This window comes from Antechinus flavipes, chromosome 5, assembly GCF_016432865.1.
Source record: "Antechinus flavipes isolate AdamAnt ecotype Samford, QLD, Australia chromosome 5, AdamAnt_v2, whole genome shotgun sequence".
NCBI lineage: Eukaryota > Metazoa > Chordata > Mammalia > Dasyuromorphia > Dasyuridae > Antechinus > Antechinus flavipes.
This window is the reverse complement of record NC_067402.1, coordinates 9028383-9172561: the sequence shown is the minus strand read 5'-3', so window position 1 is coordinate 9172561 and position 144179 is coordinate 9028383. Positions and strand designations below refer to the sequence as shown.

The 144179-nt window shown below is 43.2% G+C and overlaps 1 protein-coding gene across 2 annotated transcripts; it reads left to right on the top strand.

The window, feature by feature from the left end:
• Positions 1-34244: 34244 nt before the first annotated feature.
• Positions 34245-129662, top strand: SNX13 (sorting nexin 13). 2 transcript variants are annotated; one of them, XM_051962689.1, is made up of 26 exons: positions 34245-34360; positions 63226-63338; positions 76647-76749; positions 78996-79085; positions 81024-81145; positions 86014-86135; positions 86284-86385; positions 89272-89360; positions 90436-90519; positions 92088-92226; positions 97697-97785; positions 100551-100650; positions 101504-101697; positions 103742-103846; positions 104908-105040; positions 107667-107704; positions 108905-108974; positions 114179-114318; positions 117187-117294; positions 118603-118713; positions 119356-119517; positions 120923-120994; positions 123152-123297; positions 123441-123509; positions 125400-125512; positions 126173-129662. In XM_051962689.1, the coding sequence occupies exons 1-26, from the start codon at positions 34349-34351 to the stop codon at positions 126418-126420; spliced, it is 2874 nt and encodes a 957-aa protein (XP_051818649.1). In that variant the 5' UTR covers positions 34245-34348; the 3' UTR covers positions 126421-129662. The 2 variants fall into 2 exon arrangements, with proteins under 2 accessions (XP_051818649.1, XP_051818648.1); XM_051962688.1 differs by having other exon boundaries at positions 114146-114318.
• Positions 129663-144179: the final 14517 nt, after the last annotated feature.

Sequence of the window (144179 nt, the reverse complement as noted above, 5' to 3'; positions counted from 1 at the left end):
CTCTGTCTCTCTCTCTGTGTGTCTCTCTCTGTCTCTCTCTCTCTCTCTCTGTTTCTCTCTCTCTCTTTCTGTCTCTCTCTGTGTGTGTCTCTCTCTGTCTCTCTCTCTCTCTCTCTGTCTCTCTGTCTCTCTCTCTCTCTCTCTCTCTCTCTCTCTCACACACACACACACATCCTATTATTCCAAAAAAGTATAGCAATTAAGCAACTACTAAGTAAAGCTAGCTCTTAGTGCAGGGGGTGAGAGAGTTAAAGATCCTAGAATTTAGGGGTGTTTGGTTGGTTGTTAAAAAGACAAGAATCTCTACCCTAACTTTCCATTGTCTCCATCAGAAAACTGAGGTTCCAAGCAAGGAAGTGAGTCCCAGAGTTGAGCTCTGCTCTGTGGTTGCCGTCCCCTCCACTCTAGGGCTTATTTGCTGCTATTAGTCCACCAGGAGCCCCCACCCACTCAGCAAACGCATGCCTAAGTGGCAAAGAAAGTGTTTTAAGAATCCAAGGAAAACAGGCTGGGCACTCATAGAAACAAACTCAGCAGCTGCCCTGATACAGAGGAGAAGAAACAGGAAGCAAGATTAATGTTGCTCTCCTTTTGCCTCCTTGCAATTTGAAGTGTTTTTAAGAGCCTGGAGCTTTGGGTTCCATGGCTGGAAGGGATGTTAGAGATCAGTTATCCCAGCACCTTCATTTGGAAGGAGGGAACTGAGACCCAGAGAAGAGAAATGTCGCTTAAGTCATTGAGGATACTGAATGCTGAGTTGGATTTTCAATCCAGATTTTCTGGCTCCCAATCCAGGTTTCTTTCTGTTTGTAAAGTGAAATAAGTGTGGCCCTTCTCCACTCTAAAGCTATCAGGAGAAGAAGACAGCAGATCTATTCACCTCTATTTTGTTCTCAGTGTCAGTGGAAAGACAAGTTGTCATGCTGCCAGAAAAATATTAGCACTAGCTCTTTGTTAAAATGGGCAATGCCATTGCTTTTGATATCATTAAGAAGAAGGATTTAGCCATTTCAAAAGAGATCTATGACCAATCTGTCAGTCACTCGAGTGTCTCTAGAACAGAATGACAAATGGTACAGAGCAGGGATGCTTGTCATGACAAAAAGGAACATAAAGAACTAGTTCTGACTCCTTTAGGAGCACTGAAAGCTTGCAAGTTCACAGCCCATCCCCAAGGTTTTGAAATAACCCAACACTCAATATTTCAAGAAAATAGCAAGATGACTACCCCAGATCTTCCTTCTAGAAGTGTAATGGAGTCCAGTTCTAATGACAAGTCTAAAGTCAAGAAATAGAATGGAGGAATGAATAAACAAAAAACAAACAACTCAGCTCACTTTTACGAGCTATTATCATAGCAGGGTGGCTCTAGACACAAATGCAATTAAAAAAAAAAAGAAAGAAAAAGAAAGAGGATGATTCCAAAACATCCACAAGCAAAACCTTATAGAAAAACACAGCTTAGACACAAACTCAACTAGAATTCCTGGAAGAGTTGAAGAGTTTTTAATTTATTTTTCATAAATGCAATGAGAACACAAGAAAAAAAATTGGAAAACAAATGAGAATTATGGAAACTAGAATTGGAAAGAAAAATAACAGCTTAGTATAAAAGGCACAAAACCTGGCCCAAGCAACTAACTCCTTGAAAATTTGATTGAACCCAGTTGAAACCAATGAATTCATGAGGCACAAAGAAATATTAAAACATAGTCCAAAGGCTGAAAGGAAGGAAAAAATGTAAATTATCACATAGTTAAAAATAACTGACCTGGAAAACAGATCAAGGAGGAAGAAATAAAAGTCAATGAACTAAAGACACACTGTGACCAAAAAAAAAAAAAAAAAAAAAAAACCAAAACCTCAGCTCCTACACATCATATTCTAAGAAATCTTAAAAGAAAATTGCCTGGATCTCTTAGCACTGGAGGATGAAGTAGAAGCAGAAAGAATCCAAAATGAAAACTCTGAGACACATCATAGCTAAAATCAAGAGCTTCCAGGTCAAGTTAAAAAAAAAAAAATACTGCAAGCAGCCAGACAGAAAGAACTCAGGTATGAGGAGCCACAATCAGGACTGTGCACAATTAAGCTGCCGCCACCGGGAACAAGCAGAGAACTTGAAATATGACATTCCAGGAGGCAAGTGACTTTCAGCCAAGAACAACTTCCCCAGCAAAGCTGAATATAATCTGAGAGGGGGAGGGGGAAGGGAAAGGACTTTTAATGAAATAAAGAACTTCCAAGCATTCCCAATTTTTTAAAAAAGAAAAAGAACAGAGCAATGGAGAAACTTTGAAATTGTGACACATCATTTGCATTTAAATATGTGGAGATGGTCCACATCACCCCACTGAAACTTATCATCATCAGGGTTCACAGAGGAAGTCCAATTAGATAAGATCTGGGAGTGTCTTAGTTTAGCTTGATTATGGCTTGATAATATTAAGAAAAGAATGGAAAGAAAGAGGAAGAGGAATATACAGGAGAAGAAAGAAAAGGAATTAAAGAGAAATGATCTCATATAATCATAATGCATGAGTGGGTAGTTACACAAACAAAGAGGGAACTTGGGGAGAGGAGGTAGCTGACCCTTGAACCTAACTCTCATTTACACTGTTTTAAAAAAAGGAATAATACACCTACACACCCAGGCACACCCATGCACACACATACTTACATATACATGCGAAAGCACAAAAATACATTTCGCTCAGCAGGAAAATAGGAGGGGAAGAGAGAAAGGGGAGGATACATTAAGGGGAGGTGTGTGATGGTTGATGAGTCCAAAGCAAAACAAACTCCAAGAAATTACCAAAATATTCATAGTTCTTTTTGAGATGGCAAGGATGAGAATCTGAGGGACCGTCCCTAAATTGGGGAATGGCTAAACAAGATATAAATGTGATGCAATGCTGTTGAAATGAACTCTTGTCAGGGTAATGACCAATCAGGAATACAGAAGAATAAGATGAAACATGGTACCCACCTCCTGGTAAAGAGGTAGGATACTCAGAATACAGAATGAAACTTTTTTATAAAACAGATAGAAAACATGGACATTTGTTTTGATTGACTATATATGTTTATATAGTTTTTCTTATATTCTTAATTGTGGGGATTGGGATGGAAATTTAAGAAGGTATTTAATTAAGTTTACATTTAATTTACATTTATTATTTTATAATTTACATTTAATTATGGATAATTGAAACTATAAATTATATCTAGATATACAAACACATATATGTGTGTATCTATATACTAAGATACATACATAGATACACAGATAGGTGTATACACATATATGCACACATAACATTCACACTCACACCCAGCTCAGTTTTTTATGCATATTTATGTCCAGATACTCAGACTTCCACCTTTTTATCTCCCATCTTAAAAAGTGCCACAGGGCTATATAACAGATAGAGAATCACAAGCAAACCTCCAGGCCACTAGATGGGGTCTTTGGAGGAATATCTGAAAGATAAGCATAGAAACAGCCCAAAAGGAGAAGCTGTGAAGGAATGTCACCTGCAGATGAGGGGAAGATGAGGAGAAGATCAGGAAACTTATGAAAGCTACCAGACTGGAGGGACCTGATTCCATGTCATTTTCCTAGCTTATTATTAGTAGTAATAATAACTTATCATCATCATCATCATCATCATAGCTTCTGTTTGTGGGTTATTATGCACCAGGTTCTATATTAAACACTTTCCAAATATTTAATCCTCAAATTAATTCTGTTTTTCAAAAACAATCACATACAACTGGAAGAGACTTTATTCTATATATACATGTTGTTTCCCCTCAATATAAACATAAGTTCCTCAAGAGTGTCCAGGGCTTGGTATATAGTTGATGCTTCTTGATTGATCATTGGGTTGATCTTAGAGAAAATCTCATCCTTTTACAGTGGAAGAAACCAAGATCTACTAGATCTGTATCTGTTCGCTCCTCACTATTCCCAGAACCACCACTTTAATTGTGACTCTTGAACTGGTCATATCTTCCTTCCCCACAAATGAATCAAAGCAATTTTCTTTAAGCTAAGGTTTGACCCTATTATTCTTCCAATCATAAACTCAAATGGTTCCCCATCACCTCTGAGATGAAAATACATTCTTCATTTTGGCTTTTTAAGCCCTTCGTAACCTGGCTCCCACCTACCTCTCTAGCTTTATTATACATTGATCCCCTTCCTATAATCCACAGCCAGTCAAACTGGCCTTTCTTGCTGATTCTCCTACAAGACACCCAACATCCCATCTCCATGTCTGTCTCACCAACACACATTAGTGTCCAAGCACCACACACATGTCCCAGGGCTCCACCACCACCCGCCCTCCCAAGCTGGGTGCTTGTCACCAGTCAGATGTAAGCTTTTTGAGGATAAGAATTATATTATCATCAAAAAATGCCCATTGAATAGATTAAAGAGATCGATGTGTCTCAGTTTCTGTAAATGTAGGATTTAGATGCTTGGGCTCCAAAGAGTTCTTCTGAGGAAATAAACCCCCCCTCAAGGCTCTCTTACTGTGAATGTGACTGCCTGAGCTCAGGATGAAGACATCCCTTGGAAAATGCAAACTTTTGCAGGGTTTGGAGGCAAATGGAGAATGTCGGCTCTGAGAAGTAGATTGTTTCATTCTTTCTGTCTGTGGTACCTAGGATGCCTGGCGTAGAGGGGGCGCTTGAAAGTCTATTGATTGATTGGCGAGTAGAGCGTAGCATGGAGACAATGGGGCTATTTCAGGCAAGCCATGGGAATGTTCTAGAAATCTGATTTTCGCAGAGTGAATGACTGCGTGCCATCATTAGGGTTGGCACCTTTGTTTTATATGTAAATACATTCAGAAGGATCCCGGCCAATAAAGCAGGGCCACAGATGGTGGCGACACGTTAGGAAGTGTAGCTCGCTCGCTCTCTCTCCACACACATTCATCTACTACCCGTATATGGTGCAAAGAAAGATGCGTGAGCCCTTCCAAGTTTCCCCAAGTATAATTTTGTATTCATTTTTATAAACAATTAGACACATTTAATTTGGAAAATTGTTCATTTTCACACTCCAATGACTAATATGCTCATCCTCTGCCCCCAGGCCATATGGCTGTTTCCTCTACACCTTTCCTACATAGGAGAGGACTAAGAGAGGAAAGGGAAAGGAAAGCCAGAAATGGAGGAGGGATGCACAAGAAAGCAAAACTTATGAAACCGATCCACTGGCCACTATCTGCCATCATGGGTGAGAACCTTTAACACTTTCCAGTATTCTAGAGTAAACTCTAGTTTTCCTTCTTTCATTTCTTCTTTCCTTCCTTCCTTCCTTCCTTCTTTCCTTCCTTCCTTCCTTCCTACTTTCCTTCCTTCCTACCTTTTTTCTTTCTTTCTTTTGTTCTTTCTTTCTTCCTTCCTTCCTTCCTTCTTTCTTGCTTGCTTGCTTGCTTACTTTCTTCCTTTCTTGCTTTCTTCCTTCCTTCCTTCCTTCCTTCCTTCATCTTCTTCTCCCTCTCTGTGTCTCCCCCGTGGCCCCTTCTTCCCTTTCTCTTTCTCTCTCCTCTTTTCTCTCCCCCTTTTTAATAGTCTATGAACCATAATAGTAAGGGATAGAATAGGACTGGGATGAGAATCTTGGGAATTATTCTGAATCATTTACTTGTATAAAGCACTTAGAAATTTTTAAAATCCCCTTGCAATAATATTTTATTATTTTTGATCATCAGGGGCCTATATGTCAAGAACAGAGCTAATTAAAATTCAGTGTGTTGATAAGCCCAACAATGAGCAAAGAAAATCAAAAGATACTCTTTTAAAATTCTCTTCTGTTAACTTGATAACCTGAAACATATATCCCAGCTCCCCCCACCCCTGAAGATTATAGATCTTTGAAAATCTTTGATATTATCTGAAAATGAATAGATTTTTGAAAAAATTCCCAAAGTAATTTCTACTGTTTAGAATAAAAACTGAGCCTTATTATGGAATTGTAAAGTTGGTTTTCATGTCAATCCCCCCACCAAATAGTTGGTTTTCTCATGGTTCCTTTCATATATTTGTCCTTTCCTCTTGACTGCTTTAAAAATGACAGAATTGAGAGGAATCAAGGATGGCACTTATGCAAATGCAAATACATCTCCTACATCCCTAGATAAGGCTCAATCAGGCTCTACTGAAAAATCTTCAATTTGGGGAAAATCACTAAGCCCCAAAGTAGCCCGTTCAATTTTGAGAATATGCTAACTAACGCCTGGAAAGACTTGCACAAACTGATGTTGACTGGGGTGAGCAGAACCAGGAGAACATTTTATACAGTAACAGCAAGATTATGCGATGGTCAACTGTGATTGACTTGGCTTTTCTCAGCAACGTGGTAATTCAAGACACTTTTTATAGTCCCAACATGGAAAATGTCATCTGCTTCCAGAGGCAGAATTATGGAGAATGTGGAATAAAGCAGAATATTTTCAACTTTTTTTTTTCGGGGGGGTACTTTCTTTCTCTGTTTTTCTCCTTTTTGTTTGATTTATCTTCACAACATGACAAATATGGAAATATATTCAAAAGGATTATACATGTTCAATCCATATCTGATTGTCTGCTGTCTTGGAGAGGGGAGGGAAGAGAGGGAGGAAAAAAAAATTTGGAACACAAAGTTTTACAAAAATGAATGCTGAAAATTATCTTGAGTGTGTATTTGGAAAAGTAAATTACTATAGGGGAAAAGGTGCTAATTGTGTGTATATATATATGTGAAAGAGAAAAAAAGAGAGAGAAAAGGGAGAGAGAGAGAGAGAGAGAGAGAGAGAGAGAGAGAGAGAGAGAGAAAGAGAGAAGATTTATAGTGACGTTTTTTGTTTCAATGAATAAAAAATTTTTTTTCTCCATCCTCCTACCCCCACTTCTCTCATCATGATCTTTTTGGACCTTGACTCTGTCAGCCAATATTTTAGTCATGTCTCCCAACTTTATGTCATCTGCAGATCTGATACGTATGCTATTAGGCTCTTTGACTAGTCATTGGCCAAATATTAAAGCACAGAACCAAGCATACATTCTAGACATTCTCCTAGACACTTAGAAAAAATCCTTAAGATTTTGTGGAAACATTTGTCATAAGAAATCTTTCCATATTTAATGGAAAAATTGCACATGTTTAACCTATATTGTATTGTTTTCTGTTTAGAAAGGGGAGGAGGGAGAAACAGAGAAAAATTTGGAGCACAAGGTTTTGTAAGTGTGAATGTTGAAAACTATCTTATTTTTGAATGTATTTGGAAAAAATAAAGGCTATTATTAAAAAAAATAATCTTTCCATTTCTAAAAGTCAAACCTTTCTTTGTGGCATTTATTTGTAATTTGCCACTGGTTCCCAATTACTTGACTTTCTTTTTAAAAAATACAAAATTACATTTTCATAGGAAATATTGAATGAAACTGCTGTTTTTCATGTGAACATAAAGAAGGAATGGAGTAAACTGCCATCTAGAGTTAGGCTTGGATTCAGTTTATTATAAAATACAGAAATGATTGGATGGCGATAGCATTCAGCAGAACTGTGATTTAAAAAAAGTCACAGAAGGGCATCATGGGAGAAAATCTTTTCCTTGGGGAAAAAGAGAGCAGGACCTGAGTTTGAATTTTAGCTCTACCATTTACAGCTTTGTGACTTTTTACAAATTCATCCTCTCTCTTGACCTTAGTTCCCTTACTTGTAAAATGAAATAGTTGAAGAAGATGACTGCTAAGTTCGTGATACTGGAATTGGAAATGCCAAGTATTCCCATTTTATTGCCAAATACTTGTTTTTGGGGGTAACATCTCTTGTTACTCATTCTTTTCAGTTTTCTGTTTTCACTTGGAACGTTTGGATTATCCCAGAAAGCTTCAGCTGCTCTTGAAACAGTTGGCCAAAGAAATGTGCTTTCGTTACATCAGCGAGTTTGCTTTCTCTGATGTAGGATTCTTCACTATTCCATGCATAACTTATCCAGCTTTCTCCTTGAATGATGGTGACAGGGCCTTGAAAGGACACTAAGAATTTTCCACTGCCCCTGGGATCCCTGTCTGTAATCATAATACGCTTTTCAGATCTAAATGTGACAATTGAATGTCTCATAGCCTGGGGAAAAATCATCTTGCACCTTTTGGGATTTTCATTTTTTATATCACACCTTGTCAAATATCCCTGCAGTTATTTGAGAGCTTCATGCTGGATGCATGAGCCTTGTAGGGGCAGGAATCATAGACTCTGAGGGAGTAGCCCCATCAAACAATTCTCTCAGGTCAGCCTTTAATGGCCTCTCTCTGTAATCTTGATCTCTTGCTTCTACATATACCATGTGTCTGTATGTCTGTATCTGACCTTAAAAGCTGTAGGAGCCTAGATAAACAAATTCACTTCTTTGAGACTCAATTTCTTCCTCTGAAAAATGGGAATAATACTTATCATAGACGTTATATCAAAGGGATGTTATGTTAGTTAAATGACACAATGTCTGCAAAATACTTTAGAGTATCATGTAAATATCAAGGTCGTTACTAAATTATAGTTGCAATTATATTTATTGAGGATACATTGGCTTAATGGGCAGATCTGAACTCAAGTCCCATCTTAGACACTCACTGAATGTATGACTCAAGATAAATATTTTAACTTCTCTGATTCTCACCATCAAAATGGGGGTAATAATAGCACAGGGTGGTCGTGAGAATACAGTGAGGTGATCTATGTAAAACACTTTGCAAATATTAAAACCCAATATAAATGTGAGCTATTTTTGCTATCATTATTGTTAACATCATTTTAATTCTGTGCTCCTATGCTTCTGTCATAAACTTCTCGAAGGGACTTATCTTAATCCCTATTCTGCCACAATGTAATCTTGCACAATTTCCTTAAGCCCAGGTCTCTTCATCTCTAAAATGAGAGATAAGGAGGCAATATCTCCTAGTGTGAAACCTTGGAAAATATACAAAATAGTTCAGTTACAGCACCCCTATAGGACAGGTAGTGTAAATACCTATTTATTATTTATTCCCTGTTTATTATTGTTTCCATTTTACACATGAAAGAACTGAGGCTCAAGCAGGTCACAAAATTTGCTCTTGGTCTCCTGGCTAAGTAAGAAGCAGAGCAAGGATTTCAGGCCAACCCTAACTCTCCATTCAGGATTCTCTCTTTTCCTCTGCTTCATTAAGGTGATCCCCATCTCTGAATATCTATGAGTCTGTGAAGCTTACCTTCTTACCTTCCCTCTCTAATTCTATCCATATACCTGATTCCAGCATTGGTTTCTTCTATTTCAAAAGAAATAGGTGACTTTCTTCTCACTTCTTGTAGCTACCTGACTCAGGTCCCTAAATTCAGTGGGATCTTCTCCCTATTCTCTTCACCCAGCAATCCAATCACAAATCAATTTTTTTTTTAATTAGAGTGAGGATTCATTTCGTGTTTGCTGGGGTTCATCCTCTACAGCCCCATTGACACTGAAAGATAAAGTACTAGAGTGTGACAGTGACATCTCTAAAGGGTTCTAGGGATATCCATGAGGAGTCAGGATATTCCTAGATATACCAATAGTCCCCTATTGGTATGTTTTTTCCTGTGATGATCAGCTGAAATAAATGAGACAAACTGAGAGTTAGTTTTTAGGTATGTTTACTAAGATGGTACAGTAAATACAGTTCAGATAAAACATCCTCCCCAAAGTCTGCAACCCCTTCTCAAATCAGTATATGTGGAGTCCAGGAGAAAGTTGGCTCAAAGTTAGAAAGGATGTGTGACAAAGTAATAACATATCTCCTGGTTACTGAAAGTCCTTTTCTCTCCTTCATGAAGTATCCAACAAGTTTCCCCTTGGAATGTTCTAGCTGGATGTTAGGCTCCTTGGAGAGTCTTGAGGCTGCTTTCCATCAGTGTCTCTACTTTGTTCTTCACTCCCTAGTCAGACACTGTACCAGCTCTTTCAAGGACCACACTAGGGGTAATACACGAATGGGAAATCCAGAATCCTTCAAACCTCTGAAGTTCACAAGATCCTCCTCTGATCAAGGGAATGGGACTAGGAAGAAGAAAACAGAGACTGGGTTATTTCCTCCCCAAAGGATTTCCTCTTAGGGACTCTGCCAGAATGGCTCCTGCCACTGAGCGGCCAAGCCTCAGATCTCACTTCTCAACTGGTCTGCTGTTTTATAGAAGACTCACAGGATATAATCAAGCCTCTTTGGTCAATATCGATGCACTTCCTGGGGAGTCTCACTCCATTTCATCCACTGACTTTCAAGAACTTCTCACATTTAGGTCAATGCCCTGGCTTGATTGATTGATTCAGTAGTGATTTTTAGTCCATTTAAATGAGGGAGGAAATTAATCAAGTGATTTGGTGGATATATCCTCTCCTCATTAAGGTACTAGAACTAAATGGGATGAGTGAATGATTGTCGATCAATTTCCACTTGCATATGGGTTGTACTAGAGGTGGAAGAGACCCCCCGCCCCCTCTCAAATTCTGTGATTCTCTCATTGTAATGTCTCTTCCTGAAACCTTAGATCTGAGACGCTTTATACTCCTCTCACTTTCTCCCATTACTACCTCTCCCACAAGGCTCTGTGGAGTCTGCATTCCACTCATTCCTCTGAGGGAAACTTATTTTTAGCCTAAACCTGTTTTCCACCTCTTCCCCCCATCTCCTCACCTCAGCTGAAATCTGACACCTCTTGGATAATACCACACTTTCTGAGATTTTACAGAATTGCAGAATCCCAGAGTCAGAAAAAATCTCAGAGGCTACCTAGTGCAAGCCAAGCTTGAACAGGAATCTTCTCTCGGAGGTATATGAAAGTGGTCATTCTGGTTTTCAATGATGTGACTCCCCCAACCAAGGCAGCCCATTCTACTCTGAGGTGGCCCCAGTGCTTAGAAATGTTCCCACTTACAGTCAATGCTCTTCTAGAGATAAGAAAAGAAGTCTATTTCTTCTTCCTTGTTCCTTCATTCCTCCCTCATATGGATAGATCTTTATTCTTCAAACTCAGTGATAAAGGTAAAGCTTGCCCCACAAAAATTCTTTAACTCCTTAATACCCTTTCTGGGTCATGGATTAAACATTCACTTGCGCTTGTCCATTTAAAATTTGCACCAAAAAGCAGACTTGAATCACAGACTTGTACTTGAGCTGTACACTTTGCTTTCTTCTCTCCCTCAGGGCAGATGCCAATAGTAATGGTCCCTCAAGGGTATAGGGGGAAAACCCAGACCCAGGTCTCTGAATGCATATGCACCAAACACTTTCTCCTTCCCATTATGTCTACATTCTATGCTTCCTCCCATGGAGGGCTTCAGCACCTCGGACAGCTCTCATTTCCTTTTCCCACCATAGACAAGTGGGTTTCCAAATTAGTGCTAGATGCATCCGGGAACCTTGTCCTTATGATAGATTACTTTTGTGCCAGCAAAGTCACATCCCAGACTGCATCAACACTGATACTGCCTGCTCCTGTTCAGAGATGGACAAGTCAGAGCTCCCCCTTTCAGACTAACCAATGCAAGGTCCAAAGTATCCCAGAGATGGTGGTCTCTCCTCTGTGATGTTCCTTTTTATAATTTTGCATATATCTTATATTGAATGGCCATTCACTTCAGTATTCCTGTGAGGAAAACTCCAAATGGAATTATGGAGACTTAGATATAACTGAAATGACTCAACAGCAGCAACATATTTTACATAGTCTTAGGATCATAGAACCTTTGGCCTACAACTGGAAGTATTCCCAGAGAAAATCTAGACCTTTGTCTTCATTTTATATAGCAGAACTTAGAGGCCAAGAAAGGGATGAGATACAGCTAGGAATCAGCAGCACCTGGCACCCAGCAGGCTTCTCCTAAATACTTCATGGATTGCAAGATGAATCATTGCTACATATTTGCTTCAACACCTAAATGTGAGTCCACAGAGATTCAATCAAGACCAACAAGAAGCAAAACATGAAAGAGGCATAATAAGTTCCAAGGTTGGAAACTACCTTTTTTTTTTTTTTATAGTGTCCTACTCCATTCAGCAGCACCCAGAGCCTTCATCTTGCTCCTTTTGGATTGCTCAGTATACCTACTACAGATCTTTCTTTTCCTTCTTCTCCATTGTAACTTATGGCTACTTCTCCTTTGAAAATGACTCCATTGTGCATACTGACTCCTCCCTTTCCTATTCAATAATTCTGGATCTCTTAGTCAATAAACAGTAGGGGTTTGGGGTAACTGAATCTTTAAAAAAAGACATTTTTATTTGAAAGAGAGGAAAAATTAATAACTTATAAGCACTTGAAATTTCAGGGAAACTACAATCTCTGTAAAAATATACACATTCATTCAAAATCACTTCTGTAAATTGAAATCAGAAATTTAATTGCCTAAGTCACTGAGAAATAAAGCGATTTTCCCAGCATGAGAGAGAGAGAAAAGACTTGAACTCAGATCTATTCTATCTCTGAAAATAGCTCTCTATTAATTACCCCACAGGATATCTATAAGAGTAGAAGTTGCAGAAAAGAAGCTGACCTTCTTTGGTAATGAAATTTCTCATAAGGAGATCCCTACCCTAAGAAATCACAGATTTGGCATTTTTTAATGAAGATATGATTCTTTTTTAGTGAAGCGTTTATTTTCAAAACATATGCAAGGATAATTTTTTCACCATTGACCCTTGCAAAACCTTGTGCTTCAATTTACCCCCTTCCCCTCACCCCTCTTCTAGATGACAAGTAATCTAATATATGTTAAACTTGGCAAAAAATATATAAATCCAATATAGTCATACACATTTATACAATTGTTTACTGCACAAGAAGAATCAGATCAAAAAGGAAAAAAAAATGAGAAAGAAAACAAAATGCAAACAAACAACAACAAAAGGTGTGAACATGCTACGTTGTGATCCACACTCAGTTCCCACAATCCTCTGTCTGGGTGCAGATGGCTCTCTCCATCACAAGATTATTGAAACTGGCCTCAATGATCTCATTGCTGAGAAGAGCCACATCCATCAGAATTGATCCTCATATAATTTTGCTATTGCTATATACAGTGATCTCCTGATTCTGCTCATTTCACTCAGCATCAATTCCTGTAAGTCTCTCCAGGCCTCTCTGAAATCCTCCTGCTAATCATTTCTTACAGAACTATAATATTCCATGACATTCTTTCTCCAGCTGATGGGCATCTACTCAGTTTCTAGTTTCTTGCCACTACAAAAAGGGCTGTCAGAAATATTTTTGCACATGTGGATCCTTTTCTCTCCTTTAAGATCTCTTTGGGATATAGGCCCAGTAGAAACACTGCTGGATCAAAGGGTATGTGCAGTTTGAGAGCCTTTTGAGCATAGTTCCAAATTGTTCTCCAGAATGGCTGGATCCATTCGCAACTCCACCAAGAATCTATTAGTGTCCCAGTTTTCCCACATCTCCTCCAATCTTCTTCATTATCTTTTCCTGTCATTTTAGCAATCTGACAGGTGTGTAGTGGTATCTCAGAGTTATCTTTATTTGTATTTCTTTGATCAGTAGAAATTTAGAGCACCTTCTCATATGACTAGAAATGGTTTAAATTTCTTCATCTGAAAATAGTCTGATCATATCCTTTGACCATTTATTGTTTGGAGAATGGCTTGAATTCTTATAAATTTGAGTCAATTTTCTATATATTGTAGAAAGGAGGTCTTTATGAGAACCCTTAAATGCCAAAATATTTTTTCCCAATTTATCACTTCCATTCTAATCTTGTCTGCATTAATTTTGTTTGTACAAAACCTTTTTAACTTAATGTAATAAAAATTATTTATTCGGTGTTCAATAATGAGTTCCAGTTCTTCTTTGATCACAAATTCCTTCTGAAGATATGATTCTTAATAGTAATCCTAAAAAAATGGCAGACAAGCTTCCCTACAAAGAGGATGGAAATAGATCACTCACTGATGTCATTCCTAGATTCAAAGGTGTCTGCCATGTTACCACAGGACAAGATACAAAAAGAGGAAGAACAGAGCTGTGAAGCTCCAGGAAAGAGATGAGAAGAGATTACTCAAAAGACCTGGGCCTCTTTTAAGTCCTGCCCACAACTTCTGGTCTAGTGAGATCACATGTAATGAAGCTCTCTCTTGCTAAGGCCCTTGTAGTAACTTCTTAGTGTTCCTCAGGGGCTAGAGAGAATCTCAGAGATCTTCATTCCAAACTCTGAGTCAGATCTGAGAGCCAAGGGAGATACTGCCCTTTGAGGTAGGAGAAGTCAGTTCTAAACTAAGAAACTCCACTGAAAAAGAAAACGAATCCAACTATTGCACAGCTAAAACTAAAGTGTGATTCACTTTCCAGAGCCCCAGGGTTCAAGCAGAAGCAGCAGGGAAGTAGGAGAAGGGTGAGTTATGATGCTTCTTCCTGGATCCAAACCGCTCAAAGAAAACTTGGCAACCATAGATAATGTCATAATTGTCATAGATGACTAAGAAGGCACATTTCTAATTACTTACCTATCCGGTTGCTCCCCATCCCTGTGGCTTTAATCCAATGAACTAATTAGAAAGGCTTTAATGTATAACAAGGAAAACATGTGCCTGTTAGTAGTGCTCTTTAATTTTTAATCTCAAAACATGAATAATATGGGAACCTCGGGCATCTTAGTAGAGTCAGTGGAGAGAGAGAGTTCAGGGGCAAAGAGTCATCCCAAGTAGCAAGTAGTGATATGATACAGTAAAGAAAGCCGTGACCTTGAAGGTAGAAGACCTAAGTAGGTTGGCCCAATCTGGACTCTACTACTTAAGACCATGTGACTCAGGGTCATTTGTCTCACTGGGTCTGACTCTTAATTTATAAAATTAATGGTTAAGACTAGTTGAAAACAATAGTTAAGATTAACGTTGAACTTACAAGTTTGCATAGTAATTTAAACTTTTGTCTTCATTTCCCAGATGAAGAAACCAAGTTTCATGGAAGTCAAATGATCTACCCAGCATCACCTAGTTAGAAAGGTGAGCTCCAAAGGCAGCCCCCTCAATTTACAGAGGAGGATTTTGAGGTTGAAAACATCAAGTTGCCTATGACAATTCATCCAAGAGGTAAATGATGGAAGAGGGTTTGAATCTGCTATTGCCCCTCTCTTCCTTCTCAGAGATGAACTCCAGAATCTGACTGATACATGAGCCACTGCTACCTTCCTTCTCTTAGGTAACCTGTGGCTCTTTCCACTCAGCTGCCCGGTCTGCCTTTTCTTAAACTGGGCCTGAATGGCTATGGGTCTATATGTTACAGCCCATACAGTTTATGGATTGCTGGTCTGGCTAAGACAAGAATGAAGACAAAAATCGCCCACTTGTCTCAGGGGCCACATAGCCCAACCCATCACAGAAGTCATCAAGGAAGGTTTGAAGCAGTCGCTATATAGCATTTCACCTTATCAAGTCACAACCTCAATTCCAACTGGATCCTGAATGTCCGGACACCCCTCTTTCTGCTCAGGGAATCAGTTCTGAGATGTGTAAAAAAATCAGGGCCTGGACTTAACTCCTGGATTCCTGCAGTCCCTCAAGGGACTTGCTTTCCTGGCATTTTGAAACTCAATCCTGTCTTCGGCTCCAGATTAATCGCCACTTCAGAGGAACAAAGAGAAGAGACAAGGAGATGAACAAAGAATCAAGACCAGGATTCACCAGCCAATGTCTGCTTCAGAGGAAGAGAGCCCAGGGTCCCCGTCTTACAGCATGGCCTCTCCGTGGACAAGAGGCCAAGGCATCCCTGGCCAGTCCAAAATGTCTCTTCTTGCCACTCGGCTAGTGCTAGCTTGGAACCAGAACCTCAAAGCCCACACGGGCTCCAAAGTTATTCCAGAACAGTTCCGTTCTTTTTCTCAATGGCTCCCTGTCCTCTTCCACATGAAGAATTGCCCTTGTGGCCTTTGCATACACTTCTATGGACTGGGTTCAGTGGCCAGTCTCCTATAATTAGATGTTCCCATAATCATTCCACCTAATGATCAAAAACTAGGGCTGCTACAGCAAAACTTCCAAGGAGTTTATAAGAACAAGCCTTCCCACTGGAAGAGTGCTTCCAAAGAACTTCCAGATGATTAATTAGCTCAACCCATCCCACATTCCTAAGACCCAAGCTGGGGCCTCTGTTTTTTGGAGGCAAAATTATAACTTATTGAAGGCTCTATTTCAAATTGCCTTCCTAACCATTGCTCCTTTAGTCAAGGAAGCCAAGCTAATTTCACCAAAGCATCCAATTAAAAGAATATATTGTTAGTTAGATGTAAGGTACCAGATAAACCTAATACAAGGCTGCAAATGATGTGTTGAAACGGATATATTTGAATACATTGGCCATCGTCTTAACAAAAAGTTTACTGCTTTTTAAAAGCTGAATATTTAAAAACTCCCACAAAAGATAAAGGGATAGTTTATCAACGTGGGACCGATACTACCCACACTGGCCTGGCAGGGCTCCATTACAAAACACTGAGTCTATTCTTCTCTACAAAAGTTCCTTTGAAAAAAACTCCAAATTGACCTTCATTCAAAGGTTACACACTGAAAATCTTCCTTTCCTACAGAAGCTTTTAGTTTCTTGCTTTCAACCTCGGTATCTTACAGATAAAGAGGCCTTGAATTGCAAATACATTCTTGCCATTATGCAGATATTGGCAGGCGATTGAGCTCAGCCTATAATCTTGGCTCGGGTTTTCCTCCCTTGATCATTCTTATACCGCTCATCACAGATCACAGAGATCAGATAAAGAGTAGAAGAAATGTTTCAAAATCTCAGAGAAGTTAGCTGAAGTATTAAAATATTTTTTCTCAAGGTCACAAAATGCTAAGAATGGATTCATTGACTCCTAAACTAGAAATGAAATTCAGAGGCCATATCTAGGCAAGAATATTCTGTGCTTGCCATCTGACCAGCTGTCCTCCTGTCTTTGCTCCAAGGTCTACGGAGAGGGGGAATCCATTCTCTTCTGAGCAGCCCTCTCCGTTTTTATATGTTCTCCTAGCTAGAAAGTTGGCTTTTGCAGCAGCAAACCTGCCTCTATACCATGAGCTGCTCCTAGGTCAGCCTCTGGGTCTTTCCTTTGTAAGGACCGTCCCCTACTTGAAGAAAAATGAATGTCTCCCTCCAAGGATTCCCTCCTTTAGACTAATTATCTCCCATTTCTTTAGCTCCCAGATCCTCAAATGGACTAGTTTTGAGGTCCCTCACCCATCTGGCTGGGCTCTGGCTGTCTAACTTTTGTCCCTGGATGATTAGGAGATGCAAGAGTTCTTCCATTGCTTTCTTTGGGGCAGACATTTGCACACAGGACCACTGAATGAGTTTGTTTTGTTGACTATACCTACTTGTTATATGAAAGGGCTTCCCTTGGAGTGAAGGGAATGAAGACAAAAAGTGAATAGGGATTTAGAGCACCAATTTAAATCTTTTTTTTTTTTTTTTTTTAAATGTGCAGAAGGAAACAAATTAGGCCAGAAGGAAATACAGGTCAGGCAGGGCAGTTGTGTTACCATTCTGCAGAAGTTTATGTATCTACTAATGTGTGTGTGTGTGTGTGTGTGTGTGTGTGTGTGTGTGAAGGCACAAATGTTTGTCTACGTGTGTGTGTGTGTGCTAACTCCAATGTGTGTTGGATATGTACCCCTTAAGCTGTCATTGCACTGGGCACTTCCCTAGGTTGTCAAGTGACACGGGGATTTGCCCTGGGGTCACTCACCAAGAGCCCTCTCTACCCCAGCCATGTCATAGCAAAGTTACCCACAAATGGGAAGACCTTGGTATTTTGCAGTTGAGCAAATGGAGTTTCCACTCCCATGCCCTCTCACCTCGTTCTTCCCTTTGATTCTTAGAGTCTCTAGCTTCTGCAAGGTTCAGATTCAAAAAGAGGCCTTTGCTGCTTTCCTTTTGCCAGTACCCTCACTCTAAAAAAATATTAAATATTAAATAAAATTATTTATTTATTTATCAAATAAAATTAAATAAAAATTTTAAAAGTGTATTTATTTGATTCAACTTTTGTAGATACTTCTCCAGCCTCCAGTTTTCAGTGTATAAAACTCCTTGGGGGTAAGGGATTGTTTGACTTTTGTCCTTGGTATCCCCAACCCCAGTTAGCCCAGTGGTTAGCACAGAGGAGTTACTTAATAACTGTAAATGCTTTCGGAATGAATGAGAGAGTATGAAGCAAAAGCCTGAGAACTTGCTCTCTGGGTGGCCTTGGGCAAGGACTTCAGTTCTCTAGCTACGGTTTCCTCCTCCGTAAAAAGAGGGCATGGGAACTAAAACTCCAGGTCCCTTCCAGCTCCAGATTTATGATTCAATGGGCGAGGGATGATCATCTCCACGTCCAGCAAAATAAAGCACAATTCATTACTCAATAAGCATTTGTCACTTAGCATCCAGAACAGGAAGGGAAGCTGGGGAAAACTACCCTGCCCTCAGAGAGCTTAGGAGAAACTGGGTCCTCTGAGCTCTGTTTCTGGCAGGAAATGGGCAGATAGCTCCCATGTGCCGTGACCTATATTCTCCTTTTGTGAGGTGGGAATGCCTGCTGACACACTCCCAAGAGCACCGTAAAAAAAACCAGTTCATCAAACACTCTTACAGCCCTGCAGACGAAAGGCCGCCCGAGTCCAAAGTCCGCTCTTGCAGCTTGGTCCTTGCCTGCAAGCTTTGCCAGATGCGTTACTTATAAAATCCCGTGTCAGCTCCTTCCAACATGGTGAGACTGGTGAATATGGATGGAGGCCAAAAGAAGGCCTGGGGATTCTTGGCTGATCAAAGCCTGCACATGGTGGATCTTTGCCACGGCGGCTCCGTCACTCGAAGCTGATCACCTGCTCTACGGTGTTTGACAGGAGTCCAGGGCAATGACAAAGCAAGTATTTGCTCAGGGGCACACGTGTCGGGGCGGCTCTGGGCCTCCAAAGCTGGCTCTCTAGACACTAGGCCAAATGACCTCTGATTTTCCTGCTGATATCTCCCTCTCCCTCTCCTCAATCAGGTTGTACCATGTTGCCGCAACAACCCTTTCTCTGGAGCCAGTTATTAAAAGTCCATTTAATATGGTGGCTCTCAGGAGTGGGTATTCCAGCCAATCAGATGGAAGAACTTAAAGAGGAGGACAGACTCTCGGCAGTATAATGGACGGCATCTGCCCAGCTTTGGTGACAAGCCCAGCCAAGCAAGAAATGGCTTTCTCTGGTGGAATTCACCTCCCCTCAAATTGCTGGAATCTCTTTTGAAATCAAGATATTGAATATCTACTATTGGAAAAAGCATTTCATCATTTTTTAAACCAAATACAATTCTTCCTCACTATTAATGTACATTGACAAAAATAAGTCATGAGTTTGTTACATGTTGCTGCTTTTTCTGTTATATATCTCAGTTTTTATTTATTTATAAAGGAGACCTTTTCCTGTGCCATTTAACTTGGCATCCAGCTTTACCCAGGGGCAGCTTTAGGAAGGAATTGACAGGTAGTCATGAATTTTCAGGAAAAAGCAAACTTGTTAGTTTACAATGTTTATGCTAGAAGAAAGAAGAGACATGATAAAATTACAGAAGTAAAAAAAGATTGATTTTTACTTCTTAATTAGGAAGCTTGAAGAATATTCTGCTTCTGACCAGACTTCTCATCTTGGAGATCTTACTTTTAGTTAAAGAAATAGCAGGTGCCTTACATTTGATTCTCTCTCCAGTGAAACTCGCTAACAATGTCACACCTATCCAAATAGTTGAGTGTGTGAGAGTGTGTGTGAGGGAAACAACCCTCAGGAAGAAAGGGAACCAAGTGAGTTCATACCCCTGGAATGTAAATTGTCAGACAACCTTGAGATCCTGGCGAAAACCCGAGGGCGAGTCAGAGCTGGAGCCGGAGCCGGAGCCAGACCCGGGTGCCACGAGACAATTCTGGTGGCAAGCACTCTCAGCAAAGTCCTTCACAACAACAATTATCGAATGGTCGGGTACCATCCGAATTTCTTCATCCAGCGTAACCGCATCTAGGATTTCCATCTTAGCAGTCCGGCAACTCTCAATTTCCTCTAGAATAAAACCCGAACTCCTGATTTAGTGTGTGGAGCCTTTTATAACCAAGGCATTAATCAGGAAGTATTGCTTAAGTTCCTACTGTGGGGCCCACACTGTGCAGGTCACCTCCCACATCATTCAGTGTGAGGCTGAGCAAAGAAATCAAACTGATCAGGGTTGTGCCGTGGTACAAAGTGAGGGCTCTCTAAGAGGAACGTGGAGGGTGGTGTGTAAAAAAAAAAAAAGGAAGAGGAAAGGGGGAAGACCCCCAACCACAGACATTGGAAGCAACAGCTCCTGAACTTTCTGTTGTGAGGGAGAATCAGACACAGCCGGAACTCCAGCCAAAACAGGTCCAAAGAATCATCCTGTTTAACCTTCTTTTGGGGTAACCAAAGCCTGGGGAGATTATATGACTGGCACAGAGTAACTTGATGACAGGGCTAGATCTAAAACCCAGGTATGCTGACCTGGAACTTGGGGTTCTTTCCACCAGATCATACTCAATTACTTTGGGAATTGGGTCAGAGAGAGGGACAGAGATGGAGGCACAGACAGATAGAGACAGACAAAAACACATGCAGAGAAGGGAGAGAGAGACAAAGATAGAGGCAGATTAACAGAAACAAGAGAGACAGATACACATACACAGAGAGAGAGAGAGAGAGAGAGAGAGAGAGAGAGAGAGAGAGAGAGAGAGACAGACAGACAGAGAGACAGACAGGCAGGGAGACAGACAAAAACACATACAGAGAAGGGAGAGAGAGACAAAGATAGAGGCAGATAAACAGAAACAAGAGAGACAGATACAGAGAGAGAGAGAGAGAACCAGAGAAAAACACAGACGACAGAAAAAAAACTATACAGAGAGGGGAGAGAGACACAGAGACAGAGAGAGACAGATACACATACAGAGAGACAGAAAATGAGAGAAAGAGAAAAAGAGAGACAGATAGACAGACAGACAGACAAGAGAGAGATACAGAGCCAGACAGAGAGAGTAAGAAAGAGACAGATAGACAGAGGCAAAGAGAGACAGAGAGACAGAGAGAGAGGAAGGGAGGGAGAGAATTGCCTGGATAAAGAATCACTGTGAGCTTTGTCTGATAATTTCCTGTTTGTTGAAAGTTTGGGAATTCAAACATGGCTGCCACATTTCTATAGTACAAACACTACTAGAAGCTATTTCACACTCCAGTGACTTCCTAAAGAAGAAAGAACAAAATAGGCATTTATTCAACAAAATCAGGTGGACCCTAGATATATACACGTGTGCCCATTTCTTTTCATGGGCATGAAGTCTTTCTGGAGGGCATGGGGAGAAGAGAAGAGGGCCTCCAAAGAATCAACAGGAAGAAATGCTTTCTCCAGATATTTATTTTGGTAGTTTCATTGTGACTTAAACCTTTAAGTGATAAAAGGAATGCGTAAGCGCGGATAATTGCTGAGTTAAATTAAGGTGGAAACTGGATAATAATTGGGTTATTCAGTAATTATTTTGTCTCTGACTGATGCTATGTTGAGCGCAGACTTTTTTGTTGCTTTAAAATACTGCGCAGTTGTACCACCTTTCACAGCATGGTTTTGTCTTTTGTGTATCTTTGGTTCTTACATAAGCAAAACAAAGAGCCTCTATACCATCAGAAGTGAATGTGCATAAAAGCTAGTGAAATATCACAGGACTTTTTGGTTAAAAATAAGAAGGATGAGGGAAATGATCAGAAAATTACCGATGCTCTTACACTCATGACAAAGACCACTCAAGTCCTCTTTGCATGTGAAGGCGTTGATTAAACATCTTCCTGAAGAATATGCTGATCCCCTCTGTTTCTGAAGTCTGTCCCCCAAAATTACCACGTGTTTATTTTATATATGTATGCATATGCTTTCTCCTCTTGATGTCCCACCTCACCAATGGCATCTTCAGTTAATGAAGGCAACCATGAGCTTCTTCCTTCTTCAGCCCACCATCTTGGGAAGTTCCCACCAGACGCAGAGTACCAAATCTCACCTGGATGCTAAGCACACATCTCTGGGGGGATGCCAAAGGCCTACTACAACAATCCCTGGACTCATTATTCTCTTGGTAAAGGACCATCGATGGTCTTGCCATTTACCCTGCTGCTTCCCTGCATAAGTACAAGTCACTCTTTTCATTCACCATGGATCGAACTTGAATAGGAGCCTTCTTTTATATGGTGTCTCCTCCGATTGGTGTATGAGTTCCTTGAGAGCCTGGACCATATTGCATCTCTATTTTTATCTCCAGCGTGTAATCCAGCTCTTGGCACAGAGTACGTGTGCTATCTCTTCCTATTAGGTTTGAAAGGTAGAACTGTTTCTGCTTTTTTCCCACTGTCTTCAGCACACAGCACCATGCTTAGCCTGGGCAAATGCTTGGTAATGCATTGATTGCTTAATTCCTTATGTATGGTCTGCTTTATGTCACCTGAAATGCCTCATGTTTTCCCACTCCATGTTTCCTCTCCACCTCTGCTTCCATGTTCTTCTTCCTTTTCACCTGGGACTTTTGCTTATCCTTTAAAGCCCAGTTTATAGAATCATGTATTGAGAATTACTCTGGAACCTTGGAGAACATCCCATTTAATCATTCTACATGTTATAGATGAGGAAACCAAATTATGGAAGAATTAAGTGATATTGCCCAGAATCATGTGGCTAGAAAGTATCTCAAGTTAAGATTTGGATTTAGATCAAATCTAGTACCCTATCCAGTTAGCTTCCTCCTAAATGTCATTGCCTACCTAAAGTCTTCCATGGGCACTCACCCTTTCTCAAGAATAACCCTCCCTTCTGCCCATCTCACAGATGTTGCTTCTTTCCAACATACTTGTGTTATACTGAACATCGTGGTCATCTCGTGTTTCTTAGTATGTGCCTTACAAGGAGAGGGACTTTAGACTTCTCCAAATTTCTTCAGGTAGTACTTTACACAGAGTGGGGATTTAATGTTGGCTGAACTATGTCCTTAAGTTGATATTAAAGTGGTATATCAGTCAACATGTGTTTTGAGCTGATAAGAGAATTATTGGTGATTCTAAGTCAACCAGACTCTCAGCTACAAAGGGCTAAGGATGGAATCAGTTACCACGGAACAGAATCCTGAGTGATTGGACTTGAAAACAAAAACACAACTTATTTTTAAGAATAAGCCACTTGGAACAAGAATAATATCTAGAGGGAAAGATTAATCAAACTCTATTCTTTTTCTTTTTCTTTTTTTTAAAGAGTATCAAAATCTCCAGGCAGAGAAATACAAACATGACATACCAGAATTGACATTTATTTGAATTTCCCAAAGGATTAGACCCAGTTTCAACCAAATGAAGGAGACAACATTAGAAATTCAAAGTCAGTGCGGTCGTGCCCCGGTCTAGCCATTAGTTATAAAGATATTGATACACTACTCAGTTTCTTCTTGAAGTTTTCATTAATCCCATAATTCCTACCCTAAGACTAATGATCTCATAAGAGGTACGGTGTTTATTGTATCCACTATTTTATGGTGAGTTTTTAAAAGTCAGAGTTTTAGCTGAAAATAGCCTGTTAGCTTATAAGGTATGTGAAGCACAAAAAAAAGGGCCGTGTTAGCAAAAATAAAAAGTACATTCTTAAAGTATTCTACCATCTCTGCCACAGAACTATTTATAGCTCTTTTGTGGAAATCCTTCCAGAAAGACTCGCTGCCCTGAGTAGTATTCTTAATCTCCATTGCTAGATAATGAGAATGAGAATTACAAATACTATCTCATTAATCCTCTCAATTCTGGGAGGTAAGTACCATTGTTATCATCCTCATTTGACAGATGAGGAAACTGAGGCAATCTAAGTTAAGGGTCTTGCTCAAAACCACGTAACCAGTTAACATCTAGGGCTGGATTGGAACTCGGGTTTTTCTCCAAGGCCATCATTGCGTCTACGGGGCCACCCAAGATGGAACTGAAAAGAAACAAGACGCTTAATAAGTGTCAGGTGGGATTCTTTGCCTTGGGGCTACCAAGAGAAAAATTAGCTGGTCCTTGCTCCCAATGAGCTCATGTTCTGATGGGAGGAAACAGCACGGACTGGATTCAGAGAGCTCAGCGGCAGAAAATTGAGTCCTAGGGTGTTGGGCAAGGTCTGTGGCTTAGCCCAGGCTTTCTTGGATGGAAGAGTGACGAAAGCAAAAGACGGCAACTGTCGACATCATGAGATCATGAGATGAGAGTGATTAAAAGAATGGAGAACTAGGACCTCAAAGACCATCACGTTACAGGTGGGGAAACTGAGTCTCGGGTTCACAAAGGGACTTGAGGTCACACAGCCAGTAAGTTTCAGAGGCGGATTCAGGAAAGGCTAGTCATTCTTCTTTCTTCCAGGCAGGAATGGATCAAGAAATTTCAGGCAGGTGAGCAAGTGACCAGTAAGAGATTTTCTCCTATCATGGCCATTTGAACACATGTTCTTGCATACAAGATGATGTCTTGCATGCAAGTCTCAATTCAATTGTTTGTTGAGCACTTTTTAAGCCCCGGTTGGATCCACGGCACTGTGCTAGGCGCCCAAGGACTGAATCAGTAAACCATCTCCATGGAGAATTTGCCATGCAAGCCAAATGCCCAGCTGGGGTGCAGTGTGATGGGCCTTCTCCTTATCAATGGATGCTCTGTTCCGGAACAAAACTCTTCCAGGCTGAGGAAATCCTCTCCCCTCAGTTCTGCGCCCCACCCCTGCAGCTCCAAGCCCACCTTTGGGAGCAGCTGGGCCCCTTCATTCATGCCTTTGCCACGCCCACAAAAACAAAAAACGCTTCTCCCTCAAAGAGGAACATTTAGCTTTCGTTACTAACCGAAAGAACACTTCCCCAGCAACAGGAAAAGCTGAAAAGGACATCTATTTTTAAAAACACAACATGAAATGCTCAGCATTTTGCTGGTTCGGTGACTCTGAAGGTGCATAAATCACAGCTGTCAACACGGGCCCACCCCACCTTGAACCAGAGGTTTTGAGAAGCTGCAGTATGACTTCATTCTATTTTTTCTGGGGGCTTCTTCACTGTAACGGGAGTCTCTTCTTGGGAGGCTTTTTGGAGGCCCTGGGTGTGAGTGCACGCTGAACATAACCAACAGCGTGAGCGTGGAGGACAGAGAATTCCTTTCCACAATGGGACGAGTCATTCATTGCAAAACCAATCCCGGGTTGGAGGAAGAGCTTTTGATGACTGCAGTGAAATATGAGCATGATGGATGTGGGGAAGTAACTTCAGGACAAACACTATGTACATTTATTGGCTAGCAGAAAGTACTGTAGGGATTGCCTGGTGCGGACATTCTCAACCTTCTTTGGGTCATGGACCCCTTTGGCGGTCTGGGAAAGACAATGAAACTCATCTCAGAGGCCTGTTTCTGAGCCCAGTAAATATACTAAATATTTATAAAATAAAATATATTACATTACAAAGGAAATTTATGGCAAGTGAAAATAGAGATAGAATTTGTATTTGTCCATTTTTTCTATCTATTTGTTTGTTTTTTCATCAATGAATACAGGGATTCATTTATTAGCATCTGAGTCTGCAGAATCCCAGAAATCTCTTCAGATTAAGAATCCATTGTCTAATCCAACCTCCTCAATTAAAAGATTAAGAAACTGAGATTCAGAGACCTTAAGACATTTATTCATGATTATGACACAATTACAAGCCAATTAGTCAACAATCAGTAAAGGAATTAAAGCAATCTAGGATTAGAAGGCAGGCCTTTCAATGGCCCCTTTAATATGTTGTCCACTGGCCCGGCCCATCTTGCCCATGACTTTGGTTCCTAATAAATCTCAAGCCCTGCCTGCTTCTGGGATTCCTCCCCACCCCCAACTTTATCAGCTGATGCAGATGAGTAGCCAATTCTTTCTCAAGGCATTCTGCTTTATCTGAATAGATAAACTGGAGGACAGCCTGAGATCTGACTTCTTCTAGGAAAAGGGGAGGACAGGACTTGAGGCATCCCGCTCACTTCCCTTTCTCCTAAGGAAGATCAATAAGGAAAAAGAGCTTTTCAATTGTGCAGCGTCGTGTAAGCACAAGGCAACCTGATCACTGGTAGAGGGCCCCCCCGCACCAGGAGGGACCCAGCAGGCTCATTCACTGCTGGTGGGGCTTCCTGATGGCACTTCTTCCTGCAGGGCAGAAAAAACTCCCCTTTGAAAAAATAAATGCCCGGTTTCTAGCCTAGATTCCTCAGTAGTTCATGGCCCCGGTTAAAACATCAAAAACAATTATTCTCAAATATTCCCGTTGGAGATCTGAGAGCTCGCTGGATTCTTTCCAACAAGGCAGATTGCAGTCTCTCCCTGCCCGCCCATGTTGTAACTCTTGTCTGTGTCCTCCCATATGTTTGCTGCAAGGGGTCCACCCAACGTGCTGGGGCCCTCCTTTGATTTCTTCTGCAATCGGGAGGATGGCTATCGACATTCTGGCTGTTTCTGGTTAGGTGGTGCAGTGGATAGCCCCATGGCCTTGGAGGCAGGAAGTTCTGAGTTCAACTCTTCCCTCAGACACTAACTAGCTCTGTGACTCCAACCAAGTCACTTAATCTCTTTCCCATTTAGTTTCTTTATCTGCAAAATGGGAACAATAGGCTACAAAGATAAAGAAATCGTCCCTGACTCCAGGGAGCTCACATTCTAGTTGGGGAGAAGACATGTACATATGTATTTACAAGAATATATAGCATATAAAAAGGCAAATAGGTGATTGGGTGAATAGTATTGGATTTAAAGTCAGGAAGACCTGAGTTCAAAACTTGCCATAGAGTCTTATTTAACTCTCAGGCTCAGTTTTCTTCTCTGTAAACTGAGGATGTCTGGCTGTCTGCGTGCCAGGATTTTAATGAAGATCAATTGAGATGCTCTATATGAAATACCTTATCACCCTTAATGCTAGCCGCCATTAGGCTCTCCCCATAACCCTTTCTCTTTGCCAGTCCCTCTTTTGCTTTTGTCATACATTTCCCTGATGACATTTTAAAAAGCATTTCCATTATACACAATTTTAGAATAAAATCATTTCAGTGCAGGAAGTTGGCAAGATTAATCTAGCCATCATCAGTTATGAAGTTCTAAAAAGTAAAAAAAAAAAATACATTTTGTCTTTTATCATTTATTCTCAGCAATTTTGGCATTCTGTTCCAGGAAAAGGAAACTTTCAAATGTGACATTATTACACAGAAGTGCTATTATATATTAAAGCTGCTTGAGACACTGTATGAAATTGTGGAGGGTTTTTTTTTTTTTTAATCACTGCTCCTTAATTGTGAGGATCAAATGAGATAAATAAAGAAACAATGTTGCAAAACCCAAAACATGATAATAATTATGAAATATTTTCAAGTAAATTTTGTTATATTAAAGAGCACAAAAATATTTTAAAACATAAATGATGGTGACAAAAATGTCTTCTTCAAATAATGAACTTATAATTCTTATATATTTATATAGAAATATAAAGTTTATAAACTTATTATTGCTTTTGTATTTAAAATTCTGAAACAATTTGTGCAGACATAGTAAACCAAGGCAATGTGAAGATGATTCTTAGGGGCAGCTCATACTGCATCCTCCTTTTTTTGCCTCCGCCTCTTCCAAGCCAAAGGCTGCCTGAGATCTTGGCCCAGAGAATCGGCCTACCCGGGGTGCTATAAACCACTCGGTCCATCTGCTGCTGCTGGTCTTTAGCAGATCAGCTTTTCCTGCTCACAAGAGGTAGCTTGTTCTCCCTGACTGAAACTGCACCACAGTTGTCTGAGGGATGCTGGAGGATCCAGTCTGGGTACGAGTCTCAGTGATTATAATTGTCTCACTCCTCTGGTGGTCTCTGGGTCTTGTTGGCAAGCCCATCTCACGCTGTCAGGGTTGCTTTGTTAAGAAACTAAGGAATGGCCCGATTAAGGAGCCATGATCCAAGGCTGGCGCTGCTTTGAGAACAACGAGGCTGGTGCTACCAGTTGGACCCACCTGCTCAAGAACAGGGAGAAAGCCAAGAAAAAGTCTCCTTCCCCAGCTTCCCCTCTCGGCACTTCTCTAGCCACAGATACTAGCATATAATCTGTTGCTTTCTCCTCCAAATGTTTCCAGGAACCTGAATTTTTGCCTCAACCACAAAGAGGCCAGGAATCATGGAAAAGTGATGAGGGCATAATTAGTTAGATCAGCTTTTGCCTCAATGTTGGAAATTCTCCAACAACATGGGAGGCTGAGGCAATGCTGGTTGAATTCATAATTTTTTTTTTTTTCTCTAAAATAATCTCCCAGAAGTGGCAAAGGAAAGGTCCACAGGTATCTTATTATCTTACCTACAGACTTAAAACAAAGTAATGACAGTTAAGTGTTGTGAGGAAAACCTATCAAGCTTCAAGGGTAGCAGAGGATGTTAGAGTTCTTATTTTTTAATTTTTTTATTAATGCTTTTTAGTTTCAAAAAGAAGCTTGGATAATTTTTCACCATTGTCCCTTGCAAAACATTGTATTCCAAATTTTTCCCTCTCTCCCCCACCCCTTCCCCTAGATGGAATCCAATATATGTTAAACATGTTAAAAATATATATGTTAAACATGCTAAAAATATGTGTTAAATAAAATATATGCATATATATTTCCACAATTATCCTGCTGCACAAGAAAAACCAGATCAAAAAAAGAAAAAAAAATGAGAAAGAAAACAAAATGCAAGCAAACAACAACAAAAAGAGTGAGAATATTATGTGATGATCCACACTCAGTTCCCACAGGCCTCTCTCTAGGTGCAGCTGGCTCTTTTGATCACAGGACCATTGGAAGAGGCCTGGATCATCTCATTGTTGAAGAGAGCCACATTCATCAGAATCGATCATCCTATAATCTTGTTGCTGTGTATAATGTTCTCTTGGTTCTATTCACTTCATTCAGCATCAGTTCCTGTCAGTCTCTCCAGGCCTTTCTGAAATCCTCCTGCTGATCATTTCTTATAGAACAATATTATTCCATAACATTTATATACCACAACTTATTCAGCCGTTCCCCAGCTGATGGGCATTCCCTTAGATTCCAGTTTCTGGCCATTACACAAAGGGCCGCCACAGACATTTTTGACCACGTGGGCCCTTTTCCTCTTTTGAGATCTCTTTGGGATACAGGCTGGATCCAAGGGGATGCACAGAGTTTCTACTGGATATTAGATTTCTCATAGGCCCAAGGGAGACTCCAAGGTCTCATCCTCCATCAGTTCAGGACACAGTCTCCACTGAGAGCCAAGGACAGACTAGACAGAGGTTGATGGATCTCCTGAGAGAACCCCCATCTCGGGGAGGGGATCTTCTCAGGTAATTTACAAAGACAAGAAAAGGCTTGTGGCCACCATGAGATGGGACCTACTGCTTTGCCGTCTGTACCTCGAAGTTTGCACCCACAAAACAAAAAAAAGTGGGTTTTGCACCCACTTTCCCCTGGACTCCGTGTCGCCAACTTTTGGGTGGAAGTTTCATACCAACCATTTTGTATCACATTAGTAAACATCCTTCGCTAAAGGCTACTTAAGGCTCCAAATTGATTATAGCAGGGACTCCCCCCTTCCCTTTCCTCCTGGTCCAACTGGTCGGTGGCTTCCGATGTGGGTGTATTCTAAGGCCCTAGACTCACCTGTCAGACTGGGAGTTGGGAAAAGGATGCTCAGAGCTTTTACTGACGACATTTATTTTAGCTGTCTATTTGTACGACCAACCTCTCCTATAGAACACCAGCTTGAGAGCTTAAATTGTGTGCCAACCCCTGGTAATATAGATCTGAATAAATGCTTTGGATTGAATTGAATTGGTGAAGCTGTTTGAACTGCCGGCTTTTTCCTGAATCCTCTTCTATCTCTTTGCATTATTTACTTGGTTCTGGTAGGATGGGATTGATAGGCCTGGAGTTCCCAGGCCTTATTGATCACCTGATCTCCCAGAGTGCCTAGCGCAGGGCCTTGAGCGGACTAAGGGCCATTAGCTGCTTGGCATTTTCATCCCCCGACCGCCTGGTGCTCAGCTCAGTGTTGGAGCATGTCGTGTTCTTGCTGGGCTCTGCCCCTTTCTGATCACTCTCCCTTGGCGCTGCTTTGGGCAGAGATGAAATCTTGAAAAGGGAAGAATCTGGGAATGAAAGGCTCAGGCTGGACTCCCAGATGACAAAGCTCTAAGTCACTGGGCTGGCTGTTAAATATTCATGCACCTCCTTCTCCGTTTCCTTTATTTCTAGGTTGGAACCGTATCTTTTTCCAGGCTCCTGCCTGTCTCCGGTGTCTCTTGCTTTTTTTCCCTTACGGTTCCAATCCTGTTTCTGAAACTTCTCTCGTGTGCATGGCCTGGAAACGCATCCACCCAGACAGCCATTTTTCACAACTTCGCAGAGGACCCTGACAAAGCCTTAATAAACTCGCTGGAGAAGGACGGGGACAACACGACACAGGGAAAGGCCCGCTGAAGGGGAGCCAGAAGCAAGCTCTGGGCTTAAAGCCTGCCATTCTTTGGGAACGGGAATGGGAAAGTTGCCTAACCTGGCGGGGACTAAAGTTCCTTCTCTGTAAAAGGGGGCGGGGAAGGCATTAGATGGCCTCAAAGAGACTGATTCCCTCAGACTCAGGAAGCCAGTGGCCCTTAGCACAGTGCCTGGCACACAGTAGGTGCTTGATAAAGGCTAAATGACTAACTTGTGAGCTATAGGGAGCTAGACCCAGAGTCAGAATTTGAACCCAGGCCCTTTGATTCCACAGGGAGGGTACTTCCTCCTCTGCTACACTGCCTCCTAGATAAGGCGAGGCACCTGATGTTTTCCTCAGCTAAGGGAGAATCATCCAGCCCAGTCTTACTGTGGTGTTTGTCAGATTTACATGGGCTTGATCTAATATCCCCAAAAGCAAGAGCAGCCACGAAAAATGACACCTTTACACAGTGCTTAAGGCTCACTGGGCGTGATATTCCATGATAGGTAAGTAATGACCAAGGAGACTGAGGCCCAGAAACAGGCCCAGAGGGGCCAAACGGCTGCTCAGATAAGGAGCAGAGATGGGAGCTGACCTCAGGCCTCCTGGCTCCAATCCCCAGCCCCTATGCTGAGGGGATGTCCTGTTTAATTTGGATATCTGGTCAATTCTGTCCCTTTGGGCACAGAATGTACCCATGAGCATGTTTAGTGCAGTCCTGAGGAGGCTGTTTGTAGAATGCTGCACCAAGAAATATGGCTGAGAGAGAGAAGGGAGGAAGAAAGAGAAGAGAAAAGAGAGAAGAAAAGAGAAGAGGAGAGGAAAGGAGAGATAGAAAGGAGGATGAAGGGGAAGAGAGATAAAGAATGAAAGAGAGAAAAAGAAGAAGAAGAAAGAGGAGGAGGAAGAGGAGGAGGAGGAGGAAAGGAGAGAGAAAGAAGAGAGGAATCAAGAAAGGAGGAGGGAGAAAGAAACAAGACTGGAGGTCCTCTGAAAGGGCCTTGGTCTCAGCAGGATAGACGCCACCAGAATGGACAAGAATAGAGTCCAAAGTCTTCATCGTCTCTTACACAGTCTGTGTCTATGACCCAGTCTCAGTCTGACCCAGTTTCCTCCAGCAGTCAGACAGTCTGCCAGTCTCAGCCAGTCTCCCTGTCTTGATCTTAGTGCAGGAAGCAGGAGAGCCACCATGAGGATGGTCAAAGATAGAATGTCTCTCTTCCAGTCCTTCTTAGCCCTTATAGAGCTTACTGTAATTACATCATTACATCATACTGAGCAAGTGTGAACTAGAGAACCATGACGGCACCCTGCTAAGCACTAAGTATACCTGGGAACTGGAGAACCATGACTCACCATGCTAAGCACTAAGTATACCTGGGAACTGGAGAACCATGACTCACCATGCTAAGCACTAAGTATACCTGGGAACTGGAGAACCATGACTCACCATGCTAAGCACTAAGTATACCTGGGAACTGGAGAACCATGACTCACCATGCTAAGCACTAAGTATACCTGGGAACTGGAGAACCATGACTCACCATGCTAACCTGGGAACGGGAGAACCAACATCTCAGCAGTTCCCCTGAGCTAACGCCTTGTTTCAGATCTACCTCTCCAGAGTTCCGGCTTTCTGCACCTTCCTCAAAGGCTTTCCTGATGCTGCTAGTTCAGACTCTTCCCTCTCCCCCTTTCCTGTGTTTGTGCACGTGATACTGCTGCCTCCTGGTAGGAAGTGAGCTCCCCGAGAGCCAGTTTTCCTTTGGACACTGGGACTTCCACTTTGACCAGCTGTACTTTTGGAGGCGGGCCCTGGGCAGTTATTGGTGTAAGGGAAGCCTTGCAGAAGGAGCTTTCTCTGGAAATGAAGACAATTAATGGCGCCTTTCCTGATCCTTCTGGGGCTTTTAGGGGAACGGGATTTCCCCAGGCCCAGAATCTGGCATGTGCCCGATTGAGCCCAGGCCTTTCTGGATTTCTACTTCTTAGACCAAATGTTTCCCAATTGTTGAGCTGAGTTGAATCCCTTTAGTTTTTATGTTATTTTTGTTTTTTGGTAACTAAATAATCCCCACAGGATCTTGCGGTCTCTGTCTCTCTAAACAGTTAAGGGAGTGACTGAAGAAATGCTCTCCTTTGGCAAATTCTCTCTCAAGGTTGCCTCCCCCCATTCTTAGGAACAGAACTTCCCCCACATTTGCTGGAGATATGGGGGGAGCGTGTGATGCTGACTCCCTGGTCTCTCATTACTGGGGGAGGGGCATTGCTGGTTAATCCCAGCCCTGCAAGCCCAGGAGATGGCTCCGGATGGCTGGAGGGGAGCAGACCTCCACAGTCTCCACTAGTGAGCCCAAGGTCCTTCCCAGCTGGACAGATCCAGAGCAGGGGCTTGTCACACAGAGGTGCCCGGGGGTCCCTGCGCTGGCTCAGTGACCCCTCAGCTGGGAGCCCCCTTTCTTCCTTCCCACCAGGATGCAGGCACTTTGCCTTGATCTCCCCAGGGAAGCTTGGTGCTGAAGGATCATGAATTAGTCCATAGACGTGTATTTAAAGTCCGGCTAGGTGCCAGGTACCGGGCAAGCTCAGGGGTCCCCAAAGAGGAAACAAAGCTCCTGCCCTCAGGGAGCTCACCAGCCCATGGAGCTGTTTCCTGCAGGAAACTTCTCTTCGGTAGGATCTTGAGAACGCAAGATCGTCTTCTAAAGAGTCTGTCCCCCCTGTATTTTCTGGGCCAGGTCCGGGCTCTCCCGGGCCACGCCACATTAGCGGCCGCAGCGCCGAGCGCGCCGCCGGTCCCCAGGGAGCTCCAGGACGGAGCTGGATGCGGCTGCAGGCTCGGGGTGCCGGGCTTCCATTCGCTGGCCCGCCTCGGATCCCTTGTGTCACAGGCTTCCCAGGGAAACCGAGGCAAACCATGCAAAGGGAGGTGACTCGGCGCGTGTTGCAGGGGATGCGACTGGCAGGCGGGATCTGGGTCTGGACGTGGATCCCAGGTCCCGATCCAGCCCCAGGGGATCAACCGACCCTCCTGGGCCTGGGTCAGAGGCGGACCGGCACAGGGGAGCTCGGTTCTCGAGATCCCTCTTCCCGCTGTGCTGAGAAGGGATTTGCCAGGGTTACCGAGTCTCATAAAGTCACTTCCCTGTAATTATACTGAGGGCAGCTAGTCCGGCAGACAGAGCCCGGGCAAGGCACTCAGTTTCCTGAGCTGTGAAATGGGCATAAAGGCAGCACCACCTCTTAGGGTAATTGATTATGACTATGTATTATGCAAATGTTCGGCATTTTTATTCTTGTTAATACTCAGGGATAAAGCAGAGATTTATGCCCAATTTTGATACTCGGGTTTGTCCCAGGGCTGCACTCTTCTCTCCCCCGCTTCCTCTTCTCTCCTCCTTTCTTCCCTCCTTCCCCCTTCCTTTTCTCTCCCTCCCTCCCCTCCTCCTTCCCTCTTTCCCTCCCTCAGTCCTCGCTCCCCGCCCCGCCCCGTCTCTCCTTGTCCCGCCCCTACCCGCCCCGCCCCTCTCGGGCGCCGGCGCCGGCGCCATGGCGACCCGCCCCACGTGACGCCGTCGGCCCCGGCCGGCCAATGGGCGTGCACGCCGTGCGGGGCCGCGGACGTCGCTCCCCAAGATGGCGGCACGGCCGTGCCGAGTAGCCGGAGCGGGGGCCGCCCGCGGAACCGAGTGAAGCCGCCGCCCGGGCCCGGGGCGCAGCGGGACGAGCGGCGGCGGCCGTGGCCATGCGGCGGGGCTAGGGGCGAGTGCGCTTCCTGGGGTTTAGTAATGTTAACAGAGGTAAGCGGCGGCCTGTCCCTGCCCGGCCTCCCGGCCTCTCTCCTGCCCGGCCGGCCCGGCCCCGCAGCAGCCCCCGCTGCCCCGCGCCCCCGCACCCGGGCTGCCTCTCCGGCGCTCAGCGCGGGCAGCTCCCAGTGGGCGGCGGGGGAAACTCAAGCCCTCCCGGAGCAGGGGACTCGTCCCCGCGCCTCCCGGGCCAGACACTACCGTGCGCGGAAGGGGGAAACTGAGGCCCTCCTGGCCCGGAGGGGGGAGGGGACGCGACCGGCCCAAGGTTAGCATCGGGCAGGATTGGAACCCAGGTCCCGCGGGTCCCGGCTCAGATGCTCGGGCCCAGAGTTGGGCAGTGACCGGCCCAAGGTCACCCAGCCGAGGGACGGTCCTGGGCAGATTCGAACCCGACCCCTGGCCCTTTGCCAGGAGAGGCTGGGCTCGGGCTTGGGCTCGCCTCCGAGGCTCCGGGTCCAAGGGAGGACTGGAACCCAGGCCTGCCGCTTCTTCTGAGCCTGGGGAGCTCAGCCCCTGCTTACAGACGGATAGACTGAGGCAGGGGTCCCTGCCTTGTGACTCTGGTCCCCAGGGTGCTTGGGGCCTTCCCGGCTCCAGCGGACATTGAAGGGCGGCCAGCTGGCCCGTCCGTGCGGCCCCTGCCCTTCCGGGTTGTGAGGTGGGGGGAAGCAGGAGGGTCTGACCCCGTGGGTGCCCCCGGAGACCCGGATTCAAGTCCCCTGGACGGAGTCCCGGCCTTCCCGCCCCAGGGTGCGCACCGAACCGCCCTGACTTGGCCCCGGCCAGACTTGTGCCAACGGGGACCGAGGGTTGAGAAAGACCGTCGCTGAGGGGTCGGGCCGGTGGCTTGGCAGCGGGCAGTGCTGGCTGGGGGGGGAGCGGGGCTGGCAGCCGACCCCCGCTTGTGGGCGCTTTGGCGGGGCCGCCTGTGACCCCAGGCGCAGGGAAGGGGGGGCCGGGGCGGGCATGGCTCTGGGGGGGTGGGGGGTGGGAAGGGACCTTGAAGAACTTAATTGGGGTCTAAGTGTGTATTTTCAGTCTTGCTGGACAGAGCCCGCCGGTCCGTCCCGTGCCCTCAGTAGTCTAGGCTGGTCTCCCAGGACGCTTCCCTTCCTCCACTCTCCCTGACTGAGTTGGGGACCAGCGCCTCGCTCAGCCCGTGGAGGAGCTTGCGCCTCCCTAGCGTTGGGTGGCGCCTGGGGGGCAGGTGCTTGTCCCCGCGGAGGCTTGGGAAGCTTGGGGAGAAGTGGGCCTGGAGGAAGGTCAGGAGGCTGCTGGGAGCCCGGGGTGAGGACGAGGGTCAGCAGCGCTTCCCCACTGGGGACACAGCGTGGAAGGCCGGCTGCCTGCTAGTGAAGTTGGGAGTCCTGAAATGTGCCTGGCGAGGGGCTGCATAGGGTAGCGATGGAGGAGGCTGGGAGCGCTCCAGCTGCCCGACTTCCTTGGTCACATTCTTCTCAGGAGCCTTTCAAAGCTTCTTTCCAGTTTACCTGGTTCTGTTTTGAAACCTGCCATTCTGCCATTACTTTCTAAAAATAGAGCCGGACTAAATTGTTTTAATGACATGTGGGCTTGAGGAATATCTGCTCCTTGTGTTGTGCACTGAGTCATAAAGACCTTTGATATAATCTGGCAAAATACTCAGCACATTTAAAAACCTGATTTATGGGCAAATTTCCTCCAATGGCTAATGTAGGACTGAGTTTGAAGATAAACGATGTAGCTCTGGCCCTGTGGCTTCCCCTCACCCCTCTGTTAGGCTTATGTTGTGTTTGGATGGGTCGGATTTGACCTGTGATACTTGCAACTGTGCAATAATGAAACTGGGATCACAAGGTTCTGCTCTTTTTTTTTTTTTTTTTAACCTCGGTCATTGTTCCATGCGTGTCTCTTGCTTGCCCTTGGTTATCGCTGGTACAGGATGTTATTTGTGATTGCTTTTTGTACCAAGGTGGGGAGGCCAGAAACACTGATGCATCACGCTCTGTGTGGCGAGAGAAGTAGATAAAGCGGCCTTGTCCTCGGTCACGGCAAATTTAGCCGCTCCGGCGGTGGGCAGACGCGAGCAAAGCCTAACAGGGACTGGATGAAGTCAAACTGAAAGGGGAAATTTCTCAGCTGAGGAAACCAGTGTGCAGAATTTAGCAACTGTGAAAATGAGATAGTGATGGGAGGCTCTTTCAGATATGTCATTTGTAGGATTCAAAACAAAACAAAACTTTTTATTGGTATTTTCGTTTCTTACAGAAATGACAGAGAGAGCTGCATCCTTGCTTTAGGTTTTCTGGCTTCAGTTTTTAGAATTATTTTTATTCCAACTAGTTGATATTTAGCTACTTGATAGTGAATACATGTTTAAATCTTTCCACTAGGGCAAGAGAACTTTCCCTTCTGCTTTCACTTCATCTTTGTTCATTTTCCTTTTTTTTTTTCCACTTGGAATGTTGGGTAAATGTTACTCTTAACTTTTTTGGTAAAAACATCATTGACAGGTTGCATGGAAATACTATGGAAAATGTTTCTTTCCTAAGCTTTTATTTATTCAGAGTGATTCAGAAATGGGATAGTCTGGTCACTTTATTATTCACACAGGCCATTAGAGCTACAGAGAACCCTAGAGATCATTCCTATTCTTTTTTAAGTGAAGAGTCATGGTCCTGTGGCTGACACTTGTTCAGGATGATGTAGCTACATTGAAAAAATAATGACCTTTCTGTGCTATTAGCATTCTTTAAGCTATGCAAAGGACTTGACATATATTAACTCATTTGGTCCTCACAATAATCCTGTTGGGTAGATGGCATTTTTTTAAACTCCATTTTACAGATCAGGAAATTGAGGCAGACAGTGGTGAAATAACTTGCCCAGGATCACACGGCCAGCGATTCTCTGAGGGTGAATTTGAACTCAGATCTTTGTGACTCCAAACCTTTCATTCTTATATGTTGTCACCTAATTGCCACGGGAAGACAATTATCAATAGATTCATGGTTTGCTGGTTTGTAAACCAGCAGGTATTAAGCGCGTACTATGTGTCAGGTACTACACTAGGTCTTAGAGCTATAAAACCAGGAATGAAACAATTCATACTACTTTGCAATGTTGCCAGCTACAAGATCTTCAAGATCATCTTCAAGATCATCCATGTGCCACTCTGGGCTGAGCTCTACTTCTGAACCAGGGCCTTATTTAGTCCCTTGTTTACAAATGCTTTTTTTTTTTTTTTTTAATGTTTCTCTTTATACTTTTTTTTTTTAAATCCCAGTATTCTTTTCTTCCCACTAGAAGCATTTCTTGTAAGAAAATAAGCCCAACAGACTGACCTATTTGCTTGCTTTGTGGGTTGGCATGGCCTCCCTTTGTGCCCATAACCTGCCATCATTTAAAAAAGCAGAGTGAGATATATTTTTCTTTGAACTCAATGCTGGACATTCCATTAAGCAGACGGCGTTGTTCACCATTTTCCTCTTCACATGGGGTGCGTTGTTCATGTGGTTCTGCTTACTTTGTCCAGAATCCATTCAGATAAAATCTTCCCAAGTTTCTTTAAATTTTGAATATTTCTTTTTTCTTATGACCAATGACTTTACGTGCCATCATTTACCACAGTTTGCGTAGTAGTTCCCTAATGGAATGTCCCGTTGTTGTTTGTTCTTCATTCTCTAAGAGGATCGTGGCCATGACAGGAAAATGAATTGGATTTAAATTAGAGAGGCCTATGCAAGGTCATTTTCCTCACTTTCCCCTCCAGAACCCTCTAGGTACCCTAATGGAGAAGCAGCAACTTTGTTTTTAGTTTTTTTTCCTAATGCAAAAACTTCTAGGCATAGTTTCATTTAGCTGGCACTTTTCCTTCTGTGTTTGATCTCTTCAGAGTATATGTATAGCACTAAGTAATGTAGGAGTTCAAGTCAAATCAACATTTTCTTTGAGTACCTGCTGTGTGCCTGGCACTGTGCTGAGTACTAAAGGGGAGGTACAGTTTTGTGCCTTCTCTGGTTGAATTTTCAATTGCTTCTCAGTTCAGTTGAACCAATTGAGGGATTCTCGGCAGCTCATTAGTATGTCTCCTCTTGGTATACTTCATCCCAAAATTTGTAAGTCAATTATTTGGTGGTCACAGCTTAATGAGAATGTGTGATGAGATTAATGGTGGAGAAGAGGGGAGAGCTGATTTCCAGCCCCAGGAACTACACTCCAGCTTTCATTTCCATGTCACCAGTTGCTTTTTGGGCATGGAGCTATCTCAGGCATTTCAGACTCACATCCAAAAGGGAATTTATCATCTCCCTTTTTCGTCTCATGGCTTAGAGTTCTCCACAACATCTCTCTCATTGGCCCTGTTCTCTCCACTCACACAGCTTCCACCGCAGTTCAGGGACTGGTGAATACTGATGATGGAGCTTCTGATTGATCTCCCTTCACCAAATCTCCCCCCCACCCCATCCATGCTCCATGTAGCTCCACATGGTTGATCATGACAGTTCTGTGTTTTTATTATGAAGATATTATGAAGGTGAACATGACAAGAGTTGACGTCTGATTGGATGTTGAGGGGGCGGGGTGAGAGGTTCCCACAACAGTCATTGGGAACTTAGGAAGAAAGAAGGTTTGGCTTCTATAAATTTTTAAAATAGAAAAAAGATAAAAAATGATTTCTATGCAGGTATCCACAGGTTGTTCTGCTCATTTGCAGTAGGCTAATGGCACTTGGCCTTAGTGTCATGAGTTTCATGTATAGAACAGAAGCTCTGTGACTGAGGTGGAGTAATTGGGGTTTGTCAAGCTGAGCTTGGCCACCTTTGGAAACTTAGAGACTTTTTGACACTGAAAAAAAAAAAACTGTAGGGAGAGATCAGAGGCTTCAGAGCTCAGTTCAGGTGAGGAAGGGTTCGCTCTTGTCTTTTTAAGGCAGGAGTCAGACTTGTATAACAGGAGGAACAAAGAAGCAGGAAAATGGCGTCCTTTTGGAGAGAAGCCCACTCCTTGACCTCTAGTTTTTGTGCGTTTTAGTCACAGGGAAAGCTAGAGAGGATTACCAATAGTCATCTCCCATTGGCTTCTCAGAAGCCATCTAGTGATCCCGAGGCTCCAGAAATGTGTCCTCAGGAATATGGTCTCAGGGCCAAGGATGCTGTCCCTGGGTCAGGATGGGTTTGGGGGGACTTTGGCGCCAATATCTGTAACATGGAAAGAATGGTTTTGAGACACTCTGCCTCAGTGGGCTTTTGGAAGCCTGGAAGCCACATCTGCAAGGGCTGGATGCGAGTCATGGTGGGGAAGGCAGGGCAGAGGGGGAAAAAACAGCTTTCAGTTTGGTCTTTAGTGCCTCCTACAGGGCAGGCACTTATTTGTTGAAATGAATTCATTTGAAGGTAGGAGTTACAGACAAGATAACTTGGGAATTGGAGAGTGATATCTACATTAGACTAAAAAACATGCATGATTTGGTTTCTGTGACAGTGAAAGCTACTTACTATCCCTATGTAGAATGATGTCTGTGTCTACACATGCACTATATACAAAGATGGAACCAGCGCTCGCGCGCTCTCTCTCTCTCTCTCTCTTTGAGGCGTTTGGGGTTAAGTGACTTGCCCAGGGTCCCACAACTAGGATTTGAACTCAGGTCCTACTGACTTCAGGGCTGGTGCTCTCTCCACTGTGTGATCTAGCTGTCCCATGGAACCCGCTCTCATTTCCTCCAACACTCAGCTCAGTGAGGCTCTTCCTGGTCCCCCCAGGTCCTGGTGTTGTGTAAACTTAAATGCCCATATTATCTCACCCAGTGGAATAGAAACTCCTTGGGGGCAGGGACTGTCTCTTTTTTGTCTTTTATGCCCTAGTGCTTAGCTTAGTTCCTGGCCCATAGCACTGTATGCATAGTAGGTGCATGGTGACTACTTGTGGGCTGGTTGAGCTGATTCCAGCCTTCATTTTTGTTTACTTTCCAAGTTCTAGGGATATCTGTCTGGTGTGAGGGCTCTGGAACATAAACCTTGACCTCAGGCGTGTACAAGGGGTTGATGACAAGAGGCCCAATGAGAGCTTAGGCCAAACATTGCAGATACGCCTCCTTTATTAGGTTTCCCAATTTGGCTGTATTTTCTCCCGTAAATATTTACTTTTTAAAATGAAAATTTTTGAATTGTTCTATTGAAATTTTAATATTAAATATCAGTACAATTACCTAAATGTGTTAAAGATCTTTTACACTTAAAGCAATTAATTTTGTTGGATATGACATCATGACTTTTTCCCCCCATGTCTAGACTTATCAATTTCTTTTAGAATCATTCTCTATTTACAGCTTTGTATAGCCAGGGAAAACAAATCAGCAAATCTGGTTCTCAGCTTCTAGTCCATTGCTCCTCTGCAAGAGATGAAAGGTGTTTTATTCATGATTCTTTTGAAATCATGATTGGTTCCTGCTTCAGACTCTCCTCACCCCCTTCAGAGTTGCCTCTTGCATTATTCTGTTCACTGTATACATTTCTCCTGATTCTGCTGGACTATGGTCTATGTCATTTCATGTAATTCTCTCCATATTTCTCAAATCTTTAATCTTTTATGGCACAATAAAATTGTATTGCTTTCATATATCGCAGTTTGTTCAACCATTCTCTATTTGATGGAACATCCGTCCTGACCAGGGACACTCAGCGAACCTACTTTTGCATCAAGCTCTCTCCCTATCAGGCATCATTTAGTTTCCTCCTTCCCCAGCTGCAGGCCTGTGGTTTCCTGGGATCCCAGCTGCAGTGTCTTATCTGCCTTCTTCCATTTGCCTGGAAGCCAATGCAGTGAGCCCATTCATGGGAAAAGGAAGCCTTGGGAGTGAGGGTGGGGAGGAGGTCACTGACTGACTGACCAACCCTAACAGAGAGTGGGATGGAGAGGAGCCTGGTTTAGACAGGATTTCAGAGAAAAACAAACCAAAAGCCACTTAACAACTATCAGAGTTTGTCCCCAGTGGAATGGGCTTCCTTGGGAAGTGTGTTCTTCCTTTACTAGAAATCTGAAATCAGAGGTTGGATGAACGTTTGCTGAGCATGTCTCCAGTCCTCCAGAGCATTCTTGTTTAGGCTTGTACAGACCTGCCTCGAAGGAGGCTGAAATTTATTTCTTTATTCAAAATTTATCATTCTTTTCCTCCCCCTTCCCTACTCCCCCTTCCCTAGAAATTTAGAGTGAGAGATTTGTTTGTTTGTTTGTTTTTTAATATATATAAAGTATATCATATCCTGGGGGCCGCTAAGTGGATAGAGTACCAGCCCTGAAGTCAGTAGGAATTGAGTTCAAATCTGGTCTCATACACTTAACACTTCCTATCTCTGTGACCCTGGGCAAGTCACTTAACCCCAATTGCCTCAGCAAAAAACAAACGAATAAATAAATAAAAGTAGGTTATATCCTTGGGATGTAATTATTGTAATTACTGTGCTTTCAGGGAGTTAACTGACTTTAATCATTGCTCCTTTCCTGATTAGTTCTGGTCAAAGAAATTTTTAAAAAACGTCTTTTTCTGCTCAGACCTTTAGAGAAACTGGGCTCTGAACTTTGATTTGGTTTGGGCCTGTTGGAAAACCCATGGATGTTTTGCCCTTTAATCATGTGCCAAAGTAATATTCCCAAAGCGTGGTCTGACTGACTATATTGTGCCTCTGTCTAATAACACCACTTTTTCTTCCAAATCTAGGACCTATCTAAAACAAACTGCTCTTTGTGATCTTTAAAGCCCTTTGATAACCTAGTTCCCAACCTACCTCTCCAGAAAGGTTTTATGCTCATTCATTTGCTCTTGGTCCAAGCAACCGACCTGTGTTTTTCACATACGGCTTTGTGTCCCATCCCAGTGTCTCTATACAGTGTCAGCCTTGTTGATGACACAGATCTTCCTTACCTCTTAGAAGCCCTAGCTTCCTGTAAGGCCCAACTCAAGCTTTATCTTCTCCCTGAAGCCTTTTCTGCTTCCCCTGCCTTCAACTCTCCATTTTTTTCACATCCTGCTCTCTTCCCCATTATCTATTTGCCAGCTGTTTATCTGGCTAAATCTATCTATTTGTTTTTTTTAATCTGTCTATTTATCTGTCTATCTATCTATCTTACCTGGTAAAAGAGACCATTCTTTACTTCTTTTATTACCTAGCCTTAATCACTGAATGAATATTTCCACAGTCAAACTGAGACCTGGGAAAGACCTTAAATTAAAAAAAGCCAAGAGCTTCTACTGCATCCAGGTCTATCTTGCCAGTGGACCCAGATGGCTCCGGAGGAGAGAGTGAGGTTGGTGACTTTGCACAGCCCTGTTTTGCTTAAATCCAGTTCACTTGAAAGTCATGACATCATGTTCCTAATGTCATAGTCTTCTTCCTGTACAAAGGACAAACAACAATTTTCTTTCAGTTCCTTGGGACAGGGATTCTACATTTTTGTCTTTCCACAGTGTGACTGCTATACTTTTTTTTTTTTTTTTTTTTTCTGTCTAACCCTATGATTTCTTGCTTTAAATAAGTCCTGGTGAAGGGATTCCCTCCACCAGTGCACCTGCTGTATAAATTATAGTCTTTTTAAAAAGTCTTTTTCAAAGTTTATTTTATACTTGGTTTTTATTTTAATTCTAAATTCCCTTTCCCTCTGGTCCTTCTTCCATCCATTGAGAAGACAAGCAGAATGCTACCCATTACAAATGTGAAGTCTTATAAAACATTTCCATGTTGCCAAAAAAGGCAAGAAAAATAAATTAGGAAAAAATAGGCTTTAATCTGCACTCAGAGTGCAGATTATTTTTGATCACGAGTCCTTTGGAATTGTTGTGGGTCATTGTATTGATTAGAGTAATTCTTTCACAGGTGATTACATTGTTGCTGTTACTCTATATAGTTTCTCCTGGTTCTGTTCACTTAGTTCTTCATTTCTCCCAGCTTATTCTGAAATCTGTCTGCTTGTCATTATAGTACAGTAGTATTCCATTACAATTATAAGCTATAACTTGTTCAGCCATTCCCCAAATGATGAGCATCTCCTCAAGTCCAGTTCAAACTGCAAAAGATCTGTTATGAATATTTTTGTACAAACAGATCTTTTTTTCTTTGATCTCTTAGGGATACAGATCTAATGGTGATATTGTTGGGTCAGAGGGCATGCACAGTTTTATCACCCTTTGGACACAGTTCCAAATTGTTCTCTAGAATGGTTGGAGCAGTTCACAACCCCATCAACAGCAGGTGAATGTTCCAGTTCTTCCATATCCCCTCCAGCATTTGCCATTTTCTTTTTCTGTCTTGTCATTCTGTCTAGTCGGTGTGAGGTGGTACTTCAGTGTTGTTTTAATTTGCATTTTTCTAATCAATAGCGTTTTAGAACATTTTTTCATGTTTAACTATTAATAAGTTTGCTTTCTTCTGAAACTGGATATTCTTTTTTTTTCTTATTGTAACTTTTTATTTACAAAACATATGCATGGGTAATTTTTCAACATTGACCGTTGCAAAATCTTCTGTTCCAACTTTTCCCCTCCTCTCCACTCCCTCTCCCCCCCCCCCCCCCCCCCCCCCCATGGCAGGTAGTCCAATACATGTTAAAGTATATGTTAGATCCAATATATGTATACACATTTATTCAGTTACCTTGTTGCATAAGGAAAATCGGATCTAGAAAGAAAGAAAAAAAACCTGAGAAGGAAAATAAAAATGCAAGCAAACAATAACAGAAAGAGTGGAAATTCTTTGTTGTGGTCCACACTCATTTCCCAGTGTTCTCTTTCTGAGTATAGCTGATTCTCTTCATTACTGAACAATTGGAACTGGTTTGAATCATCTCATTGTTGAAGAGAATCGCATCCATCAGAGTTGATCGTAGTATAATCTTGTTATTGCCATTTATAATAATCTCCTGGTTCTGCTTATTTCACTTAGCCTCAACTCATGTAAGTCTCTCCTGGCCTTCCTGAAATCATCCTGCTGGTCATTTCTTATAGAACAATAGTATTTCATAACATTCATATCCCACAATTTATTCAGCCATTCTCCAATTGGTGGGCAGCCGCTCAGTTTCCTGTTTCTTGCCACTACAAAGAGGGCTGCCATAAACATTTTTGCACATATGAGTCCCTTTCCCAGCTTCAAGATCTTTTTGGGATATAAGCCCAGTAGAAACACTGCTGGATCAAAGAATATGCACAATTTGATAACTTTTTGAGTATAACTCCAAATTGCTCTCCATAATGGTTGGATCCTTTTACAACTCCACTAACAATGTATCAGTGTCCCAGTTTTCCCACACCCCTCCCACATTCATCATTATCTTTTCCTGTCATTTTAGTCATTCTGAGAGGTGTGTAATAGTATCTCAGAGTTGTCTTAATTTGCATTTCTCTGATTAATAATAACTTGGAGTATCTATTCATATGACTAGAAATAGTTTCAATTTCTTCATTTGAAAATTGTTCATATCCTTTGACCATTTATCAGTTGGAGAATGGCTTGATTTCTTATAAATTTGAGTCAGTTCTCTACATATTTTAGAAATAAGGCCTTTATCAGAACCTTTGAATGTAAAAAATGTTTTCCCAAACTGGATATTCTTGTCCTTTGAACCCTTGATCAGTTGGGAAATGGCTCATATTTTTATCCATTTGACTCAATTTCCTATGTAGTTGAGAATCAAATCTTTATCAGAGAAATTCTATAAAGTTTTTCTCTCTAGTTTCTAGCTTTCTTTCAAATGGTGATTGTGTTGTTTTTGTTTGTGCTAACCCTTTTTAACTTTATGTAAATTACCCATTTTATTTCCTATGAACCTTTATATAATTTGACCACATACTCTTCCCTAATTTTTATATCTGACAGGTGGTGTTTTACTTGCTCTCCTAATGTGCTTAAGGTATCAGTTTTTGTATCTAAATCATTTAGTCAGCCTATGGTCTTAGAGATTGTGGGGGGATATTCCAGCCTCCCCATCCCAACCTTTTCAGAGAGGGAACTGAACCCAGCTTGACTTTCCTCTGAGGTTTGCTTTCTTTCCACTGGGACACAGATGAGTGTTTGTTGATTGATGTGTTTGTTGATTGGCTTCTAAAATGCCAGATCAGCTTGGAGTTTGGCTTCTGGTTTGTCACATGGCCGGGAGTCACATAGTTTTTATTGTTTGCACTTTAAAGTTCAGGGATAATGTTACTCTGTTGGTTGTCTCCCCTGTTAAGAGTATAAGCACATTGTAGCCCCTGGAATAGAGTAAAGACTTCGGGGCAGGAGGGGAAGATTATTGGTTTCTTTGTAGAATGGTTTTGGCCATAAATTTAAGCTTTAATGTGGTAAATTATATAATTTGTTAAATAGAGTAACAGTGACTAGTCAGTTGACTTAATCTTATAGTGTTTGTTTTGGAAAATTTAGGTATGACACTTTCACTCAAGTATGGTCTAATACATTTCTCTGATATCTTGGGAGATAAGAGTTTATGTCTCACTCTGGCATCATTCTGTGTTTATATATAACTTGATACTATGTTGTTACCATGTGTTTTTATTTAGTTTTGTCATTGAGATAGTGTATCATTTCTCAGCCCTCACTAAAAACTCATGTTTGCTACTAGGGATAGGACTCTTTCTCACCTGCTGAAACTATATAGGAGAGAAATTAGGAGAAATTAGAAGGCAGAGACAGAGGAGTAATGAGAGGAAATTGCCTATAAAGGAATAGAAAGCCAAGTAATCTTTCTCTATAAAGAGTATAAAAAGTACAAATAGCAGTATTCTCTGAAAAGTGAATAGAAGAATTGGAAATTGAGTCTCTTTACCTAATACCAAAGGCTTCTAGGAGCTACGTTTTTAAATATTCAAGTCGAAGTCTGGTAGACCAGATTGGTGCAGTCTTATATTTACATGTCATCTCTTTCCTGTCATATTTCATCATGTACTTTGATGAGCTGAAAAATTTTTTTGTCATTGCTATAAATTTATATAATGTTATTTTCAGAATTCAGATATTATTTTTGAAATTATTTTTCATGTTTGTGTTCCCTTTAATGAATTTAAAACATGTAGCCCTTGTTTATCAATGTGATTATCTCTTCTCTCATTCTGAGTCTTGGTTGCCTTACACATATATTTTCCTTTAAAGGGACTTCTGTGCTTAGGTTTAGATTTCAGATTGAAAGTCAGGAAGTAAACACTGAAATTTAGAAGTTAGAGCAAGGGAAACTAGAAGAGACCACTCGGGGAAAAATTTGAAGAGGAAAGTTTTGGTGCCACCTCTTGAGTTACCATATTAGACCATGAAGCTTTGATTGCAGAAGGAAGAAAAGGGCAAGCTGCTGAAGTGCTCCTGTTTGTTGGCAGGGATCCTGCCGGATAATCGGGCTGTGACTTGGAAAGAACGAAGGTTCCTGGCAACCCTAGTTCTTTCTTCTGTTTTCAGTGTGGGAAACAGGGTAAAAGGAGGACTCTTTGTGATCTCTATATGCTGTTCTCTTGGATTTCTTATGGCCTCCAGGGGACAGGAAGTTGTTGTTGGGACTCTCTGGCTGCCTTGCCTAATAGAAGGGGCAGTGAAGGAGCTTGTGGAGAAGTGGGGGTGGAGAGTTCGACAGGAAAGCTGTTTGGGGTGTCCGAGCTGGGATGTCGGACATGAAGGAAATCCATGGTGTCATCAGAAGGTGGCTGCTCCCCTGTGATTTTATAGTCTTCAGGCTTTGCCAGGAGGGGAAGGGTCCACTTCTCCATGGTCACCTAGCTCTTGTGGCTGCCCTGGAGGCTTGAATTTCTCATCTTCCTGCCCATGGTTGCTCCTCTGTCTGGGACCACACGACCACCTGTAAAGTTATGTTTGGAAAATCTGATGGGGAGGATTCAGAACTGATGTCAGCTGAGCACCTTCTGATGGACCTTTGTTTTCGGAGCTGGCTCTAGAATTTTGGCCCTCAATAAGCTGTTTGGACAGTTTCCCCAGAAGAACAGTGTTACTGTAACTGGTAGTTTCCCAGGCCAACTTCAAAGGATTCCATCCATAATTTTCAAAATAGTGTACATTTCTAATAGAGCTGTAGAACCTAATCACTTTTCTCACACCATTTCAGTTCATTAAGTATTTAATTTGTGCCTGCTGTATACTAGGTGCTGCTAGGGGCTGAGGACATAGATGGATGCAGTGAGTTAGGATGGTAGCCACCCCTCACCCCCATGGAATGGGCCTTGAAGGCCAGGAAGCAGGGGGTGGGGAGTGCGTGAAGGTCGCCCCTTGCATCTCGAGTCATCACGGGCATCCTGCCTGGTTGGCCACTGGACAGTGACAGCTGTAGCAGAGGGTGTGAGACTGGCGCCTTCAGGCCACTCTATCTCCCTTCAGTCCGGTTTATGCAGGAATTAAGTCATCCCCCATCCTATTCTTACCATTTCTGTTAGGTGCTCAGCATTCACACAGAAGTGAAATCCTGCTTTCCGGGTCTATTTGCTGTTTGAGGGGGAAACACTCTGTGCACACATAAGTATAAAACATGAATACATACGAATACATCTCTAACAGGGAGGAGACGGAGGGTGAATATGAAGGACAGTTTGTTAACGAGAGAACTGGGAGTTAGGGGGGCAACCTAAGGGCCCAGTGAAAAGGTCGGGCCCCAGGCCAGGAGCTCCAAGAGAGTGTCCATGCCCAGCCCAAGCCATCACACTAGTCACACTTGAGTGAGATCTTCCCTCTCCTCCCATCCAGGGCTCACTGCAGCCCCAGGAGAATGGAGAGGGTCCCGGGTTCTTTGTTCCTGGGCTAGGAGGCCCAGCTCAAACCTCTAGTCCCAGGCGGAGTCATTGGAGTCCTGGGGCTCAGTTCTTTGTAGAAGGGACTGGTCCGTCCCATCTACTCTGTAGATTTAGGCCTCCTGGAGGGCCCTGTATCAGGGCTATGTGTCTGAGGCCCACTAGGGAAGGAGGTGGGATGGGATATCATGGGAGCCCACCTGGATTTGCCATGGGGACCTGGGACAGGACAGTTAGATCAGTCAGTGAAAAGAGCACTTATTTTGTGCTCATTGTGTGCAAAGAAGCAAGTGATGTCTGAGCCAGCCACAACCCTTTAGAACAGTGGTTCTCAAAGTGTGGTTCAAAGAATTCTGGGAATCTCTACTTACCTTGCTTAAGAAGAGTCCTGGGAGGGATCCTTCTGGATTAGAAATGTGAGGGAGGTCCTGGATCATTTTGGGCTTCCCTCCCTCTCTTATTTCCTCTTTTTCCCTCCCACAGTGCTGTGAGGGAGCTGGAGCCACAAGCAGCTCCTCTGTGACCTTTGCTATGTCTGGGAGCATGCTGATTGCTTAGTGTTTCTTTAGTCTCTCTCTCCCTTTTTCCTCTGCTAGAGGCCCCACAAGCAGTGGGATGGCTTCTTGCCATTTCAGGGCTGGTAGGAACCTTAGACAGCTGGGCATTTGTCCTATGTCCTTATTTGTCAGGGCAAGGAACTGAGGCCTCAGCTTAATGAAGCGGCTCATCTTGGGTTTCCTGGGAGGCTCCCATGTGTGGTTCCCACCTGAATAGTCTCTTCCTATTGTTCTAGGCCCAGTTACAGGTGTCAGAATCCAGAATCTGTTTTCTGGCTCTTTTTGCTTCTTGGCGGAGTGGTACAAAGCAGGTACTAGGCAGAACTTGAAATTTTGTGCATTTCCTGTCAGAAGGCCAATTACTTTAAATATAAGCAACTGCTTAAAAGTCTTTTATCAGTGTCATAATTATAGATCTCAAGAGCTGTTGTACAGGTGAACAACAGGAATAGCAATTGAAGGAAGAGCTTGGTAATTAGTTTTTGCAATACATACATAATTTTTAGCAAACTAATGTAAACTTGTAAATCTGATAATTTGCTGTAGAAATGAGAACTGGATTCTAAAAAGCAAGCAACACTTTTGCATAATTATAGTATATTAAGTTAATAGATAATTGAAACACATGTTCTTTCACCAAAGAAATAGATCTGCCATGATTAAAGCTTTGTAATTTATTTAATTTAGCTTAAAAAAACTTTAACCACTTTAGATACAGTGACTTATGTGATAGGACAGTAGTAATCGATTGCACTCATGACAGTTGTGATAAATGGGGAGAATTAGGATTGGACATTGCTTCATTTGCCTGTCTTTGACGTCATGCCTAGAAGAGATTTGGTCTTTTCCAGATGTTCTTAGTAGAACAGTGTTTAACACCACAGAGAATTGCAGAAAGGTTAGAAACAAGCCCAATGAATTTGGCAAACTGGCAAACTGGGATGACCTTGAAGAAAACAATTTATGTCAAGTAGTAGAGAGGTGAGCTGAGTGTCAAGAAGGGCAAATCTGGTAAGAAGCATTTTAATAGATAATCATTTTTCTGCCTAAAGCAGAGAGATTTAGGGAATTAATGATAAATTCATTCTTTAAAAGATTAAAGTAGCAAGGAGACCAACTGTTTTTCTGGATCTGGTCTTTCTAACAAAATATGCAAATGCTAACTTTTAGTACTGTACTCACTACTATTATTAAATAGATTCTTGTTAGATGAATACTCTTTTTGTGGCAAAGAAAGAGCTATGAGATGGACATTCATATTATTAGGTGAATTTGGAAATGATTAAATAGCTAGCTCCAGAGAATATTTATTAATAGTAATAGTTCATTTGTTAGCTATATAAGGACGTATCTTGTTCAGTAAAACTATGGGCTTATCTTGATACTCTGCTCTGTTTTTAGCCTTTCTTTCTTCTTTCTTTCTTGATTTTCTTTCTTCCTTCTTTCCTTCCTCTTTCTCTTTCTCCCTCTCTTTTTTCTTCCCCCCTCCCTCCCTTCCTTTTTTCCTCCTCCTCTTTCTCCTTCCCTCCACAAAATGACTAATAAGGAAATTGTTTAACATGATTGTACATATAGATGTATACATACATCTATATACATATAACTTATAGCAACTTGCTGGTGGGATGGAAGAGGGAGGGAGAGAATTTGAAACTCAAAAGTCAAATTTAAAAAAAAATGTTAAAAATTGATTTTACTTATAGTTGGGGGAAAATAAAATACTAAAGGAAAAAAAAAGTTGTTGCATTTCTGTATCTCTAATTTATAAGTGTGCAATGGATTTTTTTTTTTTTTGGGGGGGGGATGCCCAAGCACTTTTATTTATTACTATTAAATTTTATTTCATTTGGTTCAGCCCAGTGCTTTAATTTGCCAAGATACTTTTGGATCCTGATTCCATTATCCAGCTTGTTAGCTATTTTTCCCAGTTTGATGTCATTGATAAATGTGATGAACATGCCCTCTATTCCTTTATCCAAGTCCCTGATAAAAAGTAAGCAGGAAAGGCAAAGCATAGATCCCCTTCCACATTGACATTGATCAAAGTAGTTGTGAATACATCGAGTTTTGTGTACTCTGTTTATCTCAGTCTTTCCCATGAAAATAGTATGAGATGCTTTGGTAGAAACTTGGCAGAAATCTAGGTGACTGTATGACATTGTCTTTGTCTACAGGCTTAGTAATCTTGTCAAAAAAACAAGTTTAGTTTGTCAGGATTTGTTCTTGATAAAGACACTTTGGTTCTTTGCATTGTTTCCTCTTTAAATGTTCACTAGCTATCTCTTTAATGGTCTGTTCTAGAATTTCCCAAAATTGAATATTGCTCATAATTGTCCATCATCCTTTTTTAAGATTTAACAGATGAGTTTATGTGCTAACCTATTTGGTCAGTCTCCTTTTGCAACTAAGTCAGATGGTTGCTGTCCAAGGTGCTTTCTGGTCTATTTTGGTCTCCTTGTTGGAGTAGTTTATTTAAATTGGTTAAATTTGGATAATGTTATAGTCAGTGTTAGCATCTGTTCTGTTGTCAATTTTTCATTTTCTAAGAAAAATTTCAATTACTTGTTTTAAATAATTCAGTTTTTAATCTTTTTAGTTCTACTTATAGTATATCCTACTTTCTAATTCTTCTTATACTTTTTTTTATAAATTTTTATTTTATTTATGACTGGTCTTATCCTAAATTTAGAGCTGGAAAGGATCTCAAGATCATTTAATCTAAGGCTATCATTTTACAAATTAGGAAGGAAGACCTTGAGAAGGGAAGTGACGTGGTCAATGCATTACAAACCCTAAGAGGCAGAAGTAGGACTTGGCTCAACTCAATGGATCTTCCTACTTGCCATGAATAGACATAGGGTAGAGTCTCCCCCCACCCCCCAAAAAAGGTAATTTCTTCTTTAGGCTGTCAAAACTCATGTCTCTTTTATACTTTATGGGTGTTGGGGCTCTTTGTGCACAGGATTTTCAGTTATTTTGTTGAAGGTCAAAATCATGTGAGACAACAAGCTCTCTTCCCTTTTTTGTGGTCTGAACCCCTCTGACAGCAATTTGGTGAGCTTCTGGTCCTTCTCAGAACCCTGAGTTTACAGTGCATAAAATAAAATACATAGGATTAATGAAGAAAACCAATTATATTGAAATAAAGTTGTCAGAAGACCCCAACCTCCCCAAAAAAAACAAAAATTCTGTTCATAGACCAACCTTGAGCTTAAGTCCCTCTGATAGAGAGTGTGAGGCTTCCATCTAATCTTCAGGTCTTTGACTTCTCTTACTTCTTTTTCCTGAATCATATATTTCTTAGCACCCTCACTATTTCCCACCTTTAGATTTGAAGAGTAGAACCAAGTTCCTCATGGAATTTCTTAACCATTTTATCCTCAGTGTAAACTGCAGTTTTCATGGTGCTCTCTTTGTAAATATGCATTTTTAATGAATCCAATGAATGCCTTTTCTTGTAGCTTTTAGAAGCACTCACACCTGCTGGGTTGGCGCTTTTCTTTGTCTCTTCAAGGAACATCTGTGAGACATTTTTGGAAAAGAACATGTTAATCAGTTGTCTTGTGACTATAGAAACCAGCGCTTCTAGCTTCCCTGTTCAAAGCGCTCCTGCTTGGTTACCATTTCCCTACATGTGCTGTTTTCACTATGGGAATGGAAGCTTCTTGAGGTGAGGGACTGATTTATTTGCTTGTTTGTTCAGTGCTTAGCATGATAGTAAGAGTATATGTAGTACATGTAAAGATTGATATGATTCAGCTGGCAGTGGTATGTCTGTCCTCTCACTGTTAGATGCACATGCATCTTACATGTAGAGTAGCAATAAATGGTCACTGTCTAAAAATTGATCTTTGTACTTTTTGCCCCATTTTTGGACACTGCCACGTGGAAGGAAAAGAACAAGCATTTATTAAGGACCTATTAACGACCACAGGCACTGTGATCAATGCTTTACCAATGTTATCTCATTTGATCCTCATGATATCCCTAGAGGTGGGTGCTATTATTATCACCCCCATTTTGCAGTTGAGACAACTGAGGCAGAGGTTAACTAACTTGCTTGGATAACAGCTTCTTAGTCTAAGGCTGGATTAGCAGTTGGGTCTTCTTAACTTTTGAGCCAGTGCCCTCTCCACGGTATCACCTAGCTGCCTCAGTACCACCAACACTACAGAAAGAAAGGGAATCTGTACATGTCAGAGAACAATTTTGTGTTTTTCATTATTCTATTTGTTCTTATTTTAATTAGCACATTAATTTTTATCAAAGTGCTTGAAAATAGGTAATCTTACCTTGTTTAAATGTTTATTTCGAAATAGCCTTTATATTATTAATTCATTTGGGAAGCCATTTCTGTACAGATATTACAAAGCTAATTTCCCTCGCCCCTCATTTGTCTTGTATCACCTAAATCAGAGGCAGTAGAATAGTTAGTGTGCATTTAATCAGACAGTAAAGTTATTAAGCATCTTCTATGTGGCAGACATAAGTAAGTACTAAAGATAAAAAAAAGAGGGAAAAGGCAGCCCTTGCCCTTCAGGAGCTCATGGTTTATTGGGGGAAACAACATGCAAACAAATGCATCAGGTAGATTTTAGTTGGGATTTGAAAGGAGTCATGGGGTGAAGATAGGGAGGGATTTGTTGCAGGCATGGAACACAGACAGATAAAACGCCAGGACCAGCCAGGAGGTCATTGTTCCTGGATCCAAGAGTATGTATGGGGAACAAGGTATGGAAAGACTGAAACGGAAATGGTGAGCCTGGGTTATGAAGGACTTGGAATGCCAAACAGAATTTTGTATTTGATTCTAGAGGCAGAAGGGAGACACTGGAGTTCATCGAATGGGGGAAAAGAGGGGAGAGGTACCATGGTCAGATGATCATATTTAGGAGGAAATGTTTCTAGTATATTTGTTTAACTTGAGTGTTTTGGTTTTTTCCCTTTAATTTTTTTTCTACTTAAAAAGTTTTACTTTATAAAATTCCTGTAATTTATAACAATGATCTTATAGATTTGAAAGTAGATAGTTTTTAAGGGGTGTATTGTCTTACATAGATAACACCTGCAACAAAGATAAATAATCTTGATTGATTTTTGAAACTTGGGTAAAGCAGTGTTGCTCTTATCTTTTTCTTACTGATAACTTTGTTTTGCAAGTTGATTATAGTTTTAAATGGTTTGAAGATATCATTGTGACTTGACAAAAAGCAAACTGAGTTAAAGGTCAGCTTTTTAAAAAGGGAGACCTTGAAATAATATAAGCATACTATTTCTATGTACTTTAACTGCAAAGTAATTTTGGTAAAATATAGCTGCTTTGTCTTTACATTAAAATTTTTGCATTGTATAATATGAAGTTTTTGTATTTTTTTAATTTTTTTTTTTTTTAAGAAAATTACAGTACATGTTTGCATTTTTGTTTTTCTTCCCGAGTTATTTTTACCTTCTGAATCCAATTCTCCCTGTGCAACAAGAGAACTGTTCGGTTCTGCAAACATATATTGTATCTAGGATATACCATAACATATTTAACATGTATAGGACTGCTTGCCATCTGGGGGAGGGGGTGGAGGAAAGGAGGGGAAAAGTCAGAACAGAAGTGAGTGCAAGGGATAATGTTGTAAAAAGTTACCCAGGCATGGGTTCTGTCAATAAAAAGTTATAATTTTAAAAAAAAAAAAAGAAGAAAAGAAAGAAAATTATAGTACATTAAATACTACTCTACTATTACTATTACTGCTGCTGCTGCTACTACTACTACCATTACTATCTGGCATTCCCTTGTGATTCTCACCACAGCCCTGTGAGATGACTAGTATGGGCTAATACTTATATTCTTCCCATTTAAGAAGTAGGTAAAAAGTGATTTGCCACTGATAAGAAATTAAATTGAAATCCAAGTTCTTTCAAATTGCAGATATAGCCTTCTTTCTACATAGCATGCTGCTACTGTATATATATTGAAATGCAAAAAAGTCTCCAAAGAAGAAGGAGGAATAACAGGACTTTTGTACTTTCAAAGAGTTATTTGTTGATATTTGTGGACTTCATAGTGAGACAATTTTAACCATCTTCATTTTCTGTTGATACAGTCTTTTCAAAATGAAATTTTATAATCTTTTATGGCTCAACCAGCGTTGATAAAAAATGTTATTTTCTTGACTTCTCTGCGATGCTTACTGAAGCAATAACCCAATGATAATTTGACAAACCCATAGGCAGGCAGTGCTTAACTTAAAGACGAAGTTGTGCTCTAAAGTTTGTACATCATTTGATTAGTTCTCTGTTTTCTCAGTGGAAACAAAAATCCTTGTGGTAGCTGTACTTCTGCACAAGCTATTGATTCAGCCTTTTCTGTACCTGAGAAGCACCTGGTGGGCAGAAGGCAGTGCAGACAGGAGTTTACAAAGCTTGCTGGCGTGTAAGTCTAGGTGTTTACATCTCTAGACTGGATCATTACCGTTCCCCAGCAGTGGCTTCCCTGCTTACCTTTTCATTGCCTCCACCTCTCGCTTCTGACCTGGAAATTCCCTCTGCCCTGATTGCTGCAGAACAGAATGTGCTAACACAAGGAGGATGGGAAGGATTTATCTAGAATTACCTGCTCTGGAAACTAAGGCCCAGAGATGTTCGGGGTTGGGGGCGGAGTTTGAGGTCTCGTAAGCTTCAGAGCTGGGATACAAACTAAGGCCCTCCAATCTGAAATCTAAAGCATTTGCCCTGAACTTTTAATTTTCACCATGGTCTTGACTCTGAAGCAAGCACATTGGTAGGTTTGGTGAGGTGTTCTGAGCATTTTATTGCAGGTAATAATGGCTCAGAGCTAAAAAAAAATTCTTCTTCCTCAGTTCCTCTTGTGGTTCTCACACTGACTATAAAGCACCTAGTTCCATTGCACTGAGGAGGCTGATAGGGGTTTTCCTGAGGCCACAAATGATAAGATTCATCTACTTCTCACAGAAAAATCAGATTGATTCTTTGGAGACCTTGGATAGAACCCCTGACATCCTTGCCAGGCTTAAGGAAGCATCTGGGGAAAGAGAGGGAAATGCCATGCTTTAGCGAGGGGATGGGAAGGCAAGGGAAATTCTTCTGATCGCGAGGTCATCACTTTGCGGATGCTACTTCGAGGGGTTTGGTCGTTTTTCTGACATGGTGGGTGCTGTAGACTGAGGTTGTCTGCGTTGTTGAAAATATTAGGCTTTGAGGAAGTAATGGTGTGGTCTGGTTTTAGGTTGGGTTCAGATGCGAAGGAGGACCAATAGAGTTTGCTTCTGTGTAGCATGTTTTGTGGGGCGGAGTGCTGAACTAGGTTGGAGCTGCTGAGTTTAAATCCAGCTTCTGACTCTTCAGGGGTAAGGGAATTGTTGGGGAGTAAGGGTGGCCATGGACGAGTCATGCTGTGTGAGCATCGGTTCCCATATTTGTACAGTAAGGCTGGGAATATCCAGTGTGCCAGGCTGCTGCCGTGAGTCCGACCTGAGACCTTCACCTAAAGCACTCAGAGCCCATAGAAATGACTGTCATGTTAACATTAGATGGAGAATGAGACAAAGGAGTCACCATCAGCTTAGAGTAAGTCATACAAAAGCTTTTCCCAAAGAAAGTATTATTCCTCTAGATACAAAATTAGTACATCAGTATTATCTGTCTACTACAATCTTGCTCTTCTAAACTTTTTTTTTCTCCCTTCTGGAGGGGTATAGGAGGCTGTAGAACCCCAAAGTCTTAGAAATTTAGGCCTAGGAGGAAGGAGCCTTATAAATTATCATGTAAAAACCCCTTCATTGTTATCGTTGAGGAAATTGAAGCTGCAAGACAGAGGATCTCCTCAAGTTTAGAGAGCTTATTGGGGAGTGAGAGAGAGAGATTTTAGGGCTGTTGAATCAAATACAGGGTGGTCTAAATGGGAGACCCAAGTCCTCTGGCTTGAAGTATTCTAAGGCAGAAAATCTCCTTATTGTGTGAGTCCTTCCTATATTATGTTTTGTGGGATTGAAAAGTGACATTTTGCCAAGTAGACTGTGACTATCAGTACCTCAAAGAAGATTGACACTAGACGCCACAAGAACAGTCTCCTCTGGGAGGCTCTATGTTGGGAAAAGGGACCCTAAGGTTTGGGGGAAGAAAGCAGGGTTGAAGTGACCTTGTCCCAGGGCACATAGGAGGTCCCTCAGTGTCTCTCTGTCTTTTGGAGTTTTCTGAATATGTTTTTCTCTTCCAAGTTACTCCTGAGGAAGGGTGGGGTGGGGGGTCTGTTTTCTGCCAAGTCACTCAGAGTTTTTCCAACATGACGAAATCGATGGAATTTGCCCACGAGGAATCTGTATCTCAGGGTCAGCAGAAATTGTGTCCTTGGAGCATCCGGAGCCATTCTTTCCCCATGAGGTTGTTTCTGTCTTTGTCACTGACTTTGGAGCCCTGCTGGGATGACTTGAGGCTGCTGAGTCCTGGGGCCTGAGGCACGTGGAGAAGAGAAAGCAGGAGGAGCCATAGTGCCTGATTGTTGGGACAGCATTCCAAGCCATAGCATTTGCTTTAATTAGCAAGTCCAAACTTTATTCCATCCCAATCCACCCTAGTCAGGCCCAGCCAGGGCCCAGAGCTGTGGACAATGACCAGAGTGCCTTCTCCAGTATGTCCCTAAGAAGAACAAAGTGTCATCAATTCAAAGGGAGAACTGAGATCCTTCTTCAAATGGTCAGAGTCATGGTCCCTCATCCTGTGGCACAGCCCACATGTGAAGGGAGCTGCAGTGGCCCAGGAAGAGATAGAGGGTCCCCTGGCCCAGGGAAGAATGGGAACAGAGGTGCAGAGAATGGATCCTGGGGAGACACTCTTTGGATGGAGAGTGGTCATCAGGCACGGCTGGGAAGGTAGATGGCTTAGAGGCCGGCTGGGTGTCGGTCTCTGTGTTTGCTGTTCCTCCCTCCAGGCCAGCACCTGGCACGGGCAGGTTGGAGGATGTGGAATGCCATGGTCCATGACGGGGTGATCAGGGAAGATGTGGTAGAACTTTATTGAAAACCCTGACATTTGGAGGCACATTTCTGAGCATCAGCGGTAAGCAGCAACAATTAGAAACAGTTTGGATATCTAAAGATGTATTTAGGTTAAAAGGATATTGGATTATATAAATAAAACCTTTGAATACCTTTTTGTTGAAGAAAAACATGCAATTATACTGACTTATCCCATGCTTCAGGGTTTGCAGAGAGTTTGAGCTCAATTCTCTCCTTTGAGATTCCCAGCTACCCTGTAGATTTCATAATTTCCTCTTTACAGGTTAGGAAACTGAGCCTCAGTGATTTAGCCATGGTTATACAATTAACAGATGTCAGAGGCAGCTCTTCCTGGATTCAAGGTCAGCATGCTTCCTGTTTCTGTCTAGGTTAGCTAAATAGTCTTATTCTATCCCGGTGTATTTCAAACAATGCTTTCTCTGGCCAAGATGGTACATCTCAGGTGGCACTTTTGGTGCTTTGAGCTTTCCAGACAGTTTGCTCTGAAATGTCTGGTAGAAGTACTGTTCTTGTCCCTTTCTGGGTGAGAAATTTGCTTATTGCCTCATACCTGGTAAATAAGTGAGGAGAGGAGGAAGTTCCCAACTTGCTATTCTGCTGTTCTATTTCCTTAACATGTTTACATTTGCGTGCATGTGTACTCAACGGGAGTAAAGAGCTCATACAGGAAGTTTCTTATTAAACTGAGGGGGAAGACAAGGTTATGGGTTGGAACTGACCTTTGCCCAGGTTAAGTTAAATACAGTCTTGGTGTGAGTCCATGCTGTGCAACAGCAAAGGAGTAGTGATTTTGGTAGAAGCTCTTCATGTTCTTAATAATCCACCACCATAGAAGGGTCAACTTTCCTTCACCAAGTAGGGAAATTTTCATTTTATCTAGAGAAGTTTTTCATGAAAAGTGGAATTGGCCAGTTAACTTTGGTGCAATTTTTTTGTGTGGTAGATGGGAGGTAAGGGTGAGAGTGGAGGTGTGGGAAGTGATGCTTTTGTTTTATTGCTGTTCATCCCTTTTCTTACCCTAACTCTGGATTAAATCCATCATTCCTCTTCTGTTAGAACAGTGATGAGGCTTATGATGTATTTATGCTATCCAATCTCCTTTGCTTCCCACCGCTGTATGCCAGTGATTTTACTCCTTTGAGTCCCTTCCCCTAGTGTCTGTTACTGAAGTGTCCTCTGCCACTCTTCCCCCATCTCCTTCTGAGACGAGGACTTTGCCTTTTGAGCTAACTGTCCAAATTGAAGTGATTCATCTTGAGTTCTCTTCACCTCTTCCGTTCTCTGCTGGGGAGGAGGAGGTGACTTGTAGCTTGCCCTTTGATGAAGGATCACCTTTCTTTTAGTTTTCAACCTCAACTTATCCACTTAAAACATTAACAGATCTTTCCAGTCCCTGAAACAGTTCCATTGGGTTCTGCTAGCTTCTGAGTCTGTCCTGTCTCTTCTTCCCTGTATAGTTCATCATACTCATAGCACAGTTGTTTATCCATTGTTCAATTGATGGGCATTTTCTCACTTTGCAATTTTCTGGAATTTTATAGTTCTACTCTAGACCTAGGTTTGCTAGAATGCACATTTTAATAGCATTTTAAGGGCATTATTCCAATTGATTTTCAGAATGATTGGACCAGTTCACAATTCCACCAACAATACATTGGTGTACCTATTTTCCTGCAGCTTCTCCAGCTCTTTTCATTTTCCCTGTCATCTCATCAAATCCGTGGGTATAAGGCAGTACCTTGGAGTTGTTTGAGTTTATGCTTCTCTAATCAAAAGTGACTTAGAACATTTTTTTTTTTTAATGTGGAGTTTTTTCCTCAGAAAATTTAGGCAGCTTTTTAAAAACATCATCTTTTATGTAGGGATAGTAAAGTTGCCATTATAAGGTATAATGAAGTCCATCGTTTGATAGATTTATAGTTGGAAGGTACTAGAACTTAACTAGTTGAATTCTTTCATTTTATGATAAAAAAGCAGAGGCCCAGAGAAATTGTTTTGCGTAAAGATCATATGGGTGGTGTATCTCAGGCACAGCATTTTACAGTTGGAAGGCCTGGCCCGTATCTGAACAAAACAACCTCTACAGCAGCAGGGGGGTGGGGGGGTGCTCCCAGGCCAGGTGGAACCTCAGTCCCCAAAGGCAGCCGGTCCCCCTAGGGATCAGGACCTTTCCTCAGGTTAGTTCCAAATTTGGCTCTTGGCAGTTTTTATCCACTTCTCGTGGTTCTGCCCTTTTTGATCAAACCGAGCAAGACTCCTAGTCCTTCTTTCACAGTACAGTTCTTTGGATACTTGAGGACAGTTTCATGGCCTCTCCGAGTCGTTCTTCAGGCCAGTCCACCTTCTCGGGACGTCTGCGGGGCTGGAGATTAGGTTGGAGCCGGAGACTGGGCAGGAGCAAGGCTCCAAGGAAAAGCTAGAGAATCCCTGCCCAAGCCTCCAGCTCCAACGTCCAAGCTGAGGAGGGAAAGGCCAGGAGAGGGCTGGGGCAGCTTCCTCTGGGAGTGATGGCAGCAAGGGGCATGGAGGGGACTGGCACTGGGGGGGCATTATGGAGGGAAACCATGGTAGGGGGCTGGAGCATGCCTGCCCTCTGCCCTGCTATGACAGCCAGGAGGTGGGGGAGCTTGGGGGGCAGAGGGGAGAGGGAGTACAGCTAGAAAGGGGAGCTCAGAGCCACTCTTCTGCAGTTCCAGAAGCGGCTGGAACCTCCCTGGTTTGGGGCAGGAAGGAGGAAGGAGCTGGGGTGGAGGGGTGTCCCTAACCCTAAATGCAGCCCTTCCTCTCTTGTTCTGCTCTGCATTCAGCACCCACTGGGGGCTGCGAACCTGGAGCAATTGATCTCCAAACTAAAGAGCCCCTGCCCTCCTGGAGGTTTGGGAGCCTGGGTGAGAGAGGAGAAAAGTAGGGGTTGTCAAGTGTAAAAGGGGAGAAATAGAAGGGGGAGGAGGGAGGAAGGGCTGAGCAGATGGCAAAAGCCTTCTCTGGGGAGAGCCTAGGAGTCAGCCTGGCCACATAGGGGCTCCTTTGAATTTTATTCTTAGAGTTAAATATTACGCATTAAAATTTAGTAACTTTTTTAAGACTGGTAGCTTGAGGTTTTGTGGAGCAATTGATTATTGATGTTAGCGTTAGTACCAACACATTAGGGTGCCTCAGGCTCCCCAGGTCTGAACAACCAAAAAAAAATAATGTTTTAGCATTGTGTTTTTGTTTGTCTTTGTCTCTGCTGGATTTCAGAGAGGAAATTACGGAGAAGTAAACTTACCTGTTCATAGGATGCACATAGAACCAATGTTTTGTATGTTAAAAAATTTCCCTAATCAAAATTTTGAAAGCCCTTAAAGCTCATCTGGAAGGAATATATTGTCGTGTCTCTCCCCCAGTGACTTTATTTTGTATTGGAAAAGTTAGAAAAACAATAACAAACAAAAATAGTTTTTTAGGAAAAAATGTATGAAGTCATGGTAAAATATTTTGTTGCTAATTAAAGGGTATTATATTTAAAAATAAAATTATTCTCCTGTGGTTATTTATAGCCTCTCTTGCTTTCTTAGGGAGATTGGTTAGGGCCCAAATAAGAGGGTGCTACAGTTATATTTTGAAGTGACATTACCCTTTTAATTTCTAAAATAATTTCTAACTCTAGGTTTTGTTCTCAGTAACACTGGGTTTATAAAGAATTTGTGATTTCTGTCCGAAATCTGGCCGAGCAGCTTATTGATCTCCACATGTTAGGGTTTCAGAAGTTCTGTATTCACTTTACAAAAAACGCAAGATTTAAAGTGACCTTGTACCTGATTAGGACTCTTGTGTTCCACACCTCCTTTTCCCCCATAGAAAGGCCGACATTTATGTAGGTCTTAACGTTTCTTTAAAATCCTTTGTGAGCATTATACTACAATGAGGGCGGAGTGCTAAGCTGCAGTCCACCAGGTCTCTGGTACTGGCTGCAGGACTTTGGACCTCAGTTTCCCCAGTAGTCCCCAAAGAGGGATAATCACCCTAGGGTGGGCAGGATCAGAGAAGGCCTCCTCAGAACAACTGGCACACAGTAGGTGCTCCAGATCCCGGCACTTCTCTGGGCGACCGGGGGCATGAAAGCCAGCCTGGGCTTGTGTCCTCCACAAAATGGTGGGGCTGTGCCAGCTGACCTTCGGCTCCTTCCTGTCCTAGCCATGAGGTCACGGCCTTGTCCAGACCATGGCCTGGTCTCTTCCCAGTTAACTGGCATCCATGAAACACCTGCTGTGTGCTCGTCCCCGCCCCAAGCCCGGGGGTCTCCCAGCCTGCCGAGGGCCACGGACAGAGGAGGCTGAGACAGGACTCCCTGGAAATCCTCGGCCAGGGTGGAGCGTGCGGAGATGGGGCGGTGCCACCAACATCGGTTCAGGGTCCGGGCATGAGAGAGGGAAACAGAATTCTGTCCCGAGTCCTGGAAGAGGACAGCCTGGAATGGGAGGGGGCTGGAAGCCGGGCGGGTATAAGGCGGGGAGCGGCTGTGCCAGCAGGGCGGCAGTGTGGGGAGAGAGCAGGAGCGCCAGAAGATGGCAGCAGCGGGGCTGGACGAGGGATGAAGAGCCCGGGCTGGGGCCTGGGTGGGTGGCGGGGCCTCCCCAAGGTCACGGGCTCCACTTTGGCACCTTGGGATGTCCGAGGAACTTCCCCTTCTCAGAGATGAGGAGAGAACCTGACCCGAGGGTCATTAGAGGCGATTCTTCAGTCCCTGGCAGAGACACAAGTGCCAAGTGAAACCGTTTCAAGGGAGAAGAGGAAGAGGTTGGGAAAACTCCCGGGGAGGGAGGGGGTTCAGATGGGAAAGAGAACCAGGAGGAAGCTGGGGACGGGAGGCTGTCTGAGGGAGGAGGGGGACGGACTGGGGCGAGAAGGAAGAGGATCAAGGACAGATCCTTCCATGTGATGATAAGCTGGGGAGAGACCAGCTGGTCAGGTGGGGAGGTTGCAGGAAAAGGTAGAGAGCGGGTGGGACATGGACACGTCATTATGGATGGCTTTCTCTGGGAAGGGAGGGGGAGGCTAGTGGTCATTGCACAGGTCAGCTGTGAGACACAGGGATCCCCAGTCTCCATCCTGGGAGAGACTGAAAGGATGAGGGAGGAAAGGGCAGGCAGAGGGCAGGCATTGGGCGAGTGGTCTCAGAGCCACGACTCAGAGATCTCGTGGCCATAGCGAAGGCCCAGAGGAGACTGGCTGAGGCAGTGGCCGGAGCCTGTGGTGGGAGGGGATCCGGTCAAGCACAAAGCCATCGTTTTCCTGATGGAACATGAGAATGACCAGGGGACCTTGCCTTGCCCCGGGCACCCGGTGGGCAGGAGCTGTTGGTGGCCAGCCTTGAGTCCCACTGGCTCTGTGCCAAGGTCTGGGCTCTTGCTGGGGGGCCCTGGAGAGCCTTGGGGACAGCGGCCCCTTGTGTCCTCCTCTCCTTCTCCGAAGGGAGTCTGTCTGTCCCTGGGGTCCACCTGCCCTGAAGTCATTCACGTTTTGCATTTTGTTTCCTTTCAGGCCAGCCTTTCCATATGGGGATGGGGAAGCCTTGGCGTTGTGCTTTTCCTTGTAACGTTCGGACCCTTTGCTATCTTTTACTTTGCATTTTACATCCTCTGCTTTGTGGGCGGGTAAGTACACGCGTCGGCATTTTACCTTTCACATTCTCATGACTGACCCTGAGAAATGATCATTTGCAATGTTTTGGTTGAAAAAACCCTAATTTCCCAGAGCATACAAAGGACAATCAAGATGGCAAGAATTAGAGCCGAGAATGGAGGATGTTAGAGCCACGGGGGCGGCTCGGTCCTTCTCCGGGGTGTCTCAGCCCCTCGGTGGGGACGTCTCAGCCCCTCAGGGGGACAGAACACTGAGTTGTGTTCTCCTCCAGTGGAAATGCAGGCTGCCAGTCAAAGATGAGGTGTGAAGTTTGAGGGTAAGAGATCCCTCTGGTCAATGTCGCAGACTCCTTGGGAAAGAATTTGCAACCCTGAAGTTTGTGGCAAAGGGGGATTTATTTGCACTGAGAAGATGGGTTAACAAACCCCCGGTTATATCAGGCCAGTTTGAGCCACTCAGTAGAGGACTTTGACTATGCCCCAGGCCGAGACTTCCAATTGAATGAGATTACTTATCCTGGTCCCTCCCAGGGTGCGAGACTCAGGAACACCCCTCCCCCCAAAAGATCTCAGTTCACATCATTTCCCCCTCAAGCAGTCCCCCCAGATTCATTTGGGGCAATGAGACGTAGTAGCTGCTTCAAGCTGTTGAGGGTTGTAGAGCTGTCCCTATGTTCAGTGGGGGCTCAGGCCAGGAGGGGAAGTGCGAGATCCGAAAAAAGCATCAGCCACATCTGAGCGATGTGTGTGCAGGGAAGAGAAACTCCGGGGCCTCTGTGGGTTCACAGGAACAGTCTGAGATACCTGAGAAGCGAGAGCTGGACCCCTTTCGCTCTGCAAGGAGCCGGGCAGGCTCAGGCGAGGTGTGATCTCTTAGCAAGTCTTCTCAGTCCTTCCAACCATTAGTAAAGGTGTTAACAAAGAGCAGAAGCCACTTGAAACCAACCTCCCTGGGTCTGTGGCCCTTCTCTGAACAGGCTTCAGGAGAGTGGGAGGTTTGACAGCTAAAAGTTGGCTTAAGGACGTTTGTTCTGCTGTTCTAAGGGGGTGTAACAATCAGGGAGCTGGGGGGGGGGGTCTAAGCCAGGGGGGAACGGGCAGCATCCCAGGGCTGCATCTGCAGCCCTGTTGCCTTGGCTTGAAGTGAATCTCCCTTCTGGGGTCCTTTACAAAACATGACTGAAACCTCCTTGGGTTCGTGGACAGCCTGTAGTAGCTGTAGAATTTCTCCTGCATGTTTAATGGGAGAGTTCTTTGCCGTCAAAAGTCCCCTTTCTTTTCACAGAGCCTTGTGAGCATGCAAAATAGGAAAAGCATTTTTGGCCTCACGATTTGAATGATGTCTCCTGACTGCGTGTTGTCAGGGAGCAGGGTGTCAGGGTTAAGGGTGGGACACATCGGAGAGTCAGGTCGGGGCTGTCCTGCAGGAGAGCCTGATATCCAGCAGCCCCTGATGCCCTTTGGCTTTTAAAATGCTCCAGTGCTCTGAGGTAAATTTTGAGGTTTCTTCTCTAAGGCACAAGAGCCATTTTAGGGAAACCAAGTCCAGTTTCTTTGAGAAATGGGCGACTGGGCTGGGGTCAGGTCCCAGAGCCTGACCTCACCTTTCATCCACATACAGAGTGAAAGGCTTCTCTAAGTTAGGTAGGGCTGAGGCAGGGGCAGAGGTCAGTTTGGCCTTGGCCTGATCAGGTCCCCGATCAAGGGGAAGATACCCGGCCTGGAATAGGATGTTAGAAAGGCTTGGCAATAATCCCAGTTAGGAAACCAAATTTTGCAGAAATCTGCCGTGCCCAGGAAAGTGCGCAGCTGCTTCTTTGAGGCAGGGTCTGGGAGGCCTAAAATGGCCTGTTTGCTCTCCTCAGTTAGAGAGCGAGAAGTGGGGGGAGAGGGGGAATCGTGGCCCAAATATGTGACCGACTGGCAGGCAATGTGGGCTTTGGGTAAGGAGCCCCTGGAGTCCCTCGAGGCTAAAAAATTTAGGGTTTTCATGGCTGCATTTAGGGACTCTTCTCTGGTGGGATTACAGTGTAAAATGTCATCCAGTACTGGATGATACTGCTCCAATGCCCTCAGATCTCATCCAATGGCTGTCCGAATGTTGGGGGCTATCTTGGAAGCCTTGGGGGGCAGAACTGTCCCAGTTAGTTGGTGGGGATGTTCCCCTGGCTTTGCCCATTCAAAAACAGAGAAATTGTGAGTCTTTATGCAGAGGTATACAAAAGACAGCATCTTTAAGGTCTGGGGTGGAGAAACATTTTGGGTTTCCAGGGACCTGAGTAAGAATTGTGTAAGGGTTAGGCCCAATGGAGTGAATCAGAATGAGGGCTTCATTAATTGCCCTCAGGTCCTGCACGTATGGAACTCCCCATTGGAGAGAATTGGAAAGACTTGGGGTGTTACAGGGAGACTCGCAGGGAACTAGAAGCTTATGCTTAGGAAATTTCTCAATCAATGGTTGCAGCCCCTCCCTAGCCTCCGGCTTTATGGGGTATTGACATTTATGAGGAAATACACTGGGGTCCCACAGCTTAACTAAGGCTGGGGTAGCGTGCGTGGCCCCCTTAGGGATCCCTTGATCCCAGACAGAAGTTTTCTTCCAGATTTCTGAGAGAATAGGGGAGGGCTTTGGGAGCAGTACAAAAAGACTATCTGGAGGTATGAAAAGAGAAAATTTGGATCCCCATTGCACCATTAAATCTCGCCCCAATAAGGGAGCAGGACAAGAGGGAATAATAAGAAACGAGTGTTTAAACAACAGGTCACCAAACTGGCAGAGTGGAGGGAAAGTCTCCAAACAATTCTCAACTTTCCTTTCAATCCCATCTATGGCGTGAGGGGCAAGTGAGACCAGAGTGCCAGAAGGGAGGAGAAGCCCCCCTAAGTAAAAAGAAATTCGTGGCCTTACCGGCCACATCCGGGTGTCGGGCTGTCAGGGTGATGTGAGCTTGACCAAGTCCCAGACTTCTGCTGGAGGGCGGGGCATTGGGGGGGCAGTTTGTCCCCTGTAGGTAGTCTCTCCTCTAGTGCATCTCCTGGTCAGAGCCTCTGTGGTTCCCAGAAATGTCAGCAGCCAAAACTAGGGACTGTTCTCCATATCAGTCTTTTGACTTTAATCAAGCTTTAATTTTGAGGTCTCTTTCCTCTGCTGCAGTTTGAATGCTGTTATTAAAGACTCCAACAGCTGTTTCTAGCAGCTGAGGGGGAGAATTTTGAGGACCCCAAACTGGCTTCTGCAGCTTCCTTCGTGTATCTGGGGCAGATTGTTTAATATTAACATGTCCCCGGGAAAGATCAAGGAGGGTATTGGCCTTGGACTCCTCGAAAAGCTGGATGGGATCCTCAGAGTAATGGCCGGTTTTCCCTTCGTCTGGGAGAGATTTGACATTGAAGGAGGCACCTCTGCTCTGAGTGTCTCTCCCTGAGTCGGCTGCTTCTCTCAGGGGGGCAGAGGAGGAGAAAAAGGGGTCCCGACACTCCTTGTATCAGAGGGATTGAGGAGTGGGGGCTGGGAATCTCAGGATCTGGGTCAGGTGAGGGGGATAGACAAAGAAGTACTGCCGGACATAAGGTCCTCTTCTGGAAGGGATTCAGAGCCTCCTGATAAAGACTACATAGAGGTGCAAAGGAGGGAGCCTGTGTCCCTAGAGGAGCAGGAAGGAGGGAGTCTGATTTCCGCTAGCAAGTTTAAGCAGCGTCCTGCAGTGCTGTTTTAATTTAAGCTGTTTAGTTTTGACATCTTTCAAGCCAAATTTGTCTCTGTTTTAAGAGACTGCCTAAGGAAAAATCCTTAGGGATAGAGGTAGATTGTCCCATTTTGCCACAAGCCTTAGGTTTCCCCGATTCTACAGCGCCTCGGCCTTAGGCGTCCCTAGAGAGGGGAGATGACAAAACGCTCCCTGATTAAGGGGGACTTTTTGTCAGAAAATGCAGAAATTCCCATTTCAGGCGTCACTGAGAGAATTCTTCTCGAGCTTGGAGCTCCAATGACCCAAATTTTTCCCGGGAATTTTGGGGTGTCCTAGCCATAGAATAGACAACAAGAAAAAGGCTTTACCTTGGCCAGACTCTCGGGGACCCCGTATGGGCCACCAAATGCGAGAATTGAGGATAAGAGATCCCCTCTGGCCACTGTCGCAGATTCCTTGTGAAAGAATGAGCAAACCCAAAGTTTGTGGCAAAGGGGATTTATTTGCCCCGAGAAGCAGCTTTCTTAGTGACAAAGAATCCTGGCTGGATAGTTTTGCAAAGATGGGTTAACACTGAGAAGAAACTATCTTCATCAGCAGGCTGAGTCCAGAAAGGCAAATAGCAAAGATCCGGGTTCAGAGACGCCCTTTATTAGCCTTCTGAGGCTTTGGCAGGGTTTGCCCAGGCCCCTGAGCTGGGAGCAGTTGGAGGGACAACCTCCGGTTCAATAGAGGGAGGTGATTATGCCCTGGCCAAGATCTCCAACTAAAGGAGATTACTTAGCATGAGTGGGTGTGCCCCCCCTTCCCCCACATATTCCTTTCCAGCCTTCTCCCCCAGAGATTAAAGGGGACAGTTTACACCTTCACAGTCTCCGGCCAGTGTTGGAGCCACGGTCGCTTCCTGTGTGGTAGCAGCTTTTGTCTCGAAATGATGCTCACACTGGAGGGTTGCAGAGCACTTTACAAACTCCAGCTCTGGGAGGACCCAAAGGGAGGGAGTCCGGGGGTCTTGCCCACAGTCACAGCCCGCTGCTGGCTCGGGATCGGAGGCCGGCCATCCGGATTTCTGCTCCTGCTCTTCCTTGAGCCGCCCGGCCGCCCCCTTGGTCCACAATGTTAAAGAAAATGGGAGTTAGGTGGGCTGGCCGCCCGACTCTATGGGGTTCCTGTACCTGGGACCAGCTTCTCTTGCTCCCAGGTGAGGGCCTTGCGGGCACCTCCAGGAGTCCGACGCCTTGCCTGCGGCCTCCCTGGCCCGGGGGTCTGGATTCCATTGTTGTGGAGCCCGGGGCACCCCCCACTATTTGATGGGGGCTCCTGTGTAAGGAGGCGTGTGGCCATTGCTGCGACATGAAGAGCCCTGAGCTGGCCTTATTCTGGGGCCACGGGCTCAGGGGAGCTTCCGTCCGGGCCCTGGGCCTGCTACGCCTCCCAGAGCCTCGGGGAGACCCCGGCTTGTTCCTACAGGGCCTCCTGCAGAGTTTTAGGGGAGATGTCCGGGTCCTTGTGGAAAAGTAAATCCGAAGCCGTCTCCTCTGGCGGCTTTCGGGGCACGTGAGAGCGCTTCCTTCAGCGTGGCCCCCCGACTCTATGCTGTGATGATGGCTCCTGGCGCTCCCCTTAGAACAGGACGACAGTTCTGGTTCCGGGGAGGCCCGAGAACCTTCTTCTAAACCTGGGAGGAAGGCGGTTTCTTCCTCCTCTTCCAGGGCCTCCTGAGCTGTCTCTGGTGGTTGTTAGGAGAGGGCGCCCCCTGTGCCTCCCGAGCCTCATGTGGCCGGGCAGGGGAGAGGGCTGATTGAGAAAGCTCCTCCTTGTGGCCTGGAGGGGCCATCGCCTGCCTGAAGCCTCCTGGGAATTGGGGCGCACAGGTGGGGGCGCAGAGGTGGGGCACAGGAGTGCTCTGGGAAGGTCCGTGGGCATCGCGTGACCTGCCAGGGAGATGAGACTTGGGCAGCAGCGGCACTCTGTGTGCCCTTTGAATCCCACGTTCGTGGATTGATATCGAGCCAAAACCCGGGCTCTCAGATCTGAGAGGGAGGGACGGTTTTTCTTTTGGAAATTCAGAGAATTTAAATGTCTCCTTTTTGCTCTCTGTAAAAATGCCAGCGTCCCTGGCTTGCCTGTCCCCTCCGGCCCATCTGTCTCCAAAAGAACCGCTTCTCTCTTTGTATCAGGGTACTCTTGGAAAGAAATCCTGTCTTCTGATAGGCTCCCTCACGTGCCGTTCAGAGGGTGCGGAGTGGAGCGTTGCCCGGCTCGGGTGTTCCCTGGCGACACAGCTGCCCTTTCGTTTCACTGTTCTCAGAGCAGCTTAAATGTCAGGACACACAACTTAATCAGGCTCCTTTAAGATCACCGTGTTCCTGAGACCGCCTCGGCTAGAGGAGCGTCCCCTCGTTTTTAGAAGGCTGATGCTCACTGAATTCCAGTCACGTTACCGTGTGAGGCAGCGCGCTGATACGCTCCCTAACCGGGTCAGGCTAAAACACAGGCCCGTTCCCATCTTCCAAGGCCGAGAGGTCGGGGATAGATAACGCGGAGAGAAGAAATCCACAGATAATCTTCAAACCTAATTTAGGTGTTGACTCAGTGGCCTCCCCCCAAACACTGGGCCTCAGCTGCAGGTACAGCTTAGAAAGGAGAACCAAGATGAGCTTAAGACCACTGAGAAGTGTTTTCTACACGGAAACTGCTCCCCCCCCCCAATAAACAAGCAAACCCCAAACCCAGAGGCTGATTATCTTTGGATAATCAAAGCTGACCATGTTCTAAAGACTTTTCACCCTCCTCCCTTTCCCTCGCCTCTTACCTTTGGCTCTGGAAGGCTTAGAATTCCCTTCCTCCCAGGTTTAGATGAAGGTTCTCAGGCCTCCCCGGAACCAGAACTGTTGTCCTGTTCTAATGGGAGCGCCAGAAGCCATCATCACAGTTGTGATTTTAGGTACTGTACCTGAGTACAAAGGAGAGCCAGGCTTGAAAATGACTCAACTACACACACACACACTCACCCTCACACTCACTCACACTCTCTCTCTCTCTCTCTCTCTCTCTCTCTCTCTTTCTCACTGTAGTGGATAGAGATTGAGCAGAAAGAAGTGAGACTGACTTAAATTAGATTTTTTGGCAGAACCAATCCTACCTCTTTTTTGAATACTGTGAAGAACATATAATTAACAGTGGCAACTGGTTTCACAGTGGTTAGAACGGGTAGCCTGAAGTCAGAAAGCCCCGATTTCAAATTCAGTCTTAGTCACCTACTAGCTGCCAGACCCTGAGCCATGTTACTTAATAAGTTTGTTTCACTTTCCTCATCTGAAAAATGGGGATAATAATAGCATCTACCTTGCAGGATTTTTATGAGATTAAGAAATTTTACATTTTGAAATGCTTAGCACAGTGCCTGGCACATGGTTTACATTTAATAAATAGGTTTTGATTGATTGATTATTATCTCTGAAAAAAGCACTGACTGAATAAGCTTTCTGTAAATGTTATTATTTTTTTTTTTTTTTTTTTCTTTTCTTTTCTTTTTTTCTTTTCTTTTCTTTTCTTTTTTTTTTTTTTTTTTTGCTGAGGCAGTTGGGGTTAAATGACTTGTTCCGGATCACACAGCCAGGAAGTATTAAGTGTCTGAGACCAGATTTGAACTCGGGTCCTCCGGACTTCAGGGCTGCTCTATCCACTGTACCACTGAGCTGCTCTCCACCCCCCCCCCCCACCCCTTTTATTTAAAAAATGAAATCCTGGGTTTAAAGATGTACCTCACAGCATGTCTATTTCATCCTCCCCATATTACAGTTGATGAAATTGAGGCCTCGGAGAAGGAAGACCTGGCCCGGGTCCCATGGAATGCCAGGGCACTGACTTTCACGTCTTGTTCTCTCTCGATATTTCATTGATACACATTAGGAAATGTCTGTGATTCGACAGGAATGCTATTAATACACAGTTTGAATGTTCATTCCTTGAACTCTCATTTTTCTTTATCTTGAATGATTTGTAATCTTTGGAGGTACTTAACAATTACTTTATTGAACGAGACCTCTGATTTCTAAAGATGTTAGAACTGTGGATTGAGAATGAAAATCTCCGAAAGGTCACATGTGGGAACACCGCAAAAATGAGGACTCCGAAAAATAAACATTTGTACTTGAGTCCTTCTTCTCAAGGGAGGAACTGCTTCATGGGAAGAGGAACTGTCCTTTGAGTTGTCCTAGGCAGTGCCAGGTGTGCTTGTTATCCTTATTTTAAGAAACAGTGAGGATAACCTGAGGCTCAAGGAGGTCAGGACTTAGCACCCTTAAGGACTTAAGGCTCTTACATATTTAATAGGATAGTTCACTATACAGTTTCATTAAGTACTTTGGAAATTACGCATTGGTATCAATTGCACAGGAACATAGCTGAAAAGTTCTCTCTTATTCTCTAATCGCAAGAGAGAAATCATTCATTGCTAAGGATGTGACACTGTATACCCTGAAGTGGTTCGTCAAAATTAGCAGTAGTCATAAATTTCATCATAATGTTGCATTAATTTAATTTAATTTTTAATTTTGAACTTAAAACACCAAAAAGAGGGAGACCATTTTCACATCCACATTATGATTCTCCATTTTGTACTTCTTTGCTTTTTAAAAGAAAGGTATATAATATTATACACACACACACACACACACACACACACACAATATATATATAAATGTATGTATATATATATATATATATACATACATATATATATTATATACACATTACTTTCATAATAGTCCTGTTTGTCTCCTTTGGTTCTAATCACTTAAAAATGTTTCTGTATACCAAACGAGATAGAAAGCATTACAATATATAAAATGGACTATATTAAATTTAAAAGGTTTGCACGAACAAAACCAATAAAGCATATATTATAAGGAAAGCAGAAAGTTTAGAAAAAAAATTTAATAGCAAGTATCTTTGATAAAGATCTCATGTTTCAAATATATAGAGATTTATGTCATATTTATAAAACTATAAATCATTTCCCATTTGATAAATGACCAAATACTACAAACAAGCAATTTTCAGATAAAGAAATCAAAGCTTTCTATAAGTCATGGAAAGAAATGTTCTAAATCATTATTGATTAGAAAAATGCAAATGAAAGCAACTCTGAGGTACCACCTCTCACGCCTATCAGATTGGTTAATATGACAGAAAAGGAAAATGATAAATGTTGGAGAGGATGTGGGGAAACTGGGACGCGAATGCTATTTTGGACAGCTAGGTAGTACATTAGACAGAATGCCAGACCTGGAGTCAGGAGTTCAAACCTGAGTTTTGAACCTGAGCTCAAAAGCATCCTCAGACACTTAATTGGACAAGTCACTTCACCCTATTGCCTCAGTTCCCTCATTTGTAAAATGAGCTGGAGAAGAAATGCCAAACCACTCCAGGATTTTTGCTGAGAAAACGGAGTCAGACACAATTGAAAAATGACTGAGCAGCAACAACAGTAATTGCAGTGTTAGTGGAGTTGTGAACTGATCCAACTATCCTGGAAAACACTTTGGAACTATGCCCAATTAGCTACAAAACTGGATTTACCCTTTGATCCAGCAATATCTCTACAGATACAGTATCTCTGTATCCCAGAGAGATAAAAAACAAAAAGGAGAAAGACCTACATGTACAAAAATGTCTATGGCAGCTCTTTGTGGTCGCAAAGAATTAGAAACTCAAGGGATATTCCCATTGGAAGGGGAATGCCTGAGCAAGTGATGTCTATCTATGATGAATACTGTTACATGTGAGAGACTTCCCTGAACTGAGAGACAGAGTGAAGGGAGTGGAACCGGGGCCCGGTACACAATAACAGCAGCGCTGTTCAGGGATCAACGTGAAGGACTTTGCTATTCTCAACAATACAGTGATCCAGGACAATTCAGAAGGACTCAGGATGAAAAATGCTATCTGCCTCCTAAGAAGGAATTTACGGAGTCTGAATGCAGATCAAAACATACCATTTTTTTTACCTTATTATTTTGATGGGTTGGCTGGTTTTTTTTTGGTTTGTGTTTTCTTTTACAACATGAACAATATTTGTGTTTTGCAGATTGCATAGGTATAGCTTCTATCAAATTGCTTATCATCTCAAGGAGGGAGAAAGAGAACTTAAAAAAAAGAAAGTTAAAAATTATCTTTACATGTGATTGAAGAAATGATTAACAAGTATTTGGGGTGGGGGTAGGGCTCTGTTTTTTGGTATCATTATTACTCACCTTTCCTTTTACCAGCCCCTTCTCTCTCTAGTAAAAAATACAGATGAATAGATGTAGTTAAGCAACCCACATCTACCCTCTGCATGTGCTGTCATTTTGGCCCCAAGAGCTCCAGGGCCTTGGAGACCTATACCAGAGATCGGGGGGCTCAGAGGCCGACTGAGGATCGCCCCAGGCCTGAGAGGCTCCCCTGTTTGGCAGCGGGAGGCCCCACTCTGCTGGAGTCATCACAGTTACGAGGAATAGACAGCTGTCTCTCTTTGAGGATGAATGACTGCAGTTGTGGACACTAGGCTTTTTTTTTTTTTTTTTTTGCATTTAGCCTCAGCTTTTATTTTTCACTAGGCTTCTTAAAATCATGTTTCTGGCCAGCATCTGTCTTTAAATTCAGTGGATTTCAGTAAGTCATTTAGTAAGTGCATCCCTTCTAAAAGGATTGAACGGAAAAACAACAAATGTTGGAGGATATGGAAAAATTGGGGCACTAATTTGTTGGTGGTGGAATTGTAAATCGATCCAACCATTTCGGAGTGCAATCTGGAATTATGCCCAAAGAGTTATTAAACTGCCTGTACCCTTTGTTCCAGCAATACCATTGCTGATTCTATTTCCAAAGATGATGAGAGAAAAAAGAAATTCCTGAACAAGTTGTGGTTTGTAATTGTGACGGAATACTACCATGCTAAAAGAAATGATGAGCTCAGTGATCTTAGAAAAACATGGAACGACTTGCATGGAATAAAGAAGAGCAAAATGAGCAGAAGCAAGAGAACACTGTATATAGCAGCAACAGTAATGTTTTAAGAATGACTTTGAATGATTGTTATTTTGACTATTGTAAATATCCAAATTTACTATAAAGGACATTTAAAGAAAGATGCCGTCTGAGTTCAGAGAATGAACTGATAAATAGAAGTATGTTTAGTTAGTATGTTTTAGAAGAGTGTGTGTATACCTATTTGTTTTCATTGTAGCTGTCTCTAGGTTAAGGGAAAAAGAGGAAAGAAAAAAGAGGGTAAAGAGAAATTTGCATTGTAACTTCATTATATGTTTAAAAAGAATAGCAAGGTGTGCATAGTAGATTGGCTGTTTTGTGGGCAGTCTTTTTTATTGCACTATGTTATAGAAATGCTTATTTTATTTCATAAATTAAAAATAAAATAAATGTAGGAAAGAAAAAAATTAAGTGGTTCCTTAGTGCCCTGGTACGGTGCTGGGAGACAGAGTCAGAAAGGGCAGTTCCCAAGAGGCTATCATCTCCTTGAAAGAGGGGAGACTCCTTGCACCCAGATAAGTCAATGTGTGATGAGTAATTAGAGAGGAAGGTGGCAGGGGGTCTCTGATGCCCAATCTGTCCAAGAAGCCTTCCTGGCGAAAGCAGCTCCCTGAGCGGGCTGAACCTGGAGAGGGGAATCCTTGCAGGCAGGGCTTAGTGAGGGGATTTTGGGGGAGGGTGTCAAGAACAGGGGGTCATAGGGCCATGAGTCAGGGAGTGATGGGAAACCAGTCTAGGGGAAAAAGCAGGATCCAGGGGGAGCCTCAGCACTTTGGGATTGAATGTCCCCCTAGATCGTCAGGAACCTGACCTTTTTATTTTCTCTCTCTGTTCTTTGCTTTTTTCTGTGAGATGGAAAGTTAGTGCTACAAAGGTTCTGGTCACATTTAGCCCTTGGGGGTCAGATAGAAAAATGGTTAGATTTTCTACAGCAAATACTGATTAGCACATAGGATCAAGTTGGAATAAGAAACTTTTTTTTTTTTTAAACAAAACTTTGTGATTTTTCATTTGACTTGCCCATTTAAGCAAATTGCATGAGAAGATTCCTTCATTGGTTTTTAAATAAAACTTAAACTTCTTAGCGCCAAATGTCTGGATTATTTGGAGATACTCTGGATTTGGAAAAGGAATATGTAAATACTGTTGTTGGATTTTCTGTAATAGTTTTTATGCAAGGAAAGATGATTTGATTTCTTTTTAATACTATTTTTATGCAAATATATCTTTTTTTAAATTTTATTTAATAATTACTTTATATTGACACTCGTTTCTGTTCCGATTTTTTTTCCCTTCCTCCCTCCACCCCCTCCCCTAGATGGCAAGCAGTCCTTTATATGTTGGATATGTTGCAGTATATCCTAGATACAATATATGTTTGCAGAACTGAACAGTTCTCTTGTTTATGCAAATATATCTTTGTCTATTAATAAAATTAATTTTAATTTCTTGAGCATATCTAAATCATAGTCATGAGAGTAGGCCATTATAGTGGAAGCCAGTCAAATTCTTAGTATTTTGATGTGGCTAATCTACCTTTCAGTGATTTATTCTTCTCTTCTGCTGTTGTGATTTTTTTTTTTTTTTTTTTTTTTAGACATTTAAGTAGCACAATAGACTGAGTGCTGGGTCTGGAGTCAGGAAGCACTACAAATCCAGCCTTAGACATAAATGAGCTTTGTGACTTTGGGCAAGCCATTTCCCTCCCATTCAGTTTCCGTACCTTCGAATTGGTGATGATAATAGTACCTACTTCTCTTTGGGTTATGTAGGATAGCATGAGATAATATTTTTAAAGTTCTTTGCATACTTAAAGTTCTGTATAAAGGTTAGCTGCTGCTATCATCATCACCATTGTCACTCACCACTACCTCCAACCGGCATCTGGCCTTAAGAGAAACATTATTTCAAAATTTTATTTTCAGTGTTTTCTTCATAGTAAGGGCATAGTAAGCAGTTATCTGTTATGACATGAGATAGAAAACATTAACTTTTCTTTTAGGTTTTTTGAGCCATTGGCCATGATGGCAAAGTGTAAGTCAAAGTATCTTGACCCTAACTTAATTAATTTGCTTTTATACTTTGATTTTTAACTCCTCTAAAATATTCAGCATTTTGGAAAGTATTGACAAACTTCATTACAGGCTGGGTATATAGGGAAAGGAATAAACATTTATGAAAGTGTGCTTGAGAAATATTATATTGAAATGTACTTACTACTCTTGTAAAAAAAAAAAAAAAAGGAGATTCGTTTTATCCCTCTTGGATAACTTATTAATTTAAGACTTGAGAAATAAGTTGATCTCCTGAGGATTTTTAAAAAAAAATTTTTTATGGAATAACTTTTGGGTTATTTTTTGTTTGTGAGAAATAAGTTTGTCAACATGGAATTTTGAAAGTCTAATACTTGTCACTTAAAGTTCTGCAATAGTTTTGTGAGCATTGTTTGGTCTGTGTATGACATGATTATTCAGTGTTAGCAATTAATTTCCAAATTCCTTCACTTGGCACCTCCAGAAGGTATTAAACCAGATGTACTTTTTAAATGGTGAAATCCAATTTATGTAACTACAGCTACATGCTCTCTTTTCTATAGGGGTTTTGTAGTCACTCTCTTGTTTGGAAAAACCAATTCCGAGAAGTACCTGGAACAGTGTGAGCACTCCTTTCTTCCTCCAACTTCCACAGGGATTCCTAAGGTAAGGCCCAGCAGGGGTCATCTGTCTGGGGAGAGTAGCCGCTCTGACAGTGATGATGATGATGATGATGATGATGATGATGATGATGATGATGATGCTGGATAATGATAGGGAAAAACACATACATACCAAGCTCTGTCTGCTTTTCCTAGACTGGCTACTTTTGCTTATGTCTTGAAGCAAAGATTTCTAATCTTTGTGTGAATTAATGAAGTACTCTCCAATTGACTGCATTATTCACATAATAAACATAGTGACATAAAATCAAAGCAACAGAAGAGAGACAGTTTACTTGCAAGTTGCATTTGGTCATTTCAGGATACTTCAAAAAAGATTGATTATTTTTGGTTTTTAAAGTTCTTAATTCTTGGCTTTGAAAGAAATGCTCAATTTTTAAGGAGTAGGGAAATTGGTTCACAAGATTGTTGAGGATCAGCTGACAAAGGCCAGTTGTTGTCAAGTGGAACTTTTTAAAAAAGTGTAGTGGCCCACTATGTTTTCTCCAGCCTCCAGCTCGACCTGCTACTGGCAGACCTGCCTACTTTTGGATCACTCCTATTATCTTTATTTTGAGCTGAATCTTGGTCTCGTCAACTGAGACTCAGTGCTCCTAGCTGGTGCTTTGGCCCCACAGCCTTTCCAGTACTTGAAGATGGCTCATCTCCCCAGGCCTTTGTTCCCACAGGATTAATAGCTGCACTTCTGCAGTTTGATCTCTGGGCCCTTCCCTGTCACTTCTTGGGACCTGCCTCTGGTAACTTGGAAAACCCAAACTTCCTCCCTCTCTGGTCCCCATAACTGGACATGCTATTCCTGGCTTCCCTAGTCAATTGATGTCTGCACGAGGGAACTCACGCCTCCTTCTGTCACTTACCAAGTTCCATTTTTTTTTAGAGGGGACAGATAATAAGCCTGGAGGTCCTTGGGTCATTTCCAGGTGACTTATTCTCCATGTACTCCTTAGTGCTTAACCCAGTCAGAATTCCGAGCATATCTTTTCATTCACTCTGGTCCGGGCTCTCGTCACCTCTCGCCTGGACGTGGCTTTCTCGTTAGCTCTCCTGTGTCCTGTTCTCTCCACGGTTGTCTAATTGATAATCCTCACTGGGCCACCTTCCTGCTCCAGAAACTTTAGGTTTTCCCTGTTGCTGCTGGGTCCCATACAGACTTGTTTCCTAATCTGTGTAGAACCAACAGTGTCCTCCTCCAGGAGGCTTTTCTGATTGCGCCCAGGATTTCTCCATTTCTGCATTAATTTGTGTGTATTCTGCATTTGCTCTTCTCTTTCTCCCCAGCAGAATGCAGGGGCCTTGCTGGCAGGCAAGAGATTGATTTCTGTCTCCCCATCCTTAGGCTCCGGCATAGAACCTGGTGCAGAGCAGATGTAGGATAGAAGCCTGTTGGAGTGGCTCAATTTGGGCTCGATGCAGCTTTCCCTCTCCATCCCTACAGGGCACTTGTTGTTTTTAGCCCAAGTGTAGATTATAGAGTCATTCCTAGGACAGCCTCATTTTTTTGACCGTGTTTTTTAGCTTGTTGAGTGAGATCTTCTTCCATCATCATCATTATCCTTTTCAACCAGCCTACCATCTTGGTCTTCATTCTTGGTCTTGAGAAAAAGGTTAAACCAGACAGTAGATTCCTGTGACGTTCCGTTAGAGACCACAAGCCCAATAGATCATGACTTTCTGGTCTCCTCACTGAATCATTTCTATAGCTCTCCATTACTTTGGCAAATTGAATACTGTCACTGTTAGTGGACAGTTCAAAGTAGATTGATTATTTAAATTTGTCTTGAAATTTTCCAAAATTACAACAGAAGGAAAATCCATTTACATAATCAATGCCATTTATTAGGACGGAATGAATGTCAGTGACAGCAGTTTGAATCTATATTATACTTGGAATATATGGAATTGAATCCCCCATTTTTTTTTCTTATTACGCATAAAGAATAATTATATATATATTTGCAGGGTGATACAATCCTTTTTTAATCATTTGATTTTGTGATATGATCAGTTAGTGATTACTGTGGTACAGGGCTGTGATCAGAATTTAGTTCACATTAGAGCATAATTGAATAGGATTTTTAGAAAGCTTGGTTTTCTACAAATATTTAGTTTTGTAAAATAATGATTGAAGAGGATTACAGAATGACTGCTTGGTTGCAATAGATTAAATGATAAGGATATTTATGTTGAAATAAGACATTCTCTTGTAATGTGTGATGACTTCTCTTTAAGTGCTTAGAAGAAATGAGACGGGAAGCTCGAATGATTAAAATTGATCGGAGATTGACGGGTGCCAATATCATTGATGAGCCTCTCCAGCAAGTAAGTGCCCCAGAGGAAGAAGAGTCTTTAACACCACCTGTGCCGGATATGCTTCTCTTCGGGATTGTTGAGCAGTCCTCTTCATTACTGCCATGATGTGATTGACTGTGTTCAGTCCTTGGGAAGAGCTGCTAGCTAAGTCTGAGTTCTCTCTGTGGGGTGAGGAGTGTTTATCCCTCTATGGGATCCTGCCGTTGGGCAGGAGGATCAAAGCATTGAGTGGAAAAGCCCTGTAGCAGGTGTTTGCTCCTTTTAATGGGAGTTCAGCAAGGCCCAGCGCTTAGTGTGTGGTGCAGCAGGGAGCAGAGGAACACGCTCAAGCTGGGTGGTCTGCACGGTGGCAGTGCCCAGGGGCCTGGAGGGAACTGCAGCCTCTGTCGTTATCCAAAGGGCAGGAATGGCCATGTCTGCTCCATAGCTGGTGAGGTTGCAAGGTCCCTGACCAGTGTTGGGAAGTGATAGAGAGATCGGGGCAAAGAAGGGGACCACTGGCACAGAGGTGGGAAAGAAGGGGAGGTCCTGATGGGATCTGGGTGAATTGTAGGATTGGAATAAGGGGAACAGCCCTCATGGCTTCTTCTGCTCCCATTCCTCCAGGCTCCTGGATCAGGGAGTTGAGGGAGAGGAGGACCTCATTCTGGCAAGCCCTGTGTGGTACAAAGCAAAGTGCATAATTCTTTAAGGCTATTCAGAATGTGCTTCTTTTAATAGGTGGACACATTAAGTAGTCTTCTCTAGGATTTGGGGTAATCAGAAATTTTCTACCTTTCTCCTTGGGTTAACAAATAAGGACAAAAAATAAATTAATTTTTTGTTCATAGTTTAAGTTTCAAACTGTCTCCCTCTCTCCCTCCCTTTACATCCTGCCCCAGGGAAGGCTCTCCATTGACACAGATGTGTAATGTGTGTACATACATTGAAATGCATGCATACATGTGTGGATGTGTACATGCAAAACCATACCCTGCATACTTCTCTTATGAGTTCTGTCTCTGGAGGTGGAGAGCATCTTCCTTCATAGATCCTTTGTAGCTGATCTAAATATTTATAATACTCAGAATAGCTTAGTTGTTGACAGTTATTCTTCAAACAATATTGCCGTTACTATGTGCGATGTTGTCTTGGTTTCATTCTTTTCACGCAGGCCTTTCCACCTAATCCTAAAACCAACCTGCTCATCACTTCACAGTGCAGTAGTATTTCATTATAAGGATATCCATTCCTTAATTCACTTTTCAGTTTTGGGCCATTATAAAAAGAGCTGCTATCAGTATTCGAAAACACACAAGTCCTTTTCCTTTTTTCCTTGATCAATTGGGGAAACAGACCTAGTAGTGCTATTGCTGAGTCAAAGGGTAAACACAATTTTTAGGCCATAATCCAGATTGCTCTCCACTTTTCTAATGCAGACATCTGATGTTGTTTAATGCCTTTATAAAATTAGAAATTCCCCTTTTTTAAAGTGAACCTCCTAAAGGTTAACTTCAAGTTATATTATTGGCTGATCCATTGGTATATATTTCTCCTAGTATATTTTAAATAAGATTTATGACTCTATTTCAGAGGACCAAAATGGTGATTGTGCTTTCATTGTGAACCAAATTTTGGCTAGATGAACTATAATGTTAAAGTGGGTTAGTTAAGGAGAGCATTAATCCATAAAAATATTGTAGTAAGATACCCGGAGCCTCAGGATGCTGGGAGATCACCACACTCAGCAGTAGCCCTGGCAGGGAACTCCTTTCTCCTGGGAACCTCATATCTTTGTCAGAACGTGGTCAGGGAAGGCGCCTCCCAGAAGCGGTTCTGGAGCGGCGCTGGAGGCATGAGCACGGTCTGGCCACACAGGCCCGGGGAGCTGGGTTTGGCTTTTGGGTGGTACGCTTGCCTTTCTGCCCTAACGGCATTCTGTGTCTGTGTTTTCCCCCGACATTCCAGGTTATCCAGTTTTCCTTGAGGGATTATGTCCAGTATTGGTATTACACACTAAGCGATGATGAATCTTTTCTCCTCGAAATCAGGCAGATGCTCCAGAACGCACTCATTCAGTTCTCCACCAGGTGAGGCTGCGCGCTGTGCAGGGAGCGAGCCAGATGAAGGGCAGGAAAGGGGGTTCTGATCCATTGAGTGGGCGGAGATCAGGCCAGTGCTCTGATGGGAGATTGGAGGGTAACCAGGGGGCCATCTAAGTGTTGGGGAAGGAGATTTTCTTAGCCTTGGTCTTGAAAAGGTAGTCAGTAGGAAGAGGTAGACAGACAGCTGAGATCAAAAGAGAGAGAGGGGGGAGAGAGCTCTGAAATTAGGGTTCTCTGAGGAGATTGTGCTGAATCTTGACTCTGTTTGTTTTCTGTGGTAAAATTCCCCATCCATTTTGAATGTTCTACTTGACTTGTAATTATTTTTAACAGCTCTCTGGGAGTGTTAATTAGATCCAGATGACCTACCTTGGGATTAGAATGTTCTAAACTTGGTTTTTATTCTGCTAGAGCAAGAATTGTCTTTTGATTTAGGAAACTTATATCAGCTCTGCATTTCTAATTATCTGGGATTACTTAATTTGATTCAAAAGAAAAGCATTTTCTTCTAGCTCTTTCCATTGATTGAGTTTTGTAATAAGAAAGTTTCATTTTGCTTGATTAATGCAAGCTAATAACTTGAATAGATACCCAGAAAAAGTATTTGTTGAATATGTGAATGAATGTATGAATATATGGATAGATGGATGGATAAATACATGGATGGATGGATGGAAGAATGGATGGATGGATGAATGGATGGAGGAATGCATTTCGGCCTTGACTTTATTTTTGACTGACCCCTGTTTGATTGTGGGAATGGGCATTGGCTTTGGGCCTTCCCCAGTTCTGAGAAGAGGAGAACAAGTTGATGATTCCGATTTTGTTCCTCAATCAGCTGTATTTCTAAGATTTTTGTTTCTTCCTGTGTGGTTGAAGACCTCCTCCCCTGCCAAGAATGCATTGCCTCTGCAAACCCCTGGCCAGAAGCTGCAGGAGAGTCTTATCATGAGCCTGAGGCGACCACGTTCCCCTTGTGGGGCACTCTTAGGGGCTCTAAGAGTATCCCGAGAGAGTCCCCACATTTTGTGGATGCAAAGCCAGAAACCCAAAATAAGGGACTTCTCTGTTTTGCTTCGTGGTGTCCATGGACTAAGCCAAGCAGCAGCTAGGTTGAAGAGGAATTCAGGGAAATGCGGGAGGAAGGCCTGTGAGCCAGGAATGAGCCCAAGTACTCCAGGATCAAAGGTCCTTTGCTGAGGATGGAGGACAGAGGAGGGCCCTGAGGGAGCACCCTCAGGCAAAGGAGCTTGTTTCTGACAGCCAGGGGGAAATTCAGTGAGCCTGGAAGCTCGGGCTGCCCTCAGGCCTCCCTAGAAGGGGCTGCTTTGGGGGAGCTTTGCTTGGCTCATTTGTGTGGGAATAGAGGAAACTCCAAGGCATGGGGATCGGGATTCTTTGAGCTCTCATATTAATTAGAATAAGGTTCTCCGATTTTTTTTAATTCACCAAGTTGTAGAAATGGTTGGAAGGGATGTTAGAGGTCCCCTAATCAGTCAGTCAGTATTAAGCATCTACTGCCCTGGGCTAAGTGCTAGGGATACCAAAACAGGAAAAAGAGTTCCTGTCCTCAAGAAGTTTACAGTCTAAGTGGGAGACAACATGCAAGCAAATATATATATTCACTCTATGTCCATCACAAATAGGAAATAATTAACAGGGAAAACGTTAGAATTAAGGGGATTAAGGAGGGCTTCCAATAAAAGATGGGATTTTAGTTGGGGCTTAAAGAATGTAAGGAAGGTCAGGATTTGGGGTGGAGGAGGAAGAAAGTGGATGGGTGACCCTTCCCCCTCCCCCAGGGAGGATTCCCAGAGCCAAGAGCTGACATGTCTTGTTTGTAGAACAGTCAGGAGGCTCTTGTCACCAGATGGAAGAGGTCTGTCTCGGGGTGAGGGGCCTGGAGAGTTTGGAGGGGCGAGGTGAGGGAGGACTCTGAATGCCTAGCAGAATTTTGTTTTTGAATCGGGATGGGGTGGTGATATGGTCAGATCTGAGTTTTAGGGAAGCCCCTTCTTTGGCTGGATGAGAGTGGGGAGAGCTGAGGTCTGCAGACCCCAGAGCAGGCTGCTGCTGTAGGACCGAGCCAGGGCTGTGTCAGAAGAAAGAAGGGGCTATCCTGGAGGGGAGCTCTGATCGATTTAGCAATAGGAAGGAAGGAACTGAGTATAAGATGGCTCTGCTTTGATGAATAATATCAGAAGGTTATTGGACAGAAAGATTCTTACCATAAAATATTTGAAAATGGCTTTGAATAATAACTCAGGCCACATGTTTACTGAAAACCGTACCTGTCTCCTAATATGGAAAATGCCTTTGGAAGCAGTCTTTAACTTTGTTTATGAGTCCTTTCCCTGGTTTAGTCTTTGTTGGATCTTGGAATAGATTTGTGTACTGCCCCTCTTCCAAGATCTTTCCATTACAAACAGGTCTTTGTATGGATTCAGCAGAAATGGTAGTTTTTGGCTAATGAGCTCAGTTTTTAGTATAATCTTACTGCTTTGACATTTTCACTAGTTATATATTTAAAAGACATTCCCTAAGTAGTGAATTTTGACCTATGTTTAACACATGTTAAGTGGAAGTTATCAGCATGGACTTAAATATCAACAAATTAAACAGAACACTCGAGATGAGAACAGATGGTACCCGATTCATGGTTTCGTCTTCTGACTTCCAGATCTGTTACAATGAACTTCCTTTTGAGGACTATAATGAACTATTTCTAAACAATATATTTATTTTTCTAAAATCAATAAATAGATATATATTTGTAAATTATTTTCATACGATTACTAGAAAAGGCTTCTGCTGGTCTTTTTGGCTCAGGTGAGAACATTCGTTATTTTAAAGTTGACAATTTAGGTTAAGGCTGGGGTTTGAGAGGTCTTTCTTATTGTAAGAGTTAGATAAGATTTGGGGCATGTCAAGACTTAGACTATATAAGTACTATTGAAACATTTAGCCAACAAAATGATCCAATCCTCCACTGCCCGAATGTCTCCTTTGGGCTCTTTGTCACTCTCCCAGCTTTTTCAATAATGTATTAAAATTGACCTTAATGCCATGAGTCTTTGCTAGTTTACTCATGTTTACTAATGTTCACTTCCAGGGAAATTATACATTGGGTTAATTATAGCTTTTTTTTTTTTTTAAAGCTGATCTTGACTAGAGTTCCTTGTCCTCCTTCCAGTAAAGGTATTGGAATACATGGGAACCACCTGACAGTGGCTGCTGGAGATCCAACTCAGAATGGATCTCCTCTTGTGAGAGGGTGATACAAGCAAATTTGAGAGGCAGTTGCTGTTCTCTGACCTCTCTGACTGAGAGGCCATTGCCTTGTCTGTCCTTCCCCCCTCTTCCTTCTGCCTCAATTTATCTCATTCCCAGTTTGCAGCACCTGTGTCAGCAAAGGCTGTCCCGCAACTCGTTCAGATGCTGTGATCCACAGCTGTGGAGAATCTAGGGGAATTGACCTGTCCCTTAACATAAAGGGATGATCAGCGATTCCCAGGTCTCTTTGCATGTTCCTTCCTGCCATTACTTGCTGAGATAATCCCATACTTGGGGCCTGTCTGTCTCTCAGTGCCCTCTCCTGGAATCTAGTCATGAAGAAACAGAACCGATGGCAGGAGCTGACTTTCTCATTATTTAATTGTTGATTGTCCACTTGGTAGATTATACAAGAAGCCCTTATTGACCTAAATTTCTTTCCTTTCCCCCCCTCCCCCCAATATAATTTTTCTTGCTTTATGCTATATTTCTGCTTTATTGCATTTAGGAGGTTTTTATGACCCAGTACATGTTGACCTAAGTTTCATTGGATCACAGCCTTTAGAATTGGGAGACTTAGTTTCTAATCCTATTCAGATCTTTCATATGAGAAAAGCAGCCCTAGGTGCAGAGGAGTTAGAAATGAAGCCCAAACCCAGAGCCAGGACCTCTGACCTCCATTCCAGTCTAGTCCCTTTGCCTGTGGTGCCCCTTTTCCTGCTGCCCATCTGTTAGCTTGTCTAGTTATTGCCTTCTCATCGCTAATCTGTATGTGTATCAATGTGTTTTAACTAGTTTTTTTTTAATACTGATAAATCTTTATTATTGACTTTATTATTGAGAAAGTGATTCCATTTCGTTGTCCTAGAATCAGTTAAAGAGACAAATGTGGATTGTTTTTGGATCATGGACTAACTCTGGGGCGTCTGTGACAATGCTCCTTTGATTTTGTCTAGCAGACGTTTGGCATTTCCCCTCCCTGAGTCGTGCCTCTGAGAGGCCATCGGAGGGTCTTTCGAATCCCAGCGCCCAGGTTGGAGTGCTGCCTCCAACACTTACCCTTATGTGACCACGGACACGGCCCTTGGCCTCTTGTAAGTGTCCCAGGCCTCCGGCAGCTTCAGAGAGTTTTCCACATCATGAAGTTCCCTACACAGATGAAACAGAAAACGAGGAAAAAAATGCCTCTGGCCAGACTGGTTCTTCCACAAACAAGTGCAGATTCATAGCAGACGAAACAGGGAGCCGTCACTTATTTTAACAGTCTCCAGCTTTCTTTGTGCTACCTTCTAAGGGGGAAGGCTTTATGTTCTTTTGTTACGGGACATGGGGAAGAACTGATCAGGAAGGCTCCTGAGATGTTTTCTGAGCGAGGCCCTGAGAGAATGGCTGGCCCGCTCCTGGAGCCACCGCAGGATTCACAGGAGCCACGTGAATGAGAGTGAAACGCAGTCAGATGCCCCCGCTCATCAGGGCTCCGGAGGCGCTCCCGGGAATGTCTCTCCCACCTCTTCCCCAGGCCCAGGGCCTGCCTTGTGTCCGCAGCATTGCTCATGCCCGCCTCTCCCTTGTGTCATTAGGTCGAAAGAGATAGACTGGCAGCCTTACTTCACCACCCGCATCGTGGACGACTTTGGCACCCACCTGCGCGTTTTCAGGAAGGCCCAGCAGAAGGTGGCCGAGAAGGATGAGCAGGCCAAAGGTAAACCTTGGGCTGGGGCTGGTTAAAGGTGGGCCTCGGGATGGCCAAAGATGGACCTTGTGCCAGGGCCAGCCACTAGGCTCGCCTTCCCAGCCATCGGGTTCTCCTCCCTGGCTGCCAGCTCTCCAGCTCTGTTTCCTTTCTGCAGGTTCGGCCGAAGACCTGGTGGAGACCTTCTTCGAGGTGGAGGTGGAGATGGAGAAGGACACCTGTCGCGATCTGGTCTGCACCTCTGCCAAAGAAGAAGAAGGTGGCCTTTTTTCCTTGTTATGACCCTGCTAAAGGTGGGGCCTGTGCGTAAGCCACCTAAAGAGGAGTTAGCTGGAAAGGGCAGAGGGCAAAAGCCAGCGTTAAAGCTGAAGTCGGGGCTCCTGGAGGTCACAGACTCCCAACTGGAAGGGCCAGCTGGATTCAGAACTCGGTCTTTGGCTCTGAGTCACCCCAGGGGTGCAATAAAGAGCTCTCGCCTTCAGAAGGGAGCGTAGATGAAGTGGATTGTTGAGTAGATGTAAATTTTCATTTTGTGCATGATGTTGGAAAAGTAATCAAATCAAGCAGAAATCTTTGATCCATAAAACTGGGGCAATAGCTGTCTCTCTAGATAAGTCCAGGAGGTGTGGGGAGAGGGCTTGTCCCCAACTGTGTGGGATGGAGCTCCAAGCGCCCCATTCTGGGGCAGGGTCTTTGCCACATGAACTGCCCACCTTCCCTGGGCTCGGCCCTGAGATGGTGGCGTACCCCTGGCAGTCTGTAGTTGCTTCAGGTAATTATCTTTTGTTCTTGGTGGTTCAGCTTGGGCTGATTGGGGGGGGTCCCCAGCTCTCTTTCTTCCCTTCTGCCATCTTGCCTCCTTGTTGGTATCCTTGCAGAGGAGGCAAAAAGCCAGAGGTTCTCAGCTCTCCGTTCAATTCTCTAAGAAGACTTGTGAACTTGACAGTTTCAAACATGATCTGAAACCCAGTTTAGAGCTCACCCAGGGGTTTAATTTCTCTCCCTGTCCTTTGTAACTGATCCATCTGGAAGAGGAAACAGCATCATGCTTTTTTCTCTCAGATATCAGAGTTGTTGAATGACTAAAGTCAGGATTTGGAAGTAAGACCTTTTTTCCCCCTTCATTTTTATACTTTGGGGAATGGTGAATACAATTTATTTTGGGAATAAGAGCTTAAATACCTGTAAGTTTCCTGCTAGGGAACATGGCCCAGTAAGTAGAGAGCTGTGCTTATAGTTGGATTCACAGCTCCCCCCGACCCTGTTCCGGGAATATCGGCAGGCGCATCTGGATGTTCTTGGGGAGGCCTTAGCGGGACCTGTGGGTACCTCCCTCAGCCTATTTTCATACTCACATGAGTTAATGGATGAGAGTTTTACAAATTAGAAAGTAATTTTTATTATATTTTTGCTGCATTTATTTTTATTTTGAAAGTTTAAACCAAGATCTCATATAGCAGCTTAAAAGTTTATTGGGCTTTGCCTTTTATGTAATAGATTCTTTTTGAAAAGTGAAATATTCAACACACTTTTAGAAATTGAACTTTGACTAAATTGTCTTTTGATATATGGATTCAGGTATTTAGCTCTTGATTTGATTTTTCAGAATTATCAGTGTGTAAATCTTTAGTTTTAAGGTTTTTGCCCCATTCTCACTATCAAAAAGTCCTTGACTGCTCTTCAGAGGAAGGAGACTTTTTGTATTGGTGTTAATTGTCCTTTCGTTTCTTTGGGGCCCGGGAGCTTTATTGATTTTCCGAACCTAATGCCTGTGTTTTCAGGCCACTGCTTGTTCAGTCAAGTGAGACGTTCCGACATGGGAAGTTCTGAGAGGAGGCAGACTAGGCGTGTCGGAGAAGACCCAGAACAGGGTAGACCGTGACACAAATATGAGGCTAAAGATTTTAGGAATTCTCTGGGATGAAGAGAATGAGAAAGGGGAGCAGTCCTGGATGGAACATGGGCGCTGCTGGGACATGAGCACAGTCTTCTTAATAGACTTTCTCGTGGGGCCTCGCCAGCCCATCACTCTGACCCATAATTGTCAATCACGCTTTTTTTTCCAAGATGGCAGAATGTAGATGCTGTTCATTGTTTTCTTCATAGCAGATTAAATTGATTCCCTTTTGACCTTTTTAAAAAATAAATAAATTTTTATTTCACTAGATCTTGGGTTGTAAAAATATTTCTTATGCCCAAGCATAGTAATATAGAAACGAAACCGAAACCTTTGACTGGAGTAGGATAATGCGGTGCCATTTGAGTTTGGACACTTCAGACTATGTGCTATCGTAAATAACTCTCCAAAGCCTTTGGTCTATTCTTCCTTTAATGTATGAATCTTGATGTGGAGGTGCTCCTTCCGTAGAACTGGTAATAAAGGAAGTTAGGTTTAGTGATCCCATCATCCAGCACTAAATCTTATGAGATGAACTTATTGGCATCTTCCTCTGGCCCCATAATTACTGAGAACAGAGAGGAGCCCAGTCGTAGTAAGTGCCTTCTGCGAAACGCAGAAAAGGTACGTGACATTTAGTGTTTTCCACTGTGATTGTTCACCAAGAAAAGAAATACAAAGAAATTGACTAAAACTTTCCCAGGATTCCGTTAGTATTTACTTTGTGCTCGTTATATTTTTAGAATATGAAGAATATTAGAAGTCAGATAGAAGCTCTTCTTTGGAGAAAACTGAATGTCTTTCATAATTTCAGTTCTACGTGGCATTCAGTGGCTCTGTGGCTAGAACTAAAGACTCCAACTTGTCCCAGGATGATTAATGGCCAGTATCTTATATGGAGAACAGTAGAGAAGTGTATACTTTGTGTATCTGTGCTGGTGTGTGCTTGCCACCAAAGTCACAAGCTGTTACAGTTAGAAAACCGGAGAGGTTTTCTATGAGAGAAGCTATCCCAGGAAAGTGCAACGTATGAGGAGCACCCACAGAATTAATGGTTTAAGGACAGGAAGAGTGAATCAATAACAAGTAGGAAAACGATCAGGAATGCACCATGTAGATAAGCTGGAGACCCCCTCCGCCCAAGATTTCCTACCCTGTAATGTGCCTTTTACTGCCCCAAGAGCCCTGGAACTTGGAAGTCTTATTGGCTCACACCATGGCGTGACTGTTTTTTTCTCTGTCTTCTAGGATTCCTTAGGGATCTGTGTGAGGTTTTACTGTATTTGTTGCTACCTCCTGGAGACTTCCAGAACAAGATCATGCGATACTTTGTCAGGGTAAGCAGAAACTTCTGACTTGTCTGAGTCTGGGAGAGGAAGCTGCCTCGTGTCCTCTCCCGTGGTGTAGGCTGCATGACAACGGAGGCAGAGGCCTTTGCATCTTCTTCTCGGCTGAGCCCCCAGGGCTCCTTCTGTGGGCCGACCCTCGGCCCCTCTCTGTTACTTGGTTCTCCACATGGTTCGGATAGACGTCCAGAATGGGTCATGGCCCATCTGTTCCCTGCCATCACCAATGTCTTGCTCTTCCTTGTCTCTCCCACGTGCTGAGGAGGAGGTTTAGGTGCTGGCACTTTTTTGGTTTTCACAACCCTGTGTCCCCAAATCCTTTTCCCTCCGCCATCTTCTCATGGCAAGTCACAAGTTAGTGGTCTGGTCCTGCTTTTCACAGAGCCATCAGAAGTCCCTGAGGGTCCCCGTGGCTCTGCGGTCCGCCTCTGTGATTAGTCTGGGGCCTCTCTCCAAAACTTAGAGGGAGAAGAAAAGCCAAGTCCCATCATTTTCACTCATGCTTTCATTTGCTTAGCAGATAGTGGCTGCCTTTGATTCTGATTTGTATAGACCGGCAGTTCACAGAGGACTCCTTTATACTTGAAAAAAAAAATAAGTGTGTCTCTCTTCCCCTCCCCTCAGAAAAAAAAAAAAAAAGAGAGAGAGAGAGAGACCTTTGTTGATGTGGGTTTTATCTATGGACATTTGCTATATCAAAAATGAACCCATTTTAGTGTTATCTTGAAAAGAGTTTTGACTTCATGAATCCACTGGAAGGGTCTTAGATTCTTGACAAGTCCCTGGATCACATTTGGAGAACCACTGGTAGAATCAGTAAGAGTGGCTGGATGGAAGTGTTCAGGAAAGTCTTCCTGGGAGGCAGGGTCCGGCCCAAAGGACCAGGTTTATATTAGGGAGTTAGAGAGGAATCTAGCAAAGCAAGAATCAACGTTAATGTTTCTAAAACCTTCTCTTGCTCATTATTTGAAAGTTTTATGATGTTGGATTGTTCGTGGATCAGTGTTGGCATTTCTGGCAGAATAAGAGAGAATTAAATGTGGTTTTTTTGTTTGTTTATTTTTAGGAAATCCTTGCACGTGGAATTCTTCTTCCATTAATAAACCAACTCAGTGATCCTGATTATATTAATCAGTACGTCATATGGATGGTAAGGGCTGTAATGGTTTTTTAACTAAAACCTCATATATTAAAAACATAATTTGAAATTTTGTGGTTGCTTGTTAAATCATGCTTGGCATGATTTAAACATAAGTGAAAATTGAAAGAAAATTGCCTTTGTGCAGATGACAGATCAGCTTTATATCAACTGTGTCAAAATGTCTTTTTCTGGTCAAGATTTTACACTACCTCAGTACTGGGAGGGGCCCCTGCACTCTCATCATCTCACCCGACCCTCAGTTTACCCATCAGTCATCTCTCTAGGACTCAAGCCGAGTCCTTCTCTGTTGGGTCATCTGCGATGATGAGGATAGGGAGTGTTGGGGGTCTTCAGAGCAGGCCGTATAGGCTGGAGCAGATCTCACTGAGCTCTTAGATTTGGGGTTCCCTTGTTGTTTGGAGCTCTCACAGCCCTTCTGTTGAGGGCCAGCTTTGGAGGGAAGGTGTAGTTGCTAAAGTTGGGGGGTGCTTGAAAGTTGCTCAGCGTGTTCCCCCCTTTGTTGGCTCGAGAGAGGAAGCAGCTCAGCGGCTCTTCAGCCTCTCACTGGCCGTGTGCTCTTAGGCTGGTTCCCATATTCCCACATCTCTATGGTGACATGATGGCTTCAGGTGATCCTGGACCTCCCAGCAATAGGACTTGCTGCTTTTGCGATTCCAAGGGCTGGAGCTGTGTTTGTTTCCCAGTTTCCTGACCTTGCCCAGATAGCGAGGGTCACTGCTGGTTGAGAGAACTGACCATATTCAGCAGTGACCGTCCTTGTGGGGGGGGCTCTCCATGTATCATTTCTCCTGGGGCTTCCACCCCCACATCAGACCTATATTCCAAAGCGAAGCAGAACCCGACAGAAGGCTCCATGTGGTGCATTGGAAGCATGTTCACCAGTAGGAAGTGGGACAGGCCGGGGCTCCCCTGGCTAAGGGGCTGGTCCCTTGGGGCCCCAGAGCCTTCTCCCAGAGGCCTGACCTCCCGACTCCATTCCCACCAATTCATGGCTCATGACATAAGACAGAACCAGAAATTTGACTTCTGAGACTAATTCTAACTGTCACATTTAGGATTGTTAGGGATTGGTTTGTTTTGAAATACATGATAATTGTTGTGAGAAATTAGGATGAGTTCAATGAAGCCTTTGAAACTTTAGAAGCACTTAGGTAGTTTACTTTTTACAGTAAGAAACATATCCTTAGAATATCTTGGTTCTTATAATCTAGCATTTTTTGTAACAGGGTTGTGGCCATGTATTTGTCTTGTTAAAATCATTGTTCCATTTCCCAAATGACTTTCTGTTTCATTGCAATTCAAAAAAAAAAAAATCTAAAATTGTTTAACTTGAATGGTGAGCTGTATTCAAAATATTTGAAGTTTTTCTTTTTTCTTTTTTTTTTAATATTTGGTGCATGTCAAATGATTTTTCAAAGTTCTTTGTGATTGATCAAGGTGTACTAAAAATAAACCTAAGTTCATTTAGAGAAGAATAGATTAAACATTTGTATAGAGACATAATTTTTCTTAATTCATGAATTGGCCTCCTAAATTTTCAGATTTTTGTCCCATAGATTCGTGATTCCAATTGCAACTATGAGGCCTTTATGAACATTATTAAATTAAGTGACAACGTGGGTGAGCTCGAAGCAGTCAGGGATAAGGCTGCTGAAGAATTACAATATCTTCGGTCCCTGGATACTGCAGGTGATGGTAAGTAAGGCTCCTTAAGCCCCAAATTGTAGACTTTTGTCTTTAAAGCCAAGCATGGCATTGTATTTCAGGAAGGATCCTAGAGCCCCCTGTGAGGGATGGGAAGCCAGGAGAGAAGGCAGTTGCCCTCACTCCTCCATGGCCTGCTATCTCCACAGGGTGTGTGTCTAGTGCAGGGGGAGACAGCTGCATTCGAATGGGCCACTCTGGAGAAGGAGGTTGGACTGGCTAGTGATGGAGCCTCTTTTTGATTTTCAAGATGTCCCTAAAAAAACCCAAGCGAAATGGTTGCATATCCTTTGGGTGACAGGGATATCAAGGATCTTCCTTTGGACCCTCCAGGAGAAGCCTCAGTTTGCTCAGATGTACTGCTGGAGGAGACAGGGAGACTAGACTGCCAGCTCTGGCCACGTTGGCTGCCCGAAAAGCAGCTTTTTACCCTGCTTCCAGGCTTCTAGGCTTCCTCTGCAAGCAGGAGGAAGAGGGATAGGAACCATGCAGCCAGCCTCCTTCCTGTGACCAGGAGACCAGAGAAAGACTCTGACTGACAGTAACAAACACAAGAAAACTCTCTGGAGAGAGCCCCGGGCACATGTCAGAGTTCCCCAGGGGAGGCCTTGAAAACATTAAGGTGAATGTAGTGATAACCCAAGTGGTATTGGAGCACTCACCCCAGATCAGTGGAAGTACACAAGGGCTCCGGGGTCCCTAGCACTCTCTTCTGACTTGAGATGCCACAGAAAGTCCTGAAGGCCCCCCCAAAAAAAAAAAATCTTAGAAATTCAAGGTGACCTCACCTTGGCAAGTGGAGTGGACTGTGACCCCAGGACAAAAGGACTCATGACCTTACCCAAAAGTACATCAACTTTTGGCCCATCACAAAGCCCTAGAAATCTAGAAGAGCTGAAGAATTAAAAAAAATTAAATAAAAACTCTTGAGGAAAAATCATAAATAGTGAAGGATCTTGGACTTCCCTGAAAATCATGATTTAAAAAAAAAAAGGGCAGGAAAACTGTATTTCAAGAAATCATAAATGAAAACTCTGAAAAATCTAGAGTCTCAGCTTAAAAGAAAAAAGAATAAAAGTATCATTGAACAACAGCCAGGAAACTTCTGTTACAGATAAGAGGAGGCAATTTCCCAAGAGCTGAAAGGGGAAGCTGAACACTGGGAATTTTGTACCCTGACAAGCTGAGTATAATCCTGCAGGAAAAGCAATGGATCTTTAATGGAATTGGAGACCTTTGAGAATTTGTTTCTAATTTAAAATTAAAATAAAACTTTAGGAATTTGAAGAAATAAACACTATTTGACAGAAACCTGTGGTTTTCATTCAAGGCCTCAGAGGGAGCTGTGTGGCGAGGCAGCGCTCTCATTCTCGTTGGAGAGGAAGAAAGCAGTGTTTCTGAAGAAAGATTTCCAAGGATACTGAGGGTCCTAAATAAGAAAAATAAAAGAAGCTGGGGGAGAGGGGAGTGAGTTCTGCTCTGAGGTATAAAAGAAGGGAGTGTCGAAAAAGTTCATTAAGGTTAAAAGGAGGAAAAAGAGAAGGAAAAGCAACGGAAAGAGGGTATAAAAGATCTCCGAGGAACCTCGCTCATGTGCATCCATGGCAGACACTTGCCTTTGAAGTTCAGGTGTTGAAACTGCCAGATGGTCTTCTCCATATTTGTTAAACCTCTGCGCAGGTGCAGAGGGGATTGGGGGGAGGAGTAATGATTCAAGGCTGAGTGTTGACCAGACACCACTGGCAAAGTGAGAAGAGTTTTAGGTATTCAGAGAGGTAGGGTCGTGTAGAACTGAAAGGGAGAGAGTGGTCAAGAAGGCTAGTCCATAAGGGGAAAGCCAGTTGCAGTAAGAGCTGATTGAAGGAGCAGAAGAAAAGGTTTAAAATGAAGGAAAAATTTTTGCCCGTGGCATCTAGAGGGCACAGTGGAAAGAGAGGAGGACTTTGGATGAAACTTTAGGATGGGAAGGAGGAAGGGAAGGGGAAGTTGGGAAGGAAGAGGGTAGTAGGTGTTGAGTGGATACTTAGATGATAGAGCTCAGAGTCATTGGATTAGGAAAGGTCCTGACCAGTTTGAGACATGATGTCTGAGGGCCAACATAGAGATTACTGAATCTGTAGAAATAAAATGAACCTTAGCCTTATAAAGGAGTCAGTGAATGAATGGCCAAGGTGGCGAAAACTTTTTCTGGGTCTTCGATGGCTGTGACTGCAGTTCCTGCAGGAGCCATTGGTCTTGATGTTGCATATCCCCAGAAATGGCTTCCTGGGATGATGATTGAGGACCCTGTTCAGGAAGTTCTGATATTCCCTTGGCACTTAGACTCAGGGTCCTGTACTATCCATCAGCATCTAAAAGGAGGTGGTGTCTAGGTAGTAGTGATCCAACTTGCACCTGTCACCTCCATTGTCTTCCTCAGAGGGCCCTGCTGCTTCAGCTGGGCTAGTGAGGCCATCTGGCTGGTGAAGTAACTGTGTAGGAATTGCTTCTTTGAGATTAAAAAAAATCTTTTTATTCTTATCCAGAAAAAAGTTTGAAAACACACACACACACACACACACACACACACACACACACACTTGAATTAGATCTGAATGTGAATCGGACTTAACAGACAAACTAGCAGGGACAGGATGGGGACAGTGAAGCTGAGAGAAAATTGGCCCGAGATAAAACAGGCTTCCTGAAAGAAGGGCTAAGGGGAAAAAAGTGACCCCCAATTGAAGAAGGACTAAACAGATCATCTTTTGTGATTGTAATGAAATATTATTTTCCCTAAGAAATAAGAAGACAATTTTAAAATCTTTGGAGTGTAAACAAAGGGATGTGGATGGAACTTCGAAAACAGTTCTTACAAGAACAGCTTTGTAAAAAAAAATCATTTTAAAAGCTTCAGCTCTCTAACCAAATGCAAAAGCCAGCCAAATCTCCAGAGTATTTCTGATGAAGCTTGGTAGCCTTCAGGAGATGAGAGTTGCAGATTCTCGTACTTGTCTCTTGAGAAACCTGTATGTAGGTCAAGAAGCAGCACTCGGAACCAAATATGGAACAACTAATTGGTTTAAAATATTGGAAAAGAAGTACAACAATGCTGTATATTGTCACCTTATCTATTTAACTTAGAAGTAGAGTACATCATATGAAATATCAGACCGGAAAAATCAAAAGCTGGAATTATGCTTGCCAGGAGAAATATCAACCATTTCAGGTAAGCTGATGATGCCATTGTGATCAGATAGTAAAGAAGAGTTTAGAAGCCTTTTGATAAAGGTAAAAGAGGAGAGTGTAAAAACTAATTTGGAGCTTACTCTAAAATAATATATAAGCTCATGGCGTCTGGTTCTGTCACTTCCTGGCAAATTGAGAAGGAAGAGATGGAAGCAGTGTTAGTTACATATTCTTGGGCTCAAAAATCACTGTAGACAGTGACTATCGTCTTGAAATGAAAAATGCTTGTTTCTTGGAAGGAAAGCTGTGGCAAATCTGGATAATATGCTGAAAAGCAGAGATAGCCCCTTGCTGACAAAGGTCTGTATGGTCAAAGCTGTGGTTTTCCAGTAGCAGTGTATGACTGAGAATTGGAGTATAAAGAAAGCTGAACACTGCAGAATCAGTGTTTTCAAGTTGTGGTGTTGGAGAAGATATGAGAATCCCTTGGACAGCAAGGAGTTCAGATTATTCAAACTTTGAATTAATTAGGCTTTTCTCTGGAGGGTCAGGTACTGCAGCTGAAACTTACTTTGTCTACACAATGATAATTTGGGATTCATTTGAAAAGATCCTGATATTGGGGAACATTGAAGGTAAAGGAAAAGGGGACAGCAGAGGATGAGGGAGATGGAGTGTCATGGAAGCAGTGAAATGAGCTTGGACAGATTTGGGGAGATAGTGAAGGAGAGAAGGGCCTGGTGGTGGGAGGCCCATAGCCTCCCAAACAAATAACACAAAAGGGAACTAGCAGTTGTGATGTCAAAAAGCTAATGGCCATTGGAACATTTTTAAAATGCACATAAGAGAGCAGAAAGAAGGTAAAAAATAAAGTATGGACAAGCTGGACAGCTTCTTGAATGCAATATATGGAATTTATTATATGAGTGTAAAACATCAAGTTGTATAAAATGGGAGTTTGTGGTTTCCTATAATGTCCGGACTAGCTCTCTGGAGGGCCTCAGGATCAGTCAGAGTCAGGATCAGTCAAAGTCCTTGGTCTTTAGAAGGAGAAGTGAAGGAGGCAGGCAAGTTGCCACGTGGCTTGCCAAAGGTTAATCCTGCACTCTGGAGTCCGGAGCCTATATTCTCTCTCCTCCTCATCCTGCGGCAGAGTGACTCTGACTCTCAACCTCAGCCCTCCAATCCTTGCCTACGATTACCTCATCACCACACATTCAGCAAGCACCAGTGGTGAGGAGAGCCATCACATCATCATCTCATCTAAATATATGTATATAGAACCATTATCTCACATCAAATAGGTAATTAGCCTTAAGTGCTCTGCTGTCTGATTCAAGTACACCTTTTCAGAGTTTCAGCCTTCTACAGTTTCCTCTATGGTTCTCTTTGTTATTTTTCTATTTGGAAATGCCTTTTTTGGTATATAAATTCAGATTAAAAGTAAAAGGAAAAAAGAAATCACTCACAGTGGGGGAATCTCTGGGGGCCTCCTAAATAAAAATGAAAACATTAATGAAAACAGCATCCTATCTATTGAAAAAGTATTAATTTCTTCTTAGTCATCACCTCTAGATTGTCATCTTTAAGGAAAGGAGCCATCTTCTCTGACTTCTCTGTTCTTGTAGCTTCCCTTTGGCCTGACTTAGTGTCAAGCATTCGTTCATCAATCAAATGTGCAATAAAAGTGCAGATTGTCCACTCAGGTGTGTAAGCATGAAGTCTACTCAGTGGAGGACCGATCCCTTCTAAACACTAAAGGTAGTGCAGCTGCTCTCTCCTTACCAAGATGAAGTTTGTAAGTGTGCTCCCTAAATGTCCTCGATCCCCTCACTTGAGAGGTGGTTCACCTAGGGTTGTGCAAAGCAGAAGCCAGACTTGGGTGTTAGCCATTTTTGTTTTTCGCAACTGAAGGTGGAATCTTGGTTAAGCTAAAACGTTCAATGTCTTCATAATTTTATATAGATAGATATAGATAATATGTTTTGTGTATTAGGTATGCATGGTGTGTATTATATCTTTGCCATATATCAGAATATATCATTTTATTTTCTGCTGATTATCAAGCAGATGAACTGTTGAAATAGAAGAATAGGATTTTCCTTGTTACCCATCAGAGTGATGATATCAGAACAAATATAAATTTACTTAGTTATGTTTTATTACTCATATTGTATCTTTCATTAAAATAAATTGAGGTTTTTTTTGCTAAGTTATAGTGTTTACATATTGAACTATATATACATGACATGTATTTAACAGTCTAATGTATATTCATTGTGTTTATTTTTAGATATCAACACTATCAAAAATCAGATTAATAGTTTATTATTTGTAAAGAAAGTATGTGACTCCAGAATACAGAGGTTGCAGTCAGGCAAAGTAAGTAATGTAAAATTTTTTAAATAATAGCTTTTTATTTTCAAAATATATGCAAAGATAGTTTTCAGCATTCACTATTGCAAAACCTTGTGTTCCAAATTTTTCTCCCTCCCTTTTCCCCACCCCTTCCCCTAGATAGCAAGCAATCCAATATATGTTTCTTATATATGTATTTCTAGAATGTATTTTTGAATTAGTATTTAATTATGGATTATTAGATTTTAGCAGAAATATCGAATAGATGACAGATTATAAACCAGAAAGGAAAATTGAATTTGTTTGATAATTTATTTAATTATCTTTAATCTTTAATTAGGTAGTTTTTCTCTTATGTGCTTTTGCCTCTGTGTACGCAAAAATATCCAAATATTAGAGAAGTAGACTAAAGCACAAATGAACTTGTTGTCATTGGTTTACATTACTAAAATTGGCCTTTCATGAGAAACAAGTGTTTTGTTTTGTTTTGTTCTTTAACTTTAATATCCAAAGTATCTTTCTCTGGTAACATTGAGTAAATAAATGTTCTGTGGAAGATTGATGGGGAAACTTGATGAAGAATTGTTAAATGGACTGCATATTGTGTCAGGAGAAGGAATATACGCCATTGATGCTTTGACTCCCCAGACCTGCAGCTTTTCAATGGGGTCATGGGACTAGAAAATACTGGGCTCAAAATAGTCACCGTCTCATGAGAATCCTGTGGAGTAGTTGGAGCCACTGCGGCTCCTGGTATTAGGCCCCCGCACACCAGCCCCGGGTCACCAAATTGTCTGTGTTCAGTAATTCAAAGACACAAACTTTGCATTGCTCTGACCTTCGGAATACAGCAGAGAACTGACATGGCGTGCTTGCGCCTCACTTCCCAAAGGACGGACCTTCTTGAGGTTAGTCCGGAACTGCCGCTTTGGCGGGATCTGTGATGTCTGAGGGTCCTCAGCAGCAGCTCAGAACATTGTCCCCTTTGAAAAGAGCCTTGAAACAAGGTGGGATGCCTTTTTATCCTCACAGGGTTAAGGTGTCAGCGCGCATTTGCTAACATACTGAGCACGGGGGTAAAGCAAAGGACGGTCCCTTATCTCAGAGAGTTCATGGTCAGAACAGAGATTGGAACGGGAAATGGCAGAGCTAGAAGAGGGAAGGCACATCGGGACGGACTTCTCGCAGAAAGTGGGGGAGTCAGGGTCTGTGGAGGGGAGCCCTGGCTTAAGAAGACTGGGGAAGGACCTTCAAAACTTAGGAGAGGTTTTTCTGTGCAATGCTGAGGCAGTGGAAAACCCTCGGAACTTCTTGAGGATGGCAGTGACTTGGGCCGACTTGGTCAGCAGATTTTTTGAATGAGGGAGGGCCAGGACTGGGCTGCTGGTGGCAGCAGAGAGAACAGCCTGCGGCTGTGATGGTGACAGTCTGGATCTGAGGACTCAGTGTCCTCAAATGAGTTGAGATAAATGTTTTGGTAGCGAGGGACCTAGCTAGCAGAGTGCTTACAGCAGACTTGGGTTTTATAGAAGAAAAATATGCTTCCTAAACCTCTGATTTATGGGAACAGCCAATTTGGGTTTTTCTCATCAGAAACACGGGATGGTGAGCCGTTTTCTTCTCCAGCTCATTTTACAATTGAGGAAACTGAGATGGACAGGGCAGCCTCTGAACTCGGGTCTTCCTGACTCTAAGCTGGTGCTCTCTCCATTGTGCCACTTGGCTGCCCCTTACTTCAAAGGAAACGTTATCTCTCTGAGAAGCAGAGGTGCCAGTAAAGGAGGACATAAGTTTAAATTAAATTTTTCCTTAATTATTTTTAAAAATAGACTTGGTTTTCCCTGCACTCTTAATTTTAACAATGCATTTGCATGAGTGATATACTGATCTTATCTGGCAAAATACTAAGTGTGGAGATGATTCTCACCACTGGCCATTTCTGTGATGGATTCTTTATTTTTTCCTGTTACACAGAAGGGAAAACAGGCACCCAGAGGGACCAGTTGTACAACTCTCTGTGTACTAGGGGCCCAGGTCACAAGAACTATTATGGAGCGTTTCATATGTTATTTAACAGACCAGATTTTGTTGTTCTGCATCACTGATCAGGTTCCAGACTTGGTTCCCTCTGACTAATGGACCATGGAGCACATTGGCTTCCAGTCAGCCAATAAAAAGGCAATAAAAATTGCCTTTTATGAGAGGCCACTTGGTACAGTAAAATACTTGTGTTTCTGGAGTTGGAGGCAGGAGTCTAGGAGGCTCTGCCTTCAGTTCTTGTTGGCTGTGGGACCTTTCACAAAGTCTTCCACGCTCAGGTGTCCAGTCTGTGAGACGGAGGATCCCTAAGATTTCACTGGTACAGGAACTATTGGGCAACAGTGAAATCAGCCCTGAGAAGGGGAGTCCCACGGCCAGTATTCAGAGGCTGGCCTGCCATCCGTGCCTTCCTGTCTTTGAAGACAGCTCTTTGTTCATTGCTCTCATTGAAAGCAGTAGAATAAGGAGGCTTCTTGTGGAGGGAGCACTATTGGATGTGAGCTGTTAGGGCAGGATATGTCCTCCCTTGTCTGGCCACCCCTGGACTGAAGGAAAATCCCAGAGGATTCAGACTTGGTGACATCTCCCGGGAAAGCTACCTTTGCTTTGAGTTGATTATCTTCGCCCTTTATGTGTAAGGCGGGAAGTCTGCTTTATGCTTTTATGTCCTGGTTATTTCCTATTAAGATAATCCTCAGATCAGAAGAATTTTGAGAGATAATATTGTCATCTTTCACTTGTCTTTTTAGGAAATAGATACTGTGAAACTGGCAGCACACTTTGGGAAACTTTGCACAGTCCCCTTGGACAGCATTCTTGTAGACAATGTTGCACTACAATTTTTCATGGGTAGGTAAGACTTGACATGAATACAAGGTTGGTCTTTAAGATACTAATCATGTTGCCAGCAAGAAACTATTGATTAGGATCAGATTCTCAAGTCCTTGCTGACATTGAAGATCAATACAGTTTTTGAAATAACGCAAACCTTAGAGATGCTCTTGGTGCTCAGATGCCGTCAGTGTCAAGGGCTCCTGACCCAATTTAGATTGATGGCTTCCTTGCCATTTAAAGCCCTGGGGACCACTTGGGGCACTGATGTGGAAGCAGAAGCCAGGTTTGCTTGTACCCTAGGTTCATTTCTGTCCACGGTGTCCTGCTGCCCTTTATTATTTCTGAGAGCATGATCTTGGTGAGCAAAGCTCCTGTACTGTGAAAACAAGCTCCTCCAAACACTTTCAGCAGTGCTGTGTTAGGAAAATGTTCAATTTTTTGAAATGAATAGATATTATTTTATAGGTCTTAATTGAAATCCTAATGTTATACAAAGAGTGGTCCCCAAGACGACCTTTCTTTTGATGCCATATTCTCCTGAGTATTTCCTCATCATTCTCGTAAATGCCGAGTTTTGGGTTAGTCATGAGGCAACCAGTGGAGGGCAAAGCTGGCCTGCTCAGTGGATTCTGACTCCCTGGGGATTCTCGGGCCATCACGTGGCTGGTATGTACTTCTGTCAAAGGGCTGCTGGTTTTGATGATTGCTCTCTCTCTGGGGGCTGGAGGCTGAGGCCTTAGTCCTTGGTCTTTTTTTAGAGGAGTCCCATGTTCCTCTGTTTTCAATTTCCTGTGACTTAGAACAGGATGCCAAATAAATCATTTTCTCTCACATCAGAGTTAATGAGCCTGGGATTTTTGCCTGTTAGATTATATGCAGCAGACTGGAGGCCAAGCTCATCTCTTCTTCTGGATGACGGTGGAAGGGTACCGGGTGACAGCCCAACAGCAGCTGGAGGTGCTACTGAGCCGCCAGAAAGATGGGAGGCAGCAGACCAACCAAACCAAAGGCCTGCTGAGAGCCGCTGCTGTCGGGATTTATGAGCAGTACTTGTCAGAAAAGGTAGAGACAAGTTTCCAATTTATTCTATTCTTTGCCTCACTTGGAAAAAGTCATCAAATGCCAGGAATGTAAACCTTTCTCTTGTCTTCGGGATCGTATAGTACGATTTTTGAGTAATTCTAGAAATCTGGGGTTTCCTCAAGAAAATATCATTAGCAAGATTTTCATTTATTCAGGTTGAAATATTTCTTGATTCTTTATCATATTGAAAACCTGTCTTCTTGCTAAATACAGTGTTTGTCCTCAAGTCCTCTCCTCTTTTTGTCTATTCAAAGCTTGATTTTTATGGTCAAAAAATATTCTATTTCATAGTCTTTTCAAATTTTCTTGAATTTTCTCAATTTCTACAAATTTTGACTCAAAATTATGGTTTTTAGAAATTATTTTAGTCAGAATTCCCATTCTCTTTTATATGGCATTAATTTAGAGAGAAATAATATCAGTGGATTTTTTTTTTCTTGAGTCAGTCATAGTGAATGTTTTTCCATTAAAGGAGAAATAATATGACCTCTTTTCTTCAACTCCTCCTTCACGTACTGTGTTTTCCATGTCATCAAAGCCTTCTGACCTATCTTTGGGATTGCTGTAAGACAGCTTTGGATCAGCATCGAGGGGCATGGTCCAGGTAGTCGCCTAGACTACATCTCCGCTGGGTGTGTGTCTAAAGTGTGCTGCTGCTGCCTTCTGGGGGTAGCTGAGTTTGCCCTTCGTGGCTATTAGGGGCTCTTCTGGCATCAGGGTTCAGGCTTGGTCTGTAGGGTTTTCCTGCCACCACCTGACTATGTTCACCACAAAGTGAATTGGAAAATTGAGTTCAACCTGTACATTTCCTGGTAACAACAGGAATTCAGTCAACAACAAATATGACAAAACTCCGTGTATGTTAATGTAACTCGCTGGTGATCTTGTCAATGAGTCATTCCCTCTAATAATTACCAGAGATCACAGCCTGTTCAAGGCGATCTATCCGCATGTGCCCTCAGAGGATATTCTCTCATTTTCTGTGGGCACCTAGGTGCAAGGGACACAGCTGGGGCAAAGGCAGGAATGGCGAGTTGTGTCCGGCTAGCCCACGTGACCATTGGTGCTCATGATGTTGGGATCAGAAACACGAGCCATTGTTTCACGTATAGGTTTGGGGTCCTTACAATAACTCTCCACGATTTCCTAAAGGGGATCCACACTGCCATTCAGGTGTGGACCCAGCATATTCCAGATATTGACTAATGGATGAGATCAGTATGTTGTCCATCCAGTCTTATGTCAGACTCTAAACAATAGGCTTCTTTTATCCACACATTGGGTCCCAAGTGGTTCCTGAGAGTGACTTTGGAGCTCCCATAGTATTGTCCAGAGGAACTCGAGATCTCTTGGGATAGATCCCCTTTTGCTATTTTGTCCTATAAACACCTTGAAAAGATTCTTTTGATGCTCTTGACATGACCTTCTTGATCTCCTTCAGCTGTTTTTCCCAACTTCATTGTTGCTAATGCTTTCCATTTCTTCTAAACTAAACCATGAGTGGTGATCCTAGCAGGAATGAGGATGGTAATAATAACCACAGTTGCTTTTATGTAGTCCATTTTGCTCTTGGTTAGAGTCCAATATGATGGTTTTACCTTCCTTAGTGGATAAAGAGACTTTATTATCTTGGTAGAACTCTTCCATTTTTCTTCTGATGTCATCTCAGAGTCAATCCTTATATGAGAAGGACTCAGACTTAAGGCTACTGCAGAGCACCAACCTGCATTGGCTGGGGCTGTCTCCTTTTTGATCTGTACGACAAAAAAAATAAAACTAGTCAGATGAAAATCTTTATTTCAAAGTAAAATTAGAATCTTTTTGCATCATTAGATTTTCTTACATCTTTCTAGTGTTGAATGAGCTTGTTAGCCATTCTTTTTCAGGGTGATAATATCTAAGGGAGGCGTAAGAGAGAACACGGACCTCTTTGCATGTCTTTGGGGTTGACCTGTGAACTTCAGGAAAAGCCCGTGGCCCCACCGGGGCTCTTCGCCCAGGCTCTCTGTTTTGTTTTCCATAGGCCTCGCCCAGAGTTCACATTGATGACTACTTGGTAGCCAAGTTAGCGGATACGCTGAACCATGAAGATCCCACGCCTGAGATTTTTGATGACATCCAAAGGAAGGTACTGAGGAAAACAAGATTCCACTGCTTCTGAAAAGCCAGCCTGTTGATTGTTTAATAAATTAGTTGGTTTCACTCTTGCCTGGGAAGGGACTGCTGCATCGCGCCCTGTCCTTGTGGTCAACTTCCTGAGCCATTGGCTCAGTCCTGCCTTTGAGTAAAGAATTGGGAGCCACTGCCTTGTTTGCTGTTTTGTTTAAAGACACTCGGTTCCTTTCTCATTTCTCAAATTTTCTTTTTGTTGTTGAAAAACATTTCCTTTCTGGATCTTAGGAAGAAATTGTCTTGTTATATGTTCTGCACTTCCATACCATAATTACTTGTTTTCCAGGAAGTGATTGAAACCTTTTGGGAATTCTGAATATAGGAGAGTTTCCTAAATGCATGTCAGCAACCAAAGGAGAAATATCCCATCAGTTTTTTTTTTTCCTCTTGTGCGTTTTAAATGCTAAGACAAGTGTATTCTCACACTTCTGAGAGTGGATTTGCCTTGGAGTGGGGTCCGGGTGCAGGATATGCCTGTGGTCTGGTCAGCTTTCTGTAAGCCCAGGCCTGGCAGTGCTTCGGTGCTTCCCCATGGCGTCTCCTGACCTCTTGCCGTAACACATCCCATTTCTAGCAGGACTCCGAGTGTTGCTAGCTGGTCAGCAAGCCTTCTGGTACCAGGCGTGCCACGGCCTAGAAACACAAAGGGCCCTCCTTCCATGACACGCGGGTCACTTTGGTCAGAGCCCATGTTCTGGAGGCCCTGGGAGAGACCTCAGGCGGGGGGAGTCTGGAGGGAGTCTGGGCTCTCCCTGGCACTGTGGGCATGGCTGGGAAGGGTGGGCACTGAGCACAGGTCCCGGGGGGAAGGAGGGGCCTGAGAATGACTGAGGGCGGAGCTGACACTGCTCTTCCTGGCTCCAGGCCTAGTGCCCTCCAGGGGCCCAGCTCAGAGATGCCAGAAGGGATTCATCCAAAGTGGGGCATACTCACATGGTGGGGGAGCAGAAGGTGTTAGCTCAGGGGGTGCCGTGTGTCCATGGCATTGGCTCACAGCACTCTTTGTCTTCCCTTAAGGTGTATGACCTGATGCTGAGAGATGAGAGGTTTTACCCGTCCTTTAAGCAGAATGTTCTCTACGTGCGCATGCTGGCCGAGCTGGACATGCTGAAAGACCCCAGCTTCCGAGGCTCTGACGATGGGGACGGAGGTGAGGGGGTGCCCGGTCTGTTCTAGGGAAAGAACTGCAAATAAGTAGCACGGGGGGTAGAGGGGGACATCGAAATATCAGCTTTTGTGGACTCTCGGACCCTGGAGCCTTTCAGCTGTGATCTGGGGCTTTCGAAATGAGACTTTTGCATCACTGGGGAAGCATCTCTCCAAATATCTGACCTGTTGTACTTTTTTTCCTGCCTCGGGTAGCAGATTTGGTCCCTAAGGTTCTTGGTAGCTTATTAATTCTAATTTATATTTTCAACTTGTGTCTGCTTAGCCTGCATCTGGTCTGCCTTGCCCACTTACAGAGGAGGGCAGTGAGACTCAGAAAGCACGGAGCTGTGGTAGAACCAAAGCGAGCATCCGGATCTTCAGATGCTCCTTTCTTCTAAGTCCTTTGGACATTTAATGAGGAGGATCGTTGGTCCCATTGCAGTATGGGGCACACAGCGGTCACCGTGCCTTTTGATAGGCTGGCTTCTCATTGAGGGCTGCAAGGAAAAGCTTTGGGCTTTTAATCAGTAACTCAGAATCTGCTTTTTCTGGAGCACTTTTCATAAAGTTCTTGAAATTCATGTTTTTCTTAAAAAACAAAATGCAAGGCTGTGTGTAATAGTGGGGAGAGACTTGGCCCCAGACCCGAGAAGCCCTGAATTCACCAGGGTCTTTTCTCTCAGTGCTCTAGAACTAAGGTGGCTGAGGTGAAGCCTGAACCAGATGAAAGTATACTTTGGAAGCCTTAAAAGCCTTAAACAAAATAAATAAAAATTCAGTAAAACACGGATACCAGGGATTTTAAAACTCAGGATGCTCCCACAGGAATCCTTGTGTCTGTCTTGGTGGCCCCCTGCCGATTTGAATTTGGCATCTTTGCCCTCACTGGTTCTCTACAGCTAGATATGGCAAAAACGGGGCCAGTGCAATATTAGAAGCAATTTCCTTTCAACATTGGGTATGTGTAAGAAAACAAAATATTTGATTTTGGTTTTCAGAAAACCAGTTGTCTTTAGAAATCTGAGAAAGAGTAAATGTGATCCTTGGATCCCACAGTAATCATAGTAGCTAGTGCTTTAAGGTTTTCATAGTGTTTTACAAATATTATTTCACTAGAGCCTCATAATTATTCTGGGAAGTAAGTGCTGTTATCTTTATTTCCCCCGTGGGGAAACTGAAGCTAAATAATTTGGCCAAGGTCACACAGTGAGGAAGTGTATGGGACTGCATTTGAACTCAGGCCCAGCACTCTAACCCCTGTGCTATTTTTCTGTCTCTGTGTCCAGAAGCTTATTTTTACCCTCAAATGGCATTTATTAAAAGTGAATATGTAGTTCTGATTGGGACGGAGTATCCTGTGTGGAAACGCATTCTCTTAGGAAATGGCCAGAGTCTTCACGGTTGACCCCCCAGCCGCTTGGCCGCCTCTGCTTATTCAGAGGCCAGAATTCACCATTTTAAACCAAACATTAGCCTGGTGTCATGGATTTACTTTCAAGGGAATCACGATGAACTAAGAAACGAGCTTCTTTGTTGTGAGGCCCCAAGTAAAACCTTCTTAAATTGCTTTCATTAACCAGATATCTTAATTAGGAAGGACAGATTGTGATTAGAAAGTTCCCAAGAAAATGACCAAATCCTAAAGTTTAGGGGTTGTGGAGGCAAGAATGGGCTAGAGATTTGGGGTCTCTGCTACTTCTAGGAGAGAAGGAACACTGTAATGACCTTTCAGCTTTATGGAAGCATACCTAAGGGAGAAGAGGAGAAATGCTGCAGGGGGAAGAGAGATTTTAATTGTTTTGGGGAACTTCTTCCCTATGACCTCAGTTTCCCTAATGGGTAATGATGAATTCCAGGGTGAGAGGATACTGTTTAGGGTGATTGTTTTAAAATGCCCAGTGAAGATATTCTAGTCCAGTTTGATTATTGAGCCATTTATATCCTAAATTTTGAAGTGAAAATGCAAAAAACATTTTACATATTAAAACTTTTCCTGAGTAATCTCATCGGGATAAAATTGGAAATATTTTTAGCCAATTTAGTTTCACAAATGAACAAATGGAAGGCACCGATTCTGGATCACTTCACACAAACTTATGAAGTGGCCTACTTTGTGCAGGGCACTGTGGTAGGTGTGGATGATGCAAGGGCAGAATAAGAGACATTATCTACTCTCTGGGAGCTTATCTGAGCTAGAAGGGCAAGGAGGGGAAAATGCATGTGTATATGTCCATTGAATACACATACACACAAGAAGTAGAGAATCAATGCAGAGAAATTAAGGAGGGAAGGGAGGCATCATCTGTACACCTTCTAGATTGGAGATGTTCCCACAGAGCTCATTGTAAGTTTTCTTTACCTGGTGGTGCCGAGGAGCCCAAGGGCAGCCTGGAAAACTTCCCTCTGTGGCCCTTGGCATGGCGATTCCGCCTGCCTCCATCACAAGCCGAGCCCCCCTCTTGACGTACCTTCACCTTTGAGCTGTAACTTTGTTTTTTCTTTTGTATTTTGTCATGTTTCAGTTGATGGAAGTCCTGTTCCTCACGTATGTTAGACCTTAGATAAAGCCGCTATTTAGAAAGCATTTTCTGCATTCTAACTTCTCTAACTTTTTTTTTCCCCCACAGAGTCATTTAATCGGTCTCCTACAGGGAGCATAAATTTGGTAAGTGTGATGCTCCTTTAAAAATTGTAGTTTTAGGTGAACACATCACTTGCAGCCCAAATCCTTCTTTACTGAATGATTATTAACATTTTGAAAAATTCTAGTCTTTGTGAATTACAAAGCAAATTGAGTGAATGAAAGAAAGAAAGAATGTGTTAAGTGTTAACTCTGTGCCAATCTCTGATCCTGCCCCTTTTGCCCTCTTAAAACTTACATGCTTGCATGGGAGATGCCAAACAAAGGGGGAGGCTCCAGGGAAAGTTTTGGAGGGGTGAGTTGGGTCTGAGAGGGGGACCCACTTTCTTTGTGGTCAGTGGCAGAGCTGACTTGATCTTGGTCCATGGCTCTAGAAGGAGGAGAGGTGGGATGAGGGGGAGAAAGGGCCCCAAGAGTGGGCTTGGTGCAGCTACAGGGCAATGCTGAGAGCGCGGCGGGGGCTTTCCCCACCATGGGGCTCTGTAAAGCCTCAGGCCCTGATTTGCTTTGGGCCTGTTCCTCGCAAGGGTGCTTCTGCCAAGCTTTCTCTGTCTCCTTGGAGCATCAGCTGGATGCAGGGGTCGGTGCCGTCCTGGCTGGGGATTCGGGAATGATTTCCTAGGGCCCGAGGAGCTTTGGTTCTGGGCTCTCAGAGCCTCAAGCCCAGCTGGGCCAAAGCTGGTGGGGCCGACCTAGCGCCCTTCTCAGTGGAAATGGAGGCTGATCCAAATGTCTCAGTCATTTAGTGGGTAGGGAGGAGGACGAAGCAGGAGTTCAGGAGAAGACATCGCTTTCTTCAAAGGGCTGTTTTCCACATACAAACACTTTGTAAAACAGGAAGTATTTCTGTCTTCCTTGTAGGTCACCTTGTTCAGCTTCCTCACGTTTGTTTTCCGTTTTGTGCTTCTGAAGCTCTTCTGCATATATCAGTGTTCCATGGATAGGGGAGCTGAGAGCTTCCAATTCTAAGACTGTCTATTCTTTTCTCTTACTTCAGAAGGTTTTTTGGGAAGAACAATTATGTCAGATAACTGCTTTTCCCTCTCTTTGTCACCCTGTTGCCCTAAAGCCTAGGGGAGCTTTTCCCACTGGGTTTGTCTCCTCTCAAGTCCCAGCCCCCCCACACTGTTCCAAAGACCCCGGGCGGCTGGGCCGGCAGATAGGCTCAGACCAGGCGTTCCCCAGGTGCCTCCCCGGATTAATTGTGATCGTGTTTCTCCGCAGTCTCTAGATGACCTGTCGAGCGTGACTTCGGACGACTCGGTGCAGCTCCACGCATACATCTCCGATACTGGTAAGCTCTTCGTGGCTCGGGAGGGCCGTGCAGCCCGCGCTCTGCCCTGCCACGTCGGCTGCTTTTTCACTGGCTTCCGTTCATCATCCAGAGCATCACACACATGCTCCTCATTTTCTTTCCCCCGCCATCCAGTGTCCCACCTTGTGTGTGTCCAGCATCGTATGTAAAAGTTCTGCTTGACTCTGTCCGCTCTCTGAGGAACGCCCACCTCGAGGCTGGGGTTTTCTTCAGTTTTCCAAGCCTGTTTTTTCAGCCGTTGAAGAGTGAGTGTTCGCACCGTGCAGGACGTCTTTCTCTTCCCCAAGAGTGAAATGCAGGGTCCATTTTCTTCCCATGTCCTTGGTCCGGCACCCCTGTGCCCACAGACTGCGAGAGGTCCACTCTGGCCTGCAGATGCGTGCCCTGAGGCGGCGCTGGGCAGAAATGGGCCGCTCCCAGCCTTGGCGCCTGGCTCCCTGCCTCCGCGCTCTACTGGTCCGGGGAGCCCAAGGAAGCCAGCCCAGCCACTGTTTGTTTCCCCATCCTCCCTCCAGAACAGTTGTATTTTCCAGAGCATTTTTTCAGGTCAGAAGAAAGATTTCTGGGCACGTTTTCTCTGGGCCTGTCCCTTTTATATTCAACCTACCTTTATCCTCATAAGACCTCAGAAACCTGAAGGGATCCTAGAGAGATCGCTCTCCTTTCCTTTCCTTTCACAGATGAGCAAACTGAGTCTGAGAAACATTGTTTCTTTATGAATTTTAGTTCCTTTATGAATGAGAGAGAAAACATTTGAGGAAGTGCTCCTTCTGAGCAAAGCCATGTGCTCCATACTGGGGATGCAGAAGGCCCAGTGCTCCCAGGTGGGGCTGAGTCACAGCCAGGTGGCGGCAGTGGGTGGCAATGGACGACCACACAGAGGTGTGGGCCCCTGGATGGCTGGTCCTCAGGGAGGCCTCCCTGCTGGCTCTCGTTTGCTTTCTCTCCCTCCCTGTCCCTTCCTGAGACTGGACTTTGATGACCTTGTGACTTGGATCGCTCATGATGTCCTCGTCAGCCCTCTTTGAGCCCTTCCTCTTCTGTCCGCATTTGAGCTGCTGCCAAGAGCCCAGCACACGTGGGCCTTCCCATATCCCCACTGGCTGCTGGGCTCATCCCAAGGCCTGGGCCCGTGGCCTGCCATCTCCTGGGGAGACCGGCTCTGCGCTCCAGGCCCGCGGCTCCGGGGCTTTTTCTCTCTGTGGGTCACTGCCCCTCCAGTGCTGGATTGTTCTGCCTGTCTCTAGCTTCTTAGGCCACCTTTCAGACCGGAGCATCAGCCTTTGCCATCTTAGACGTCTCCTCCCTTTTCATTTCCCTTCTCGTCTCCTTGTCTGGACCGCAGCCCTTAGCGCCTCGCCTCCTTTCTGGACTTTGGGACAGGATGGATTTCTTCCACTCCAAACTCATCCTGGGTCCGTCCTGCTGCCGGGGACATCTCAGGCGGCTGCTTGCCATGTCTGGCTCCTGGGGTTCATAAGGCAGCGTCAAAGTGTTAAGACGGCAGCCGAACACAGAGTCGTCCATTAGGGGCTGGCTGATCCATCATCGGAACGGGAAAAACAGAGGGTCCCAAGGCCTCCGGTCGGCTCTGTACTGGCAAGCCCGGGCTTCCTCTCACAGCAGTGTCCCGCCTCGGTCAGCCTGTGCTGGTGCTTCGCTCCCCCATGGTGGGGGCTCTGGGCGCCCTGGTTCTAGGTCTCCTCTCCACTCTTCTTCCACTCGGGCTTCAGGGCCAGTCAGACTTCGCCAACTTGGAGCGCCCTGGAACGGGGTCTGCCTTAGGAAACCTCGCTGCGCTGCCGTGCACAGTGCGCGTGCATTGGAGGATTAGAGCTCCCTGGCGAGGAGGCCCGGGGTTGCCCTTCGGGTCGATCCCCATCTAAAGCAGAGGCCTCGTGGCCTGTGGGTGCTGCGGCTTAGCCTCCGTGCGGGGCAGCCGCCCTTGCGCATGGCCTTCTCCGCCTGCTCAGTCCTTGGGGCTCCGTGCCTGAATATTGTCTCCTAAGTCTGGGGCTCATGCAGATCATAATCCCGATGTGCCTCTGGACCCCGGGTCAGTTTAACTTCAGATTTTCTAGTGAGTAGGTGTAGTAAGCAAATTTTTGGAAACCGTTTTCCTAGTACTCTAAGCTCGTTTCACTAAATTTTTTATTAATATGGTGGAGTTTTTCTGTTGTTAGTGGAATGCTAAAATTTTTATCATTCTATTAGCCTGTTCAGAATTTTGTTTCAGGGGCGTATTCTTGGAACCTCTAGTGTTTTCCATGTTCTTTTTTTTTTTTTTAAAACATGTTTCTAAAAATGGCACAGAGGCTGGACATGTGTTCAAGTGCTGCCTCAATGGTTCATGAGCTCTCAGTAGCTCTTAGCAAGTCCCTTCCCCATCCAACTTCCCAAGGGGACTGTGAGAGTCAAATGAGCTCACATGTGCAGGGCTTTGACATCGACATATGAACAAGACAGACTTCTTGTGTGTCTGGAGAAACCACCCTCCACCTGTGGCTGAAATGGGCCGGGATCTGGGTAGCTCAGTGCTTCTTACCCTGGCATGACCCCGGGACCCTGGCCCCCGCAGCAGACGTGCCCTGGCCCCGACGGCAGCTTGTGTGCAAGGGATCATCACTGTGGAAAGCAGTAGGTAATGGCAGAAAGCCCGGTGGGGCTGAGACAGCAAACCAGAGCTGGGGATGACACAGGTGCACGGGAGATCTCCTCCCTCTCCAGGCAAGGGTTGCACTTGCTGGGAACTGACTGTACTTGACCTTCCTTCCAATGATTTCTTTTTCTCCATTTCTGCGCCAAGAAAATGGGAACACAGCAAAATTGGCAAACCTAGAGCACAGCAGCTAAGTGGAAGCTGAAGTTCATTATGAAGGGACCATCTTTTCCTTCTTGGCAGCCAAAAGTGCCACGGCTTAGCAGAAGTCCAAGAGGGATGGAATCACGGACCTCCTCCATCCAGCAGACATGCTACATAGATGCAGCCCCTCAGGGAGCTTTTAAAACTGTTTTACATTTTTGTGGCAGGCTGTGCTGTGGGCCTGCTACTGACCCCTTCCGAGCTGCAGCACGGACCACAGAGAACCCCATCAGGACCGGGGCTCCGGCCTTTGGGAGCTGCCCACATCATTTTGTGGTCCTCCCATACTTCTCGAGGTAGCCACTGAGGGTCCTCTTATCTGTTCCCATTAAAGACAAGGGCCTGAGTGGCCCCAGACTTACACCAGCGAACCCAGCTGTTGCATGCAGAGCTAATTGTGCTTTTTAACTTGCACGTTTTTGCTCATGCCCTCCCACCTTCCCTCTTCTCTCTCCAATCCCCTCTTCCCAAGAAGAGGCATATTGGGGATAGAATTTCAGAGCTCCAGCCCTTTAACTTGTCAGTTTGTGCAGCAGGAAAACCCAGGGTTTGCTGCTTTTTGGGGCAGGTGGCCTTGAACAGAGGCCCAGCTGCTCCTGAGGGCTTTCCCACAGGGAGCTCTGGGGCCACTGGCTGGCAGGAAGTCTGCCATGGTCTTCTTGCACCCCAGAGCGCCCGTTTCCCTTGGTCAGCCTGGGCGAATGTTCTGTCAGGCCTTTGGAGCCCGGGGGCTTTCTTTGTGTCTCTGAAGCGATCCGATGGGAGCCTCTGGGTTCTGCTCCTTTATTTTGGTTAGGTGAGCAGGTTCAGATGTTTTGTGCTCAGGTTATCCAGGTGGCTAACAAGCGTACGAAATGGAGTTCTCTTAATTAGGAAGAAGGGTCAGAGCTCTGAGTCCACCTGCGTACAGATCGTGTGCACAGGGCTTCACGTGCCCCCTACCTTCGTGGTCCTTTCATGCTGACGTGGCGCTCCGGTCCTGCTGTTTGCTGAGGCGACATCTCATGTTGAGTTTAGGCAATCCCGTGCCACGTGGCTTTCATCCACCTTACAATTCATCACCTAATTTAATCAGCTTCCTGATACATGATAGGTAACCAGTTAATGTGTAGTCAGCAAAGTCTCAATCATCAGGAATCTTTTTTTCTTTTTGATGTTCCTGTGTTCTTTTATCCTTTCAACTTGAAAAACAAGTTGCAATCCTCTCTCTCTTATAATTTTCTTTAGATCCGTATTCCCTTTTCCTTATCTTTTGATTTCTGTCACAAAACTTCTGAGCCTCCATTACAAGCAGATTTTGAAATTACTCCCACCAAGCTTTTCGTCCCCTGTTGTCCCCAACCCAAGTCCTGCTGTGGAAAATCCTGTTTCACAAAACTAAGTGATAGATGAAGCAAGATTTTCTTGATGGAAAACTTAAGATAGTTAATGTTTTTAAAGATGAATTTGTTGTTCAAAATGTGAATAGTATTATGTGTTGGAAACTATTTTTCCAAGAATTGTTTTGACCTTTCTTTATACGCAAGCACATTAATGAGAAAAAGCCTTATTTTTGAGTACAGAGTGTTTGCCATTCAACGGAAATTTATTTAGAATTTTTGATTATTGTAGTTTTGTATTGAGCTGTAAAGAACAGAGGTGATGGTGAGCCCCTAACTTCACGGGCCATGCTCCCTATGGAGCTCTTTGCATAGTCGTCCCCTGGTGGGAATGGTTAAATGCAAAGCGTGCTCTTCACTTACTTAGGGACATTGTATGTTGTAGCATTTATAGGCGACAGAATTTTCCAATTTGTAATATGGCAGTTTGTGGGGAGGCCCCCAGTATGCCCAGGACCCGACCCAACGCCGCCTTGGCCACTGGTCTTGCTGCCCCTGCGGGGGGTGGCTCCTCTCCGTTGAGTTCCTCAGCCTCACTGTGGCCACTGGACAGGCAGGGTTAAGTTTCTGTACGACTGTTTGACTGAAGAGATTGTTTGAAAAGCAACCAGGCAAGCACCTCTGGGTCCCTGCTGTAGGGAGCGCGGGCCCTGTGAGCTCAGGGTCCCATAGTGTGTGCTGCTATGGGCTCAGGGGCCCCTGCCGTGGGCTCCCATGGGCTCAGGGCCCCGCAGCGTGTGGCACTGTCCTGCGAGCAGGCGCAGGCGCTTTGTTGGATCCTTTGCTGACATCATTTGTGTCTCGGTCTCTCATTTCAGACTCTTCCTCATTTCATGTTGTCTTTTTTTGTTCTTTCGTTTTCCTCCTCCGTGTGTCTTGTTTCTCTTTTTTTGGTTCTAAATGACTAGTCTGTGCTGACTGTGACCCCTATGCTGTGGCAGGCGTGTGTAATGACCACGGCAAGACCTACGCCTTGTACGCCATCACTGTCCACCGGCGCGGCCCCAACAGCGACGAGATCTGGAAGACGTACCGCCGCTACAGCGACTTTCACGACTTCCACATGCGAATCACTGAACAGGTACAGAATGGCGTCTGTTGGTTTGTTGCTCCTGGATGGCACCGAGGACAGGAAAAAAGGGGCAGCGGGAGGGGCTGTTGGCTGGGGCCTTGTCTTCTCCAGCACTCTCGGGTCCTGGGCCAAGAGAGGTTCTAAAGATCTCTATCTCTGCCTCTTTAAAACAACATTTGAATACTAATTAATAGATGGACTGATATTTACATACACGTCAAGTAGGGAAAAAATACACTGAATTTGGTTTTACGTGCCTTTTAGATTGTATGTACCAATTAGTAACGTTTTACTCTATATGTTATGGGAATACTTTCATTTGGAAATTTAAGTGTTCTTTTATTTCTAAATATTCACACTTGAAACTTAGAGCAGACTTGTTCAGACTCTCATTTGATACTCCTTAGGTAGAAATGTCAGTTTTTTTATCCAGCACCAAAAAATGTCTGTGAAATTGATATGGGGCAATAAGTTTTTGAATTGGCTTTAGGGGGTTTAAACAGATGAGTTCAGTTGTTTAACCATTCATTGTCTTTTCCTCCATAGAGCGCTCTGCAGAAGTATAGTCAACAGAAAGGATTCAGTTTACTTGTTGAATTGGTCACAGAGCTGAAGAAATAAAAACCGAGCTTGAGAAAGGAGGATTTCAGTTCAAGTGCAAGATCTGTGTGGTCAAAGGCTTAGCCAGCTGTTGGCTGTACTTGATACTCTCCGACAGCCATCCTTTGATTGCTCTTAACCCCTATAATAGAAGGAAACATGGAAGAGCTTGTGATCTTGCCAACAATACAAAGTAGAACCTGTTGACAGAAGTGTTAGCTTCCTAGCGGCAGCAAAATCCCTTTGAAGGGGTGGTGGGATTGGATGGAGTTACTTGGCTACACAAAAACTTTAATTTCCCAAAAGTCTGAATTACAGTGTGCTCCTCAGGGTGAAATTGTTGGCTGTGGAAATAGTGGATGTAAAGTTTTATCCATAGAGTAAAACAATCATTTAAAAAGCAAATTTAGTGAAATTTAGTCCAGCTCATACAGACTTTGAGAAATTGCTTGTGATGTATGTTTTACAATGAGTGTCACAATAAGGAAGTTTGATATTGGAGGGTATGTTAGTAGCCATACAGTCCAGCCCTTAATCAAGAGCTACCCTGTGGTTAGGTACCCAATGGGCATTGTGGAGTGGGAAGACCTCTAAGGAAAGGGCACCTATCACTTCTGCAGACTTGGAGGCCATTCCGTAGTTCAGTCAGGGAGCTTTGTTCTGGCATCAAGTCTCAGCTTTCCCCTTTGTAATCCAGACTCATTGATCCTAGTCCTGGCCTCTAGGGCTTAACAGAGCCCACCTGCTCCCTGTCCCACCTGCTTGCTTTCAGATGGAGACAGCTCTGGGAGGCTCCCAGGATCCCTCAGTCTATGGTCCTTCCATGACATGGATGGGGGCTTTTCACTCTCTGACCAGGACAGGGTGCCAGAGAACGCTCCATATTCCTGGCACTTGGATGGTGGTGGGGGGAGGGAGAGGAGGTTTATGTTAGAATTTGAAAATTCGTTCAAGTCATTTAGGGAAGCATCTGAACAGAAATGTCTCAGAAACTGTTTCCTTTCATTGTTCAAGTGGGCATGGTGTGACTCCTTCCTGTCTTCCCTATTGAAAGACCAAATCATTTTCTTTGAGAGGCCCAAAGAAGGACACAAATAGCGTTATTCCTTGTGAAATATCCATGGGTTTCTGTGACTTTTTAAGGGAGGTTATTGTTGCATGTCATCCATATTTATAACTGAGTGGAGAATCTCAGAAAACCAGTTAGTATTTCACAAATATTAAGGATTTATCATTTGCATTAGAATACATTTTGATAAAGCTTAATGTGGAATATTGTACCAATAATGGCCCTATTTTAGATCCAGCCATCAGCAGCAAGGGGTGAGCATGACCTTTTTTGGTCTGGTCCACAACTCTTCATCTGGACCCCTCCTGTAGCGGCTTCATGATGAGATCAGTCTGGTATGGCATGTTCTTGCTAGATCCAGACCGGCTCTTTGGAGTCAGCTGTTCCTTTGTTAGCAGTTCATAAACCAGCCCACTAGTAATTTTTCCAGAATTTTGGAGGGAATTAAAGTCATGCTCGTTGGCCTTCAGTTTGTGAAATTTCATGTTTCAGATGTTTGCCCATCTTTCCCAGATCACCGATAGGGCACTCAGCAGTCCCGCCAGTCATTGCTTTGGGCATTCTGGGGTGCAGTAGCATGTGGTCTTCCTAGCCAGCTACCTTGACCAGGCCTTCTACCCTCCTCATCATTTCTGTTCTTTTCTAGCTCTAAGACTATTGGTCTTGGTGAGGAAACAACAGTGGGATAGAATTTGAGCCTTTCTCCCCTCTTTCTTATTTACATAATTATCATTGGTCCATCCCCCCCAGAAGTTTTCCCAGCCTTTTGGATGCTTTTTTTTCCCTCTAAAGAACCTTCTCATTTTTTTTATTCCTCTTGTCTTACCCACCCTTGCTTCCATGAGAGTCTTTATTAGAGTCTTGTTAAGTTCAAGTCACTTCTGTAAAAATGTATCCTGCTATTTTAGAAGTAAGTATATATAGGAGTTGTTTATATATAAGTTGTTATTCTTGTGAAGAATATTTATTTCTAAACCAAAAGATGATACAGAGTTAACTATTAATTATGATATGTGACATTACAATTATTTGTCTTCAGAATAGATCCACTCTTTTCCTCTCAGTATTGTTCCCAAAGTCAAGGAGAATGCTTCTTTATAGAAAATTGATTTTTTGTTGCAGTGTCTAGAATTCTTAACTACTTTTTTATATGGCAAAGTAATGGATTTTAAGAGTTAACCATTCAATATGTTTTTTTTTAATTCCAGTTTGAGAATCTGTCAAGCATTTTGAAGCTCCCTGGTAAAAAAACATTTAATAATATGGATCGAGATTTTTTAGAAAAACGAAAAAAGGATCTAAATGCATATTTACAGGTAAAGGTACCTTTGCTACTTTCTCTGACTTTTAAGTCATAGAAAAATATATAAGAGGCTTCTTTTTCTTGAAAAGGTTTATTAGAATGTCCATTTATAGGAACCTTCCTGCATGGTTAATTTTAAGACTTCCTTCCTCGAATGCCAGATGAAAAGTAAAGGATTAAACAAAATTATTTTTGAAGTTTGTGCCAGTTCTAGAGTTTTGTGAATTTAGAAACCAGCATTGTTCCTTAGTACTGCAACAAATAAGTATTTTATAAGAAGTGAAAGAATTTATTGTCCACTTTTCACCTTCCAGATCTTGGGGCGCCATCGTTTTGGTGTCTCTCCATAAGGCGTGAAAAGCATCAGATAGCTTCCATCTAAGGAACGTCAGTACTCCTCACTTTGAGCTGGGTGTACCAGTCTGTAGTCTAGAACTTGTCTTTTGACTCCAGGCCCAGAGTTTTGGGGGCAATTTGGGGTTTTATTTCTTTTCTCTTAAGATCTCTGCAGAATGATGAAGATGGAAATGACTACCTTTGGAGTATGTTAGTTCCCTCTTTGGATTTTCTTGGCCATCTCCTGACACTTGGGGACAGCCAGATTAACTCTATTTCCTTGGAGGGCTATGGATTAACCAGGCTCTCTTCTGCGGGGTCCCAGCGCCTCTTCACGCCCTCATTCTGTCCTCATTGCCTGGGAGAAGTCAGAATCTACCCAAGATTAAGTAGCTGACTTCCTATTCTTATTCATAACACTGAATAGCCTTTCAAATTCATTTATTCTAAAGTTAGGTTAAGTTGATTGTTCCGGGGAGGTGAGTGAATTATTTAGTAATTTGTAATTTTAAAATGACTACATTTTACATTTTTGATCTTATAACATTTATTTAACAGATTCAATAGTGTATTCATTTCCTAAATAATTCATCTTGTTAAAAACTCAAGATCTGTGATAAGAATTAAACGAGAATGTTAATTTGAGAACTCTAGACAGTCTAAGAACAATGTATTCATTGTCATCTTGGTCATATAATTTGTTTTCAAACATGATTTTCCTTGTTTTTACATGATAAATTCAGTTGTGATTATCCTTTCTACTTATGATATTGTCTTCAACATCATTCTTCAATGATCCTTTTCTAACTCGAATTAATACAACTTCAAAAGAGACAATATTTTGAAAAATGAATATAGATGGAGAGCGTCTTCCCTAGGTGGTTTGTGAATAAACGGAACTGTCACTACATGAAATAAAATGCTATCAAATTTATAAAAATATTCTGAATTCTCTTTTTATTTAAGTAACATTTTGCTTTTTTAGTTATTGTTGACTCCTGAAATGATGAAGGCTTCCCCTGCCTTGGCTCCCTACGTGTTTGACTTTCTGGAGAACAAAGCCTACAGCAAAGGAAAAGGGGATTTTGCTCGGAAGGTGAGAAGCCATTGGGACACCATGAGCCGGAAGCAACCTGTCCTTCCCTACAGAAATGGGGAACTTTTAGGGCTGTAGCCTTCATTCACATTGTTTATTTTCACAGTTAATTCCAATCTTGACTCATTTCCAGAGCCATTCCTTGTGTTGTCTCATTACAGTAAAGCACAGGGGGGAACCCGCCTAGGAGCTTAGGGCTCAGGCCAGTGCTAGCTTGCTGTGTTGGTCCGTTCCAGATCCCCTTTGTTGATTTCTCTGTCATCGATGAATGCTGATTTCAGCATTGTCTTCGGTTGTGATTGCCAAGAGGCCTGGAGTGATAGAGAATGGCCCTTTTTGTGGAGATGATTAGAGAGGTTTTTAACCCAAAAATGTTATGATCTATATCAAAGCTTAGTATTGGGCAAAATGGGCCCAAATTTTTTGACCTGCACATACTAGCAACTTATATACAGAAGATTGGAAACATAATTGTTCCCCCTTCCAGATCATAGACACTACATCCGTTTACAATAATGTGCTGCCTTCCAGCTGTGCCTAAGACAACATTGATTGATGTCTACAGAGGATCTCACCCAACTTCTTCTTAGGAAGTAGAAATGCAGTAAGAAGAAAGTCACAGTTCTCTCTGTTCCTCTTTAGATGGACACTTTTGTAAACCCTCTTCGCAATTCTATGAGGAATGTCTCCAATGCAGTTAAATCTCTTCCCGATAGCTTGGCAGAGGGCATGACAAAAATGTCAGACAACATGGGCAAAATGTCAGAGAGATTAGGACAAGACATAAAACAATCATTTTTCAAGGTAAGAGGACTTTTTTGGGCAGTGTTTCTAAAAGGTGACTGTTCTCAAATCAGTATTTTTGGATAACCTTCATAGTATTTCATTTTTTCTCCATTGAAATCCACATGTGGAATAAAGCATGTTGAAATAAGGAAGTTAAAGAGAATTAATTATACTTTATGTAATAATGAATCAATGAAAATCAATTATTTACCCTTTAATTTCTTCCACAAAAATAAAACAAGACATACATTTTTTTAAAATTCAGATCTGCTCTTTCATGGTATAGAAGATTCCTCATAAGGATTTAAACTTCTGTATCAGGAAGATATTTATAAATGGAAAAATTCACTGCTTCAGTCTATTGTGCTATTAAATTGTTCCATTTTTTGTCTTATTTGCATAATAATTAAGTACTGCTATGACAGTTATGTCCTAATCTTCATTCAGATAATATTAATCCCACTAAATTCTCATATTTTAAGCTGCAGTCTGACTGGCATTTACCAAAAGAACCTTTGTCTACACCAGTCTTGTATTTCTGCATTGTCACTATAAATGTATTTCAGTTTGTCCGTCTTGTAAAACTCAGTCTGAGTTCATAGGAGGAGCTCTCCTGAAGCTTCTCCTCGAAGCTCTGACCTATGGCATACTTGGGTTTACACTTTTATCTCCCCCATTAGGTCCTGTCCATCTTGAAGATAGTAGATTCTCTTGTGTCTGTAAAGGTGCTTAACAAGTATTTGTAGAATTGACTTCTCCTCCCTGAGGCCTCCTTTCTTTGTTCTTTGTCCTTTTTTTCTTTTGACAGTCTCACCTGTTCTTCTGGATTCATTTACTACTCCTTTGCATCTAAGCTCTACACACAGATCTGTCTCTAATCTTCAGTCCTCAATCATTAAGTAGATTTCTATTAAGCTGCCCATTTTTTCCCCTCCTCTCGCTAAGGTTGACATTGTCTCTCAGAGTTTGGCCTGGACCTTGTGCAGAAACAGTGATGATACAGCCTGCTACCTGGTTTTTCCTGACTAGAAAACTGACCCATCTCTTGCTGTACCACAGCCACCTCCCAATGGACATTTAACTCAGGAGTTTTAAAAATATACTTAATAATTAAAAATTACTATAAAATATCATTATTATAACTTGGATTTTAAAACCATCTGGAAACTCAACTTCTCATCAATTATCTGGTGATTTTGTTCTGGTTATGTGTTGGCAGTAGTAAATTTTTTTAAAAGTGACCTATTTAATGGGTACTCGTTTTTGTAAATTGGTCCCATGGTATACAGGAAGGAATTCAATTCTATCCAGATGATATTTTCTAATTTTTTGTTGGTTTTATATTATGTTCTTTCTTCTTGATTTTTTTTTTTTTTTGGTCTTCTTCTGTGTATATACTTTTTTTCCTTAATGTTCTCCTTAGGTGCCTCCTTTAATTCAGAAGACAGATTCTGATCCTGAACATTGCCGTGTCTCTGCCCAGCTCGATGACAATGTAAGTGATTTCTTCCTTCCAGTGTTTTGTAGTTAATGACTTGAAAAGTAATTAGCAAATACATTGAACATGAATTTTGCTGTCTTTATTCTTACAATTAAATGTCTCTTTTCTCATAAATTATTTTAATGATAAATAATAACCTTTAAAAGGCAGTCAAGAAGCCTTATTAAGCACCTACTATGTACTAAGTGTGGGGATGTAGAGAAAGGCAAGAATTGTTAATGTGAAGCTCCCAACATCACAGGAGAAACAGTGTGTTGATAGCTGGGCCTTTGCAGTGAGGCAGTGGTGACTGCAGGGGTGGCCCGCGTAAATGATTTATCAGAACAGAGAAGACCCTTCTTGGCCCAAGTGGCACAGAAAAGTTAGTGCTTCTGGGAACCAGCAGTTAGGGCGGAGATCTGAAGCTTCATGTCAAAAAAAGAACAACAGAAGTTTCCGAGCAAGGCACTGAAACCTCTCGGCCTCCATTGTCTCGGGAATCTTCCTAGCTCATCGCACTGAAGTCGGGAAGATGAACCTGAGACCTTTGCTCCTAAAGGTGAGCAGAAAATCTAAAGTTATTGGGGGTGGACCCATCGAGGAACCCTCACACCCTCCATTGTCACAACCACATTTCAAAGCTCATTAATAGGACTACGACTGCACCTTGGGAAAAGCTTTTGTCTGTGGAATTCCTCATTTAATTTCTACTTTCTGCAACTTTGGCTGAACTGTAAAAATTTGAAAATTTTTATACTAAAAGATAATGTTACCAGACTAATTTTGGATATCATATTTGCTATATATTAAGCTTATTCTAGGTGTGTCTGATCAGATTATGGCCCAGACATCCAGGATTGCTGAACTTCTTAGCTCTTGAAAAGGAATTTATTTCCTTGACTTTGCAGCATGAAGTCAGGACCTGTGTCCATTTGCCTGGTGCAGTAGTTTTTAGTGCTCTTGAAAGACTATTGAAGACTTAACCATTCCTGAACATCTTCATTTTGTGGTCAGAAGTCTCTTCATTTTATGAATTTTCTTATTATGGTAGATTTATGGAATCATCAAAAAATATAAAAATTTTTATAATTTTCAATGTACGACATAATGTTACTTTCCACTTAGGAGAAGTTAACAATAATAACAAAAGGAATAATACTTTACACACACACACACACACACACACACACAAAATTTTTCCAGTTACATATAAAACAGATTTTTTTACATTTGTTTTTAAAACTTGAGTTCCACATTCTCTCCCTTTTTCCCTCCTCACCACTTCCCCATTGAGAAAGACACATATGAAGTTATGCAAAACATTTCCATAAAAGTCACATTGTGAAATAAAACATAGATCTCTGCGCTGCCTCCCCCCCCCCAAAAAAAATTGCAGCTCAAGAAAAATGAAGTTAAAAAAAGCAAAAGTATGCATCAGTCTGTATTCTGACACAGTCACCTCCTTCTCTGGGTATGTTATATAGTGTTTCCAAATTTGCAAAGCACTTTGCTTCCACCGATTTTGGGTGGTCCACAGTGCAAGTCTCATTGTCCCCTTTTATTGGGGAGGCAGCAAGCTGTGAGGCGAGACGACCTGCCTGTGGTCTTTGTTGCCGATGTCGTTGTTGAGTTGTTAACCATACTTGAGTCTCTGTGACCCCATGGGACATGCCAGGCCTTGAAGTCCATTCAGGCTCATGCTCAATGGTTCCATGACATTTCTTGTCCGTCTCATTCTCTGCCATTGCCTCTTCTTTTGGCTTTCAGTCTTCCCCAACATCAGGGTCTTTTCCATCAAGTTATAGCTTCTCATTGTGTGTCCAGAAGATTTAAGTTTCAGGTTCAATCTTTGTCCCCCCGTGTGAATTACCTGAATTAATTTCTTTAAACATTGACTTTTTGGAATTCTGCCTAAGGGGCTCCCAGAAGCCTTCTGCAGCTGCAGCGTGGCTGAAGTCTCGATCCTGCGGTCCTCGGCTTTCCTCGGAGCCCAGCTCTCTCAGCCGTACACGGCTGCAGTGTTGCTTCTCTGTGGCTCTCCTTGTCGGGAGCTACAGGTGCCGTCTGTGGTGCTCTCAGGACCCACGATCACGAAGTCTGACGCGGCCCAGAGCCCTCAGAGCTTTCTGGTCTGAATGACGAGCGAGCACTTTCTGTGTCTTCCTTCGCCAGGTGGATGATAATATTCCTCTCCGAGTCATGCTGCTCCTCATGGACGAAGTCTTTGATTTAAAGGAGAGGAATCAGTGGCTGCGAAGGAACATCAAGAACCTGCTTCAGCAACTCATCAGAGCCACCTACGGAGACACCATCAATAGGTATGGAAGTCCGGGGCCTAACTGCTCCAGGGCTGTTCATTCAGACTAAACTGTTTGCTGCCTGGGACATTGCCCTGTTTTTCTTCTATTGCTTGGTGTCTTTCTGGACATGCCCTTGCTCACTTCGATTTCTTTAATTTCAGGAAAATAGTTGACCATGTTGATTGGATGACTTCCCCTGAGCAAGTGGCTGACTCAGTGAAACGTTTCAGGTACTGTTAAAAGTGCAGCGTGGCTCTCAGTGAAGTTTTGTGGCGTGCCAGACGCTCTCCTTCAAAGCCACCCGTGAATTGGGGGCTCAAGCTGTGATCCTCCACATTTTGCAGAGGAGGAGATGAGGGGGAGAAGCAGCGATTTGCCCGTGGTCATTCAGCTACTGAGTGTCGGAGCCGGGACCTCCATCCACCTCCTCCAACTCCACACCGAGCCCACTTTCCTCTCAGAGGACACCTTTTCTTGGGCTTTGTTCTGCGGTGTCAGGGACAAGCAATTTGGGGGGTCGGGTGGTTTGGGGCTCGGGACAACGGAGAGGAGTGCGCATCATTTCAGTTTCATGAGCTGGCTTCCGGTGCTGGTCTGTCCCAAGTCTAGTGTTGGTTTTCATTGGTAACAAAGGTTCTGAGACTTAGCACTGGGGCGTTCACTTCTGCTGAGTGCACCCCCTCGAGCCACTTACACCAACGGAATGAATTCAGAATCCCAGGGGTGGCAGGGGTTTTTGCTTGGCTTCTTTTGCTCATTCATAGTTATGGAAAGGAAGTCTAATTGCTTTGAATGTGGATCTGTGTCTGTATGTTAAATTTATTGCAACTTTCAAAGCTTCAGATACTTTAAAGCCCCAGGAAGGAAGGGCTGGAGAGCCCCCTAAGAAGGAAGGGCTGGAGAGCCCCCTAGAAGGGAAGGGCCGGATGGCCCTCCCAGGGTCATCTTCTGGAAGCAGGACTGAGGGTAGGGCTTGAAGTCAAAGGCTTAGCTTCCAGTCCTCAGCCCTGCCCCTGCTCTGGAGCCTTGTAACCCTTGTCCAGGTTGATCGCTTCACCACAATGACCACACCATGGGAATGAATGAATAATTCCTAACTCCTAGAATTCTCCTAAGTTCAAAGTACACAAGAAAACACAAAGGCAGAAGTACCATCTACCTGATCTTTTTTACTTATTTTTTATTTTTTTTTTTTTTTGCTGAGGCATTCGGGGTTAAGTGACTTGCCCAGGATCACACAGCCCGGAAGTGTTAAGGCCTGAGGTCACATTTGCACTCAGGTCCTCCTGACTTCAGGGCTAGGGCTCTGTCCACTGCGCCCCCTAGCTGCCCCTACTTGATCATTTTTAAAAGTATGCTGAGAAGTCCCATCCACTACAAAGGTGAAACTCAGCGCACTGTTGTAAAAATTTCCAAATACCAGTTAGAAACATAACACATCTATGGTCGTTACGTAACAACAGATTATTTCCTTTACAATTTCTATTAAGAAAACAAATTACAGGGAAAACTTCCAATAAGACTCTTCTAGAACCTCTTAGAGCCACTGATTGGGAGCTAAAACCAACCCCCAGAAGCCAGTAGCAGTCAAGTTCCGTCTTTGAGTTAAACTCTCGTGTGAACGATAGAGCATTATTTGGAAGGCAGCTCGGCCGGTTTCAGCGGACAAAGGGCTGCCCAGTCAGCGGCCTCAGGACTTTCCAGGCCCCATTTGTGCCTGTTTGCTTGGCAAACACTTCTAGTTCAGTGGACCTTTTTACGGAGTTCCTTTCTTTATCTTAAGGAGTTGGGAAGGAATTCCTCTGCTCTTAGTCCCCCTGCCAAGCCGGTGCCGAGGGCAGACTGAGGTCCATGCCTTGCCCCAGTGGCGCCTCCGGACTTCCCACATTACTCGTATAGATAAGGTTTCCAGCCGCCCCCGTGTTTGCTGCCACCTGGGCTCCCAGCCCCTTCCCCGAGCCCAGTGGGAGCCCAGAGAACATTGAAATGTGTGCAAATGGCAACAGATTTTCTCCTCCTGTGGGTATTTGTCTTTGTATCTTTAAGGCGACTTAGAGTAATTTGGGGAACTCCTTTTTTTTTTTTTTTTTTTTTTTTGGGTGGCCCTTCTTTTTGACCAGGGATTCCTTCTGGCCCAACGGCATCTTAGCGGAGACCGTGCCCAGCAGGGACAAGGCCATCAGGATGAGAACCAGGGTCGCCGGGAAAACCAAGCTGCTCGAGATAATGCCTGGTGAGTCCCCAGCCGCGGGGGCTTCTGGCTGGGTGCCCCCAGGCTGCTTTTGGGGGGGGCACAAGTGCCAGCTCCCCAGGGTGGGCCGGGAGCTCCATCTTTGAAGGAGGCGGTCAGGGACATGGTTGTTTTTGGTCGTCCTGCTGAGAGCCCAGTGCTCCTGTGCCTGCTTGGGAGAAGCCTCCCCTGTAGGAGAGTGCTCCTCTTCCTCTTTCCAAGTCCTTCCACTCAGAAACCCACCATGGCTTCCATGCCCGGCGCCCAGGACTCCAGGGCCAGGCCTCTGGGCCCCTCCAGAACCAGAGGGGCTGCTTGTGCTCCCCTCCCCCCCAGCTCTTCTGCTATCCTTTTATCTTGGTGGCCCACAGTTCGTCATTCCCCACCCCCAGCCTCGCCTCCCTCTCAGCCTCACCTGCCCCCAGCTCACCTTCCTTTCAGCCTTGCTCTTCCTTCAGCCCCACCTCCCCCTCAGCCTCGTCCCCCATCCTCCTCCTCCGGCCTCTGGGGGAGACTGTCCTGCGCCCCGAGCCTCGGAGCCTCCAGCCTGGGCCCCGTGGGTCCTGCCCAAAGGGCGGCGGCGTTCCCGCACGGCTCCGGGGAGCGCTTCTGAGCGCAGGGCCGCGTCTCGGCCGCGAGAGCTGACCCTTGTCTCTCGTCCAGATGAGCTGAAGCACATCATCGGGGCCGAGACGACCCGGAAGGGCATCCTGCGCGTTTTCGAGATGTTCCAGCACACCCAGCTGAACAAGAGGATGGTCTACGTCTTTCTGGAGGGCTTCCTAGAGACCTTGTTCCCCCAGTATAAGTTCCACGATCTCTTCAACAAGCTGCACTCGCGCTCCAGGCAGATGCGGAAGTACAAGCAGAGACTGCAGACGGCGCCGCCGGCCCCCCTGCAGAAGAGGTGACCCCGCGACGCCGCCAGGGTTTGCTTGTCTGGGATGGGCTCTGGGCGGGGCCTCCGGGGCTCGGCTCCGCTCTCGTAGTGTCCCCCGTTCGCCCATTAGCGCATCCACGAGAGCCGGGCTCCTGCCCCCCTTCACCCCGGGACCGCCGCCGGCCTCGGCGAGCGCGGGCGCCTCAGCCCCCCTCCTTTCTGACTGAGGAAGCCTCGTCCGGCCGCGGGCGCCAGAGAGTAGGTGGGGGGGCTCGCCGTGAGGCCCCGGGAGACTGCGAGGGGCGGCTGGGGGGGCGGGCGCTCTGTTTTGCGTCAGGACTGCTGAGGTCGAGGCCGCCGTTCCTGCGAGGGAGGCGCCGCCCCACGGAGGCGCTTTGGACCAGCCGTCCCTAGAAAGCCATGTCACCGACCCAACGCTCCCCAAAGCACGGACTGACGGTTAAGAAATTTGGTTCTTTCACCCTCGTTCATATCCTTGTGATGTAAAGAAATAAAACTGGGTACCATTAGAATTCGGTTGTATTTGTTCTTCAGTGGAGTAAAGAGTGTCCCGTTTGTGTCCACGACGGGCCCTGGGCCTCCTTAGCTCTGGCGGCCCCCGCCCGGTGCCCCGGCCCTACTTGGGATGGAGAAGGAAGCAGACTGAGACCCCGACTCTGGCCGGGGCCGCCTGCCCCCGGGGCCGGTCGGGAGTTTGGCCTCCGAAAATGGAACCGTGAAAACCCTCACTTGGCAAAAAGAGTCGTCCTCTTCTCATTTCGACTGATTTGACCTCCACTCACCGTAGTCAGAGCGCTAGGGTTGCTACTCACCAAAAAAAGATTTTTAAGGAACGTCATTCGTCGTATGCAAATATCCAAATTCCTGAATCCGCCCCAGTGTACATATCTGAAAATAAAGAATGGAAACACAACAACGATATTTTTTTAACTATTTTTTTTATTTTTTGGCATAATGTAAAGTTTAAAAGACCCTACAAAAATCCCTCGGTCTATCCCTTTAATTCCCTGAAATCATTCTCTACTATGAAGAAGCAAACGTGTACTTTCACTCTTTAGGGGCCTCTGAATATTTCAGAGTTTTCTTACGTTCCATTTTCTCCCGAGAGATCCTTCATCCGCCACGAGGGCTGCTCCTGCACAAATGTCCATATTCCCGTTAACTGAGGGGGGAGGGGAGAGTTGTTTTTATGTCTTTCTTTTAAAAATATTTAACACTACGAGCTTAAGAGCATGAAGCTACTTACCAGATCACTGAGCCAAGATCCTGGTGGGGATCGAGCCCCCAGGTGACAGCAATATATATGTATGTATGTATGTATATAGAAATATATATATATGTATGTGTATATCTCCAGCTAAGAGAAAGGGTCTAGGTGTCCCGGGCCCACCCCGTTATTTGAGAGCTTTAAGGGTGAGAAAACACCCCGTGTTGATTTTGTCGTTTTCTCTCTTGGAATCTACTTTAAGCCTATTAACACAATGAAGCCTTTCTTTAAATATTTGTCCTAACGATCATGTTTATTGCCGATGTCATCGTGCGTACTTGCAGCGTGGGGGAACTCGGCACGTGTTGCACATCTTCAAAACGGACAGAGAAATCCCAAGGCCTCGGAGTAGGTTATTTCTTCCTGATCTCAATGGGGTTTCCTCCCTAGGCTCGAAAATAATGAGTCGTGAAATGTGTTCATCCGTAGGAAAGATTAAGTTGGCCACTAGAAAAATGACTTTCACGCCCCCTACTCCCTGCTGTCCATGTGACTGTTTTGAAAATGTAACGGTGAATTTAGTTCTGTGCAAGTGAAAGACTGTTCGGAGGAGCCAAGTACGTACCTGCGAAAGATGAACTCTATCTGGAGAGATACAGGCCAGAAACCCTAGGAAGATGGTGCCCCAAAATACAGCCAGTCAGTATAGAGCCCCCCCGCCCCTCCAAGAGAAGCCGGCTTCTATCTCGCCAAAAAGGTTTTTCTGAAAAAATGGTTGGAGTCACTTTTTGCTACAAATTTATAGATGGTATTTTCAGAGCAAGAATATTAAATAATAGTCGGTCTAAAGCGGGCACATCTTCTCTAAAGGGACCTGTGTGTTCTGGAGTTCACAGAGAGCTGTGGGTCTCCAGATGTCTCGGTCCGGCTGTGCGTGAACATCTTTAGCCCACAAATCAAGTCCACTGTACCATGTTAATAAAGGCATTGCATTAGTGCATCTAGAAATATATACATATATACATATATATATAAAAGAAGATTTGTGTCTTCTGATATTTAATTTCTTAATATGGTTTTTTAAGTCAGTGGTGCCTTTGGGCTAGAGCTATTGAAAATAATCTCTTTGAGGTTCTTGATTTGGGTTTTTGTTGTTGCCGTTCTATTTTGTCTTTAAGACTATACATGATCGAACATAGAGAAAAAAAAAAAAACTCCCTGCCAACTTACGTGTTCTATTACCCTAGGGAAAAAAATGTATCATTAAAATCCAGCACTTAGACAGGCGTATTCTAGTATTTGAGTGTTCTGAATAGTTGCTGAAATAATTGTGCCATTGACCAAAAAAATGCACTTGGTTAGCCTTAATTTTTTTTTTCTTTTGAAAAAATACTCAAGTTTTTTAAAATATTTCCTTTGGTTTGTTCTCAAGCTTGTGCTGCTGGTGTTCGCTCTGATTCACAGTTCATTTGAAGTGCTGCCAGGATGTGTACCAACTTTCTAGAAAGTTAACTATTTAAATTCCACAATCTCAAATTTAATTTTGTGCAATATTTTCATTTAACGCATGTGAATTTGAATAATTGTAAAATAAATGGATTTTTAATGTTCCGAGACGTAGGTTAAACCGTCTTCTTAACCCAACAACTTGCATTCCGTTGTTGCTGCCTCTGTTTATTTAAGGACTTGTTTTAAAAGTCTTGTATGTCATCATCCTTGTAAAATTCTCGGCATTGGTGGATTTCGCTCGGGGGAGAGCGGCCCTCGCGTCACGAGGGCAAAACTCGACCGGGCGCGTCTTCGGGATGGGGCTGGTAAAGATGCCTTGTGCATATATCACTGTACAGTCAGTGTCAACTGTGTGCCTCATTGTTCTATCAATACTTTCTCCCCTTCAGCGAAGAACAAACTTCAGTCAAAATGTCGGTCATTTATTGAACTGGAAAAAAAAAAAGTAAAATTTTTTTATTTGGGGTTTGCATTATGTTCTGTCCATTAGGAAAGCTGAAAAAAAATATTACACTAATAAAGTATTAACAAATTTCTTTTGGTTGAGTGTATGTAATATTGCTTTTGTACTGACACTTTAAACATATCCTGCCTAACCTTATTAATGTTCCTTGAAAACACATAGAAGCAGACAGTGCTATAAGAATAAGGTCTGGTATGAGGGGAAAGGTCTGGGGAAGCTTTCATGATAATAGTAAGCAGGATGTTCTAATTTCTAATATAGTGAACATTGAGAGCTGTAACCCATAGAAGCAGAGGGCTCTTTAGGGAGCAGGGGTCCTTAACAATTTTTATGAGTGTAAAGGGGACCCATTACCCCAGAAGTCTGAGGGCAGATGTGTGATGAGGGCAGGAAGGATCTGCACAGATGCACACTTCCTTTCTGGGCCCTCACCAGGTCTCTTATCAATATAGTTGGTTCTGGTCCAGAGGATTCTGGACTCCTGGAATCTGCTTTCACCGGTCTCACGAGCACCTGTGAATGCTGTTCTGGGCTTGTCCCTGGGCTGGAAGGTGGGAACGGGCCGCAGCCTGTGCCAGAGGATGAGATCTACTCCTGAGTACGGTTGCGTGGGGCAGTGGGGTTCCATCCAGCATAGCCTCAGACGCTTAACACTTCCTAGCTATGTGACCCTGGGCAAGTCACTTAAACCCAATTGCCTTGGGGGGTTGGGGAGATCATTAAAAAAAAAAAAACAACAACACTGTCTTTATTTGATTATGATATCAAGAATCTGGTTTCATAGGCTGAGAGGGAGGGGGATGGCTATTCTAACTCTAAAGATATTAGGGATGGTGAGAGCTGACTGTCCACTTTGCCTAGAACATGGCAAACCAAAAAGGGAGCAAGATTAAGCTTGGAAAGGTGGGCTGGATCTGGGTGGTAGGAAACCTTGCAAGGACATTTCTCCTGTGGGCAATGAGGAGCCACTGTGCTTTAGGAAGATGGTCTGAAAGGTATGTGGAGGACAGACTGGAGAGGAAGGAGGAGGTTATTGCACGGTCTGGGAGCTTGAACAGGTGTTCAAATGGAGAGGGAGAAAGCGTGAGCAATGCTGGGAAGAGTGGGATTTGGCAGCTGAGCGGCTTCAATCCCTAAACATTGATGAAGTGCCTACTCTGTGCCAGGTACAGGGTTGAGTTCTGAGAGCACAAAAATGGCAAGAGTCAGCCCTAAAGGAGATTCCAAGCAGATGCATTTCTCTGTAGCTTGAAGTGGGAACCATTTGCCATTATCTCTAGAAACAGTACTTATGTCTCCTTTGTGTCACCATGAATTTCTGCCAAATTCCTGTGTTAACATCAATCAGCTTTCATTGTTTCAAAACAGGTCTTTCTCTTCTAGAGTCTGTTACTTTGTTAATGCCTCAGCCCTCCATTAAAGCTGGTTCTCTTCTGGGTACTTTGTTAATGCCTTAGCCCTCCATTAAAGCAGATTCTCTTCTAGAGTCTGTTACTTTGTTAATGCCTCAGCCCTCCATTAAAGCTGGTTCTCTTCTGGGTACTTTGTTAATGCCTTAGCCCTCCATTAAAGCAGATTCTCTTCTAGATACTTTGTTAATGCCTTAGCCCTCCATTAAAGCAGATTCTCTTCTAGGTACTTTGTTAATGCCTTAGCCCTCCATTAAAGCAGATTCTCTTCTAGATACTTTGTTAATGCCTTAGCCCTCCATTAATGCACATTTTCTTTCAGAATCTGGTACTTTGTTAATGTGTTAGCTCCTCCTTCATTTCAGATTCTCTTCCATAAGCCATTACTTTGTCTTAGCCCCTCCATTAAAGCTGGTTCTCTTCTGGGTACTTTGTTAATGCCTTAGCCCTCCATTAATGCACATTTTCTTTCAGAATCTGGTACTTTGTTAATGCACTAGCCCCTCCATCATTGCAGATAGCAAAGACCTCCCCTGGGGATCAGTTACTGCCCATCCATCCCCTTCTGCCTTCCACACTTCCAGCACTCTGGGTCTCGAGTCTCCATCCAGAAACAAGGGGCTCATCCCAGAGGTTTCTTCTTGCTCTAGACCCGGGGCCCAGTGCTCCCCAAAGCCTCTCTTTACAAGCTCCAACTAGGTAGCCCCCCTTTGTCTTGTGAGAGAGAGTTAAGCATGGGGAGCTCTGCCCCCTACGGCCTTTGTCCTCTCAGAAAGTGGATCCCGGGTCAAATGTAGCTGCGTGTCCTCGGCTTGGAGGCCAGGCTTTGTTTTCATAGAAGTCGGTTCCCTGTGGAAGCCCAGAGATCCCAGATGTTTACATTGACCATGTATTAGGGCACAGAGACATTGCAAATACATCTAAAAATGGGGAAATGTGAGATGTGTATTTTACAAAATATAAGACAATCAAATTAGTCATGCAAAAAGAAAAAAGGAAATCAATGTCTACTTAAAAATTAGATACTGGTCCTCCAAGACAATTAATGCTGTAGCTCTCCCTCTCTTTGTTCCATTCGTGTCCTTCTCTTTCCTATTTGCCCGGATTGTGTTGTCCCTTAGGTGGTTAGCGTTGATCTAGGGTAAAGACTCAATTAGCTGTAGCCATGAAGAGGGATCTGGGAAGCTTTGCTCTGACTCTCATAAGTTGACATTCTTGTCATGGGACTGTGGTTAATTCTGACATTATCCAGCACAGACCTCCAGCAGTCCTTAATCACCTGCATAAATGCCCCGAAGGCTGGACAGCCCGTGGGTTTGGGCTCCCTCAGCTGGGATTTCTGCCTGCTGAGGACTTTGGGTCGACTCCATCATCACAGGGATCCATCACACATCTCTTCATGGCTCTTTCCTTCCACTGGGCCCTACGATATAGGTCAGCTTCTCCAGAGCGTGTTCCCTTGGCACATTAGCTTTGACACTCAGAAGATTTCATTGCTATATCTAGATGTTGCCCGTGATTTGGGGGGTGTTGCTGGAGCAAAAAATGAACCTTCGGAGGCACTTCCAGAAGCTCTTTTGAAATCAATTAGCACCCACAAGGTTTTGTGTTATTGCTCAATTAACCTTGATAATACAGTCCGCTGAACAAGTTGCTTTGAGCTTTTTATTTTTTTGAGCATTTTGGCTTTTGTTTAAAGAGATATTACTTTTGTTCTTGCATAATTACCATTTTCTGAGTACATATAAGCTGGAAAATTTGGGGAAAAAGAAATTCTGTTTAAGAAGTGAGTCCGGGCCCTTTGCCCTCAACAGTATTGGAATCAGCCTACAGGTGAGATGAGAAAGAACTTGAGTTCTTCCGTAATATGGAAAATGGTGAATAGATAAATTCTCTGAGAAGTGGAAGCTCTTTCTAGCTCTCAGTGCATTGGTGCTCTGCCATCCCACCATGTCATAAAGCTGCAGGTATTGCCTCCAAGACTGGAAAAGCGGCTCCCCCAGGGGTGAACAAGTACTTGATTTCCCCAATAGAATGGGAGCCCGCCTCGTTCTTGTTCTACCAAACCTGGCAGTATTTTTTACATTCTTTCAAGCTCGTTCAAAGCTATTCAGTTGTAAAAAATAAAAATAAACAAACAAATGAATAGACGAATAAAGGAATGAATGAATAAATGATAGCTGTTCAATTGTGTTGCTCTCTACCGGCTGTCCTAGGAATCAAAAGACAAAGTTGAATTTGTTATTACTCTATGACCTTGAGTACCAGTCATTCTCAGTTTAGTTATTTCTAAAATGAGATTCTGTTCCTTATTCTGTCTCAAGGGCAGCCTGGGACATCCGCTCCTGTGCTGGTCTGCACTTTCAGGGCTGGAATGGAGAGCTTTGTCAAGATGGTCTCCTGCACGTGGGATGGACGGGGGATAAGACGCCTAGGAACGCTTTCAGATTTTCATGGAAGTGCCCACTTGAGATCATAGCATTGCACATTAAATAAGATCACCTTTTTGTTATTCCCTGAATTGGGACTTCTTATCTCTAATATTCTAGGGCCCGGAATAACCCACCCCCTCACTCCGACCTCTTAAAATCCTCAGCTCAGGGGCCACATCCTGCAAGAAGTCTTTCCCAGTATCTCTTGCTGGTTGCTGCATCTCAAATTATTTCTGTTGATGGATCTATTTACCATCCCACTTTGTATCACTCAGTGAAACAAGCTCCTTAAGTCAGGGACTGGGTTTTCATTTCCGTGTTCATGTCTCCAGCATATAACACAGTGTCTTGTGTCATAGTAGCTGTTAAAAATGTTTATTGAATATAATTTTATCTTTCTGGGACCCTGTTTCCTCATTGATGAAATGGATAGAATATTTGAACTTTACATCTCAGAGAAAATGCTTTCTAAAACTTAAAAGAAGTTTCACCACATGGATCCTTCCTCACATGAACACTACCCTAAGTTCAAGTCATATTGTGGGTGTTGGAGCAATATCCACCGATAACAATAGCTCATGAGCCCCCATCAGTGTGTTTCTTCTACCAGTCAACAAAAAGATACCTAGTTCAAGGACAAATTGATGTTTTTTAATTTAAATTTAAATTTAATTAATTAATTAAAATGCCATTACATTGAAATACATCAAGATAGATGAAAAGAAAGGTTTTTCCCTATAGACATAATGGTACAAATGTCTCCCATTGTAAGTAGGTGATGGCGACACAAACAGGGAGCACATGGAACACATGTAGATCATTGACAACTTATACCTTCAATAGTTTTTTCTAATATTTTTTATTGCTATCTTTTGGTTTTTTATCACAAAACTTCTCAATGTGTTCCTCAGATTTCGATACATCAAGAACCATAGCACAGAATAGAAAAAGAGAAGGAAAAAAAAATTTAGTAAAACAAAAATTCTGACACTGTAGTATTCTAGATCCCATTTTCTCTCACTTCTGAAAAGAAGGGAGAGAGATATCTTCTTATATCTTCTCTTTGAGGATAAGATTGATCATTCTATTCAAAACATTCAATTATTTTATTATTCTTCACATTTATGATGTAGTGACTGTGAATTTTGTATATTATTTCTCATTTAGTTCACTTTTCATTAGTTTATAACCTTCCATGCTTCTATGATTCCATTAATGCCTTTGAGTGAACAAAATTTATTTACTGTGTACCAGATACAGAATTTCATCATATGTATTTTTCTTACAGGACAGTCATATTCTGTTCTATTAATGTATTAAAACTTGTTTAATTCTCCAATTGAAGAGCATCTATTTTATTTTCAGTTCTCTTTTCCAACAAAATGTATAGCTATAAACATTTTGCCACATATAGTCTTCTTTTATCATTGACCTCCTCAGAGTGGATGCCAGCAATAAAAAGGACATTTTAATTAATTTTCTTTTCATAGTTTCGAATTGCTTTTCAGAGGAACATAACCAATTCATCTCTCTACCAACAGTTAATTCACTTGGCCATCTTTCCATGTCCCCTCCAATACTCAATCTCTCCATTCTTTGCTATTGTTGCCAATTTGGGGAGAGGATGTGAAATTTCAGTGTTGTTTTTTCATGTGCGTCTTTTTTATTAGTGATTTGGGACATTCATATAATTTTTAATAATTTGCATTTAATAATGTGGGATAACTTCTGTTCATGTCCCTTGGTTGCATATCTATTGGGAAATGGATTTTGGTCTAATTGTTTATATTTGATTTAGTATTTATCTACATATCTTGTATGAGGAACCTCATCAGATATGGTATGATACAAAAAAAATTTGACTACTTCCCTTTTTATTCGAATTGTGCAAGTTATCTTTTTATAATTTTAGACTTTATTTTAGCAGTTTTTAAAATTTTGAATTTCAGCCCCTTTCTCTTTAATTGACAAAGCAAGCATTATAACATCAAATATACATAAAATTGTGCAAACATTTGCATGTTAGCCATGTTGCCACCCATAAAAAGCAAGAAAAAAATAAGTGGAAAAATATGTATTTAGAATTCATCAGTTTTCTCTCTCTAGCTGTAGGTATCATTTTTCATAATTAGTGCTTTGGAATTGTCTTAGTGCATTGTACTTTTTACATTTGGTGGGTAAAAGATGGAAGGACTGAAGAAAAAAGTTTTAAGCTTCCAAGTTTATTTGTTTAACAATACATATCAATTGCCCAACAAACGGGGACCAGACTCCTCCTCACCTAAGAGTTGGGCCCCAAATGTAGAAAAAGCCAGACTTTGGACCCATTTTTCACCCCACCAACAATGTTAGATATTTTTATTAAATTAGATATTTTTTTCCCAGCAGTTTATATAATGCTAGAATTAATTGTTCTTTAAATGTTTGGTAGAATTCACTTGTGAATTCTTGTCTAATCCTGGGGATTTTTTTAGGGAGCTCATTTATGACTTGTTCTTTTTTTTTTTTTTTTCCCCCTGAGGGTTATTTAAGTATTATATTTCCTCTTTTGTTAATCTGGCCAATTTTTATTTTTGTAAATGTCCATGTATTGAACTTAGATTGCTAGTTTTCTTCATATGTAATTCAGCAAATTAGCTTTTAATAATTGCTCTGATTTCACCTTCACTGATAATGTATTCACTTTTTCATTTGGATAATGATAATTTGTTTTTTTTCTCTTAAAAAATTCTAATTAACCATAAGTTCATCTACTTTTTTTCTTCATAAAACCAGCTCCTACTTTTATTTATCAATTCAGTGATTTTTTTTTTTTTACTTTCAATTTTATTCTCTTCTTTGATTTTCAGAATTACTGCTTAATTAGGGTGTTTTTTCTTTTTCTAGGTTTTTTTTTAAATTCATCCATTCATCAATCCATTCTTGTTCTTGTTTATTGATGTAAGCGTTTAAAGATATAAAATTTCCCCTAAGTACTGCGTTAGCTCCTTTTCACAAATTTTGTCATGTTGTCCTACTATTGTTATTATCTTTTATGATACTATTGATTGTTGCTGAGTTTTTGTTTTTTGGCCGACTCACTTTTTAGGATAAGATTATTTAATTTGCAATTAATTTTTAGCTATGCTTTTAAGACCTTTAATTGAAGCAATTTATATTGCATTATGGTCCAAAAGGATGAACTTAATATTTCTGCTTTACGGCAATTGTGATGGGTTGCTTGGTTTGTTGTTGGTTTTTTTTTTTTTCCTTTTTTTACACCAATGCACATTAATTTTTGTAAAAGTGCCAAATTCAGCTGAGGGGAAAAAAAGTCTCTCTGTTCCCATTCAATTTTGTTCAGTAGTTTATCATATTTAGCTTTTCTAAATTATTTCTATTCATCTCCTTAACTTCTTTCTTATTTATTTTATGGTTAGATATATCTAGTTCAGAGAGAGGAAAAATGAGGTCCTCCACTAGTATAATTTTACAGTGTAATTGCTCCTATAACTCATTTAATTTTTCTTTAAGAATCTGAATGCTATGCCATTTAGTGCATATTTTTATAGTATCTGTATTACTTTATTTAGTATCTACATTGCTTCATTATCTATGGTACCTTTTAGCAAGATGTAATTTCCCGTTTTTTTTTTTTTTTTTTAATTAGGTCTAGTTTTCTTTTTGCTTTTTCTGATGGCAGCTACCTTTGCCTTTTCTTTTTACTTCTGCTAAAGCATAATAGATTCTGTTCCAGGTGCTTATTTTAACTCTTTGTATATCCTTCTATTTTAAGTATGTTTCTTATAAACAACATATAGTGGATTCTGGTTTTTAATCCATTCTGCTATCCATTCCATTTTATAAGTGAATTCATTCCTTTAATATTCATAGTTATGATTACTGAGTATTTCTCTCCATCCTATTTTCTTCTTCTTTGTCTTTGTCTTCATCTTCGTCTTTGTCTTCGTCTTCTTCTCCTTCTTCTTTTCTCTCTCTCTCTCTCTCTCTCTCTCTCTCTCTCTCTCTCTCTCTCTCTCTGTGTTTTTTGTCCTTACATTCTTTACAATCAGGAATCCTTCTGATTACTTCTTTCTTTAATCCTTCCTCCCTCTTATCACCATCTCTCTGTTTTCTCTTAGCCACTTCCCCTCTTGTTTCTCTGTTGAATAAAATAGATTACGGTACCCAACTGAATTTGTATGCATGTGTATATGTATATACACATTCTTTCCAGTTCAGAAGAGAGTTCAAATGTCATCAGCCCCTCTAATTTTGCATCTTTACTATAAAAGCTTTTCATTGCATGCCTCTTTTTCATGAGAAAATTTTCTCTATTCTTCTCCCTTCTTCTAGAGCACCTCTGCTTCTTACTTCTGTCCCTTTTTTTGTAGATCATTTCAATATAATTGCTTTCATCCTCTGTCTATGTAAATTATCATTTTCCCATACAAGAATATAAACACTTTAACCATATATATATATATTCTTGTATGGGAAGATGATAGATGTAACTCCTACAAATAGTATCATTGTTATAGTAGTTAGAAGGAGTTTACAAAACAAGCAAGTAATCCAATATAGATTAAACATATATAATTCTTCTAAACATATTTTCATAATTGTCATGTTGCTCAAGAAAAATCAGATCAAAAGAAAAAACCACGAGAAAGAAAAATAACAAGCAAACAACAAAAACAAATGAAAATAGTATGCTTTGATCCACTTTCAGTCTCCATAAATCGCTCTGGATACACATGACTCTCCATCACAAAGGTATTGGAATTCCCTTAAATCACTTCATTGTTAAAAAGAACCAAGTCCATCACAATTGATCATCACCTAATCATGCTGTAATTGTGGACAATATTCTCAAGGGTTCTGCTCATTTTTTTCAGCATCAGTTCAGATAAATCTCTCCAGGCTTTTCTGAAATCATCCTGCTGATCATTTCTTATAGAACAATAATATTCTATTACATTCATATACCATAACTTCTTCAGGCTGGTCGTTATCTAGGTTGATAGCCATGGGGCTGTCTTTAGCTCCTTTATGATATAAACATACTAGACAGGTTGACTAGAATTCTCTTTATTTATGAAACCAGTATTTTCAATGACTATTCTCAACTGTCGGTTGGATTCTCATGATTAAATCCTATCTGAATTATGAGCAGCAAATTAATTTTTATTCCTATTAGAGCTTTCATCTGTATAACTCATTCACAGAGAGATCAAGAGAATCCAACAATAGGTGAGAACAATCACTTTAGCAAAAGATTTCATAAACAGAAATTTGTGGGGTTTTCTCCATGGGTGAGAGTTGGTTGAAATGTACATTTGTACGTCTGTCCATTCATCAGTTGATAAAGCTAATGCTTCTTCTCCCTTCTCACTGACTTCCCTGACTAACTGTCCAAAGCCAAGAGTGGGGAATAAAGCTGTTTTCCTGGGGCCCAATTTGTCATACTCCAGAGGAATCACAGTTGAGATGTTGGCCGTCTTGTAGCTTGGCAGAAATAATGAAATTATTGGGAATGTTTATTTAAAACCTTTTTTCCATGAAGGACACATGGGAATCATGCTTTGGAAGTGACCGAGTTTCCTCCAGCTCCTTCTTAAAGGATGCTGTGTGTGTGATTTCACACTGTCAGAGAAGGTGTCTTTCTGTGTGAGGTTCACACATTTCTTATTAAAACTATTACACAAAAAAGTTTTTTTCCAATGAGTGAACTTTCTGTTTCAAATATAGTTCACATAGTTTTAAAGCTTCTGTCTATTGGGCTATTTGGGGTGGAGAAAGCAGAAGATATTCGCCGCAACGTACAGAGTTAGCATTTTTTTTTCCACAATGAGTGATGTACTAGCGCTTGGTGCTTAGAAATTCTTTGAACTTTGACCTTTCAATGGTTCTGTCATCTCAGCCACATGGGCGCTCCCTGCAGGGACCCCATTTTTGCCTGACTATCCGGTGTAACCCTTGTCCACCACCTCTTATAAATTCTCCTTGGAGACTAGCCCGGATGCTGAAGGCTTTCCTTTGCCTCATGAAGCATGTGGGCCGAACTTCAGGTATCCCTCAGTCTGTGCGTCTGGCTCATCCTATTTATATTTTCCTTGAATTATGCCATTTCTTTTGTGGGATTCTTGGCCTACAGCTCAACTTGTTCACACACACCCTCCCCCATCGCGGGCCTTCTCCCCGACCCTCACCTTCAGCTCATTAATGGCGGCCATATTGTGTCAGTGAGAGACTTAGAATTGTGAAGGAGCAAGTTGGGACCAATCAGGTGCACAGTGAAGTCTTGGGAAGCCCCAGGTTGAAAGGAGAGTCTTTGACCTTAAAGCTGAGATCCAGTCCTGTCAGGGGCTGCTGCTCGCCCCCTCCCACAAAGCCTCGGGGAGCCTGGTTCCCCCCATGCCCCTGACAGCTTCCCAGAGCAGAGCTGGGAGCTTGGCCTGGGCCTCCCCGAGAAAATCTTCCAGCTGCAGGTGTTTCCTTCATTCTTCCTGAGGATTCAGAAAGGTCAGGGAAGCATGAAATCCCCCCTAATTCGGCTTAGCCGTGAATCACGAAGAAAGAAAATGGGAGTATGACGGAGCATTTGGGCTACGTCCCTGGGCACCTGTTTTGGCCATCTCAATTTGTTTTTCTTCACACAACATTTTCCACTTCTTAATTCAATTTGTGACCATTCCAGTTTCCCCAGCAGCTGTCCCAGACACAAGGGCCGACATTCCGCAGTGAGGTTCTCAGGGCTGGCCAAAAGCATTAGTAGGGTCCTCCATGGACCGGGGGTCCAGCACTTTGGTGGCCTGATCACCGGGAACCCAAGGAAGCCCTGAAGTGCCGTCAAGGAATTTCATTCGTGGACCAGAAAGTTATTCCCAGCTCAGCGATGATGTTTGGGGTTAAAGGGACACGTGGGGCCCTCGTGGAATGGGAAAGGGGCATTGTTTTGGTTTAGGAAACAACTTCTGCAATCTCCTCTGGGAGCTCCCATGGAGAAGAGCTGTTTCTGAGCGGTGCTTTGGGATGCAGAGTCACCCTTCGCACCCCAAAAAGCCAGGGGTCTGAAGGAATGAAATTCACATTTTAGAAAATGTACCAGTGGATTGGTGAGAGAAGTGATGGGTACAAGGGCAAGAGAATTGACTCTGGTGTCCAAGAACCTATGTCCAAATCAAATCCCATTGATTGCAGGCAAGATTCTTCTCCATCTACCTATCTATCTCTTTGTCTGTCCATCTGTCTTTCTATCATCTATCAGTCAGTTTGTCCTATCAGTTCAACCTATCATCTATCTTTCTGTATCTATTTGTCTGTCTCTGTCTCTATTTATCTATCATCTATCTATCAATCTTATCTAGTTATCTATTGTTAGTTGAGGTACAAATTTCACACTTTAACAGTAAGAGAAAGGAGAGAAACTGAATTTAGAGTTAACTTAAGCTGTTCCATCCTATCTATCATTCTGTCTTTATTTGTCTGTTTCCATCTATCTCCCATATATTGTTTATCTTCCATGCTAAAACGTACCTTCCTTAAGAGTAGAGACATTTTTATTTTTTGAGGTTATCCCCCTCATCCCTCGCAGAGTGCCCGCTACCTGTAAGTATTGACCCTAATGAATACTCTGCTGATTTATTATAAAAGGGACTCAGTGTCCTTTAAGGTCCTTTCTCACTTGACATCTGTCAGCCTGCAATTCAGGGTTGGCTTGGGGAAGGAGAGAATGCATTTCAGACTGTGTAACAAGCAACCTATGGGTTTGAAGGTGTGGAGGCAGGGGCTGCTCTCCAGGATTCCCTCCAGCTGTGGTTCTGTGTTCTGATGAGCCTGTCACTGTGCATGGTCACCCCAGAAATACCTCTCAGAGTGCCCATCCCTCGTGGGCTCCTCTTGTCCTTCTGTATCTTCTCCTCAGTATAAATTTGCCCCGGCAGGAGAGAGCTTAGCTCTCAGCCATCATAGAGAGGCTCCTTACCATTGGTGATCATTCTAGACTGGACCAATGTGTGGAGACATAAAACCTAAGCCTTAACTCTCCCAGGAAAAGCCATCGTGGAGAGACACACCCAGAAGATTTGCTTAACTTCAGTCATCCTTGGTGAGATAGACACGTAGTTCCCTAGGGAAAAAGTCAGAATGAAAGATGGCACATCCGGAGTTTGCAGGTCAGCAGCTGATGGGCAGGACTGTGGATTTAGGTCCTCTCAGGGGATCTTTGATGGTATCAAGTCCAACCATCTCCAATGGGGAAACTGAGGCCAGAGATTGTCGCCTGAAATTCCACAGGCAGCTGCGAGTGGTAGAGGGATTGGACGCCAGCTTTCCGACTGCACAGCCAGTGTCCTTTCCACCCTTCCAGGCTGCCTCTGGATGAGGAAGGAACTTGCACTGAAGTCCTGTTTCTAAAAGCTGAAATCTATGTTTCTACAAATCAATCACTTCCCTGCTCAGCTCCAAAGATTTTTCACTTTGTGGAGTTCCTTGCAGTCTGAAAGGGCCAATTTACTTCTTCTCAGAATCATGTTATAAAATAAATAAAAATAAAATAAAACACAGAGGCTTGCAAAGGAAACTAATTACAGGGAAATTTAGTCATCAAAATACTTTGTGAAAAAAATAAGTTCAAACCCTCCCTAGAGGAAGAATCCCTGCTCTAAGAACTGACAAATAACATGTAAGATATCTCTGGTCCTTGAGACAGTAGCATCGACTTACTAAAAGCCCCAACCAGCAGGGGGTGTGAATGAGAACAAAGATTAGGTTGTTAGAATCCTAAATAAGCTGCTAGTTCCAGACTGATCTTGCTTAGAAGGTTTGCCATTTCCTTCTTCAACTCATTTTCCAGAGCAACAGGTACTAAGTGACTTGCCCAGGGTCACACAATCAGTAAGGGGCTTAGGCTGGATTTGAATTCAGCTCCTCCTGACTCTAGACCTGGCATTCTATCTCCTGTGCCACCTAGTGGCCCTCCAGTCTCGCCTGTTGTCTGTTCAGTTTTACAATGACTCGAGGCACCACCACATATGCTCAAGGAGAGTTTGGGAAGATTTTCCAGATGCTGCTAATTTTCCCCAAAGTTAAAGTCAGGTTTGTGTTACCACATACCCTCCTCCCTCTGGGGAAAAACAATTCAATGGAATTGTTTGTTTGTCTTCAGAGGAAATGCTCACTGAGTTGGCAGGAGACTAGAATTCTGAATTCTAATTAAAAACAAAGGAAAAAATCTATCCTACAAACAAGTTAAATGAAAGAAAATAGGAGAGAAGCAAGGTATTTATCATTTCTCATGACATGTCAGCTTGTTATTAAAAAAAAGTAATTGCTTCTTAAGAAAAATACCAAACTCTACCCCCAGAGCGGCAGATAAGGAGGAAATTGTGTTTTAGGTGTGAAAAAACAAATTAGTGTTCAGGGACTGAGTTGAAATCACTTTGTTGGGAGGGGATTCAGAGGCCATTTCATTCCTCCTGTCTGTGACATCTTTAGTAAATGATCATCCAATCTTTGTTTATTCTTCCCAGTCTTTCAAAGATCAGCGATGGGGGCTGAGCCAAGCTATCTTATCCACCAGGTTTTCCAATCTGGTACACTGGGTCCAAAGAGTCTGGGTGACTCCAAATGATCTGTGGCATCCCCCTACTTATCTTATTTTGGAAAGAAATTCTCTGTTAATCATTTCTTGTTCTCTTACAGCCTCCCTCAGCCTGGTACTTAAAGGCAACAACCTGGCTTTTGTCATAGTTCATGAGTCACTCATTAATTTTTTATTAACGTCCACTGTGTTTGTCAATGAAGATAAAAAGACAAAAGAGAACTAGCTTCTGTCCTCAAGTAGCTTAAATACAATATCAGGGAAGGTACCTTCGTTTCCTAATACTCCCTTCCATGAGCAATGCCTTTCCAATCTGTCCAGGCCATTCCCTGTCTTCTCACCTCTGATTCTTGCCATCCTCAGATTGCCCCAAGTCTCGGGCCAGACAGAGGCTGCCTCCTCCGGGAAGCCTGTTCCGATCCCCCTAGTTCTGATGTCCCCCTTATCCTCAGTCCTGATTTGTATCTGTCTCTGTTGTACCCACTCCCCTTGCTGTAGAATGGAAACTTTAGAGATTATGGATGGCGTCATGGTTGTATACTCGGTCCCTGTCACTTAGTAGGCACAAAGAAATGTTTGTCAGCTTGAATTGTATCTTCGACCTCTGAGAACTTATGGCTGTTCCTGCTAGCTGTTTCTTTAGAGCAAAGCATTCTCTTTCAATGCTATATACTGATGGTAGAAGTGCCACCGAGATGCAAAGACCAAAAGAAGATGTTAATCTCCTTATCTTAATGTTTTATATTCTTTATTACAATGCCATGGCACGTTGATGCCCGAAGGCTAATGCTGCCATGAATAATAGTGAAGGATGAAGGTTAAAAATGGAAGATCAGGAATCTTGTTTTCTCTCTTCTTCCACTGTTCTTCATCAAATTTCACCAATGGAAGAAACCTCAGGGACTTTTAGACCACGTGTGTATCTGAGCTAGAATCCCATCTACACGGACCCTGACAAATAACTATCCAAGCTGTGCTTAGTCTTACCTCCGGGCTCATCAATACCCACCCTTGGCAGTCCATCTTGGACAACTCTCATTGTTAGGAAGGTTTTCCTGACATCAAGTCTCAGTTTATCTTTGCAGCTCCAATCGACTACTCTTGGCTATGTCCTCAGAGACCAGACTGGTCATAAATTTGCCCTCCATCTGCCATCTCTCCAGACA

Bases quoted from the DNA above. Each gene is read 5' to 3' on its own strand.
- SNX13 (XM_051962688.1), top strand. The intron at 86,136-86,283 runs GTAAACCTTGGG...TCCTTTCTGCAG, and splicing joins GAAGGATGAGCAGGCCAAAG to GTTCGGCCGAAGACCTGGTG. The intron at 120,995-123,151 runs GTAAGTGATTTC...TTCCTTCGCCAG, and splicing joins CTGCCCAGCTCGATGACAAT to GTGGATGATAATATTCCTCT.